The sequence below is a fragment of the Thermobia domestica genome, chromosome 3, assembly GCF_964235325.1.
Source record: "Thermobia domestica chromosome 3, izTheDome1.hap1.1, whole genome shotgun sequence".
In the NCBI taxonomy this organism is placed as follows: Eukaryota; Metazoa; Arthropoda; class Insecta; order Zygentoma; family Lepismatidae; genus Thermobia; species Thermobia domestica.
In genome coordinates this window covers 20,956,784-21,100,962 of record NC_137456.1, presented here as the reverse complement: position 1 = coordinate 21,100,962, position 144,179 = coordinate 20,956,784, and the positions used below count along the sequence as shown (strand labels likewise).

At 36.5% G+C, this 144,179-nt stretch overlaps 1 protein-coding gene across 1 annotated transcript; it reads right to left on the bottom strand.

The window, feature by feature from the left end:
• Nucleotides 1-79,221: 79,221 nt before the first annotated feature.
• Nucleotides 79,222-126,257, bottom strand: LOC145680225 (ras-related protein Rap-2c-like). Its single transcript, XM_081750543.1, has 2 exons — nucleotides 126,009-126,257; nucleotides 79,222-85,737 (listed from the first exon to the last, which is right to left on the bottom strand). Exon 2 carries the CDS (start codon nucleotides 85,608-85,610, stop codon nucleotides 84,933-84,935), a length of 678 nt encoding a protein of 225 aa, XP_081606669.1. The 5' UTR covers nucleotides 85,611-85,737; nucleotides 126,009-126,257; the 3' UTR covers nucleotides 79,222-84,932.
• Between the last annotated feature and the right edge of the window lie 17,922 nt (nucleotides 126,258-144,179).

The following is a 144,179-nucleotide window of genomic DNA, read 5'->3' as shown; positions in this document are numbered from 1 at the left end:
TCCAACCATATTATATTTCATCACCATATTATAGTTCATATCTAAGCCTATCGTAAAATTTTTAGAGGGGTCCAGCAAAAATTTAGGGGGGCCCGGCCCCGTAGGCCCCCCTGGATACGGGCTTGATTCTACCATTGTTAGGATCAAACTGCTTTGTTTCATGGAAATTGCTTAAGCATTTTTTTTTAAAAAAAGTTATAAACAATTCTCAATAGTGAGTTAATTCCCGCACACCCTGTAGATGATACCGAATTGATTCGTAAAGGGGGTTCTTCTTTTATTCTATAACGAACGTAAGGTATGTAAATATTTTAATTCTTATTTTCAATAAGATATTTTAACGAAACGTCAAGTTTCACTCATTAAGAAATCTTTGACTACTGCTGTAGCTCCGGTTGTAGTTTTTATATTTCGCTTTGTTTCTCCGTAGAACAAATAATGGAATATCTGTAACATAAATGTACGCGTTATATTTTTTTTTCTGCATTCTTCTGCTAAACATTCTAACTCATTGTCATTTCTTAAGAGTTTATTTAGTTTAATATAGGGATTTTTGCCGTATTTAAGCAAATCCAATTTAAACATGTTCGTTTTGCCTATAACCTACATTTATAATTTAAATATCTTCTTTATCCAATAATGTGTTCTGAGTTCTGATCATAAATCCTGTTTATATAAAATAAAATATTACACCATTCTACAAAGATATATTTTAATTGCATTTCATTCTGAACTTGGTTTCTAGAAACAGTATAGTTTATTTTGAGGCCGCGGTGGCTTAGTGGTAGAACGTTCACCTCTGGTGCATGGGATCCTTGGTTCGATCCCACCTCGCGCCAGGTGAGCTTTGGGTGGACAAACACCGTGTGCGTGATTTTCTTCGGGATTCTTCTGTTTCGTCCCACTTTTCTTCATTTCACCACTTCATTCACGCATCATCATCACCGTCTCCTTCAGTCTAACCGGCATAAGTGTGGGACGTAAAACTTCAAGATTTCATTGCATTACATTTTTAGGATTGGATTTTATTCTAAACTTATTTTCTAGAAGTCAGTGTCGGATCTAGAAGATAAAAACTGAGGGAGCCATCCCGAACCCAGACTATGCAATGAAATGAAATGAAATATTTAGTTTTACGTCCTACAGTTATGCCGATTAGGCTAAAGGGGACAGTGATGATGAGAAATGAATGAAATGGTAGAATGAAGGAAGTGGGAGAAAACGGGAGACCTCGAGAAAACCCACGAGCACGGTGTTTGTCCACTATAAAGTCCACACTCGCGAGATGGGGTCGAACCAGGGACCCCAAGCACCGGAGGTGAACGCTCTACCATTGAGCCACCGCGCCCCCGAACCCAGACTATGATAGGTATATCATAACTTTACTATAAACTTTCAAAAATATATAAATAATAACTTAATTTATTTTTGTCAGCCAAAAAAACTCGAGGTTAGGCCCGCCGGCCCCTGGCTAGATTTGCCTCTGATTATACTTTATTTTCGCTATCTTGAAGTCTAAAATTAAATTTTATTGTATAATTTCCAATAATAAATAATTATTAAAGCGTTACAGGAATGATTTTAATTAGTAGTAATATTAGCTGTATTTTATCTATACACAAAGAAATTATTCCCAATTAGTTGGTTCACTTCTTCAGAGTTATTTTATCTCAGTTTCTTTAATTAAACTTTACCTTTAATATTCTTCGTTAATTCTTAGAATTACAGCAAAATTGACTGGTTAACGATTACTTTATATGCCTTTTGACATAGTAGCAATATAAAGAGTTACATATTTTTTCATCTGTTTCCGCTTTGCCCCTCTCTTCGTCGCACAAGATTACTGATTATCTTCCCTGGCTACCTTGTTAGTGGGTTCGAGATTTTATTTTTTAATTTTCTTTCAAGCAATGACTTGTGTCTTCGAACGTCTCTTAGCTTATATAAGAACAGGAACTGTTTGATTTTTTTTAAGCTTCCTGAACAATTAGAAGCACAAATTTCTAACTAGGAAGCAGTTTTGAGCACAATTTCCTAGATATTATTTTTTTTAAAAATCTCATCAGTGAGGGAAGTCCCGAGTCGCCACTTCCGCAGCCCACGTTGAACATTTATACACTTGGTATATGGAAACTACATATATAGAACGTCTATATGTATGAAAGTTATATATACACCTTAGTGTTAAAAATAAGTCCATAGAAGTCGACAGCAGGATGTCAACTATGTTTTAAAAGCACTTTCATCAAAGTTACGGCTTATAGGAGGGCAACGATCTCCATTCTCCAGGGAACGCAAGTTCAAAGTCCAAAAGAGGATTTATTTGTATCAGACTTTCTCAATTGATGATCCGCGGATCTACTAAGGACGCGAAAGAAATTTAGAGGGTCCGTTACATACTTACAACACATGATTTATAAAAGATGTAAATAGTGCCGTGGATCCTTGCTATACTTTGCTCTATGCTGTGTGTTTATAACAAAAATAAATGTTTGTAATTTAGTTGCTAATAACTTATTGGTATCTAGCTCTCAACTACTATTATTATTATAACGCAGGAACCACCATTTAAATGTTTGAGGTCCGGGGTTCAACTCAGGTGGCGCAATGCGGCAGTTCTTGATTGTTTCACCGAGTTCGTGAAGATGATGCACTATACTGGACTGGCACAAGCCAAATTAGTATGGTAATCGCCTTGTACTGGTAGATAGATTTTTTTTTTCTCAATGGTGTGTCGTATGAACTCAGAATCTACTATACTCGAACTGTCGGACCTTGACTTATCTTCGACATTTTTACAAACCTCCACGAAATTTCTGGAACCAGTGAATTGCTGTACTTTGGTTCACTACACCTTCTACTTTCGCATGACAAGGGTTTTAGGTTATTGCCGCAGAGTTATGCCCGAGTTTGAAGTATGTCATTAAAAGTTCACGTATCATATGATGTTGAGCACAAATCGCCCAAACGTCAACAGCAGCAATAAAAACGTCAACTGAAAATACTGACTGAGTAGCGACCTCACAGTTAAGTGTCCGCCTGCCACGCTATCTCTTGAGCCCGTTTGACCTTGTATTTACGGTCGATCACGGCGTATACATGCACGCGTTGAGACTTACAATCAGCTCCAATGATTAAGTTTACTCATTTTTATCTTCTTCATACTCAATACCCAAGAGTTCGAACAAAGCTTTCAGTTCTGACAGCAGGGGCGTCATTTCGGACTTCGATTGGGGGGGGGGGTGCAAGAGCATCACCGACATAAGATTTTCGCGTTTTGTACTAGTATATTAGTAGACACTCAATTAAAGCATATGTATTCCTCAAACTCTTGGGGGGGAGCAAATGCCCCCTCCTGCCCCCTAAATGACGCCTCTGTCTGACAGTTGCTTTCCTCTGTTTCTTCCTTCCTGTACGTAGCCATAAGAATCATGAAAGAAGGACTGTTTCTATGGCAACAACACGTTCAGCCAATCATAGTCGCTCATTTCTCACGCTCTGCAATGATAAACGTTGCACCCTTTCCGCACGTTGCTGACTTCCACATAAACAAATGCATATTGGTTTAGTTGAGTGTCAACTTGAGTAGTGGACCTGCTGGTTATTGAAAACATTCTTTTTGGTTCTCTTTTGTGTCATTTAATTTTATAAAACTGAGATTTACTTGCAGCGAATAATTTAGTGTTTCGTGTATACTACTCGATGTAGTTTCAATACCCGATGCAAAAGCATTGAGCACCACGCAGCATTGAGCACCACGTGTGCGCAGCGAGCTGTCACAAAGGACAACTAGTATCAATTGCAGTACAGCTAGTTCGCAATATGAACGTCAGATTTTCACGAAATTAACGAATTTTACTTTCTTTACTAAACCAAATAAGGTATATTTTATAGGGATAGCCAGAACCGGTTCCTGGTGGAACCGGTTTTCGGGTCTGAACGGATCCAGTTCTAGAAGATCCGGTTCCGGAACCGGTTCTTCTTATCCATGTCTGGAACCGGTTCTTCAGATCCATGTCTGGAACCGGTTCTTCAAACCCAGGTCTAAAACCGGTTCCCAAGATCCGGTTCTGGAACCGGTTCTGAAAACCAGATCTCCAAGAACCGGTTTCTCGCGGAACCGGTTCCGCTGGAACCGAAACTTTGTGACCATCCCTACGCTAAACCCGAGCTGCTGGCAGGCTGTGAACAGTGTTATAGATGAAATGGTAGAAGCGACAGTCAGGCGACCAGGCGGCGGCCGCTTGTCTCATTTGACTAAATAAACTGGGTAATTGGCAAACTCATTGGCTAAACACCCACTGGTGGACCAATTTTTTTTTCTGGGGGCACAAGTGGGTTTGGGCGGAGAGTGCACAAGCGCATGGTCCTTTTTGCAGTATTTTGAAGGTGAACTTTGTGCCTCCTTTACGGGTCTTTGGGGGCTTTCGGATCCAGGTCTGGAACCGGTTTCTAAGATCCGGTTCTGGAACCGGGTTTTCGGATCCAGCTCTGGAACCGGTTCCTAATACCCGGTTCTGGAACCGGGTTTTCCGATCCAGGTCTGGAATCTGAAAACCGGATCGCCGAGAACCGTTTCTAGTGGAACCGGTTCCGCCGGAACCGGAACTTTGTGGCCATCCTTAATATTTTACTGAGTATGTTAATCGTTCTTTCCCTTACCCCATGGCACTCCAGTGCCCACCGTGACACACTTCAATGTATATACAGAATTTATTTTCGGATATACAGTGAGTCCAATAGTTAGATTTTATAAATTTTATTTCCTTAAACCTAATATTCAAAAATCCAAATTAACCGCCGTCTTTTATTGGCAATGGTGACGTCACAAGAATACATAACTCAATAACTACTTGCAATATTAGTCTGATTTTCACCAAATTAACCATTTTGCTTACTTTATTATATGAGATAAAAGTGGCTTATATGAGAGTAACAATTGTAAATTCCTCACTCCACCACACCCCAATACATTCGCATGAAACCCTTTGATTTTTACATAAATTTTGTTTTGGGACATGCAATGAGATTCAAAAATTAGATTTTAACCTCCTTATACCAAACGTCAAAGAATCTAAACGAAGTATTGTTTCTCGGTGATCGTGACGTCACAAGAATACTGTAACACTGGGGTTCCGGTATTGGAAGCCAAGTTTTGTAACGATTGAAAATTACTAACAATGAAAGGAAAGTTTCTGCTCGGGCTACCAAATAGAATTACCGCGTGATATTATGAATAAGCAGATTTTACGTATTCGGGCGACGAGGAATATGAAATGTGTTGTTTTCGGAATTCGATTCCTTATCTCTGATTTGCATATATAATCTGAACGAGAACGAATAATTAAGGCACTCACGGATGAGCCTAATATGCATCAGAAAAATGAATACCTGACCTTGTACTTGAAAAGTGAATGGTACTGATGAGCGACAACTCATCTGCCTATTACACAAATGAAAAAAAAAATGAATGAGAGTTTGGAGAATTGAAGTTGACTCCACGGGGCTCGAACTTCAGTTCTCCAAAGTAAAAATATCGTTTTGCTAAGATGGTTTGGAATAAAAAAAAATGGTATATATACAACGAAAGATGACCTAATGTCTAATCGATCCTGTTTTCCCCATAACGGTGTCTCCAAGGCGCTAGGAAAACAGGTGCGTAGTTAAGTGATTTAAACATGCGGAGCAAAAATCTCACAAGCTGCAAAGCTGAAAGAAAGATTTTTCGCTAATGGGTTGTTCAGTTGGCTACACTGACTATCACTCTGTCACCGAAGTGTGTGGAGATAGCAAAAATAGTTAAAAAGCAACAAACAAGGAAAGTTTAATTTAAAGTTTAAAAAAAATGAGTTAATTTAGATAAAAATTTCTGATGGTCAATGTAACCGTGCTTCAACTTTTTCTGTTCAGGGTAATTTGAAATAACATCTAGGTATGCTAATGTCAGTTAAAGAAATAGGCATATCTTTGAAATGATAACCACATAAATGCTTTGGTTCTAACGTCAAATAGACTTTTAATAAATTTAACGAGAAAGAAGGTTATATTTACAAAAATCAACAAGAAAGTTAATTTGGATTTACAAAAAAAAAAAAATGAATTAATTGACTTTACTGAAAATGAATCAGACTTTTGACTGTTTTGACCAAATAATATGATCTCTTTTAACACATTCTTCACTGTACAACGTAATATTCAAATTATTCAATCTTGACTGTAAAATTTAGCAACAATCTATTTCTACTCAACTAAACTGACAATATTCGATTCTTTATAATTACCATGACGTAGTTATACAAACAAAAATTTCTATTAAACTGAATATTAATTAGCAAAATGATTTATTGTTTTCCTCCCAGACATAACCGACTATTAAGTAATTCGCCCACAGTTACTACCTTTTTTTTATTTAATAAAAGAAATGGAAATAAGTTTAAGAATCGGATTGCGGAATGAAAGAATTAATGGTTTATGTTGCTTGCAAGACTTACTGGGGAAATAGTTTAGAAGCGATAGTATGCTTTTGAGAAAATTTAGTGCACTGTTTCTAATGAACTCTAATGAATTTTCAATATTAAAAGATTTGCATAAACAAAACATAGCTTTGTACACATACTATATCAGTTGGAAAATTATACCATTCACAGTAAAAATCGTTACACAACACTAACTACACAAATATTTCATATTCAAATGCACTACACAGAAATATATATATATATATATATATATATATATATATATATATATATATATATATATATATATATATATATGGTACTACTATTATTATAATTTGGCCAATTGATCAAAATAATTACATTGTCGACGCTTTCTGATTTTCTCACTGATTCCTTATTTTGCGAATACACGTTTCTCCATAGCTATGGACCCTATCTGCGTTCGTTGCTCAGATAGGTACCTCCGAAGGGATTTACTCGAGTATCTTAAGTTGTTTACCTTATTTATGAGACTCTAACGATATTACGAGATAAGAGTATTTACACTTATCTGTCTGAAACTTACTCAACATAGCACGTCTTTGGAAGCTTTATATTGATTGTTTCTTTTAATAATGAGTATAATAAAAATTGACAAGTTACAATAAAATCATATTAAGCCTGTTTACCGCTCTGACACATATTTCCCTAACACAACCTATACAAATGTTAAAATTTGAAAAACTAGACTTTGACGCTAAATCATAGTTTACTCAAAACAGAAATTACATTACATTCACACATCTTAAACGCGATTTATGTTTAAAAGAGAAATAATCCATACTTGATATAAATAAATACTGGATTGCATATAAATGATTATAATGACGGCTTCAAGGATCTAAATATTGACACATGACGATTACAAATAAATGCATGATTGAAGATCAAATCAAAGTATACAAATTTCACTAGTAAAATAATCAAAAATTTTATGGTACTTATTCAAGAATGAAATTAACAGTTGCTATATCCGTGAACTAATTTTGGAAATGCAATCAAGGCATTAGGCTATTTGTTTACTTCTTTTAAAAAGAATTTTTAAAAAAAATGCTCTAAATGTTTACGGACAGTTCCGTATGAATAAACAATGTCCCGAAGTTTCTAGAAAAAAGGTGAGTATGGAGATTACGAATCACGGAAATATTGGCCATAGTCCTTCTTCAATAACGAAAATAACAGAATACTTTGTCCTACCTTAATAAGTCCTTCCGCTTATATTTCCACACTTCAGAAGAAAACTGCACTGTACTTAACTGACCGTCACAATGCTTCCTAATGTCCCTTCTCAGACCCCGCTGTCCTCTGGATTCTACTCCCGGAGAAGAGGTCCACGTTTGTCTGAAGCGTCTGGGTCTTCGTGTGGCAAGGCATCTGTTCCAAGTATCGGGGATCGAACCCGTGTCTCCGTCCTTCATCTCCATGTTGTTGAAATGCAACGATGCGTCACTTATCACATCCATCTGCACTTAAATTTCACTCGCACAGTTTATATATATCCGCCATCCATCGCACTACTTTTTCTCTCTGAATACAGGAAGTCCACGTATATAGATCAATCACAGACTCAGTTCAAAATCACAAATTACGTAGCGTCACCATAAGATGATAAAAATTATGTCTAGGTGTCGATGTTTTAAATATTTGTATAAATAATCTTGTAACGACGAAGTTGCTGTGGATAACGCGTGGTTTAAGTGGCTGGCTGCTAACGGGTCTTTAGCTAGCCATTTTTCTGAAATTTAAACACTTAAATATATACATATATATATATGTGTATATATGAGTTGACGTATGCTTATGAATCGCGTGTTGGTGATGTTTTCACGATGAAGTGTCGACTTAGAGTAAATCTCTCTTCCGTGTAGGAGTTCTCCCAGCTTTCCTTATTTTTTTTTAAATAGACGCTTCATTCTTCTCTTTGTGAATTTTGAATTTCGGATTCTGATTCGCCGCTTTAAGTTCATGACACCATTTCCCAAAAATCGGTTGATAATTTGGCTTGGGTTTCTAGCGTCTCTTCTGGGCTAGTACGTGATGTTCAAGAGTTTCATAAGCACTTGCGAAGATTGTAGATAAAAAGTTTTGGTTCCTGTGTGTCTGTGACGCGATATTTGCGATATCGAGGTACTTAGGTAGTGCGACAGTATGGCTGGAGTAACAATAGCAAATTCCATTACCGTTTACTGGCGAGGTAGAAAAGTGGGTGGTCAATTAGTGCGGTTACCGTCTTATGTTTTTTTTCTGAAAAGCAGAGAAACTTCTTTACCTGGGACAAATGAAAGAGGTTCGCTTGGCTGCTAAATGAAACAAAATAAAATTTTCCTTGACTTTTTAAAATAAATTGAATTTACATATAAATATGTTTTAATCTGAATATAAGAACAATTTATTGAATGTGTGAGCGTAATTGTCACAATACCCCCTTCCCAAGATGTAGCAAGTGCTGCAACAGAGTGAGGCACGGCTGCATCTAAGGAGAAGTAACATTTGATAAATATAAAAGTTCAAATTCTGACAAAAAGTACAAATACATGAAAATCCTAACCCTAATCTATGTTGAAGAAGACAATTTATAAATTCACCAAAAATCCGAACCCTAATGTTAAAATTTCGTGCAAGCTGAGAGAGATAATCTCAATGTCATGTTTGAAGATTACTTCTGGCTACTGGATGCTCCGGGTGAGAATCTCTCATTCATGCGTTGGATCCATTCTTCCTTTCTCTCTTTTGAGCATTTCCACGTCTTGAGATTCTCCAGATGTTGTGGGACCAATTCTTTTCCTGTACTACAGTCAATAATGGCGAAGGTATTAGCTCCAACCTTCTTCTTCACATAGTACGGACCCTGGTAAAGATCGAAAAACTCCCGCACTGTCTGGTCTGCAGCAGCACTTAACCTGTGCGCTTTCAGGAACACTAAGTCCCCAGGTGTTACCACCGGACCTTTAGTGGTGAGTTTTTCATTTCTCCGCCTTTTCAAGGTGATATTCCTACGGGATGCATAGAACAGCTTGTCCTCCCAGGTCTCTCGTTCTTCCCTCGGAATACCAAAATGCTCCAAGATGGGGTTTCTTCGCACTGCTCCTAGAAATAATTCCGCTGGAGTATAAGAGAGGGATTCTGTCACCGCATGATTCACTAGGATGACAATGCTTGGTAGATGTTCTGCCCAAGAAGTGTGATTTTTGGCACAGAATACTCTGAACAGTCGGTGAAGTTCAGCGTGTGTTCTCTCCACCAGGTTTGACTTCGGATGGTATGGAGGTGCGTACAAGACCTTGATGTTGTGTCTCTCCATTTCCTCCTTCCATCTTGAACATGTAAATTGTGGTCCTTGGTCACTCAATATGGCATTTGGTACCCCAATGATGGGTAGAACGTAACGGCTGAGATACTTGAGGACTAGGTTAGCCGAACTGTTCCTCAAGGGAATGGCTACGAGATACCTCGTGCATCCGTCCATCACGGTGAGGATATACTTTTCTCCCGTGGGTGTTCGTGTCATTGGTCCTACAAGATCGACATAGTAAATATCTCTGGGTCGCTCTGCGTGGTAAGAGGTTACTGTTCGCTGAGGGGGATGTCTGTTCACTTTGGATCGAGCACACACTTCACAATCGGCTATCCATTTCTTCAAGTCTCGCCTCATTCCTTTCCAGAAGTAAGATTGGCTCAGGGCCTTCCACGACTTGTAAAAGCCAAAGTGTCCGCCGTTGTCATGGATGTCTTGGAGTGCCTTGTCTTGAAGTGTCTTCGGAAGACAGATTGTCAGCATCTCTGGAGCATGAAAGTTCTTGAGGCATAGAACTTGGTCAGCTAAGCAATAGCTTTGACTCCAATTCCGATTCCTGGTGCTCCCATCCGTAGTATCGCCTTTTATTAGGAAGTCAATTATATCCTTCCACTGAGGATCCTCTCTCTGCTGTCTCGCAAGCTCTTCTTTGGTGACTGCAAGTACCAAGGTCTGCTGCTTCACAGTATTGACGCTGAAAGTGTTTGCAGGGCCTTCCTCGTAATAGCGTGACAAGGAGTCTGCAACTGTGTTATCCTTGCCTTTGCAGTACTCTACATCAAAAGCGTAATCCTGCAGCTGTACACTCCAGCGGGTCAACCTACTGTTCCAGTTCTTGCTGCGGTGCAGTCATTGCAGGTTTTTGTGATCAGTGATCACAGTGAAGCGCCGACCAAGGAGGTAGATGCGAAATTTCTGTATGCACCAAAGAATGGCAAGACATTCCAGCTCATTGATGGCGTAATTCTTCTCTGCTCCTCTTAAACTTCGGCTGGCGTATTGGATCACTCGCCTTTCATCCCCTTGTTTCTGGTACAAACAGCCTCCCAGGCCTGACAAACATGCATCACACTGCACGTAAAAGGGTTCCTGGAAGTTGGGATGGTACAGAATCACATCCTCCGCGATAGCCCTCTTTAAGTCTTCGAAACTTTTCTGGTGTGCTTGAGTCCACTTCCATCTTCGACTCTTTTGCAGCAACTCAAAGAGAGGTTGAGCCACTTGCGAGAAGTTTGGTATGTATGAGCGGTGATATCCTAAGATGCCAAGAAATCTTCTCACTTGTTTTATTGTGCGAGGCGGCTCCAGGTTCAATATGACTTCTACTTTCGATTTATCTTTTACAATACCGGTTGGTGAAATCACGTGTCCCAAAAATTTAACTTCTTTTAATCCGAACTCCGACTTTTTCAATTTCACCGTCATTCCTGCTTTGCTGATAAGTGCCAAAACGGTGTCAATGTGCTGCAGGTGTTCCTCCATCGATCTAGAAAAGATTAGGAGGTCGTCCACATAACAAATGGTGAAGTCCTGAACCTCATCCCCTAATACCAAATTCATCGCATTCGTAAAACATTGAGTCCCATTGCAAAGTCCAAATGGCATGACTTGAAATTCATACAATTTGTTTTCAAATGGGAAGGCGGTATAGGGTTTCGAGCGTTCAGTCAGTTCTAGCTGCCAGAAAGAACAGTTCATATCTATTCTTGCAAAATGCTTCACACCGTGGAATCTCTGCAGTATCTCCTGAATTTCCAGAGGTCGTGTCTGTAACACCTTGGTATGCCTATTTAGGGATCTAAAGTCAACACATAGACGTAGAGTTTTATCACTTTTAGGTACAACGAGCAGTGGATTCAAATGACAGGATTTTGAAGGCCTAATAATGTCCCATTCAAGCATTTGCTTAAGTTGCGTACGCACTTCATCTCTGTGTGCTAATGCAATAGGATATATCTTGGAAACTATGGCCTCCTCTGTTTCAACAACAATATCATGTTGATACACCCTACAGCGTCCTGGACGATCAGAAAATACTGAGCAGTGATTACGAAGGATATCTTGAAGTTGTTGTGCCTCAATGTGCGAGGGTAGATTGGCTGCACGCACTTTTTCTTCAATCTCTTGCATTAATTCGTCTTTGGTTACATTTGAAATTTGAAGATCTTTCTCGACGCAAAGTTCCTCTTCCATTCTTGACATAGGTAGGAATTTGCGGATTATGTTGGCGGGTTCTGCATCCGCTCGCAGCTCACAGCGATTGAAATCTAGCTCGGCGCGTACACGGTACAGAAAGTCCACGCCCAGGAGAATGGGTGCGTTGAGTCGTTTAACTACCAATACTTCCAACGCAATCTCCATCTCCGAGAGCCCAATCGGTATAACTGCACGACCGATTGCTCTGGATTGACACCTCCCCGTGAAATCCACTAATCTGATCTCCTGTGCTTGTCGCAATGTCGGGTTGCGAACATCTGCCGATATCTTTTTCCAAGTAGACTCCGTAATCAACGTAGCTTCACTGCCCGTATCCAGAATTGCCTCGAAGGTATGTTGGTTTATAACGACTTCTATCCTGGGTGTTTGATATCGTTGTGTTTCATCTTCCTCTTGTTCATTCTCATTATCATCAGAGGTAAGCCAAGTGGCAGAGACGTGCACATTCATCTTCTGAGGCTCAGTATTCTTTTGTGTTTGCTCTACAACGTTTCTTTGATTAGTCTCTGTGCAACATCTGCCTTCTGCATTAATTCTTATCTTCACTGCTGTTTCATTTCCTTCCACATCGGTGTCAACTACTTTATTGGGTTCCTTTCTAGCAGACTGAGACTGACCGTCAACCCGAACCCTGGACCGTTGGCGGTCAAGTTCTAGTTTTCCTGCTGCTGCTCTGCCTGCAAGACCAGTGGGTTGGTAGCATTGACGCTGTCTGGTGTACTGCTACCTCTCCCTCGTGACCCACGATTGTTTCCTCTGGTGTGACCTCTTCGCTCCGAGCTGTTCCCTCGATGCGTGGTCACTTGTCGGACTTGTCTCTCTTCAGTTCTTGGCCTGTCTCCTCTGTTTCTTTGATTGCGGCGGAAACGGCGCTGCGCGTGACCTCTTGTCGGTGCTCCTGTACTTCTCTCGCTGCCGGAACTGTCTTCGTCAGTCCGCTGTGATGACTGGTGAGTATTGCGCAATCGATTGTCCTCTCTTCGATAAGGATGGTTCCGTTGTCTTCTATTTCCGGAGTCCCTATATACGGTTTCCTCCGTTGACTGCCTACGCACATGCTGTACTCTCCGTTGGCCTGTCGTACCCCTGTTATTCCTTTGGGCATTTCGGTCTCTCTGGAAACTCTCTATCCTGTCCAGCTCTTCGCTGTCCCAGAGGATCATTGACAGTTGCTCCGTATCCTCCAGCTGAACTCCGATAAGCTGCCTTTGGATACGTAACGGTAGCATGTTCTTCACGTTTGAGAGAACTTCTGCTTCCGACATAGAAGGACTTAGTTCTCGGAACGCCTTGACTTGCTCCCAAAAGAATTCACGCAGGGACTTACGTGAATCAGCCCTATAGCGTGTGTTTCTGAGGCGAGTGAGCTTCCGCTGAATAATGGCTTCGCTTTGGAAATTCCTCAGAAAGGCACGACGGAAGTCTTCAAAAGTTCTGAACTGTTGGATGTGATTGTCTATCCACATCTTTGCTGCTCCACGTAGGATACGTGGAATTATGTGGAGAAGTTCTTCCTGCGCTATTCCGTATAGCCTGCAGTCATCCAACAACCGCTCAAGGAAGGTTGATGGCAGTCCCACATCCGTGTCCGGGTCAAACGATGGCAATTCATCTATTTTAGGAGCTCGAAGAAAACTTCTGCAGCTAGCGTGAGAGTCCACAGATCTTCCACTCTCCTGATTCCCTTGACTGAGGTCTTCTAAAATTGGGTTTGAAACCGGAGGCGTCGGAGTCCTTCGAGGTGGTTCCATTCCTGAGAAGGCGGGTTGAGGTATGTTTCTTACTGCTTCCCCAACTCTCCTTTCTACCAACTCGGACATCTTCTCCGTTAGGGATGCTGTCAGTTGGTCCACCGTCTGCTGAATAGCTCCTGCTTTCTCCCGTTCGACATCTTGGATTTGCCGGAGTTCCTCAATCCTGGTGCTCTGATTAGTGAGGCTCTCTATTAGCTCCTCTTGTCGTACAGTCATGGAATGTTCAATATTCTCCATCCTTGTCTGCAGCTCTATCCTTTGTGCTTGGGTCTGCGTCTCCAAGTCCATCCGCATGCGCTGCATATCTTCTAGGACCTGTCCCTGCCTTTCCTCCATTTGCCTGACCATCCTCTCTTCCATTTGGCCAGCTTGTGCCGTGAGACGTTCTTCTGTCTCCTGCAACTGCCTGTGCTGCCGCTCTCTCTGTTCCTCCAGACTTTGGGAGATGGTGCGCTTGAAGTCCTCCAGCGCTTCCTTGTTTGACTTCTCGTGTTCGTCCAGCCTCCTAGCTTGCTCCTGTAGTTTCCTCGAGAGGTCTTCTGCCAAATGGTCTTGTTTTTCCATGAGCTTGTCAAGTTTTCTATCTTGTTCTTCTCTAAATTCTTCGTTTTTCTTGTTCTGTTCTTCTATATTCTTCCTCTGTTCTTCTCTAAATTCTTCGTTTTTCTTGTTTTGTTCTTCTATATTCTTCCTCTGTTCTTCTATATTCTTCCTCTGTTCTTCTCTAAATTCTTCGTTTTTCTTGTTTTGTTCTTCTATATTCTTCCTCTGTTCTTCTATATTCTTCCTCTGTTCTTCTCTAAATTCTTCGTTTTTCTTGTTTTCTTCTTTTTGTTGTCTCATGAACTCATGTAACGCTGATAGAAGAGATTCCTGAAAATCGCCATTAGTGCTGTTCGGCCTGTGATGCTGTTGAATGTTGTCTCTACTTCCTTGAGTGACATCATTTTCCATAACTGGGCTTGTATCCCTCTGGTCACCACATTCGGGACAATTTCGAGCCTCATCAGTGGGATCCAAATCCTGTTCCCATAGGTCACGTCCACACGTGCGACAACGTTGTGCTTCTTCCATTGCAGACATCCTGTTTCTTGGTCGTTGCCTCAAGGTAGATGGCCTCAACTGTGGCATCTGCAAGTAGACTTAAATAACTGGATTGTCAGAATAATTCTTATTAAAATTTGTCTAAAATGAATTCTAATTGTCTGACCTATGCTGTCAATCACTCTAAATTTCGTACTCTAAGTTCACCTTAATACGCAAAAATATTACTATTTCATCAATGTAGCATGCCAAGCTACTTTATCACCACACGTTTTCCACAACAACTTAGTTCATTCTTGTTTTTATTTTTTTTTTACTATATTCATATGGATATTTATGTGTATATACAAATAGTGTATTAATTAACAGATAACATGTCTAAAACACAATAATATGTAAGTAATAAAATGCATGTGTAAATAAAAGTATTAAATCTGACCTATTCTAAACCTATATCTATATATGAATATATAATTATGTTAATACTAATGTTATTCACTAGAAACACACTTAGCTAAATTTATGCATCAATATGCCAAGAATTTGCATGTTCTCTTATATTAGTCGCTTACCTGGTGCATTACCTTTTTGTTTTCTTCTTTCCTTCTTTTCTTCTCTTTTTTTTAAACAAACAAAATGGTGTATCTCCTTTCTCTTCCAATCAAACAAACCAACAAACAAACATGAGGTAAGAACAATTATTATTATTATTATTATTATTATTATTATTATTATTATTATTTACGCATGTGCTGAAATGAAATAAAATTGGTTGCGAGGGGGAGTAGAACGCTTAATCGTTCCCTACGGGTAATCTCGAAATAATGATTCTTTGAATACAAAGTTACCTAATTTCTTATCACGCTTCCCATTCTTAATTTTAGTATTACGGAATAGACTTGATTACTGTTTTCGTTCGCTGTTCGAAATTTACTATGTATGCTTCTCCAAACTAGATTTCCTACTTTTTTTTTAAGCTTACTACGCTTTTCGGTCCTGAAATAAAATTAACTACGCATTCGGGTTCCTCAAATAAGATTAACTACGCATTCGGGTTCCTCAAATAAGATTAACTACGCATTCGGGTCCCTGTTCGGGAAGCCATTTCTTGTAACACTGGGGTTCCGGTATTGGAAGCCAAGTTTTGTAACGATTGAAAATTACTAACAATGAAAGGAAAGTTTCTGCTCGGGCTACCAAATAGAATTACCGCGTGATATTATGAATAAGCAGATTTTACGTATTCGGGCGACGAGGAATATGAAATGTGTTGTTTTCGGAATTCGATTCCTTATCTCTGATTTGCATATATAATCTGAACGAGAACGAATAATTAAGGCACTCACGGATGAGCCTAATATGCATCAGAAAAATGAATACCTGACCTTGTACTTGAAAAGTGAATGGTACTGATGAGCGACAACTCATCTGCCTATTACACAAATAAAAAAAAATGAGTGAGAGTTTGGAGAATTGAAGTTGACTCCACGGGGCTCGAACTTCAGTTCTCCAAAGTAAAAATATCGTTTTGCTAAGATGGTTTGGAATAAAAAAAAATGGTATATATACAACGAAAGATGACCTAATGTCTAATCGATCCTGTTTTCCCCATAACGGTGTCTCCAAGGCGCTAGGAAAACAGGTGCGTAGTTAAGTGATTTAAACATGCGGAGCAAAAATCTCACAAGCTGCAAAGCTGAAAGAAAGATTTTTCGCTAATGGGTTGTTCAGTTGGCTACACTGACTATCACTCTGTCACCGAAGTGTGTGGAGATAGCAAAAATAGTTAAAAAGCAACAAACAAGGAAAGTTTAATTTAAAGTTTAAAAAAAATGAGTTAATTTAGATAAAAATTTCTGATGGTCAATGTAACCGTGCTTCAACTTTTTCTGTTCAGGGTAATTTGAAATAACATCTAGGTATGCTAATGTCAGTTAAAGAAATAGGCATATCTTTGAAATGATAACCACATAAATGCTTTGGTTCTAACGTCAAATAGACTTTTAATAAATTTAACGAGAAAGAAGGTTATATTTACAAAAATCAACAAGAAAGTTAATTTGGATTTACAAAAAAAAAATGAATTAATTGACTTTACTGAAAATGAATCAGACTTTTGACTGTTTTGACCAAATAATATGATCTCTTTTAACACATTCTTCACTGTACAATGTAATATTCAAATTATTCAATCTTGACTGTAAAATTTAGCAACAATCTATTTCTACTCAACTAAACTGACAATATTCGATTCTTTATAATTACCATGACGTAGTTATACAAACAAAAATTTCTATTAAACTGAATATTAATTAGCAAAATGATTTATTGTTTTCCTCCCAGACATAACCGACTATTAAGTAATTCGCCCACAGTTACTACCTTTTTTTTTATTTAATAAAAGAAATGGAAATAAGTTTAAGAATCGGATTGCGGAATGAAAGAATTAATGGTTTATGTTGCTTGCAAGACTTACTGGGGAAATAGTTTAGAAGCGATAGTATGCTTTTGAGAAAATTTAGTGCACTGTTTCTAATGAATCTAATGAATTTTCAATATTAAAAGATTTGCATAAACAAAACATAGCTTTGTACACATACTATATCAGTTGGAAAATTATACCATTCACAGTAAAAATCGTTACACAACACTAACTACACAAATATTTCATATTCAAATGCACTACACAGAAATATATATATATATATATATATATATATATATATATATATGGTACTACTATTATTATAATTTGGCCAATTGATCAAAATAATTACATTGTCGACGCTTTCTGATTTTCTTACTGATTCCTTATTTTGCGAATACACGTTTCTCCATAGCTATGGACCCTATCTGCGTTCGTTGCTCAGATAGGTACCTCCGAAGGGATTTACTCGAGTATCTTAAGTTGTTTACCTTATTTATGAGACTCTAACGATATTACGAGATAAGAGTATTTACACTTATCTGTCTGAAACTTACTCAACATAGCACGTCTTTGGAAGCTTTATATTGATTGTTTCTTTTAATAATGAGTATAATAAAAATTGACAAGTTACAATAAAATCATATTAAGCCTGTTTACCGCTCTGACACATATTTCCCTAACACAACCTATACAAATGTTAAAATTTGAAAAACTAGACTTTGACGCTAAATCATAGTTTACTCAAAACAGAAATTACATTACATTCACACATCTTAAACGCGATTTATGTTTAAAAGAGAAATAATCCATACTTGATATAAATAAATACTGGATTGCATATAAATGATTATAATGACGGCTTCAAGGATCTAAATATTGACACATGACGATTACAAATAAATGCATGATTGAAGATCAAATCAAAGTATACAAATTTCACTAGTAAAATAATCAAAAATTTTATGGTACTTATTCAAGAATGAAATGAACAGTTCCTATATCCGTGAACTAATTTTGGAAATGCAATCAAGGCATTAGGCTGTTTACTTCTTTTAAAAAGAATTTTAAAAAAAATGCTCTAAATGTTTACGGACAGTTCCGTATGAATAAACAATGTCCCGAAGTTTCTAGAAAAAAGGTGAGTATGGAGATTACGAATCACGGAAATATTGGCCATAGTCCTTCTTCAATAACGAAAATAACAGAATACTTTGTCCTACCTTAATAAGTCCTTCCGCTTATATTTCCACACTTCAGAAGAAAACTGCACTGTACTTAACTGACCGTCACAATGCTTCCTAATGTCCCTTCTCAGACCCCGCTGTCCTCTGGATTCTACTCCCGGAGAAGAGGTCCACGTTTGTCTGAAGCGTCTGGGTCTTCGTGTAGCAAGGCATCTGTTCCAAGTATCGGGGATCGAACCCGTGTCTCCGTCCTTCATCTCCATGTTGTTGAAATGCAACGATGCGTCACTTATCACATCCATCTGCACTTAAATTTCACTCGCACAGTTTATATATATCCGCCATCCATCGCACTACTTTTCCTCTCTGAATACAGGAAGTCCACGTATATAGATCAATCACAGACTCAGTTCAAAATCACAAATTACGTAGCGTCACCATAAGATGATAAAAATTATGTCTAGGTGTCGATGTTTTAAATATTTGTATAAATAATCTTGTAACGACGAAGTTGCTGTGGATAACGCGTGGTTTAAGTGGCTGGCTGCTAACGGGTCTTTAGCTAGCCATTTTTCTGAAATTTAAACACTTAAATATATATATATATGAGTTGACGTATGCTTATGAATCGCGTGTTGGTGATGTTTTCACGATGAAGTGTCGACTTAGAGTAAATCTCTCTTCCGTGTAGGAGTTCTCCCAGCTTTCCTTATTTTTTTTTTTTTTTTTTTTAATAGACGCTTCATTCTTCTCTTTGTGAATTTTGAATTTCGGATTCTGATTCGCCGCTTTAAGTTCATGACACCATTTCCCAAAAATCGGTTGATAATTTGGCTTGGGTTTCTAGCGTCTCTTCTGGGCTAGTACGTGATGTTCAAGAGTTTCATAAGCACTTGCGAAGATTGTAGATAAAAAGTTTTGGTTCCTGTGTGTCTGTGACGCGATATTTGCGATATCGAGGTACTTAGGTAGTGCGACAGTATGGCTGGAGTAACAATAGCAAATTCCATTACCGTTTACTGGCGAGGTAGAAAAGTGGGTGGTCAATTAGTGCGGTTACCGTCTTATGTTTTTTTTCTGAAAAGCAGAGAAACTTCTTTACCTGGGACAAATGAAAGAGGTTCGCTTGGCTGCTAAATGAAACAAAATAAAATTTTCCTTGACTTTTTAAAATAAATTGAATTTACATATAAATATGTTTTAATCTGAATATAAGAACAATTTATTGAATGTGTGAGCGTAATTGTCACAATACATATTTGTATAAAACGCTATACCTCATGTGTCAGTAACTATTTCTAATATTAGCGTCTGGTTATTACTAAATTCAAACTTAATTTAATTTATTACATAGGATAAAGTAGTTCTCTCTGAGTGTATTAAATGTAGATTACCCCATTTCACGACACTCCAGTACTCCACTATGATGGCCACTGCTTTTTATAAAACATTTATTTTGGAACATGCACCGAAAATCAGTTATAGATTTTCCAATTTTGTCCTCCTTATACCCAAGACCTAAGAGTCAAAGCGAAGAATCGTTTCGCGGCAATGATATCAAAATAATATTTAAAAAACGCTTTAACTCAGTAATTAACAGGTATTTTTTAATATTAGCTCCTGGTTTTCACTAAATTAAGTCGTAATTCCCTTCATTATAAAAGGTAAGAGGGGTTTATCTAAGTGAATTAACTGTAGTTTCCCCTACTCCATGGCACTTTGGTATCCACTATAATACCAATTGATATTTAAAATGAAATTTATTTTGGGACATTTAATAAGTTTCAATGATCAAAATTTCCAGTTTTCACCCTCTTATACCCAAGACCCAATAGTCCAAACAAAATATTGTTTCTCGGCAATGATGACATCAATAGAACATATAAAATGCTATAGTTAAGTAATCACATAGCTTATGGAACCAGGAGGTTCAGTACTGCGTTCACAAAAGCACTCCATTGATTTCTGCTCCTAGCCAACTAGATCTAGTTTCTACTTTGTATTCCTATTTCTGCGAGATTCAACTTAATATTGTCATCCTATCAAAACTTAGGTCTTCCTAATAGTCCCTTTCCGATTGGATGTCCAGTTAAAATTGTGAAATCGTTCCTACTTTCTTCTATTCTAGCTATATGACCTGCCACCTGAGCCGCCTAGACTTGATGACAGTAGTAATTGCGATACTGCCTAACTCTCGATTATCCAATTTTGGGTCCCCATGGACCATAGCGAATGAATCAGGGATGCTTTGGCTCGGCATTGCGTCACCAATTGAAATTTAGCTTATGCTTATTCAGGGGCCATGCACGATGGTACGAATGAGTAATTGGCCCGGCTCTGATGTCATTGAATTGGGAGTATTGGATCAGAGGTCATGATGATTCTTTAAAATTACTAAAAATATGGTCTTGATGATTCATTAAGTTATGAAATAGTACAGGTTTACGAATGCTTTCGTTCCCTTTTATGGCATAAAATTTGGAGATTGTTATATCTTTGATGAGATGGACTAACATGGGTGCAAATGAAATCTTTAGTTTTACGTCCCACGATTATGCCAGTTAGGCTAAAGGAGACGGTGACGATAAGAAATGAATGAAAGTGTGGGAGAAAATTGGAGTATCCCGAGCATAACGTTGCCCACCAAAAAACTATTTTTCGCGGTGTTTGAACCAGGGACCACATACAGCAAAGGTGAACAGTCTACCACTGAGCCACCGCACCTCTACTGGTATGAATGAATTAGAGGTAGTTGGTTCGAGCTAATATGTTCGTTTGACGTCACTGAACTGGGATTTTTAGCTTGGAGCTTATGATGGTTTTTCGTTCCCTTTTATGGGTATAAAATTACCAAAACAAGGTTTGATCTCTTTCTTGACGATCTATTACATTATGAATTAGTAGACCCCAGTAATAGTATAAATTAGTATTAGTATTAATATGAAACTCGAAAACTTTGGAGTTCCTTCGTGACTAACCGGTTAGCGTATGCGTCTTTAACGTGGGAGACCAGGGTTCGATTCCCGGAAGGAGCTCATGCGGTTTGGATTTCACGTTAATTAGTAGGTTCTATTTTTGCTGCTGAACGAGACGTTAAACTCAAAATCAACTTAACTCGAAAACTTTGGGAGGAATACTTGATTTTGATTAAGGTATAGTTTTCATTCACGAAATTTATAGGACTCGAACCACGATATTCAATTGTCAAAAAGTATGTCCAGGAAAGCATACATTTATTGAGACGCATAAAAGAGGGGGAGGGGCGATCCCGGACCTCATTAATTTATATCGTATTCGTTTGTGGGTTAAATAAAACTGTTGGAAAGATTTAAAAAGTTTCTTCGTGTATTGACTTATAATCATATGTTGAAAAAGGAAACGTCAGCTATATCGTGTTACCTATGCTTACGTATTCGTTGTCACAGTATCGTTGGCATTGTTTGTTCGAACAAATACGGTGTTTAATTGTCAAATAGTATGTAATGGTTTACTTTGGAAAAATATATTCATTCTTTGAGAAAGAGAAAAGGAATGAGATGATGTTATTTTGGATCTAGTTAGTACCTATCGTTTTCGTCTGTAACGTCACATTTACTTTTCCGCTTAAATCTGATTGGTTCATTGTAATAACGATTAATCTACTTATGTAACGAGATAACATTGAGGAGTTATTTCTTATGACAAAATAAGAACATATATATGTAATGGTTTACTTTGAAAGAATATATTCATTCCTAGAGAAGGTAAAAGAGGGAAGTGATGAGCTGACTTCGAACTAGTTACTACTTTTCGTTTCCGTTCGTGGATAAATAATAATGACGTTACATTTACTCTTTGCTTAAATCTGATTAGTTCATTGTAATAACTCTTACAAAACATTGTTATTGGTTTGAAAGATTTAAACGTTCAGCGTTTGTGTTTAGTTTAATTAGTAAGGGCTTAGCTGATGGAAAACTGTTCCGACAGTACTTGTTATATGCTTGTTATATGTTGTTTAGGTTCATGATTAAAATGTTCTCAATATTGTGTAATATTTCTAAGCTTGATTGGTTCTTTATTACAGTATATAGATGCGTATAGGTTTTTATAGAGCAAGGGTACATGGACGAACGTGATTGGTACCAACTTTTTGTGGGTTAATTTGGCAGAACCAAAGTCATGATTCCCAGAACTAATGTTAGTATTTCATCACCTAAAATTGCTAAAGATATAATTTGGGAAGGTGTCTAGCCTCATGTATTCTCTTTATTACGTTATAGCCATGCACGGTCTATATTTAGTCTCCGAAGGTCATGAGTTTGATTCTCGATGAAAGCTTATATGACTTTGATATTAACTTAAATTCTTGTGCTGTTTAGGATTTATGCTCTACATAGACGTTGTCTGAGCTCTTCAAAGTAGAGTTTGCTGTTACTTTATTTACATATAATGAGGATATGCTTACGCTTTTTGATAAGAGAGAACCACGATACTTTAAGGTTACCTTCTTAATCCTGCTGTTAGTTTGTGTAATTTATATCTTAAATAACATTGACGGTTTAGTTTAAATCATCTCAAAATATTTAGCCAAAATTTTTCAGTGAGTGCAAAGAGGGAATTGTTTCACGGTTAATCGCCAAACGTTATCCGGTTTTTTAATTATTCGATTAAAATTTATCGGTTTTAACTATTCGATTAACAAATAAACGGTTTTTAACTATTCGATTAAATTTTGAGTCCACTAACTTCCAGTTATTACAAAAGTTCAAGTGAAAATTTGAAACTAAATTTTTTCGAACTCAAATTTTTCAAATCAAAAATATTCAAACTGAAATTTTCGAATTAAAAACATCAAACTAAACTTTTCGAACAAAAAAGTTGAAATCAATATTTTCGAATTATAAACATCGAACCAAAACTTTCGAACAAAAATTTGAAATAAAAATTTTTCGAATTCAACTTTTCAAACCAATTTTTAGAACTAGAAAGTTGAAACTAATATTTTCGAACAAAAAAATTGAAATAAAACTTTTCGAATTCAAAATTTTTTAAACCACACAACTTCACACTGAAATTTTTGAACTGAAATTTTAAATTAAAATTTTCGAAAAATGATATCAAAATTTTCGAACCAAAACATTGCAGTCCAAATTTTAAACTAGAAAGTTGAAACTAAAATTTTCGAATTCAAATTTTTGAAACCATACAGTTTCACACTGAAAAATTTTTGAACCAGAAATTTTAAGCTAAAATTTTTCGAAAAATGGAATCAAAATTTTCGAACCAAAACATTTCAATCCAAATTTTAGAACTAGAAAGTGGAAACTAAAATTTTCGAATTAAAAAATTTTTATAACGAAATTTTCAAATCAAATTTTTTGGACCTAAAATTTCAAACCAAAATTGTCGAACTGAAAGTTAAAGTTTCGAACAAAAGAAATAATTCGAAATTTTCAAACAAACTTCTTGAAAATATTTAACCATAGCCGTTTACTGATTTTAAAAATTTAAATTATCGTGAAGAAATATTTGGGACTAAGTTTTTAAGACAATGAACCTTTTGGTAAGCCATAGCCAGAGCGAGACATTGATATTGCTTGAAATGAAGTTTAATCAACTTTATTTCATCAGACAGTCCTAACTTACGATCCGTTTAGTGAACTATAATCTTTATTTGTTTAAGATCATCGTCGACGTGATGGCCAGCCATAACCGGACTTTTTTTTTCGTATCATCATGAAAGCACGCAAAGTTTCTTCTGGTCATAGCCGCTACGCTACGACAAACCCGAATCCCTACCACAGAACAAACATAAACGCATATTTTCAAGGCCTTGAGTCGAACCTGGGACTATTTTAAGAGAAGGTTACTTACCACGACGATTCCTTGAAACAATATTATACTGTAAACTGATCGACTTTCAATTTAAAGAAATCTTGATTTTGCAATTGAAATCACTCAGTTTCGTCACAGGTAAAGAATGCAGCATTTGCAGTTTTGTTTTGCGTCATCATTCAAAGCTCAGTTTGCTTCGTGTTCTGCAATAGGATTTCTTGAAAACGTGTTTGTGATGTTAGTTTGATTTCTTCCCCCACCAGTGTTGTGCCGTTCGCGATAAGTGTCTGCTATTAAGGATCGCTGTTTCACAACAGTGCGTAAACTTCATTCGTCAGTCTTTCCATGAAATGTTATCGTACAGCTGATGCTGACACTTGCAGAAATCATCTTAACCGACCTTGCCACAGGAAGTCGCATTTGTTTTCATTACGAAATCCAACCATTCAACCTATCTTGAGTTGTACTTTGTTATTACAGGAGAGGGAGAGAGGGAGAGGGAGAGAGAGAGAGAGAGAGAGAGAGAGAGAGAGAGCGGTGGGGTACCAAGCGTGATTGATTTTAAGGTTTCTTGATCTCATCAGATGGGAATCGTCGTGGTAAGTAACCTTCTCTTAAAATAGTCCCAGGTTCGACTCAAGGCCTTGAAAATATGCGTTTATGTTTGTTCTGTGGTAGGGATTCGGGTTTGTCGTAGCGTAGCGGCTATGACCAGAAAAAACTTTGCGTGCTTTCATGATGATACGAAAAAAAACTGTCCGGTTATGGCTGGCCATCACGTCGACGATGATCTTAAACAAATAAAGATTAGTTCACTAAACGGATCGTAAGTTAGGACTGTCTGATGAAATAAAGTTGATTAAACTTCATTTCAAGCAATATCAATGTCTCGCTCTGGCTATGGCTTACCAAACGGTTCATCGTCTTAAAAACTTAGTCCCAAATATTTCTTCACGATAATTTAAATTTTTAAAATCAGTAAACGGCTATGGTTAAATATTTTCAAGAAGTTTGTTTGAAAATTTCGAATTATTTCTTTTGTTCGAAACTTTAACTTTCAGTTCGACAATTTTGGTTTGAAATTTTAGGTCCAAAAAATTTGATTTGAAAATTTCGTTATAAAAATTTTTTAATTCGAAAATTTTAGTTTCCACTTTCTAGTTCTAAAATTTGGATTGAAATGTTTTGGTTCGAAAATTTTGATTCCATTTTTCGAAAAATTTTAGCTTAAAATTTCTGGTTCAAAAATTTTTCAGTGTGAAACTGTATGGTTTCAAAAATTTGAATTCGAAAATTTTAGTTTCAACTTTCTAGTTTAAAATTTGGACTGCAATGTTTTGGTTCGAAAATTTTGATATCATTTTTCGAAAATTTTAATTTAAAATTTCAGTTCAAAAATTTCAGTGTGAAGTTGTGTGGTTTAAAAAATTTTGAATTCGAAAAGTTTTATTTCAATTTTTTTTGTTCGAAAATATTAGTTTCAACTTTCTAGTTCTAAAAATTGGTTTGAAAAGTTGAATTCGAAAAATTTTTATTTCAAATTTTTGTTCGAAAGTTTTGGTTCGATGTTTATAATTCGAAAATATTGATTTCAACCTTTTTGTTCGAAAAGTTTAGTTTGATGTTTTTAATTCGAAAATTTCAGTTTGAATATTTTTGATTTGAAAAATTTGAGTTCGAAAAAATTTAGTTTCAAATTTTCACTTGAACTTTTGTAATAACTGGAAGTTAGTGGACTCAAAATTTAATCGAATAGTTAAAAACCGTTTATTTGTTAATCGAATAGTTAAAACCGATAAATTTTAATCGAATAATTAAAAAACCGGATAACGTTTGGCGATTAACCGTGAAACAATTCCCTCTTTGCACTCACTGAAAAATTTTGGCTAAATATTTTGAGATGATTTAAACTAAACCGTCAATGTTATTTAAGATATAAATTACACAAACTAACAGCAGGACCAAGAAGGTAACCTTAAAGTATCGTGGTTCTCTCTTATCAAAAAGCGTAAGCATATCCTCATTATATGTAAATAAAGTAACAGCAAACTCTACTTTGAAGAGCTCAGACAACGTCTATGTAGAGCATAAATCCTAAACAGCACAAGAATTTAAGTTAATATCAAAGTCATATAAGCTTTCATCGAGAATCAAACTCATGACCTTCGGAGACTAAATATAGACCGTGCATGGCTATAACGTAATAAAGAGAATACATGAGGCTAGACACCTTCCCAAATTATATCTTTAGCAATTTTAGGTGATGAAATACTAACATTAGTTCTGGGAACCATGACTTTGGTTCTGCCAAATTAACCCACAAAAAGTTGGTACCAATCACGTTCGTCCATGTACCCTTGCTCTATAAAAACCTATACGCATCTATATACTGTAATAAAGAACCAATCAAGCTTAGAATATTACACAATATTGAGAACATTTTAATCATGAACCTAAACAACATATAACAAGCATATAACAAGTACTGTCGGAACAGTTTTCCATCAGCTAAGCCCTTACTAATTAAACTAATGTTCCGACACCCCTGAACTGTCGGGATAGAAACGAGAGGCACCTAAGAGGTGCGGGATAACAATACCAAATTTATAGCAATAAAGCACATACTAAATGGGGGCGATTCCACCACTAGTCGTTTGGCGACTAGAACCATGAGCAAAATTAGACAAGATAATGAATATGAATTCAGTGTTAAAATAATTTGAAAATAACTAATGCATTTTCATTGGAAATTGGTAGCAATAAGGGCGTTAAGGAATAGATGGTAGAGCAAGGGAATAGCAACTAATTTTGAACAGTCTCACCCTAATTCGAAGTCGTTCCATTCTCCTCCTTTTTACTGATAGGTGATGTTTAGGCGCTGTCCTCGAAGTTCCTGTAACTTGCAGGTTGGGTTGTCCTGATGAAGTCCATGATGAAAACTTGTCCGACAATCAACCATGGCATTGAATGCCGGACCCCAAAGGCAGGGAGACTCCGATGTGTCTCGCGTCGTGGTTGAGATCCAAAGACCAAAAGACCAAGATCGTGCTCTCTCAATTGCTTTTGACCTGACTGTCCCTCTGACGTCAGAATGAGATGATGGTGACACCACCGAGTTTCCTGAGCGTGGTCGATTACCTAAAATTGACATTGACCAAGTCCATGTTTCTACATGTCGTCGACTCAACACAAAGGTTTCAAACTTGCTTCTGAGACTGCTAACGTTGACAGGTAAATGAACCAAAAAGAGACTCACCCGAGTCAAAGTACTTACTTCTATATACATTACTTCCTTGTTGTAACATCGTGTCGTGGGTAAACGAACGAAACGGACAATGTCTTGTAGCAGACTGACTATGAGGGGCCAATGAGGTCGAACCAATTGAGAGATGCGATTGATCTAACAAAGCAAATTAAAAGCGTCGCGTGTGAGACTGTTTGGTAGGCAAAAGGGAATAGGAAGTTGCTACCAGTGTTTATTACAAATTCCAAGTACAAAGACTTCCTCAATAACAGCAAAGCAATAGTTGATTAATCTTTGAATGTAAAGTCAGCTAGCGACGTACAACAGAATATTGGTGTTAATAACATCAGGCAGTGAACTCTTGAAGGCTGCTTGGCTTCCATGGATGACTGGTTGAATTTCCACATTTAATAAAGATGTCCTAGTTTGTCCTTACTTCATATCCCGTTACACTAAACACAAACGCTGAACGTTTAAATCGTTCAAACCAATAACAATGTTTTGTAAGAGTTATTACAATGAACTAATCAGATTTAAGCAAAGAGTAAATGTAACGTCATTATTATTTATTCACGAACGGAAACGAAAGATAGTAACTAGATTCGAAGTCAGCTCATCACTTCCCTCTTTTACCTTCTCAAGGAATGAATATATTCTTTCAAAGTAAACCATTACACATATATGTTCTTATTTTGTCATAAGAAATAACTCCTCAATGTTATCTCGTTACATAAGTAGATTAATCGTTATTACAATGAACCAATCAGATTTAAGCGGAAAAGTAAATGTGACGTTACAGAAGAAAACGATAGGTACTAACTAGATCCAAAATAACATCATCTCATCCCTTTTCTCTTTCTCAAAGAATGAATATATTTTTTCAAAGTAAACCATTACATACTATTTGACAATTAAACACCGTATTTGTTCGAACAAACAATGCCAACGATACTGTGACAACGAATACGTAAGCATAGGTAACACGATATAGCTGACGTTTCCTTTTTCAACATATGATTATAAGTCAATACACGAAGAAACTTTTTAAATCTTTCCAACAGTTTTATTTAACCCACAAACGAATACGATATAAATTAATGAGGTCCGGGATCGCCCCTCCCCCTCTTTTATGCGTCTCAATAAATGTATGCTTTCCTGGACATACTTTTTGACAATTGAATATCGTGGTTCGAGTCCTATAAATTTCGTGAATGAAAACTATACCTTAATCAAAATCAAGTATTCCTCCCAAAGTTTTCGAGTTAAGTTGATTTTGAGTTTAACGTCCCGTTCAGCAGCAAAAATAGAACCTACTAATTAACGTGAAATCCAAACCGCATGAGCTCCTTCCGGGAATCGAACCCTGGTCTCCCACGTTAAAGACGCATACGCTAACCGGTTAGTCACGAAGGAACTCCAAAGTTTTCGAATTTCATATTAATACTAATACTAATTTATACTATTACTGGGGTCTACTAATTCATAATGTAATAGATCGTCAAGAAAGAGATCAAACCTTGTTTTGGTAATTTTATACCCATAAAAAGGAACGAAAAACCATCATAAGCTCCAAGCTAAAAATCCCAGTTCAGTGACGTCAAACGAACATATTAGCTCGAACCAACTACCTCTAATTCATTCATACCAGTAGAGGTGCGGTGGCTCAGTGGTAGACTGTTCACCTTTGCTGTATGTGGTCCCTGGTTCAAACACCGCGAAAAATAGTTTTTTGGTGGGCAACGTTATGCTCGGGATACTCCAATTTTCTCCCACACTTTCATTCATTTCTTATCGTCACCGTCTCCTTTAGCCTAACTGGCATAATCGTGAGACGTAAAACTAAAGATTTCATTTGCACCCATGTTAGTCCATCTCATCAAAGATATAACAATCTCCAAATTTTATGCCATAAAAGGGAACGAAAGCATTCGTAAACCTGTACTATTTCATAACTTAATGAATCATCAAGACCATATTTTTAGTAATTTTAAAGAATCATCATGACCTCTGATCCAATACTCCCAATTCAATGACGTCATAGCCAGGCCAAGGACTCATTCGTACCATAGTGCATGGCCCCTAAATAAGCATAAGCAAAATTTCAATTGGTGACGCAATGTCGGGCCAAAGCATCCTTGATTCATTCGCTATGGTCCATGGGGACCCAAAATTGGATAATCGAGAGTTAGGCAGAGTGTCGCAATTACTACTATGACCCTAACAATGTTTGATAAACGTTATAAATTATACAATTCCACTTTATGAAGTTTCCCTCATTCCCATCCCTTTGATGTTCGCACATTCAGCTTAGGATTTCGTAGTTAAGGGGCCTCATCACTGCGAAATTAAAATACCGCTAATTTTACAGTAATTATGTGATATCTTCAAATAGATAAAAGATAATCGAAGAGTGGAACAAGACCTCCCTAGACAATATTATTCTGCTTGAGATACCGTTATCATGACTCATTTATCTGCTTTCGATTTCCAGACATTTAGAAAATCGGCATTTATTTTCGCGTTTCTAAATAACTGCAAACGGAAAGATACTAGGTGACTCGTGATAACGGTACGTCATGCAAAATAACATCGTCTAGGGAGGTCTTGATCCACTTTTCGATTATCTTTTATATATTTGAAAATATCACATAATTACTGTAAAATTAGCGGTATTTTAATTTCGCAGTGATAGGGACTCTTAATAATCTGCGTTCTTTTCTCAAAGTAAGCGAGCATGTTCTGCAACCATACAACTCAACAGACATAAGTATTGTTTTATATATTTTAAGTTTCAAATTCTTCGACACAACTCGCGAAGACGAAAGATTTTGCGCTGAATAAGAACATGTATTTCATGCTGTCAGTCGACGTTCAATTTCTTGGTTGATATGACTGATCCTACAATTTGAGAGTATCAACTTTGTTGAAAATATTACTTGTTATTTTAACGTATCCGTAACTTGCAGCATTACAATCCCGGCAAATTTTCATGTATTTAGTTTTCTTTATATTTCCTTCTATTCCTATGTCCCTGTAAGCGTTTAATAACAAATAATAAGCATTTCTTTCTATTGTTCTTGTGTCATCCCCTATCAGATTTACAATCATCAGGATACGCCGTAACGTGGTAAATACCATACAGCTCTAGGCCCTGGTGGCTATCTTTGATTTTTTTCCCCCTAAAAGCGTACTCCAGAAGAAAATTGAATAATGGGGCTAATAGGCGATAAGTCGACAACGCATCTCATTGTTTTAGTCCATTCTAGACGCGAAAGGTCGTGGAAAATTTTCGTACATGAGGACAATTTTCGAAAAGTCGTATTTTCTTACTCGCACTTTGTTTTGAGATTAAATTAAACATATTATAATCAATCAGCTTCGGTACACCAAATTCAATAAAGAGAAAACGCTATAACACAGTTAATATTCGCAATATTATCGTGTAGTTTTCACTAAATGAACCATTTTAGTTGGTGTATTATATGAAATAAAAGGGATTTATCTGAGTGTATTAATTGTAATTTCCCTCCCCCACAACACCGCATTAGCTCACCATGACACCCTTTTACCTTCACATAAAATTTATTTTGGACAAGCAATGTGGTTCAATAATTACATTTTCCTATTTTCACCTTCTTACGCCGAATCTTCAAGAGACCAAAAGATGTATAAGATGATGACGTCACAAGAATATAGAATATAACCTATTTGGAATATAACCTAATCACTGCGAAATTAAAATACCACCAATTTTACAATAATAATGTGATATCTTCAAATAGATAAAAAATAATCGAAATGCGGAACACGAGCGCGCTAGACAATATTATTTTAAATGAGGTACCGTTATCACGAGTTACCTAGTACTTTTCGGTTTGCAGTTATTTATAAACGCGAAAATAAATGCCGATGTTCTAAATGGCTGAAAATTGAAAGCAGATAACTGAGTCGTGATAACGGTATCTCATGTAATATAATATTGTCTGGCGAGCTCTGGTTCCACTTTTCGATTATCTTTTATCTGAAAATATCACATAATTACTGTAATTACTGTAAAATTAGCGGTATTTGAATTTCACCGTGATGGGGACTCTTAACACCAAATCTTCATTATATGATCCAACTTCACAGACTTTTCATATAAAGTGATAATCTTTTCACTGGGTGTATTTATCATAGTTTCCCCTACCCTACTGCATCCAGAAACAGCACCGGGATACATTTAATTTATATATAAAGTATATTTTTGGACGCAAAACGAGTTCCAGTAGTTTTATTTCCAACCAAACCTTAATTGGTATTGGAATCAAATAAACGCGATTATTTTTGATATCACGCCATTCCTCTTTGACTCATCAAAGATGCTATTAATCTCTGTTGAATTACTCACGTCAAGAGAAAAAAATAGAACCTATGACTATTGTGCTGCCAAAATGTCTTGAGCCGTGGCAAAAATGCGAACTTAAGCTCACACCCTCACACACCCACGCGTTGAGCCAATAAGAGTTCAGCTGTTGCTAAGCGAGAGAAAGCGAGTGGAATTCCTTCGGCCGATAGCAGCGCTTGCAACGGAAGACTAGGTATCAAGTCAATGTGGCATTAGTATAGCAATCGTAATCAGTGTATGACAACTTAATCGGTTTTGAGTTCCGGGCTACAAGTCTGCCTGGTATAGGTAATAGAGTTTTGACTAGCAGCCATGGCAACAGAAAATAGTTTAATATATCTTCTATTTCTTCCTTAAGTAGCATTAAAACCTCCAGCGATTGTAATCAAAAACAATTTCAATGTCATTGTAAGCTATCGTTTATTTTATCCTGTTTTATTTGTTTTATATATTTATATTCTTTTATCTTTTTTCCTGCCTTCATTCAACAACCAGGACATAAGAAGAAGTAAGTAAATCCTGCCATCTATATGTGTTTAAGTTGTTTATTTACTATTTTCAGCGACAATAATTGAATAATCTTTGGTAGATCGTAGAGACCTGCACGGGCCGGGCCTGGCCCTAGGACCGAAGCTCGGCCCGGCCCGCGGGCCGGGCTTGGGCGGGCCGACTCTGCTATTTCTTTGGGCCGGGCCGGGCTTGGGCGGGCCGACACTGTTATTTCTTTGGGCCCGCCGACACTGATTTCTCTTTAGGTTCGGGCCGGACTGGGGCCGATCAATTGCAATTCTTTAATAATTATTGACTTTCGTTAAACGATAATTGGAATAAAGCCAAACGTTGAATTAGTGTTTCCGTGAAAAATGTTACAAAGAATGCACTAGCTATTTACAGTTTGTGTTGCTTAGCTGCTCCACTTTCACTATATTTAGAGGATTGCAGGCATTATGTGGTAAATTGAGCTCTGACCTTGACCTTCACTGAACTCAAAATATAACAAAAAGGGGTGGGAATGTTTTGCCTGTCGCTAAACAATATTGCCATCTTCACTTTATGCTAAAAATCAATTAAGTTAGATTTTTGTTACAGGGAATGGAGTTTTTGTTCTCTCGATGACAGGCAAAGTTCTAGGAGGCAATGGTACCATTCGGTAGGCAAGCGTCAGGTTGTGAACCAGAGTTTAGAAAATGTTTCTGAAGGTTAGGTCAAATTTAGTATTAAATTTTGAGAAAGATTGAGGCTCGAGCTAATTTTTAAAAAAAAATGACGGGCTGGGGTCGGGCCAAAATCTTTTAAAATTTATCGGGCCCGGGCCGGGCTTGGGCCAAGAATTTTAAAAACTTATCGGGCCGGGCCGGGCTCGGGCCGAAAATCTCCATAACTTTTCGGGCCCGGACTGGGCCGGGCCTAGCTACGTTCGGGCTGGATTGGGCTCGGGCTGAAAAATTCGGCCCGTGCAGGTCTCTAGTAGATCGTAAAAGGCATCATGCGCTAGAAGTTTTAATCTCGTCCGGTAGATGGCTACAGCTCGGAGTACATTTGCTGCCATCTAACGACGATATATGTAACTTCTACTTCAAACACTTCAATAGTAGAAAATGGGAATTTGGAGATCTGCCGTTAAAGACTGCGTTATACCAGCGAAAATCTTAACGAATTCATTTCGTTTTCGAAATCATGCTGCAAAAACTGGAATTTAAATATTCGATTTAATTAAAAAAATATGGCATTTAATAACTGACAGAAGTAAATCACCGTTGCCTGTTAATACATTGACTCAACAAACTCAATCGAAAAAGTTACTGTATTTATTGCAAAAAAATAATAATTCATTTCCCTTCCAGAGTTACCATGCAAAGTAAAGGACGTACTAACATTATAATATAAATGCTAGGAGAGAGTAAAAAATGATCACGCACTATAATCTTTAATTTATGAGACAGTGAAACATAATCATGCATTACAAGTTTCAATTTAGGAGACAATAAAAATGATCACGTACCAGAAGTTTCAATTTAGGAGACAATAAAAATGATCACGTACCAGAAGTTTCAATTTAGGAGACAGTGAAAAATGATTTCACACTAGAAGTTTCAATTCAGGAGACAGGAAAATGATCTCACACTAGAAGTTTCAATTTAGGAGACAGTAAAAATGATCACACTAGAAATTTCAGTTTAAAAGAGAGTAAAAAATGATCACGCTCCAGAAGTTTTAATTTAGTAGACAGTAAAAAATGATCTCACACTAGAAGTTTCAATTTAAGAGACAGTAAAAAATGATCTCACGCTACAAGTTCCAATTTAGTAGACAGTAAAAAAGGATCTCACACTAGAAGTTTTAATTTAAGAGATAGGAAAAAATGATCACACACTAGAAATTTCAGTTTCCTTTGGTTATTGCCAAACCGCGTCATTTCAATTTCCTACTATCTAACGGCGAAATATGTAACTTCTATTTTGTTAGGATAGTAGAAAATAGGACATGGATAATCACCGTTCAAAATCACAGCTACACATTAAGATAAAACGGTGTGTGAAGCCATGTTCTCATGTTCTCATGAAGATAGCCGCACCTATTTTTAATAAAGCAGTACAAATTTTGTAAACTATGCCAAAAAATAGTGCTAACGATACCGCACAGAAAGAAAATTAGTGCTATTTATTTCAATACATTAAAGAGGGTTGGATTATTTTGTTTAATGGTGTCGATATTAAAGATTTTATTATAGAGTGAGCCACAAGAAATGGAACACTTCAAAGTAGCAACACTGCCAAACTAAATCACATGGTAACGCTAGTTGCCATACCGCTTACGTCACAGAGGTCTGCCATGCAATTTCCCATGAGTCTTTGCCCAGTGCACGTGCGTGTTTAAGCGATAGAAGCCTTTGTTCGCGAGGAGAGCATAATTGCTGTTCAGCGGTAGCTGCGACGTGGACATGACTGGCAATTTTAGTGTGCCAAGAAGAAAAGCCATTCACCAGGTGAGTGAAACAATGCCATAACAACACTGATGATATACCAAACGACAATTTTAGGGCTGTACTGAGGAGTCTCAGGAAGAATTTGAGGAATTGTGTCCACAAGTAACGAAAATACTGTTTATTGATACATCTATTCAGTTGGAAATTCGCCTGACATCAGACATCATAACGTTATCCGGTAAGTCTTCATCGTGATTCAGTTTGTTTAAAAACAATTTACAAAACTCTTTTCTAAGCTTTTTGTCAACCAGCCGTAACTGTTGCACAGTTTGTATCTTGTATGGATGACAACGTAGGTCTTCTTTCAAAATGCAACACACTGATGTTTACGACATATGCAATGTTGTTGCATGGTGATGAGCTGATCTTTGCGGATTTTCCTGCAAATCTTGGTGTACATAATCGATGTGTTCTGGTGTACGGATTGTACTTGAAGGTTCTTCATGCTTCTTGTCGACAAAAGAACCAGTTTCTCTCCAATGTTTCATCTGATAATTGCTTTCCTGTTTGGCTCACTAAAATGCCACATCGCAGCTCCCGCTGAACAGCAACTATACTCTTCTCGTGAACAAAGTCTTCTATCGCTTGAACACGCACGTACACTGGCCAATGACTCATAGTAAACTAAATGGCCAACCACCATGCGCTTCAATTTGGCAGTATTGCCACTTTCAAGTGTCCCACTTCCTGTGGCTCGCCCTGTATATCTTTCGGCTCTGTGATAAGCGCACTAATTTTCTTTCTTATGTAGTATCGTCAGCACTAATTTAACACTAACTTTGTGTATGAGTTTCCTCTTAATTGATTGAGCGGGTGGGGCTAGCGTGAACCTACCCTCCCCCAGAATCTTTTTGTTTGTTTGTTTGTTTGTTTTTTCACGCGTGTGTAACAACACTTTTTTAACATTGTAGGTCGTTGTAAGTGTGCAAGCCTGTTATAAAAAAACTGTTTTTAAATCGCAAACCAGTAAGGAATGAGGACATCTTCTGGTAAACTGCAAGATATTCTGTTTCGTGTATAATCTCTGACTGAACTTGTGTGAATTTGTATTAGTGTGAGTAGATCTTCCGGTGCAAAATCACATCTTAATCTAGTAAAAACATGCAGCCAGGAACCGTGAGTAAACTTGCGGAGGACTAAAATGTTCTTGTGAAAAAGTAGTTCTTATAAATCTATAATCATCGTAATATAACTATAAAAATATTAAAACCAAATACTTATTCCTTCGATATTGATTCATGAAGTTTGAAGAAATACATATAATTAGTAAGTTAGTTATATCACGTGTAAGTAATGTATGATGTGGCAGTTCAGCACTAGCAGAAGAATACAATCGAACAAATCACACATACACTCACACTGAATAACACACGCAAACCGGAAAAACAAACTTTCAACATACTGCAAATATTATGTAAAATTAGTTAAAAAAAAAAAATCAAATAAAGTTAAATTAACACTAAACTTCTTTGTACTTTTATAGTGATCACTAAAGTTTATTAAATATGTGAACTGATAATAAACAGTGCGAATTCCACGTCCTTTATCGTAATCGTTCGTGTACGTGTTGCGTCGGTTTATTCCTCTAATATGGGCTAATAAAGGTTTGAAGTGAAAATATTAAAATGCTTACTCTATAATATTGTAAAATATAAAACATGTAAGTACAAGGGCAGTAAAACAAATGTCACTAAGACAGCCCAAAAATATACATATTAAACTAAATTGGATTTGTTTAATAAAATTGTTCCTATTTAATTACATAGTTATAAGCTATCTGCATGTTAAATTAGTAATATTTGTGCTTCAATGTGAATAACTGAGTGAAATAGTACCGGAATTTCATACAGTTATTCACATGGTAATTCTCAATATGTTCGCGCTCTATTGAAGGATCTTATCACTAAGTAGTTTACAGTTTTGGTTCGAATCCCAATGTGGTAATATAGTGCACTGAACAGGATCCGAACCACAACGGTTGTAAATAACGGCATCCCAAACAAAAAATATATAAGAATCGAAACCCTCACGGTCACATCGTAAGCACTAATTTTTGGAACATGTTTTAAAAATTAGTGCTGGTATGCGTTGAGCAGGATCACGGATATCATATAAGTGCGTATTTCTCATTAATTGTTGCTACCTTGAGAAGTTAATCTACAGCAATTGCAATCTTCAGCAATTCAGCATTGTGGAAGACTTTTTTTTTTTTTTTTTTAATGCTAGCACGAGGCTAGCTACCTCTGAGAGGGCTACACCCTCCTTCAGGAGAAGATGTGACGGAAAAGTAGGATTGGCTTAAGGGTGGCTGGTCTAAGTGAAGGTAAATTATTTATTTATTTACTTTATTAACTTTCTTAAAGCATTGTATAAGCCATTATGATCTTTGCGATCATAATCATTAGGATGTGAAGAGGAAAATTACACAAATATATAACTTAATAACACATAGAAATTACATAATACAAAATGATAAAACAAAAAATATATATAAAAAATGAATGATAGGAACACAGATACATATAGATAATAATAGAAAATGGAAAAATATGAAGATATCTGTATGGAAATGGAAGACTGTCATGTCTTTCTTTCATGTACATGCCATCTACACGTCATTGTTGTGAGATTTTTTCTTAATTTGAAAGCTTTGCAGGATAAATGAAGGGATGTTCGCCATGATGGAAAAATTCGCTGTAGTTGTGGATTCTGTAATAGGAGAAAGAAAATATGATTTGGAAGTACTCACTTATGCCTCTAAAAAATCAAATAACATGTGCCTTGTTTGCACTGACATCTGTAATATGGTGAACAAACTAGCAAGGAAGTAGTACAATTTCTAAAGCGTAATGTGGAAATGGACAAAGAAAGTTACAGAATTTATTACAGTAGTACGTTGGAAATTCTCAGTTTTTTTGCAAGATAACAATTATATTCAGTCCGGGTAATTATTGATATTATAACCATAAACTGTAATAATGTTGTGAAAAGATTTACTTTGGAAAGCGTACATGTACAAGCAAACAAACGTTGTTTTCTTTCGACTATGTATTTGCAGGTAAGTTCGCGAGACTAACGTGTAATGTGGCGAGTTTGGAATTTATGGCGATTGTGGAAGTCTAGAAATTCGTCTGCTGTTCTTTTAACTTGGAAGGAACATGTGTGTGGCGACAAAATCCAGTAACAAGCAAGGTGTAGGGAAACTGGACTCCGATTATATCAACAGTAGGCCTTCAACTTCAAGAAGTAAACAATATCAAGACAGAAACCAAAGTGCAGTGGTTTCTCAGCAACCAGGATGTAGTGGAATAAAGAAGAAAATGGAGAAAGCTAAACAGATCAAGTCAATATTTTGTGGCGACTGTCTAGATGACTACTTCAATCCCAACGATAAAATAAAGTAGATTGGTGCCAATGCTTAATTTGGCTAAGTTGGTTTCATGCGGACTGCGACAAAGGTTCAATAAAACGGTTTGGTTAGTGCACGATGTGCGATAATGGTGACGCACTTGCTTCCCATTTACTATCTGATTTACAAAGCGATTGTTAATGTCGTATATATTTGTAGATCTACGCTTACCTTTGTAGTATGTTTCAATTGTATTCTTTGAAGCATGGTAATTATACATGCTTGTATTATATTTTTCAGTAGTTTTATATCTTCTGTGGCAATTCTGCCTCTTTGACGCTTGGTTGTCTTTGGTATCTGCTTCTCTATATAGGTCTACATACACTCAAAGTAACGATAACATGATATATAGATTATTTGGCGATTTTTCCAGCATGTGATGGGAAGTTCGCCACTTTTATTTATTTTCGTATTTTTAATATTATGGCACAAATATGAGTAACATAATGTTTATTTTATTTTCCTCATAATAACAATGACATGTTTATGTATAATATAAATTTGGTCCTTCCTCCCTAATTCGTTTAGAAGACAAAAGTAAGTGACATTTTGGTGGCGAACTTTCCCTCAGTTACCTCAGTTCGTAATGTGGAACTTAATTTCCGATAATAATAATAATAATAATAATAATAATAATAATAATAATAATAATAATAATAATAATAATAATAATAATAATAATAGTTACCAACTTTACCAATAGATATGAAAGTCGGAACATTTTAAATTCCCAACAGAGCTACATCGGGATGCGTACATTTTCTCATTCGTGTTTTTCGAACCCTGAAACGATTACAAGAAACCGCTTCTCGCTACCTCTTAGCTTTTTCGTTTTATGAAATCAATATTGAAAACGGAAGTAAGGGTAAATTTCTTCTAATTCCCATTTGATTAGAGAGTGTAATATTCAAGATGGCATCCCTACTTGGGACGCGGAATCGATTCGAAGAAACTACTTCTCGATATCTTTTACCGCCAGGCGCACACCCAGAAATTTTTGTTAGAAGGAGTCATAGCTTTGGGGGAAGGGATCCATACCAGGCCCGTCCAGGGGGGTCTAGGGGGGAACGGGCCCCTCCTAAATTGTTGCTGGCCCCCTAAGAGTTTTACAGTAGGCTTGCAAAAGAAGTATAATATGGTGATGAACTATCATATGATTGGATCGGGCCCCCCTAACTTCAGCCGGCCCCCCCTAAGTTTTTGGGCTGGCTACGGGGCCTGTCCATACTACGAGTCACTACGTCTATATAATATTAAAGAGATATTATTCTGTATGCTAAAAGACGATAAGTAATTGTAAAATATCTACTTCCACCTACATTTTCAGGAAAAAATAATAGAAATAGATTGTTTCTGTAAGAGAAAGAGTTCAGATGAAGTAAAGCTTAAATTTTCATGCTACATCAATCATTTCCCAGTTAAACAAGTATAGTTTTATTAACAAAGTGTAGGAGAAAGTGGGAAAAATCCGGGACCCAAAATGTTTTTACTTGTTCCCCAGCATCTATATGGATAGTATAGCTTGAATTAATTTTCAAATGCTAAATAAATTTGTTATTGACACAAAAATGTTTATTTCAGTGAATAAAGCTGGTAAATTTGGAGAGCAAAAACACTTTTAAAGGGTATGCAAAAACCCGTTTTTGTCCGACCAGGTCGGACAAAACCGAGTACATGTAAAATAATTATTTAAAAAAACTTTACTTTTGCAAGAAAAATATGTAATTACTCCCAGAACTAGTACAATAAGAATCAATGTAACTGAAAAGATATGTGAGCTTAGAAAGTACGGAAAATATAGAGGGCTAGACAATATTAGACCAATAACATAGAAAAAAATAATTTTAGGTCACGATTTTGTTAAATCTAAGAATAAAAATCACAAACAAAAGTTTCATCATATTAATCCACATTGCTACAAGCTTCGTGTGCCCATCCTGTACAGTTAAGACACTGTATCTAACCTTCTCAGATTTACACTGTACTACCCGGTTCTGTCTGACTGTTGATGTCCCGGTTTTATCCTACTACCCATTATTCAGAACTACAGGCCTAGCACCCCTCAAAGAGCACTAATATCCTGATTCAACACATGAAATAACAGCAGGAAGAGTTATTATTATATGTTGTATACTTACATAAGTCAATCTTCCAATGGTTAGGAACAGCAGTATGTTATCGATGGTAGACAAATCAAAACTTTTCTGCACAAATTCTTCAACACATCGCCAACGACAAAGGAGCCAATTACTCAGCTTTCTCTTAAACTAAGAATGACATGACGGTTGTTTGCAACTAATTCCATGCGTTGGCCGACATATAGTGGCACTAATATAGCCAGAAAACCCAGGTCCCGGTTTTATCCGACTTTCCCCTACAAATGTGCGTTGAGTTAGGAACTTTTGAAGAGGTTCGGAACCAGTGGGCCCCTTCCCTTGGATGCGCCCCTACTTATCTCCTTTCTTAGATACCTGTCAACAAATAGACAAACATAGCAGTTCCAATACTTAGGCCTATATATAGCTATTTTGGAAACACGATATTTGATTTTCAAATGCTTAGACAGTCCCAGGATCAATAGAGTAAAAATGGATAGAAGAAAGTGCAATTTATCAGCGTAATCTGATCGATGGTTCAATTATGATCTTGATTGGAGACAAATTCTACCCAAGCCAGAATCGCCACTGTAATTTGTTAGTAACGAACGTACATAAGAACAACAATATTGTGCTTTCAGGATTAACCAACACTAACGGGTCCCTAGGTGTTCTCGGTGCTATACTAAACCGTGCTTGAATAGTGCGGCATTGCCAGATAGTGTTGAGTGTTTACTGATGCCAGATAATAAAGGGAGTAATCATAGAATTATGCTTGGATACTTAATGGAGAAATTAGTTTTCGACCCTTACCGCGATTCCTTTTCTTGAACTGCAACACTAGAATCCAGGAATTTTCTTATTGTGACTACTACAGTAAACGTACAAATTTGGCAACAACGCATTATGGCGTTCTGCGCAAGTTTCGTCTCAAAATCTATTTCCTTAAATATAAATTAATATTTAAATAAAATATGAAACATAACACGAGAAGCGGTCAAACAATATATCTATTTCGTAATAAGATCGTTACTTTAAAATACTTCACACGTACAAATAAACATTTCATAAAACGGAGCACTTCTAGTAAGATTTAACAGCAAGTGCTATCTTGTGTGCTCATTATAAAACGAATCAAATATTTTCTTTTGTTCGTTACATTTTTCGATATCAGAAGACAACCAAATGAATCAGTCTTGTGCTGTAGCTGAAACATTACTCTATCTTAAAGTAAAATACAATATTTATAATATGTAACGTTTTATTACGCAGTGGTTAAGGGAATAAGCTTAACTGACTTCCGGATGGTGATGCACCTTAAAACAAAAATAGGTTGTTTCTTCGGACATGGTGGTCTTGACTTGAGAAATATCCAATCATGAAGCTCAGAAGATGTCTATTGTTTTCACCTTTAAACGAAAAGGAGAGCCTTACCACGGATGCATCTCTAATATATTAAGAACGTCATGCATTAATTATAGTATATCTGCGTACATGGAAAGATTAAGCTCCAAATTATATTTTTGAAATATTAATTCACATTATTTTTAAAAAGTGTGTTGCTTGCTCCAGACGAAATAGAGAGTACCTTCGTTATTTATCAAATTACACCGCATTCGTCCTGAGTTGTTTTTATAATGGATAGGTTTAAAAGAATCAATAGCATATGATAGTTCTCAGCAGCTTTGTATGCTATAAATTATAACAAGGGACCATCAAGGTGACCACCGCTAGTACTTTCGTACTAGATCTCGTACCTTTTATAATATTTTAGTGTTCTAGCATGTTCTAGAGACCTGATTGGGCCGGGCCGGGCTCGGGCTGGATCGGGCCTACGTACATTCGGGCTGGATTGGGCTCGGGCCGAAAAATTCGGCCCGTGCAGGTCTCTAGCATGTTCACCAACAAATCTAGTACTTTTCTCTTCCTCTTCTTTTCTCATAAATACATTTGAGAAAGAAAAAGGAATCTCATGAAAATTTAGCAATGTAAGAAAATTTCGCTCTTCCTGTTAACATTTTCTGCCTGTTATTTTTGTCAACAGTGGTATTTACAAAAGCGGAAATGAGAGATAGGTGCGGTCCGGTCGCCTTCTTAAACTAATAAATGCCTACAGTAAACAATATTACATACTTGGTGATCCGTTTAAACAGTAGGCTATTTAAGGAATTAAAATCCGATTTTCTCAAAAAGCTCATTTTTTGATATTTCTTGTTTTCTCCCGAAATCCTCTATATTTGTCATACTTCTGTTACTTTAGTGGTTTTACAGTGGGTTCTAGCATTTTAAGTTTGGGGGTGTAAAGTCCAAATTGGGAGGGTGTAAATGGTTAGCACGGTTTGTATCGAATTTTGACTGTAAAAAATTTAAAGTTTGGGGTTCTTTCAAGAATGTGGGGGTTCACTACCCCACCCACAGGAGAGGGAGAGCTGCCGGAAACCTTCTAATAAGATATTAATATCGTAAAATGTCATAAAGAGGATGGAATGGGAGCAGATAAAATTTTTGTATTTTTTCCCAAGATCTAGTACTTTTTTTCTGCATAGGTTAGTACGAAATATTGTTGCTGGATAGTCACACTGGGGACCATTCCGATTTGGTGAATTCAATTGCTGAAAATGATTGCTAGCACTGGATTCAGTACAAAAAAAAAAAAAAAGCAGGGTGTTTATTGGCAGACCGTATACAGGGTGAGAGATAAGTGAGGGCAAAGTGCGAAGATAGAACAAAGAAAATGTCTAGAAGTGCCATATTCATTTGTTAATTTTGCTAAGTAGAGAGACTGAGGTCAAATGTTGGATATGAGGAATGCTTGTCAATTAAATAGGCGTAATGTGAATAGTGTTTTAACTACCAATTGTATGTAACTGGATTTGAGAAGAGTCGCCAGAGTTACAACCGGCACGTTTCATTCGAGGGGGTCATTAAATATATCAGAACCCTGAATAGGACAGGTGTCTTTATGTTAGGCACCACACCATCATTCATCCAGTGGAACAACTCATTCCGTTACACGTTGCAAACATTCTTCTTGATGTTCCAGGATTCGATTCTATCTCTTCGTAACCCTCGTGATTACAACGTGCTCGCTCCGCTCTCAACTCAGATGTTTCAATAACAGCCACAACAAGTTTTTAATTATTACCTTAAACACTTTTGTTAATGACGATGTGAATTACAAGATGCGGCAATGACTTACAGACTGCACAGGAGTGTTTTCAAAATCAGAAACAGTCAAAATCTGAAATACGTGTTCGGTGATTTGGTGGTGATGAATTTGTTAAGATAATTACGTTTTCTGCCCAATCGTATTAATCATGGCGGCAGAGGCCGCGGTGGCCCAGTGGTAGAGCGTTCATCTCTGGTGCTTGGGGTCCCTGGTTCGATGCCAGCTCGCACCAAGTGAACTTTGTGGTGGACAAGGACGTATGGGATTCTCCCGTTTCCTCCCACTTTCTTCATTGCACCATTTCAATCATTTCTAATCATCACCATCTCCTTTAGCCTAGCCGGCATAAGCGAGGGACGTAAAACTCAAAAATTTCATTTCATTTAAATCATGACGGTGAGAATGAAGGCTTTGAGAAATTCACAAAGAAGGCTCCTTCTGAATTTCCGTTACATTTCACAAAATATTTTTATCATAAAAGAACCGAAATTAAAATGCTGTTTGTGTGGTCACATACAGAATAAAATTTCATTAATTTACAATTATTACTGGAAATTAATACTGTCACCCTTTTTGAACATTTTAAAAAAAAAGAACATAGTTTCTTATGTATTAAAATTTCATTTCTTATCGATAGTGTGAAACACTGTAAATAGTTGTAAATTTCCATAACTGTTCTCCAAATGGATTTGTATAAAACCGGAAGTAGTTTTGTCGAATTTAACAGAAAGTCCAATACAAGCCACTTGAAAATAGCTGTTATTTGTAAAAGAATACATAATGATCGCTTTTGGTTGTTGGAATGGTCTGTGCAAGGGGCTAGATAAAAATTTAGCTTAGCATAACAACCCTGTTATATGTTAAAAAAAAAAAAAAACTAAATAAATAAATAAATAAATAAAAGCTTGGTAAGGTGAGTGCAAAGGAGCGCCAAAGTCTACTTGACCCCGGGCGCCAAAATCTACCTACGGGTCTGCAACCTGAATAATACTGCACTACTATGGTATGCAGAAGTCTTGCTGGGACAAATATAAACTCGTGAGAATAGATTATTATTATTATTATTATTATTATTATTATTATTATTATTATTATTATTATTATTATCATTATTATTGTTATTGAAGATTTAAAAACTCAAAGCTGTATCTGAAGTCGCATAAGCTGTCAGCGAAAAACCACGTATGACCAATGAGCATAAAGGACGGTTAGGAGGACGTGAAGTATGCAAGGTTTATGAAGGGGGCACCAGGTAAACAAGGTTGAAACCACTGCACTAGCATGTAAAGATAAATTTGGATAGATCGAATCAAAGCTAAAGTTCCAAAGACTAAATTGAGATTAATGGTACCATGGGCCTTGTAAATATGGCTAACGGAAATTTCCTTCAGATTACACAATTGGATATATATATATATATATGATACCGTATAGCCTAGTTGCTTTCAATAGAAGCACATTCTGAAGGAAGAGAAATATATATCCCGTATGTAGCACCACACTCGTCTCTGACTGTGGGTGTAAGTGCAAACATCATTAAGACTGGAAGATCCCCCACTGAGTTTTCGAGAGCATTCTTTTGTTCACGAGCTACGGAAGTCTGGGAGCCCTCTCTCCTTCTGTGTTCTGCACAAGGAAACAACGATTCCAATTTCCTTGCTCATTTCCTGCCTTCATTGTAACGAAAAGTAAAAGTTCGACGTTTCTCTTTTCTTTAACCTGCACCAAGTTACGATGTTGGTTCTGTTCCTGTACTTTACAATGGAGAACGTCCAATTTCCTAAAGCAGAGGTTCCCAAACTTGTTCCTTCTGTTGCCCAGCAGACAAAAATTTTAGCGGTGGCTCAGTGGTATTTTTTTTTTTTTTTTTTTCATTCGCTCAGCCGCGTGTATTCTCAGTCGGTTACCTTGAACATTCAAAAACCGACGAGTTATCATCATTGCGAATGGTTCATAGTTGTATATTTTTTCTTTATTTGAAAAAAAATAAAAAAATAAAGGAAAAATGGGGAAAGGAAAAGGAATTGGAAGGGAAAGTGCTGAAACCACAACGAGGGAATTTAGCAACAAAACTAAGCAGAAAATAAAGAAATAAAATTTTAAAAAATAACAACAGAAATCAACAAAAACTTAACTCTAAATTATGTCTTATATTTAGTGTATATTTCTGTGTGTGTTTTGTTTGTTTTGTTTCTATGTCAATGTATATGTGATTGTTTATTTGGCATTATCTTCTTTTCTTCTTTCTTCTTGTGTTTGGTTTTTCCTGTATGTTTATGGCTGTCCCCTGTATGTTTTTCTTTCTTTCTTTCTTTTTTTTTTTTTTTGTTTCTCTTCTGTGCGGTATTTTATGCACTCCTTGGTTTTTCACCTGAAAAAGTTTGTCACCAACACTATCATTTCACTAATACATTATTTTCACTAATATTTTCACTTACACTTACACTTTTCACTGTCACTAATACTTTGGAAATAATACTTTCTACTAGTACTATTACTTTTACTAATGCTTTCAACACTACCTAGGTAAATTCACTAATTTATTCCACTTTCATTTCTTGGTTTTCCCTGTATATTGTACTTAATTTCACTCATGATTTCTCTCCTGTATTTTAGTATTGTACTTACTGGTTTGTCACATGTTTTATTTAATAAATTAATATTTTCTTTGTTCATTACTGCCCTTATCATAATTTTTTCTACCACTGGTAAGGTGTTCTTGAGTGTTCTCATCGGTTTCTAATAGTCTGGGTCCGGAGTCCACTCGGAGCACTTAGTGTGAACCCCGGTCCGTTGTATCCCAAAACCATCTTCACCAATTTTACTCAACGCCGGAACGGTAGCCCCTATTTTCACTTCCCTTCCAGGGACCCGCCACCACAAGAACATTCACTCACCCACGTCTCACATTCCACATCGCACCGGAATTCCTGTCCAGTCCCTAGGCTGAAGGTGCTAATCACACATTCCTGTTCCTGGTGAAATACACGGTTTTCCAGTGTTTCCCATCCTGGAGTGTTTTCTCCGGTCCGAGAACACCTCACCCATTCCCTTTACTTTCACACTTTCCACTAATTCTCTTCTCCTTATGGAGGTTTGTTTCCTTAGTACAGAATACTCATTTGTAAGTTTCCTTAGTTTCTCACAATCTTCTTTGTTCATTAAAATTTCTTGTAGGGGTTGTCCTCGTAGATTTTCTCTTAATCTCAGAGTATCTTCTAGTATTGGGCACCATATTATGTGGTGCTCAAAAGTGCCAGTTTCTCCGCAATCACAATTTGGACTTTGTCTTGCATTTATTTTGTGAAGAAATTCATCAAAAGGTCCGTGTCTGTTCAGTTGGGTTTAAATGTCCTATCTGTAATCTATCATCTAGATTTGGAAAAATTTGATGCATCCTGTGTGCTCCGTTGTATTTTTGCCATTTATTATTCCATGTCTGTATAATGTGGCTATTTATTTCATTTTTGTCTTTTAATATTCTTTGTCAAATATTTCTCTAATTTTCTCATTATTTCCTTTTCTTAACCAATAATTTGCTGCCCGTTGTAAAGCTACATAATTCATGGGTTTCGTTCCTAATATTATACATAATGCACTATGGGATGTAGTTGAAAATGCTCCACTTAGCCTAATTAATAAGTTCCTTTGTGGTCTATTTATTCTATTTTTGTAGATTTTATTTTGTAAGGTTCTTTCGATCCATACACTTGAAGCATATGCCATTCCAGCCTGTAACACGCCAATCCTGGCTGTGTAAACCAACTTGAAACGTACTCGTTTACGTTACCTTAATAATTTTGAACTGGGGTGACAAACTTGCAGAGTACGAGTTCGATTCTATAGCTGAGAAGCTAAACTTATAACGACCTTATGACCTCATGGCTAGGAAGCCAATTCTGTAATGTACAAGTTTGCACCAATTATTTACACTCTCGTTCGCAGCTAACATTATGTTAGGACAAAGGACAAAAGTGAAAAGAAAGAAAAAAATATCAAGTGGGTCACCGATACTATTTCCTTTCTTAAGCTACGATTATGGACCAGTGAGCACAATGCTATTCACTTCCAGACTCTTGCACACTAATGGTATTATCGGTAGCATGAGAAACAAGAAGAAAAAAATCATTTCAAAACGACACCACATACCTTGCAAATCATGTTTATTTAACTCTCTTGCAAACAGCATATAATAATGAGAATTGCATCGATAGTAGCGATCATGAACAGCTAGACTCAATCATCAGAAAAAAAATCATACGTATTTCAGTCTTTGAAGATTCCAGAAAACTTCTCACGCCAACACAACTGAGTGATTAGTAAGAACAATGTTTAAACATTATCCTTAATAACAATAGAAAAGTTGTTTATATTCCTCGACCAAGTATTGAGACAGAATCTTTGGTAGGCCACATTATAATGAGTGAAGGGAGATTACAAAGTACATTACGGTTTACGAGTAAGTGCGCGGCTGCGTTGATTAACCTTCCTCCCAAAAACATAACGTTTCCACTACTTTTCCGCAACCAACTGTTAAGAGGGCGCTTTCCCTCGACATAGCTTACAACTAAACAGCGGCGGTAATAATAATATATAGTGTAGAAACATTTATAGGAAGTACAAGACCAGCCAGCAAATTAGACTCTACCCCTGACACCATCACATCTAGGCGTAAATACCATCGCAATGCCCACCGTCTTCGACGCGTCCAACTGAACTATTAAGTAGCTTTAAAATTAAAGATAAGACATGAAAACAACTCGAGGATTTACATAGATCTTTCCTTGCCTGACGACTTAATACTTAGACTATGAAATATATATTATAGTAACCAATACGGAGCGCCCACTACTGGACGAACATGAGCTAGCTGTCGCTAATCAAGCTTTAACTTCACCAAACACAACACTTATAAAGCAAACAATACGGAGCGCCCACAACTGGAACGAACATGAGCTAGATGGTAGCGAGTGATACATTATACATCTACGCAAATCAGAAGCATAATTTCACTTAAAGCAAGAGAGAAATGGTGTTGACATCAGACTATCCCGTCGGCGTATGAATTGACTTACTGGATAGATGCTCACTTCTGTCTACTCAGACATGTTACGGACAAAATTTACATGAGACAACATTATGGACATTATATAATCAAACGTACGTATATTAAGTAAATTCACTGAGTAGCAAATAATTAATAAGTGATATATTGTCCTTCACTTAATAGAGTGACTCGAAACAATAGAATAGACACACGACATTGATAATATTGCACCAGATATTATGAATGGAGACAAACACTTAAATGAATTATATGAGTTATGAACAAAGCTCCTTTACAGTTCTCTGAATGACGTTACTTCTTCCATAGATTGAGACAGGAATAATAAAGACAGAGTTACCTGGAAACGGTGACCAAAGTTCACCCAACCGCTACTTCCAACACCTACTGGTAAACAATACCGGCACCACGGGCCAATTCAAAGAGCACAGCTCGGGCAGCATCTTTGGGCCCGTCTCCTACGACCTCTCAGGCAGCTCATCACGTGGTAATCGCAAATTCTAGCCACAGGTACAAATTAACCAAGTGACGACCTTCTTCTTAGTTAGCAGCAACTAGAAACACATCATCAACGCTCACCAGATAGACATAAGTTCACCGTATAAGTCGTTGTAGCACCTCTGCTCACAACAACGACCATGGGCGACGATCAAACAAGGCGACAGGCCTGAGTCCCACTGAAGCAGGTAGAGGCAGTCGGCAAAATAACAAAGGACCAAGTCCCCAATCAGAGAAAGGAAGACGAGGAGTCGCTACGGAGAATAACCACGTTGACAATGTTGAAGACACTATATCCAGGAAAGAGGCAGCAGGTCAGGTTAAAACTTAATCGAAGAAGTGGTTCCTGATGTAACTGTCATATTTCCACCTATGACACCATAAACTGTTAGCGAGCAGTAAGCCAATCTCAATAGTAACCGGAGTAGGCACGAACTGATTTTTCAGGCGATTTGTTATAGTTTATCACACGTTACGCAGACTTTCTTATCATTGTTCCATTATGGCATCTCCTATCGAAAAGTGTGTGATAGAAAACAAGTCACTTCACTGCATAATATGCAGTAACTCCACGTTTAAAGGACAGGACGAAACACTATCCCTTTTTCCTCATCACCATGATGTTTTGTTCAGAGAGCTAAGGCAAAGGAGAACGCGCTCGTAGATCCCGCTCGACCTTTGATTGGCCGCTCCTTACTGCGCAACAGAGCGTAAAACTAAAACAAGGATGTTAATATTAACATATATATAGCTAAATGAAAATAAAAATTACGAAAACAAATATTCATATATATACGTCCATAACAAATTACTCAGTTTTAAACAAAAAAAAAAAATAAATTCCAGTTTATTTCAAACAGCCAGCGTCATCTACCGGGATTGAGAGATATCCACTCGATGCAGGCCATAGACGTACAAAGAAAGTAGCATGCTTTGGTTACACATACTAGTCCAATTGTCGACCATCTTAAATCCTTCAGGAGGGTCGAGAATTGAGAGAATATAAAGAAAGAAATAACACTAACTAAGAGCTGATTAAATATTTCTATAAAGTAATCTCTTTGAGAAAATGTAACGATAAAAAAGGAACGTTACAAGCCGCTATTTTTGTATCCTGATATAGTTTAATGGTAATCTATATTTATTTTTTGCAACCGTTATTAGCTTATTTGCAATATTATTTCCTCTATTTGCTACATATTTTATACGTATGTGCATCAAAATTTAATTTATCATCTAATAATAATCCAAGATACCTAATTTTCTGTTCTCTACCTATTGTTTTACCAATCAATTTAATTATTGGATTCCGCTGCAGCTGTGTCCCAAAGATTAAATATTTAGTTTTAATAGAAGAAATTTTTAGTTTACTTTCCTTAATTCATTTTTTCCAATATTTCTATTACGCTATTCGTGTTCTCTAGGGCTGTTACCAGTAGTCGTTATTGCAACATCATCAGCGAATGCCACTACTAGATCTCCTTCTTTCATTTTATCTAGCTTCTCTAAACAAGGCTGCAATTCAATATCCCAAAGTGTTGGTTTCAAAATCGAATGTTGTGGGCATCCCTTTTTTGCTGTGATTTCTAAGTCCCCTTCTTCATTTGGAATTACATTTTTTTCTGTTTAGCAAATAACTCCTTATTATATTTGTTAGATAGTCAGGTAGTGCCAATTTTCAAATATTCTTCAATAAGGGAGGAAACCAAAGGTTATCAAAAGCTCCTTCTATATCTATAAAAAGGACTCATCATCATAGGTATTCTGCCTTTATTGGCAGGTCACTTGCCGCAGCTGAGAAGCTTTCATGTTCCACGGTGGCCTTTTCGTCTTCGCGTATCCATTAATTGTAGTCTCCTTCGCCCCCTCCCTGTCTTTCCCGCCACCATACTCTCTAGCACGTCCCTCATGATACAATCTCTTCTTAGGCAATGTCCCAACCAGGCTCTCTTCTTCTTCCTAATAATATCTAAAAGTGTTCTTTTCTCATCCACCATTTCTAACACTCTCTCTCCGCTCGACCCAACTAATTCTTTCCATTCTTCTCCTCACCCACATTTCGAAGGCTTCCAGTCGATTTTCGTCACCTTTACGTAATGTCCACGTTTCCACATAAAAAGGACCAGTACATATTTATTTGCATATCTTTTTTCTTTTACATTGTCTACTAATCGATTAATTGCATCTTCCGCTGACTTCCCAGACCTAAAACTGTATTGTAGTAGATCTTCTTTAACATTTCTATACTTTTGTATTCTATTCAAAATGATCTTTTCAAAAAATTTTTGAAATGTTTTTTAAGAGGCAAATAGGTCTATATGAACCAACTTCCGATGCATCTCTGTCAAATCCTTTGGACAAAATACTTAATTTTCATATCTTCCAGGAGTCTGAAAAACATTGTTCTTTCAAAAGTAAATTAAAAATTCTTGTAAGGTATGGTGTCCATATATCTTTAGCCTTTTTATAAAATTCATTTTTAAGCCATCTATTCCTGGCGCTTTTTTATTTTTTAATTTTTTAATAATCTTCTTTATTTCCTCATTTGCTACCTAGTCTTCTTCTGGTATGTTACCCATGTGTCTTTCTAACATCTTATTTCTTAGCTCTGTGTTGCTTGCCGTATCCGTTATTTGTTAATCTTTAGGAAAGAATTTATTTGCTAGGATTTCCATAGTATCTTTTCTATTGGTAGTTAGTGTTCCGTCTGGTTTCTTGACTGTACTTAGTATTAAGGGATTTGTCCTTTGTGTTATCAATTTATATGATACCCTCCAAAGGCAATTTCTATGCTTTTCTTCAAGTAAAGATCCCAGCTTTTCTTTTTCGCTTCTATTAATTCTTCTTTATATTTATTTCTAGCTGTTCTATACTTTTCTAATCTTCTCTCCTTTAATATTGGGTCGATAGTTAATTGATAACTTTTTCGGGCTGAAGTTGGTATTCGTTTTAATCTCTGGAGTTTAGAGTTCCAAAATTTTCATAAACTATCTTTTCTTTATTTATAGGAGTAGTTTCTTTCATTACTTTAATTGTTACTTTTTCCTATTTCATCAACTATTTGTACTAAATTTCTATTTTTATCAATGTGTGGTAGGCTTAATTTGTTCTTGAGGGTAATCCAATTTGTTTTAGTGACATTGAATGTTTCTTGTTCTTTTTTTATTACATTAGTCTGAATTTCAAATGAAATAATTTCATGGTCACTTAATGTACAACTATCTCCTAATTGCCAATTTATTATTTTGTTCGCTAATTCTGGAGTTGCACAACTGACATCTATATGTGATTTGCCTCTATTTCCTATAAAGGTTGGTCTATTTCCTGTGTGCATGATTTGTAAACCATTTTGTACAATAAGATTTTCTACTGTATCGCCTCTGTCATCATTTTCTGGTACAGCTCAGTGGTACAGCGTTCATCTGTAGTGCGTAGGGTTCTTAGTTTGATCCCAGCAGACTGGGGATACTCGGTCGAGAAGGTGTAACTACTTTTTCAGGCTAGTCATCCTAAGTGAGTTTTTTTCCAGGGTTTTCCTCATTCACACCAAGAAATTGCTGGGATGGTACTTAACGTAATGGTCGCAGACCGCTTCCTTTCTTTCTCTCCAATTCACCTGGCAGTGTGATCACCAAGGGACGTCATCTCTCATAACGAAATAACATGGTCATAAATGCCGAAAGCCCAGAAACCTGATCCCAGATTGCGCTAAATAGTTTATGTGATGGACAAATACCGTGTGTCTGGGTTTTTCTTGTGATTTTTCCGTTTGTGCTCCATGCACCTATTCTACGGATTCTAGGTCTTACTCTATTTCTCAAATTTAAAACAACTTTGAGAGGACGTCGCGCTTCGTCTGTTGAAGAAATTCAAGACAATGCGATGACAATAGGCCTACTGCATGTCATCGAAAAAAGTTATTTCCAACAGACGTTCAAAAATTGGTCTAAACAATGACAACGGCGCACTAACAGTAGAGGGGAGTACTTTGAGGGACAAAGTGGTTAACAGTTTGCAGAATGAGCAATCAAGCAAGAACAGCAAAAGTTCAGTCTTTATTTTTGGATACGCATCGTATTTCTAACACTTCTGGTTTGAAACACTGGCGCAAATCCCAGGGGGATGAGGGGATATGCCCCCTCCAAACTTGGAACTGGGGGGCTGTCCCTCCAATAATCCGATTTGAAATGTCATCATTGTTGCTTTTTCATTAATCTGACGAGCAGCTTATATACGACGTCACTTCATCTGCAGTTACTCGACAACTAATGCATAAATCAAACCCCAGTAAGAGGCAATCTTTTATCAAGATATGCCGCCACTATCTGCGCACGATAGCTGAAGCAAACCAACTATAGGCGTTGGCCCGCTATATAACTTCTCGTTTTTCTTTCTTCTTTTAAACACGCCTCCAGGTTCCAGGTTTCAGGTTTCTCGCTTCCAGGTTCATCATCATAGAACAAGAACAGCAATAGAAGCGGAAAGGTTTCTTTCAATGAATCCAGCGTCTCAAAAAACCGGTTTCATCTACGCCTGTATCATTCTATTGTACTCAGAAGTTACAATTTACCACTTCCGGGTTCCAACTTAAAATTCCATTGTTTGGAAGTCTATCGCAATTTCAAAAATATGAAACGCAACTCTCTTTTGTTTTGCTGCCGGTAACAACAAAATTGATTTTCAATATCTACTGTAAGTTTCTTCAGTTTCCCACTCATATTTCAAACCTGTTTGACCACACCTGTCGATGTCCAAACAAGATCTCCGGACCATAATATGGTTTACGACTACTGCAAAGCCCACACTCCACAACTACAAGAATATTTGTATCAACGATCAAACCGGTTTCTCTGGCATGTGCTCCTTTTCCCTAGCACCATTTCACATAAATCTCCCGCCTTTGTGTCTTTTGCATTTCACAAAATTCACTGGACAAATCCATTGATCGAACAAATGCGTAGATGATAAAGTGACTGTATGCAAATTCTTGGAATTTCTCTCTCTCTCTCTCTCTCTCATACTCCTCAATATTCTGTGTCAACACATTCTATAACAGCTCACCCTTACCGCCAAAACCATGTTTCACATATCCTTATACACCACATGATCTAATAACTACGTTCAATTTCACATAGCAAGGTAAAATATCTATCGGTATGCGTATCTGTATATAACCTTCGGTTACAGTGAATCTGGCTTCCTTATTTGTCAATTGACGTCCTCTTTCCACAAATAGAAAGATTTGATTTTGAGTTTAACGTCCCGTTCAGCAGCGGGACTATATGAGACGTGGACCTACTGATAAACGAGGAATCCGAACCACATGAGCTCCCGCCAGAAGTCGATCCCGGGTCTCCTACGCCATAGACGAATACGTTTAACCGCTTAGCCACGAAGTAACTCACAAATGAAAAGAGTAATAAAGTATTATTCTACGGAAGAAACCTTTCTATTTTAATGAAAGCTTTTTCTTAAATAAAATATATACTGTCTACAATTTCCCTCGCTTTTTTCTTACGTCATGATAGCTTTTTACCAGGGCTTTTTTTTTTTTATCACAATAGTATATCGTATAAGTTCAATTGCATGATGTCAAGAATCATGATTGTGTGAAGTTGGCTCCCCCACTTCTAAATTTCGACTCAAACCCAAGATCAATCCTTTGTTTTTCGTTTCTTATTGATTGTTTTGAGGAAAAAATTGTTTGTTTCGAAAAACATAAAAAAATACTTACAAAATAAAATTAAGGGGTAACTTCACACTAGTACCCCAACTTTCAAATTTTGATTCGAAATCGAAGTCAATCGTTTGTTCTTCCTTTCTTATTGATCATTTTGAAGAAAAATATATTTGTTTCCAAAAAATAATAATAATAATAATAATAATAATAAACACAAAGATATATTTACAAAATAAAGTTGGGATGTCGCCAAATTTAACCTGCTCTCAACTTTCAAATTTCTATTGAAAGACCAAAATCAATCGTTTGATATGCGTTTTTTGTTGATTATTTTGAAGAAAGAATCATTTGTTTCGAAAAATGTGGAGAATGTTTACAAAAGAAATGAATTATGCAACTATAACTGGCCCTACTTTCAAATTTCAATTCAAAACCAAAACGAATCGTTTGTTTCGAAAAACAGAACGACAGATTTACAAAATAAATTTCAGATGCGGCTATGATCCCTTTACTTACAAATTATTAATATTAAAGAGATATCTACAGAATATATTTGGTGACCAACTTCACACTGCTTATTCTACTTTTAAATTTCGGTTCGAAATTGAAGCTAATCCCTTTTTTTTTTTTTTTTTGTATTTCTCCTTTTCGATTCCTTAACGAACGAAAAACAAATTTCAATTGAAAACTAAAATTTTGCATTTGTTATCCGTTTCTTGTTCATCACTTTGAAGAAAGACTTGTTTATTTTTTTAAAAAAAATTAAAGATGTTTACAAGAGGAATGAGTGATGCAATTTCACACTGACTCAAATTTCAAATTTCGATTTTAAAACTGATAATCGTTGTTTTTTTTTCTTTGTAATTGATTGGCTTGAAGAGAAAATAGTTTGTTTTGAAACGTATTCAGATTTATTTACAAAATAAAATTGGGCGGGCCAACTTCACACTGATATTTCAAATTCTTCAGTTCAAAACTAAACTCAGTCACTTGTTTCTCGTTCGTTATTGATTGTTTTGAAGAAAACCGGAAAAGAAGAAACGAGAAACAAAGGATTGGTTCGAGTTTTGAATCGAACTTTGAAAGTAGAATAAATACTGTGAAGTTGGCCACCAAATGTCTCTTTTTTATTTTTCGATTCAACTGTATTTTCTTCAAAACGATCAACAACAAACGAGAAACAAATCACCTTCATCAACTTAATTTCGTAGATATATCCTTTAACGATTTTTTTCGAAATGAAATACTTTTCTTCAAAACAATCAGCAACAAATCCATATCAAATTTTGGTCTTAAAACGAAATCTGTAAGTGAGGGAACCAGTGTGAATTTGTCTACGTCCGAAATTTATTTTGTAAATCTGTCTCTCTATTTTTCGAAACAAATTATTTTTTCTTCAAATCAATCAATAACAAAGGAAAAACAAACGACTCGCTTCGGTTTTGAATCGAAATTTGGAAGTAATGCCAATGTAAAATTGTATCACTCATTTTTTTTCTGTAAACATTCTATATATTTTTTTCAAAACAAACTATTATTGCTTCAAAATAATCAACAAACAACGATTGATTTTGATTTTCAATCCAAACTTGTAAGTTGTCACATTCCAACTTTATTTTGTAAACATCTATTTATAATTTTCGAAAACAAAGTTTTTTCTTCAAGATGGCCAATAACAAACGAGAAACAAACAATTGGTTTCAGTTTTGGATCAAAATTGAAAGTGGGGGACATTGAACATTTTTCCTTCAAACAAATAAATAACAAACGAAAAAAACAAACAATTTTCTTGGCTTTTGAATCGAAATTGAAATTTGAAAGACAAGGGTTCAGTTAGCCATTCGTCAACTTTAGTTTCCTCTCCTTTCCTTTTTCAAAACAAATGATTTTTTCTTCAAAACAATCAACAACAAACGAAAATGAAACGATTGATTTTGGTTTTGAATCTAAATTTGAAATTCGGGGGTCAATGTGAAGTTGACCTATGCGAACTATGAAGGATTCCATACCCAGGGGCGTGCATCTGTCTGGCCAAGATTTGAGCAGTGAATGTGTGCGTTGTTTCCCAGGAGGCGGACACCTTTTCTCAACATGCCACTCTCTATTTCTATTTTTTTATATGGTTTTGTTAGTGCTACAGTGCTAAATGTGTTATTGTGTTATGACTTTCAAAACTTTACATTTTTACCTTTGTAGAAAGCGTATAATATTAAGTTATCATTGTAGCAATTGGTACGACAATGATCGTAATTTTGAGTTATGAAAGCGATGTATTCGATTTCTATTTCTTGATTTACTTATTTATTTGTGAATTTATGCAAGGGAATGAATCAAGGAAGTGTTCGGACTTCCAACTCCGGAGTCACATCGGTCTTTTAGGTGGGTCTGAGACAGGCCCGTGCTGGCCCACCGGGACACCGGGACATGTCCCGGTGCGCCCTCCGAAACATCTCATTATAAGAAGTTTTTATATATATGATAAATTCTTACATTTGTTATTGCTAAAGAACTGGTGGTGAATACAGCGCGCTCTTTACATAAGACGCCCTCGCGAACCACATCAAAAATAAACAGTTTTATTTATTCCTCTGTATGGTACAGTTCTGTACAATGAATATATACTGTTACTGTTGATTAAAAAAAAAAAAAAAAAACATGAAGGGTACAGTGCGCCCTTTACGTAAGGCGCCCTTGCGAAACCACACCAAAGATAAATGGTTTTATTTATTCTTCTGTATGGCATAGTTCTGTACAATGCATGCATACTATTACTGTTGGTAAAGAATCCGTAAAAGATACAATGCGCCCTTTACGTAAGGCGCCCTTGTAAAACCAAAGCAAAGAGAAACTGTTTAATTTATTCTTCGGTATGACGCAGTTCTATACAATAAATACTGTTAGTGTGGGTAAAGAAACCGTCAAGAGTAAAGTCCACCCTTTACGTAAGGCATCCTTGCAAAACAACATCAAAGATAAAAGCTTAATTTATTCTTCTGTACATTGGCGGATCCATGACCGCTCCCCCAAAGGTCTTTTACTTCCAGTTTACTTCCGGAAGTAAAAATATTGTCTTTTCAATCTGGCCGATCCAATCTGTGTGACAAGCCTAGCAGAGTCTAATCAAAATGTATGGTACTTAATACAGACATATTTGAATTGTGAATACTTCTGTCCCGAGTTTCTTGAGACTGTCACCATAAGCCGCAAACGAGCGAGAATGATTTATTCGTTGAACGAACAGCTGTGGGAAGAAGGAAAGATGGATCACTCTTTGAACTAAAAATGTATATTTTAAAATTATGTCCTAGAAAAAAAATGATGTGCGGATGGAATTAAAAACCCGAAACTTCAATTACCTTTACCTTGAATAAAGAGAAATATAAAATATTCAGCGCTCCTTACCGAAAAGCTCTCTGAATCTGAGATGAGACTTTTCGATTGGTTGATTGATTGATATGTATTTACGTCGTTTGTCAAAACCGATGCTTTACGGAACGAGAACTAGAGTTTAAAGTTGGATATGAACCATTGCAGTGCGTTCGATGTTCACTTACCGGGTATCAAACCACAGAACCTCATGCTTCAAATATCAAAGGTACGTCCGCTAGCTACTACATCAACAAAGAGCTGTGACTTTTGGGGTTCAACACGGAAACATTCATTGTGACTTTTAATGGCATTTCTTCTTTTCTTGGGAAATAATATAAGCTGTTATTGTAGTCATATATAAAAGAAGTCGTCCTGATCTTCGCACAGGCCAAACCGCTTAAGCTAGAAACTTGAAATTCGGACAGTAGATAAGATTTGTGATCTAAGGTATCACTAAGGAAGGATTTTTGGGAAATTCAAAGAGAGGAAAGGGGAATGGGGTGGAAAATATTTTAATAAGATGATCATTTCTCCGAATCCCTTAAGGTTAGAAAGTTGAAATATGGATTTTGATTTCTCATTTAAAATAATTTGAAACGCGTTTCAACATTTTCTGATACTTCAGTAAAATGGGGAAAAGAGGTGTAAAGAAAAAGGGGCGAGGGTTGGAAATGTTATAATAAGATATCAATATCTAAGAATCTTTGAAGGTTAGAAACATGGAATTAGGTATATGGACTTCTCACTTAAAACAATTCAATATCTATTTCAGTGTTTTTGTATTATTATTATTATTATTATTATTATTATTATTATTATTATTATTATTATTATTATTATTATTATTATTATTATTATTATTATTATAAGATGCCTGTATCTCGGAATCTCTTATCATACGGCTAGGGACATGTAAGTTGCTAGTTTGATTATTCATTTAAAAATTGAAACATGTATTTGAGCATTTTTTGCCACTTAACGTACAGTAAAAGGTAAAAAAAAAAAAAAAAAAAAGAAATAAAAGAAAAAAAGAAAAAAACAGTGAGGGTTGACTAAAATGCCTTGCGAGGTGTTTGAATTTCGTGACAGCGTTTTAGCTCGATTCAGTTATATGTATATCAAAGACACAGAAGGGAGAATGCGAAATATTGTGCCACAGTACACGTAGAAGCATTTTCTACATTGTGCGAGGCCGTATTCCGAACAAATTGGGGGTCTGGGAGCGAAATTCCACCTAGGCGAAGGCTACTATAATATAATTTTATTGTTCTTCTAGGCATAACTATAATTACACATGTTTCTAAATGCTGCTTTTAAGAAATTACCTAATAGAGTCAATTTCCAACCCCCTCTTCCTCGTCTGGTCTATTTTTTTTTTTTTTTTTTTTTTTTACATAATTATATCACTGCAAAAGCAGAGTATTCGGACAAAATACCTTATACTATGCTCATAGTCCCCGGTTTGATTCCCGGTGAGGGTAGATTTCAACGAAAAAGGTGATTCGGATTCCATTACAATCAATAAGTGAACGTCTTCTTTAGCCGTCATGTCACTACCATCGAACGTTAAGCTCAAGCAACAAATCAAAATACCCTATGTATAGAGGTTTACTCTTTTGTAATAGTGTCCTGTATTTGTCTTCTTGCTCTCTCCTGCTTAAGTTAAAAATGTACCAGAAATTGAATTCCTTACACATTCACCTTTAAATGCATCAATTGAGTACAGTTGGGGGCTTTTCTTGAGAAATGAACTATTCCATGCACAAATAACGTCAAGGCTTATCAATAACTCCCCAACTCCCCGTGAATCCTGAGTTCTATACCAATCATAGAAATGTTTTCTTCAGAAGATTTTGGTACGACTTATGTAGCCGCAATCTTAACGCGCACTTACGAAAATGTCAGCAATGTTGATAAACAGAAATCATGGTGAAATATTGAGTTTCGCAAAACGAAACGTAACGGAAATCCAACATCTTGCCCTCAGGAAATGTTGTTTCCATAGCGCCATATATCAAAGATAATGTCCCTCTCAGAGAGACAGTGAGAAAATGTCATGGATAGGGGTCGACAAACGGAACATACCCTCAAAGCATTCTATTGGATAATGAAATTGATAGATTTATGTCAAACTTCATGTTTTCTTGCGATCACTTTAGTGAAACAAAGGAAAGCTATATTTATATACACAGAGGAGAAATGGGAGAGGCTTCGTGGCAGATTACAGATGACATATAAATGCCATCGTCAATATAGTACTTTCTTTTGTGTAAGTACTGTGCAAGAAAGTGCATTTGATATATCGCGGTGACTAAGTGTGAAATGAATTATGACACCGCCGCGACTCCGAAACGGAAGTTCGTATTTAATTTAAATCTAGAGAAAGAATATACTTTCATTAAAAAAAAAAAAAAAAAAAAAAAAAGGTCACAAAATATAATCTTTGAATCAGGTTTACTCCCTCCATCCAGCCCCGGTTTCATGTGTGTCCCATTTTTGCAAATTAAAATTCTGGTCACCTTTAGGCTACGCTCATCTTCCAGGAAGCGAACCGCCCCCTCCAAACGATACCTCTGGATCCGCTAGCGCTTCTGTAATGCACAGTTGTATACAATATACATACTGTTACCGTTGGAAAAGAACCCGTGAAGGGCACAGTGCGCCCTTTACGTAAGGCACCCTTGCGAAACAACATCAAAGATAAACGGTTTTATTTATTTTTCTGTATGGCACAGTTCTATAAAATGAATACATGCTGTTACTGTGGGTGAAGAACCCGTGAAGGGTACAGTGCGCCCTGCGCATAGAACACCCTGCGAAACACCACGTTAGAGGAAAGTGGTTTTAGTTGTCCTTCTGTATATGAGTTCTATATAGTAAATTCATATAGTCACTGGCGCAAATCCCGAGAGGATGAGGGGAACATTCCTTGGAACTACGGGGGACTGTCCCCCCAATAATCAATTTGAAATATGTTTTTGGGGGAGAAATGTGATGATTTGTGTCCGACTGTCACAAAGGAAAGTGAGATGAAATTGATGTCTCTTGTTTCATTAAAAAAAAAAAGAAAAGAAAAGAAAAAGAATCGTATTCTTTTATACTTCAAACTGAACTTCGTATCCTGGCATATTTAGGTCACACCAATCTGTATTAATTCAGCTCCTGTTACTTGGACACAAATTGCAATAAGTGGCAGAGAAGGATATGTGCCTCTCCTCATGCTGGAAAATTGTCTCAGCTGTAGATAGGGCACAAAACCCGGGGAGATAGGGGGCCTGCCCCCCCCCAATTTCATTACATTAAATTTGTCTTTAATTATTGTTAGTCTATTTATTTAATTCCTGTAACGATTCCTATAATGCTATTGAGATCATCATCATTTTGCGCAAATAATAGTATTCTTGCGTCATACATATTGATTTTCTTTCTTCATAGTTTTGGGAAAGTCATTATTTAAGTTATTATAATATAAGTGTCCTAAAATTTTAATGCGGCCTAAATAGAAGCATACCAATTATGGCATGTATTCAGATTTCAGAATAAGTTCATGGCACTGATTTGTAATACTGATATGAACCACTATTTCATCTACATGCCTGATACATAATATACAACAGATTCACCTCAGAAAGCAGATTCATCTGAGTCTCATCTGCCCTTCGCCACCAAAAAAGCCTTAAATCTGCCTGTCTCCCAATATTGAAGACAACTGTGCTCCCCCAGTTTCTTTGTGAGTCACCCTTGCACCGCCACTGCACTTTATCCGATTTACCCTAATGGAATCTACGACTAAAAATAATGGACATTCACTTTTGCCCAATTTCAATCCGACATTTTGTTCTGGAGTATGGCTGTTTTTGCATTTTTCCGAAAATTTTCGGGTGGTCATCGCTCGGAGGTATTTCTACACCCAGGTTAATCTATACTTTTCTTTTTATCTCGGGGACAGGAATCAACTCCCAACACACACACACACGCACATACATACATATACATATATATATATATATATATATATAACCTATTCACTTTTGTATGGGCGCCCTCTTGGTAGACTTGTCCACCGCCCTCATTAGTAAGCCAGCACGGGCCTGGTCTGAGATTTAGGAAGGAACTGGACCTTGCTTTCTAGAAGGTACTATCCCTACCTTCGCCTAGTGGGAGTGAAGAAAACCAGAGAAAACCTAGTTAAACCAGTGCCAGCGAACCGACGTTCCACCATAGGAAGTTCGTGTTCAACTCTGACCGACCAAAATGATGATCATTTTTGATTTCGGATAAGCATGAGGTATTACTACTTGCTTTCGAGGCAAAGGGTACCACAATTACCAGGATATACTATGCCTCATTGTTGCGTGCGTTGCGGGAGTCTGTGAAATCTCAGGGCGTGGCATGCTGACAAAAGGTGTCCTCCTCCTGGAAAACAACGCACCCGTTCACTTTTGGAATGTTGGCCAGACAGAAGCACGACCATGGGTATGAAATCCGTCATAGCTCGCGTTTTCTTTTGACCGCACACTATCTTCCCATTCCACCTCTTCCCAATCATGCAGTCATTTCCTAGGGGCAAGTACGTTTGCGATGTTGGCACGCTGCTTTCTGAGGTGCAGTAATAGATTTTGGAAAACTACACCTTACTTCACGTTCGGACTTATAACACAACAATTGTGCAGAATTACGAACTGTAAATTACAACAATACCTACATAGGTATGCAGGATTACACATGTAAAATTTCAATACTCTACGACATTTGGAAGTGGTATAGAGTAAAATTTTCTCGCGCACTTCTCGTTAGCCGGCAAATTTCCAAGAAATTGCACATGTGCAAATTACTCAGAAAGTATTGATTTGCGACTCCCGGTTCATATAGGCAAAAGTGTTCCAAAGTACTTGTAGAATATCCCTTTGCAAGGAATGCTTCGAATTACCAGTAACCCTGTATATTTCTTTATGTTTTTCGAAACAAACGATTTTTTTCTTGAAAACAATCAATAACAAATGATTGAATTAGGTTTTGAGTCGAAATTTCAAAGTGGGGCCCAACCTATATGCACGCTCAAGAACTCCCATCGATTGTAAACCCAGAAAGTCTGCTTTTTTTTTTTTTTTTTTTTTTTTACATGTTTTCATTATTTATGAACGTTTTCATCTTAGATAGATTGTATAAACATCGCATCTTAGATTACATCGAAAGTATCGCAGTCATTGTCAATATAAATTATTTTATTTTTAATGAATCTCTAGGGATATTAAGTTATATTATGCCTCTTTTTGAACAAAAATTTATGGCGTATTCAAAATTTACTGAAAGTAAATTGTGTGTTTATTTGCACAAATATTCTTGCATCTTATGTAAATTACTTATATGATTTTTGTGATTCTAGAATTTATTTATAAGACAATAATTTTGCTGACATCTAGACAGTTAATCTTTTATTGGGCAGTGTTGCTCTCAAGCAACATCGCATTCTATTGCGTTACCCACACGAATTATAACTTCAGTGATCATTTAATTGGCATTATTGCTTTCATACAATATTCATATACATAATTTGGGGATGGCTTGTTTAGATATTTCTAATCTTCGTCAACAGGTGACTGTCAAATTTAGTATTGTAGAAGCTTTATCTCTTACGTACCGCGAAAGTGCTTTTATTATTATTATTATTATTTGTGGTTTCTTGCTCTGTAGGAAGATATTTCAACGTAACTGCTGCTAATTACTGAAAATATTCTTATCATAATAGGGCAATGCTGCTCAGTAGCAACACATAAGACCTATTTCATGGTAATGTAGCTTTGAAATAAATAAACTGTATTTTGCAACCAAAGTACAAACATATTTTAAAAATTACTAAACTATGATCTGGCAGACATGGTTCAACCATAAAAGTAAACTAAATATTTTAATGGTAATGCTATCAATGCTTGCCAATTAAAAGGTTAATTATAATTAGTGTCGAAAGGCACATTTAGCAGTAGTTGCAGGCCCGTAGCCAGGGGGGTTTAGGGGGGCCGGGCCCCCCTAAATTTTCGCTGCCCCCCCCCTAAAATTTTCACGGTAGGCTTGCAAATGCACTATAATATGGTGATGAACTATAAATGGTTGGATCGGGCCTCCCTAACTTCAGCCGGGCCCCCCTACATTTTGGGTCTGGCTACCGGCCTGAGTAGTTAGTGTCAGTGTCTATCTTCCCCTTTCAATTTATCAATAACACTAATACGAATGTAAGTATATCATTTAATGGCATAATGGGAAAATATACGGAATAGTTGTATTATCTGGCTGCTAGGATTTGGAAATTTTCCTAGTAACAACTGTTACTTCACACAAAGAGAATTTTCTCTAATGAATTAATTTATGTAGGTGAATAAAAGGAAATGTTTCAATCTGTAAATTTAATATCTGTAAATCTGTAAATTGAGTATCGCACGATTCTGTCAAATTAGGAAGATGAAACTGTACATAACCTACTCATTAAAATAAGTGATATGTTGGATGGATTTTTCTAGGGAATTTTCTGAGCATACACCAAATATTTTACGAAACCCCAAAAGAAATAAAATTCAAAGCCGTCAAATCAGGACTGCGAGGAGGCCAAGCAATTAATCGATAAATAACGCATTTTATATTATCGGTTGGATTCACCATTGCACTTACGTGGCTGACACAGTGACGCCAAACATTTTGTAGAAGTCAAGTGAATGTGAAACCTGATGACGCAACATCAGCTTGGCAGGGAACAAATTTAATGTATTTCGTCACAGCCTGCCAAAACAAAAATGCCCTAGTTTAACACACAAGATAAATGATAACTCTTGAAGAATCGAGTAATTGTTTTATGAAAACCCTGTGGATTTAATCCTTTTGCACTCTTGACATTTTGTTTATTGTCACTTCTAGATGTGTGTCAAACTTAATTCGTCATCAAATTGAACTAGATGCCTGTTATAATGAGGTAAACACTGATAAAAAAAAAGATAGTTAAATCATAATTCTGAAAATAAATCAAACACATATGGAATAGCTTGTTCAAATTTAAACCCGTGCCATCTGTTGCAAGCAAACGAAAGAATGAAAAGACGTCAAATTCACGACCTCGAGTGCAAAAACATCACAATATTTCTCTTTAGACGTACCGTATTTAGTTCATTCTTATTATCATTGGTGCTGAAAAAAAAAACTTATCAATGGATATTCTTATCTCTTTATCTTGCTTTTCTCCATTCGACCTAGCAACGTCACAGTGTTGTCAATTAAAGCATTTTATGCCTAAATCAAGCAATTTTCAAAGTGGTATTTATGCTAGTAAAAATATAGTTTAGATAATAGCTGTTTTTTTGGCCAATTAAGCGTTTAAAATTCCCAATTTATAACTTGTTGTGTTTACTAGTATTCATGGGTGCCCGAAGAGAAGGGCAGAATGGGGCCCGGGCTCCCCCCTGGCTTACAAAAATGTAAAGGCTTCGTAATATAGCAAACCACGTATATTAAATATCAGAATACCAGATGTAATATACGTAGCAACCATGGAGATGATCCCCCTTGAAAATTTTCTTCGGGCTCCCCTGGTGGTATTTGAATACCATTCCTGCTGAAAACTTTATCTCAAATATTAATCTTAAAAGACAAACGTCTCAATTTGTCAGTCTGTGTGTGGCGCAAATAGATGTCACTGCGCTATTGCTTGACTGTCTGATGCTAACAGATGTCGCTGCGCTATTGTTTGACTTCCCGATGCTAATAGGTGTCGCTATGTGCGCCATCACTTGCTATTCAATGATTTAACCCTTTCACAGAGGAAGTCGACTTTTGTCGACAGAACCAAATTTCCTTAACATGCGAATGTCGACTATAGTCGCCGTGTTCAAATTTGTTTGTCCGTATCTTGGCTTTGTCGAGAGTAGTCGCCAAAGTTGTACCGTTCATTTTTGTTTGTGTTCTATTGTTTTCGATAAACAATAGAAATCACACAGAAAACCTTTGGCGACTACAATCGACAAACCCAAGATACAGACAAATTTTAACACGTCGACTATAATCGACATTCGCAGGTTAGGGAATTTTTTTTGATCGCCTTCCACAGTGAGAGGGTTAAATTAGTACAATACTGAATATAGTACAATTAGTACAATATTATAAAGGTACAGTTATACCGAGATTTAACTACCCTAAGTAGTCTTTGAATAATTGCATAAATGTAATATGGAGCTTGCGGTGATCTGTATCCAAACTAAATAATAAATAAATAAATAAATAAAGTTGCTAAATGTAAATAAGAGCTTTAAATTAAGCACAATTTTAACTTATTTTGTACACCGGACACTAGTTTCCCATATGTATGTATGGTGAGTTATTAATTCTTGCATTCTGAAAGAAGACTTTCTGTATGCATTTAGTATGTAAAAATTCCGTCCCTCTTCAATAAGTCATGTCCCATCTCCAAAGAAGAACTTGCTGACTACAATGCTAGTTTAATCACATTTTACCAAGATTCGGTACGTCATTTAGCTATTTTCTCAAGGCACCTATTGGCAACACTGCTAACATAATCTTCAAAAGATAAGAGTCATTTTAATATTTATCCAGGAAGTTTGCTGATAGTAATATACACTGAGTTTAGACTTGTTCAATCAAATTTCGATGTTATATACATATATGTAATTTTTTACAAGTCATCTAGTGAATCATCCGATGCTGGATTTATGCGTTTATTTCCTTATTATTTTCCTTATGGTTCAGAACTTACAGAACTTATGGTAAATATTTACACTACCATTCATGTTATTTTTCATTTTGGTCTTATCATGCCATTAAAAGTAAAGTATGAGGAGAGCCTTACACCGTGATTCACTTCTGTTTTCCATGATTATACGAGCAGCAAAGTACATATTCTTGTAAACATAAATATGATTTTGCATACATATCACATTACTAGCCTTTGGCTACGTGGGAACTTCGACCCTAGAACCTCCAATTTACTAAGGCTTTGAAACCCATGTTTCACTCTTATCTTCTACCCCCAGAACACCTTATTTACTAAGATCTCGCACCTCATGTTTCATCCATTGCTTCCGAACCCTGAACCCTTTATTTGCTTAGACCTCGCACCTACTGCTTTAACTTATTGCTTATATTCCCAGAACCCCTTATTTGCTTATTCCTCACACCTCATGTTTCAACGTTTGCTTCCACCCCCAGAAACCCTTATATTTTTGTAAGGCCTTGAACCTCATGTTTCCGTCTTCCAACTCCAGAATCCCTCATTTTCTAAGGCCTTACACCTCATGTTTCACCCATTGCTTCCGGAACCCCTTATCGGCTTAGACCTCACATCCCATGTTTCAGCCTTTGCTTCTGTACTTCACACACTGAGAATCAATAACGAGATTATATACCAACTTTCATATCCCAATCGTGTTTCTAATTTTAAGGATTTCGAGATACAACATTCTTATTATAACAATTGCGACCCCACACCTTTTTTTTTCTCCGCCTTTTCTTCCTTTTAAGAGAAATGAAGAGTCTAAGTAGCAAATTTCATGTGTCTAATCTTAAGGAATTAAGAGATAGCAAATGTTATTTTAATAATTGAAATCCCCAGTCTTTTCCGCATATATATGGACATTTTACTGTAAAAATACCCCCCCCCCCCCCGCTCGCATTTTCCTCCCTTCTCTGTTGAACTTCAAAAACTCCTTTCTAAATAGTATGTCAGAAACTCAATGCACCGGCAAAATTTCAAGTTTTTAATAGCTTTTCCTGAGTGTTGATCAATCAATTAAAAAGTCACAACTTCCTAAGATATTAACCCTCTGCTAGCTGGGGATTTGGAAACCAAAACACTGCATTTGCTCGACCTATGGCCTCATACCTCATATATACTTAACATATCTCTAATCTTAAGGGATTTCGAGATATGGCCATCTTATTATAACAATTGCAACTCCCATCGTTTTTTCTTCTTATCTTTTTCTTCCGTTTTAAAGAAAATTTCAAAAAAAAAAATCCCAAACGTGTCTTTAATTATCTTGAATGAAAAGTCAACAAATTTCAATATATGACCATGAAATTATAACCAATTGTAACCCCAACCTTTTTTTTCTTCTTGCCCTTTTTCTTCCCTTCTACGGAATATCAAAAAATGGTGAAACACGTCTCTAATTATTTTATATGAGAAGGGAAAATATCAAAATGTCATGCCTCTAACCTTAAGAAGGTCCAAGATATGAACATCCTGACGTCTTTTTCCTTGTAACTCCAGTTTCTGCCTTTCTATAAGACGCAGTCAAATGAAAAGGTCAATTTCCATAAACAGACTTTATTACTGGTTAGAGCTATATATATATATATATATATATATATATATATAATGACCATTGCCGTTGAGGCACTTATCCCATTTTGACACGAGATTATGAATGCCCTGGAAGAAGAACTCCTTTGGATTAAGTATGGTACCACTCTGACACAGTTTGCTGCATTTCTTCATCCGATCCGGAGGTATTTCTTGAGTAGCCCAAAAATGTGGAAATCACAGGGACTCAAGTCAAGACTATACACGAGGTGACCTAGCACTTCCTACTTCCACCATGCCAAAAGAACCTGTGTTTGTTTGGCAATATGAGACCGGGCATTGTCGTGCAATAAAATGATGCCCTTTGTGAGGTTACCCCGGCGTTTATTCTTCATTGCTAGCCAACCCACGGAGAATGTCGCAGTATTTGTTGGCGTTTATTATCTTCTTTATTTCGGGAGGAACTCCACTAGCAGAGGCTCCTGCTCGTCGAAGAACACAATCACCATGACCTTAGCAGCTCATGTTGTAGAACGGATTTTCTTTGGTATAGGCGACCCTGCATGCTTCCACTGCATACCTTAACGTTTGGATTCCGGTTGAAAAAGCGGGCATATGGATTCATCTCTGGCAATGATTTTTCCAAGGAAATCGTCGCCCTCGTTCTGATATCGCGTCTAATGGTCCAGTTATTCTGTTGTGTCGCTCTTCTCCGGACAAGCACATGGGAACTTATTGAGCACAAACCTTCCGGTAACAAAGTCTATTGTGCACAATGTCATGCACACTGCCATAGGACACCTGTACTTGAGCACTAATGGCATCCAAGGAGACCCGTCTATAAGTTTGAATGCAATTGTCAATAGCAACAACTGTCTCATCAGGAAAACGCCGATACCACTTTCGCACTGTTTTGTCTGAAACACACTTCGCACCATACATATCCTGCATTCTCCTGTGTATATCCACTGGATTGACACCTTCCATACAAAGAAAGTGTATCACATCCCGCTGTTCTTCCTTGGTAACGTTGGTCACTGGCATCTCCATTGGTATGTCACACGGTGCCACGTCTTACCTGGGGGAGAGAAAGGAACATTAATTAGTAACCAACCTTTGCTAACGTGCCACACTACGCCCGTACGCAACAAATGTAACATTTATTATGGCCTACACATATGTGAATATAAACAACAAACAAGACTAACATCTCCCTCAACACGTTGTCTGGATATTTGAAATTGGACCTTTTCATTTGTCTGAACCTCATACGTAGATCAAATGTCAAACAACACTGAAAAACGTTATTTTAAATGAGAAGTCCATATACCAAATTTCGTGTCTCCAACATTCAGATATTCCGATATATGGCTATTTTGAGGTAATAATTGCTACCGCTTTTCCTTACCCTTCCCGGTTGAAATGAAGAAAAATTTCCCTTACTGAAACTCCGCATCACAAATCCTATGTTCTGTCCAAATTCCAAGTTTCTACCTTAAGCAGTTTGTCCTGGGCGTTTATCAGTCAGTCAGTTATGACCTTTTCTTTTGTATATAGAGATTAGGATCAAGCTAGTATGCTTCATATGATTGTAATGTTAGTACGTACTCCATTCCCTTTCGTACGTCCATTCCGTTCCATACGTCTATTTCGCTTTGTTCGTATGTTTGTTTTTCCACAGTGGAAACAAAGCAAATTTTTAAATTCTGTTTCTTACAATAGGTAACTAAAGCAATCAGCTAAAGTCGAAAAATAAAATGAAATCTTTGAGTTTTATGTCACATGCTTATGCCGGTTAGGCTAAAGGAGACGGTGATGATGAGAAATGAATGAAATGGTGGAATGAAGAAAGTGGAAGGAAACGAGAGAACTAAGAGAAAACCCACGAGCACGATGTTTGTCCACCACAAAGTCCACACGGCGCGAGCTGGGATCGAACCAGGAACCCCAAGCACCGGAGGTGAACGCTCTACCACTGAGCCACCCGCGCCCCCCAGCTAAACTCGAGTTCGTTATTGGAGTCAATCTTTTAACACCTTCACAAGCAATGGTGACTATTGGCGATAATTCATGACCCATTTTCTATTATTAAAACAAAGCTGTATAATCTTAACTAGAATATATAAAAACTTATAGAATAACTAGAGCTTATATATATATCGGACTGTTAATGGCAGCATACATCCTCCAGCGCTGTTGACCTTATAACCGCCTTCCGGGACCTGTCCTCCGTTGTCCTGCCAATGAGTATTTTCAGGAGACCTAGACTTACCTGGGTAAGACGTTGAAGGACATCTCCAAAAAGAGATTACAGAATTGTTCCCAAATTACCCTCCGGTCTCAATAGCGAGATGAGCATTAGGCACCGAGAGGTTCGGATGTCTCGTCTCGAAAATCTCACGTACAATCAGACGGTTATTCAGACCACAACGCACACAAACATTATTCATACATACAACGAAAACACACTGGAAATAACGACACCATGTTTATTTATAAAATACTATTTAAAAATAACGTAGTAGAAAAACAATCACAACACTCAACATTGAATATATATAATTATTTTCACTAATAAACCCATACTTCACTTTTACACTACATTATAGCCCTTTATCACTTTTATATATCTGTGGAAACTTATGATTGGGATTCCACTATAGATACTTTTCTCACACCATTAATGTACATGGGGGATTAGCACTGTGGGAGTGTCACCGTTATAATCCCGCGAAGTAGCTTGTTGCTGCTGAACAAATTGATAGAAGTCGTTAGACTCCCTTAAGAGAATGTAGACAGTTGCCAAAATAGAATGAAAATGTTGGAGAGCGCGTTTACAACTGGTGCACACTGGGTTGGTGAACCCGGGACTTCACTAATTGGGGCTAGCCATTAACTACGTCCTTCACCGGCTAAGTAGCTTGTTCCCCCTGAATATAATGTTATGCTCGGTGCCACGGACGTGGTGTCTTCTTGGATGTACGGAGTAATACTCCTCGATCTGAAACACTCGAGATTCGAGCTGCATTGACCGATTGGTCAATGTTGTTAGTTCATTATAAAAAAACACTCAGGTTAAATCACCTGTATATACATGCAAATCGAATATAAAAAGAATTAACGTTAATTTTAGTCCACTGGCCACGACGCACAAGACATTGCGATTCCTTGGGTGTGGGAACGTTTAAGTAACGAAGTGGCAAAGCGATGTGGTTGTCGTCGTTTCGGCACTAAGACACCTGGTGTGCAATATCTCCATAAATGATTGGAGAATACACTTGATACAGTTCCTAATAACTATAGAACATAGTTTTTGCATATCAATTTGTAAGAAACACTGAGAATCTTTGACGCTCACTTAGATATTATCACAACAAAGAAACGTTTTAGATATATATATGAGTGAATGATAAAAGACTTCTTTGTTCAATTGCGTAGGAAAGAAGCAATTCCCACCGAAGAAAGAACTTATTTGCTTCGCAGAATAAAGTATAAATCGAAAAATAATTACTATATTTACGAAATATACAGAGCGTCTACAAAAAATACTTCTATAACCTGGTGACGGTTATAACCTGTACTGGATGAAACTGAAATTTCTAGACATGATATCCTTTACCATCTTTAGCAGAGTTTCTTTAATATTTTTTTCTTTAAATTTCTACATTAGGGCTATTCAGAGGTTGGTAGCTATCTACTATATTTAACGATCCATATTAATGTCTGTCCTTAAAGAGGGTTAACACTCTAACGAAAAGAAATCGAAAGATGATACATAAACCAATCGACAATTCTCATAAAAATTGAACAAAATGGTGTCAGTAAATGTAAATCCTGATGTTTAGTTTCCGAGAACAATCTAGAAAAGCAAACTTTAGTAAACTTTAAGAAATTGTCGGTGTCTGACAAGCACGTCACCTTCTATTTCTGTGCGGCGTAGTGATGCATTTTATGCAACACAACTTTATAGGATGATTCTGCATAGTGGTGCAAATTTTGCATCATTCTGGTGGATGGTGATGGAAAATCACAGTGATTCATTCTTTCACATTGATTCACTGGTTCTTTCACAGTGGTTACAGTGATTCATATTTTGAATCACTGAGTTGATGTAGTTTGAGTGGTTATTCTTAGATGTCACACCAAAATACTTTCAGTAATTCGTCTTATAAACACGTGTTTGACTTTTGTGTACAAATTCATTTACTTAATTTTAATAAAGAATAATATTTCCCGTGTAACATAAGGATACAAAATAAGTATTTCTCTGTGCCGCAAAGATGTATGATGAAACTGCTGCTGAAGTATGCACTAATTAAGTTTTTTCATTAAGATATTATTAAAGCGACAAGAATACTTATTAGTTGATTGCTAATCTCGTGAAGTTGGTATTTTTTTTATTCACGTAGAACATATTTATTTATTTGTGTTCTGTTTAAGAAAAGTGAAGGTGCCTGGTTTTGGGTGCACTCTACCAGGCTGTGGTGATACCATGGGATCACTAACTTGGAGATCATGTACTCCAAGGTGGAGTTGAGCTTGGCTTATAACGCTTGCTTATCACCATTGCTTATGGTGATAGGGTCTTACACGCTAGGAAAGCTTCCTCTACCAGTAGGAATAACTGGTAGGCATTAAGGCTTTCTATCTGGACACCCAAATAGGAGGTTGTCGAGTCTGATGTGCTTAACCCGCTCATCATCATCATCATAGGTTTTCTACCATTACTAGCAGGTCACTTGCCACAAGACAAACTTCCATGCTCCATGGTCTTCCGCTAACCTCTTCGTCTTCACATACGATTTTTCTGTTTTGATATCTTGAGTTAACTGTAATCTCCTTGGCCCCTCCCTCTCTTTTCTGCCACCATACCTCTAGCACGTCCCTCATTATAGAATTCCTTCTTACCCAATGTCTCAACCAGTTTTTCTTCCTCTTCTTAATAAAATCTAAAGTTGTTCTTTTCTCCCCCACCATTTCCAACACTTCTCATTCGTTTTCCATTCGACTCAGCCAACTCTCTGCATTCTTCTCCACATCCACATTTCGAAATATTCCAGTCGTTTTTAATCATTAATGTCCATGTTTCTGACCAATACAGTACAATACTCCACACGAAACATTTTATGAGTCTTTTTCTCAACTGTTCTCAAGGTTCCACAAAATAGTATTTTCATCCTCCTAAATGCTTCTTTCGCCATTGCTATCCTTCCTTTTATTTCAGCTTCATATCATCACTAACAATACTACCCAGGTATCGAAAACTAGTCACCTGTTCTATTTTCTCACCTTTTCCTTTTACTCTTGACACCGACCCCTGCGTTCCAATCATAATGGCTTTTGCCTTTCTAAGATGTATTTTCATCCAATATTCCTCACAGCCCTTTCTCACGTTTTCTAACATCTTATTAATTTTCTGTCCAGATTCGGCTACAAGCGCTGTATCATCTGCGAACCGTATACACCTAATCATTCTACCCTCTTCATTTTGTAGGTTCTTTTTCACTCTCTCCTCTAGATACGCCTCGGTATATTATATAATGTAGGCGAGAGAGGCATGGGTTTAGAAGTAAATGCAGAGAAAACTAAATACATGGAAGTGCGTCGGGACCGTAATACGGCAAAGTGTGGAGGCGTTAAAATATTAAATAATACCTTTGATAAAGTGGATACTTTCAAATATTTAGGATCTATATTAACAGAAGAAAATCATATTCAAGAAGAAATTAAATGTCGACTAAAAGCAGGGAATTCGTGTTACTATTCGGTTCAAAATCTCTTGTCGTCGCGAATTCTGTCGAGGAATTTGAAGCTTAAAATATATAAAACGATAATCATGCCTGTTGTTCTGTATGGTTGCGAAACATGGTCGCTTACTCTAAGGGAAGAACATAGACTGAAAGTATTTGAGAACAGGATCATGAGAAGAATATTCGGACCCAAGAGGAACGAGAATGGGGAATGGCGGAAGCTTCATAACGAGGAACTACATAGTTTATACGGTTTACCCAACATTGTTAGGGTCGTCAAGTCTAGGAGGCTTAGGTGGGCAGGTCATGTAGCTAGAATGGAAGAAAGTAGAAACGCTTTCAAAGTCTTGACTGGTAGACCCATAGGAAAACGACCATTAGGAAAACCTAGGCGCAGATGGGAGAAGTCAGTGGAGAGCTTTTGTGAACGCGGCACTGAACCTCCGGGTTCCATAGGCCATAGAGTTAGTTAGTTAGTTAGGCGAGAGACATCACCCCCTGTCGACTTCTCCTCCCAATTGCATTCTCCTCTGTCATTTCTTCCCCTATTCTAACACTTACTTGTTGGTTCATATATAAGCTTCTTTTAAGTCTTCGATGTTTAACCCATTACCCCTGTTAAAAAGAGAATTGGAAAATTGCTTGAGAAATAACATAAAACCACCGGATAACGACTGTAGATGTTCTGACAGAGATATAAGTAAGTTGGAATACTTATGAATGAAGTTGCAAATTCCTCGCGTGTCAACGAGCTAGGAAGTTCACTTTCAATGGGGACATAGTGTCAAGGGGAAAGGAAGTTCACTTCTAATGGGGATATAGTGTCAAGGGGCTAGGAAGTTCATCTCCAATGGGGACATAGTGTCAAGGGGCTAGGAAGTTCACCTTCAATGGGGATATAGTGTCAAGGGAATAGGAAGTACACCTCCAATGGGGATATAGTGTCAAGGGGATAGAAAGTACACCTCCAATGGGGATATAGTGTCAATGGGATAGGAGGTACACCTCCAATGGGGATATAGTGTCAATGGGATAGGAAGTACACCTCGAATGGGGATGTAGTGTCAATGGGATAGGAAGTACACCTTGAATGGGGACATAGTGTCAAGGGGCTAGGAAATTCACCTCGAATGGGGACATGGTGACATAGTGGCTCATTGATAGAGTGCTTATCTTAAGTGCGTGGGTTCCCTGGTTCGTCCTCAAACCAAGTAAATTTATATTGGACAACATTTTGCCCATAGATTTTCTCGGGATACTCCCGTTTCTTTCCACTTTTTCACTTCACCAATTCTTTCATCATCATTCACATGAATTAATCATAAGTCGCCTTTAGCCTAAAGAGAATGATCGTGGGACATTAAACTGACATATTTCATTTAGTTTCTTTTCTAATACACGTGAACTCCCCCATGGCAGGGCTAGAATTCCCATCTTTTGTGCGGGAGACCTGTGTTCGATTTTTAGTGGGAGCTCATTTGTTTCGGATCCTACGTTAAGCTGTAACTCTACGTGACATATACTTTTGATACTAAACGGGTCGCTAAACCCAAAATCAACGAATATACTGTGCGTTAGCCTGACTCTAATCCCGATCGTGGCACTTTCAGACAATATTATATGGTGCTTCGCACATTTATTTGTTGGATCTATTCATATTTAGTTAGGCTTGAAATAGTAATTTGGACTGAATTAATTTCGGTAGTCACGTTGTACACATTACCAGAAGACGGTCACTAATAGTATGTAGCGGCCAATCCCTAGCCGTGCTAGATGCTTTCTCTTGTTACAGATTCTTTCGTTTTTCGTTTTGTTTCTACTGATTTAGCTAGCACCGGTATAATATCTGTGCCATATCCTATTTATTTTTAATACTAACAACTTTGATGTTTAAATCAATTAGTGCTACGGATATAAAGTTTAGTTATATGGTTGTGCTTTCTCTTTTTTATATGTACAATCAAGGGCACCCATCAGGGAGGCAAGGTGGGGCGCTTGCCCCCCCTAGAGGAAATTGTACTTCAGAATATCGAAAATCCAATAGAATTTTTACATTAGTTACATCAAAATTTGAAACCATTTTTGACACGTCGCTTATACTTGCCCCCCTTCTTGGAAACCACAAAATGAGCGCCCTTGTGTACAATATATTATTGTGGTATAATGAATCTAAGTTTCAAATAGTTTTGAAGTTAACATGTAAATCACAAATTTAATTTTATTGTTATTCAATGTTAGTTTGTGTTTGTACCACTGATTGGAAAATTCCAATACTTATTTAACCTTCATTATACTTGCATCTATATTATTTGTTTAGGGTGAGTTGAAGTACGGATATGTGTTACTATTGCTAAATAAGTGACTCGAAATCCACGAAGATTCCACTGTTTCTTTGTTTCTTTGGAATACCATCCAGGCCCGCAACTAGAGGGGCTAGAGGGGCCTGGGCCCCCTAAACTTTTCGTGCCCCCTCTAGCCCTCAGTACAAAATGCTGTTATTAATACAAAAAACACAATTTAGATATTTCTAAGGGAATTTTTAATGATTTGAACCCCCCTCCCAAAAAACTGGTGGCTGGTTTCGGACCTGATAACATTTAACATCAGCATATCAGGAATTAAGTCATTTCGCTTTTAGCCGATTTACATGTGTAACAAGGATTGCTAATGCGTGATACTTAACTGTTGTTACTTCTGGTGCATGGCGTCTTTGGTTCGATACGAGCTTACGTCAAGTGAACTTTCTGGTGGACAAACACCGTGTTGCTTGGATTTTCTCGGAGTTCTGCCGTTTCTTACCATTTTCTTCATTCCACCATTTCATTCATTTCTCATCATCACCGTCTCCTTTATGCTAACCGGCATAACCGGCGCACGTAAAACTTCAAAGATTTCATTTCAGTTTTTAACTGTTGTTGTTATGGCTCTAAACAGACTACATGATCATTCTACTTGGTATGAAAAGCATATATTCATTGTTCAATCCTATTCTTTTATAACGTCGGTGATACAAAGCAAGGGCGCCGATTTCTCTGTAAATTTGGGGGGCTCATTCAGATGCAGAAGGTATATAAGTGAGGATTTTAAGACAAATTGCATTCAATTTATGCCAAATATTGTATATTCATAAATACAATAGGGGGGCTCACATGAGCTATGAGCCCCCCTCCCTCCACGATCGGTGCCCTTGATACAAAGTATCTATGAATTATGAATCGCCTAATCATTCTACCTCCTACCGTACTGCTATTTTTAATATGTAGGCTCTTTTTCGTTATCTTTTCTAGATACACATTATTTTTGACGAAATTTGTTAAAATTCTAATTTGAGGTTAAATGTAAGTGGGGTGAGTATTCATGATACACAGTGGCGTATATACGATTTTGTTTCGGGAGGGGCTTTGCTAACTTTCGGGGGGGCTTTGCCTGGAAATGTGAAAATTCTGCAAGATATTTCATTTACTTTATTATACTAAGTAAGATTTCGGGGAGGTTAAAGCCCGGAAGCCACCCCCCTAAATACGCCACTGATGGTACAGAATTGGCAAATTCAACGAAAGATGATCTTTTGTTTGTATGTTTCTTAGCTTTTGTTCTCGCAATCGGAAAACCCATTGCTAGTTTCTGTTTAGTTTGTTTTCGTAGAGCACAGAACACATTATACCCGGAAATAAATAGTTCGATTTCCTTACTGGCTGAATGAAACATTATGCATGTGAATCAGAATACAATAAATCAGACTATAGTCAGTTTGAATATATTAGGTTAGCCTTAATTTAACCAAATTGAAAAATCTCGCCTTTTTTTTTTTTTTTTTAAATAAGTGGTGACATGAACCAATAACAAAATGTAACTATTCCTTGCTAGTAGGGTTGTCAACCGTCCGGTGTTTTACCGGACAGTTTGATTTTTAATCTCCTTGTCCAAGTGTTCGATACGACCTCTAAACCGGACATTAAATGTCCGGTAACTTTTCCTCTTATTTGTCCTATTCTCTCTTCTATTCAGATCAGTGGCGTATTTAGGGGCGGGGGCTTCCGGGCTTAAGCCCCCTCCCGAAATCTTACTCACTATATACTAGTAAAGTATATGAAATATCTTGCAGAATTTTCACATTTTCAGGCAAATTCTCCCCCACCCCGAAAGTTAGCAAAGCGCCCACCCCGAAACAAAACCGTAAATACGCCACTGATTCAGATTATTTTGAAGTGACTAAAAGAATCGTCTGTCGATGAACATGGTTAAAGCAGAGCTTATAATTCGCTTTAATACTGACCTGTCGTACGCTGAATTTGCTGAAGAGTTGAAGGCAGGAATATTTACTGAACTTATCAAAAGTGCTAAAGGTCAACAAAAGTATATTTTCAAAGAGACCCAGCTAGCACTGCTTCGTCCTCAACTACATTTTTCCAACTAAATAATGCATCCAGATCCAGCAAAAGTATGTAAGCATTATGAAACATTAAGGTTGTAGTACTTATTTTTCAAGTATAATTTTTGCATCTCATAATTATATTGCCAATTTTCTGTTGTAAATACAATATTTTATTGATGGTAGACTATAAAAATTACGTGTGCAGGATCAATCAAAACTGGAATAAGTAAGTTTAATAAATTCTTCAAAAATAACCACTTTCAAGTTGTCCACATTTGTTGACGAGCGATGACGTCACAATCTTAAGAATATACGTATTTCAGGAGGGAGTCCGGTATTTCCATTTCCAAAAATTGGCAACCTTACTTGCTAGACCAAGGATGTTATAAAATACAGGATCTGCCTTTAGAACAAAATCTTGAAGCCATACGTAAGAGTTTCGCCACCCTTACTCTGCCCATTCCGTCCAACAAGATCGCAATGTTTTGAGCCAACAATCATGACGGACACGAAAGTAGCCAATCAGGATTTAATAGGATGAAGATACAAATGGGCAGATCCTCTATTTTATAAGATCCTTGTCCTAGACACTGGAATATATGTAATTATACCAATTTAATGTTTTCTTATTGTGTAAACTATAAAATGAGAACGAAATTCGTGTCATATTATGCTTTATATGAACATTTAAATATTACTTTTCCAACATACAAAGTTCTGCAAATAACATAATCAAATACATTTTCGAAAAACAAAAATTTACGTAAACATTTTCTTCACAATTTACCATCACAAGATGTACAGTATGTATATTTTTTTAAGTAAAACAAGCTAAAACAATATTTATACTGTTATAAATGATACTTAGAAAATACATGTTTTGATTTTAAGCTTAGAATGCAGCATTGTTTTTTTATAGATTATTGTCACAATAGCATTTATTTATTCAATAGTGTTTACTTTTTTTTTTTTTTTTACATTCTCCGAAAACAAAGAAATAAGGCGGGTTTGTTATATTTAATATCTGGACACACAAAATACGTGATAATAATACTTTTTCTTTATTACGTTAAAGTTAACGAAAACATTTCAAAGGCTTTATAGTATTGATTTTAACAAGTTATCACTTCGATCTTTGATCTTTCTTAAGAGTCTTCATCCCGGAGAAATTAAAATATCGCTAATTTTACAGTAATTATGTGATATCTTCAAATAGATAAAAGATAATTGAAATATGGAACAAGAGCGCCCTAGACAATATAATTTTGCGTGAGATACCGTTATCATAAGTCATTTTAGTGGCTTTCCGTTTTCAGCTGTTTAGAAACGCGAAAATAAATGCCGATTTTTCAAAATGGCTCGAAATCGAAAGCAGATAAGTGAGTCGTGATAACGGTTCCTCATATAAAATAATATTGTCTAGGGCGCTCTTGTTCCACATTTCGATTATCTTTTATCTATTTGAAGATATCACATAACTACTGTAAAATTAGCGGTATTTTAATTTTGCCGGGATAAAGACTCTTAAAGACCTTTAAAAATTTGATCTGCATTTAAGTTTCTACTAATTTTCCTTTGAAATAAATGTATATTACGGGGGTAAGTCAAAAATTATCCGCAATGTAGCGATAACTTTTTTTACATTGTTCATGCTGCCCTTTGTCCTTGTTTATTTTATTGTTATGCTGTTGTAGTCATGTTCTGAAAGTTTGGTCTTAATTCCTCCATTTCTCTTCCTTTTGTTGTAGGTAGATCATGGCCGCTTCATTAGAAGTTTGCACCAAAGAGGAACAACGAACAGTGATCCGGTTTTCTGTGGTCGGAAGGTATATCAGGGGCCGCAAGCCATCAGAAAACTTTCGGCACAACAAGGAACAGTGTCTTGCCGCAACGGAGTGTCTACAAGTGAAGTGAAAAATTCAAAAATTGTCGTACGAGGAAGGAGCCGTAGATACTCATGAGGCTCCTTCCTAGTGCGTAACATTTGTGCGACCATTTTTGAATTTTTTTCATGGATTTCATGAATGGATCCTAAAGTCCAATGAATTAATTCATAGCGAATAATTTATGACCAACCCTCGTATTAGTGTGCGTTTAGCAAAGCTGGAATCTTAACATAACAAAATGCTACTAGATTCCAATGTTGCCAAACGAACACGAATAGCATTTATCTACAGTATTTCAAAGAAAATTTAATAGTACCAAAAAGGCAGGACAAATTCGAACATTCTTTATATATATAAACAAAGATTTCCATTCTGATTTTTGGTGTTACATTAGAATTATAGCTGCTTTTAGTTCATGTATTCGTATATACAGCTCTCTTGTTTTTTTTTTTTTTTACCAACAAAAATAGCAATTATATAATTTATTAACATTATTATACACTTGCTCAAAACAGAACATTTCTGCACCGTTAACATAGAAAAAATGTTCACAATGTATTATACATTAAGCTATCAGTTAAAATTACAATACAAACAGGACAATATTTTTATGAATATAAAATTAATACATTATTCTTTACTGTACAATTTCAGATTTATAAAATTACATTTGTAATCTTTAAAATTTGAATTAATTTTAAAGTATATTTATTTTACGAGAACTTAAGTTAAATTTTGCATCGATGTATTATATGGAATGCGTTAGCGTCTCATGCAAATAATAATATGGTACAGGATTACATTAGCTACAGTGTTAACAATGTTGGTTTTATTGGATAATATTACTGGCAGAGTTATTGTGTTAATTGACACGGAGTGTTTACCTTTTTGATTTATCAATTAAACTCAAGATTGAAAACCCAACATTACTGACTGGACTGTGAGTTTATAGTATTATAACTTTATAAAGAGAACAATGTTGTTTTGCTCTGATTTTATAAGGAAATCTTCAGCTTAAATTTATCGTTTTAAAAATATACAATATCATTATAACAATACGTTATTCTACATTTAGACCTCTGTATATTTATAGTTCTGAAACTTCTAAACTTACTTTGATTAATTTTTTTGACATCATCACTTTAGCTAAACACTTATGTAACTTCCCTGTTTCATAGATTAAGTGGATGAAAAGAATTGAATTATTTGATTTTGTCTTCAATTGGTGTCAAAATTCGATTCCAAATTCTAATCATTTGGCTGAGAATTTCTAGTAATATGAGCAAACGCTAGGTTAAACATTGACCGAAATGTTCATTATTAAGTTGTAATGAGCATATTAATGAAATTTTGTTGGTATAGTAATCCCGCTCAAGAGATCCGCGGTTTCTTTCAAAAAGAATGAAGCCAGTGTCTCAAATTCTACCTACAATGTTGTTTTGGATTCTTGAAAAATTAACTTATTTCTTTTTGACTTTTACAAGAAAATAAACTTCAGCTTACAACGATATAAAGGGTGTTACATGAATGTGTCACTATATTTTGAGAACAGATACCTTACATCAAAATAAGAAAGAAAGTTTATATGGACCAATGCTCAAAAGTGGATACTTTCGGAGTTATCAGGTGTCGAAAACGTGAAACAAGTGAGCTTTTAAAGTTCATAGCTCCACTACAATCGGACCTATCGTAGTTGAGTCAAGATATCACTGAGGACCATTTTTGGTACAAGTATCCAGTACATCCTGTGGTATTTTTCAAGTGATTTTGGGAGGTCTGCGGTTACCCAGGGCCACTCCAGAGGGGCTCAAATTTCGCAAAAGGGATTTTTTTCAGAAAATTTCTCATTTTCCTCCAAATTTTCCCTCTCCTGGTATATGGCATGGGCATGCAAGTGGTACTATTTGAAAGCCTGCTCTATTCTGAAGAGAATGAGATATGATACATGATCCTAGGATAAATAGTGACGATGCAATAGCTGCTTGACTGGAAGTCTAAAAAATACCCCAAAAATCCTGGATCCCGAAAGGGTTAAGAATGTTCCAGTTCTTCCATACCAGTTTTAGAGAGTGATAAAGTATTCCCAAACAGCCTCTCTAAAAATTATTGTGCAAATACCGGAGGTTCTGAAAGATGGATATTTAGATAGTTCACATACTAGTTCCTCAGTGATGTCTTGACCTGACTATGATCGGTCCTATAGTAGTGGAACCATGGATCTTCACAGTTCATTTCTTCACGTTTTCGGCACCCTATAACTACAAAACTATCCACTTCCGACCACAAGTCCATATTAACTTTTTTTCTTATTTCGATTTGAGGAATCTGTTGCCAAAACATTGTGACGAATTTTTGTAACACCCTGTATACATATATATAATTCATGTAATTCAATGCATTATCTTCACATTCGTACGGGACTATTACCTTAATTTACAATAGTTAGATAGATGCTTGTAAACTTTCTTTTGAACGGAGTATCACTGTCACATTTATATTTATACAGGCCTATAGGTTGTTGTGAAGTCCAACGTGTCACAATGATTAATAATTATTTATTAACAAAAACACTGCTATAATAATGTTACAAAAAATAATTTCTTGTTATTATTGTTTAGTGCAAAATTTATAGTACTTTCTGTCAGTTACAGTATACATATGTTATCGTTATAAACTGTTACTGGCAAGTGGAGTAAGTAGCAATAGGCCCCACCACGATTTATCAAAACTTTTCAACCGGAGACTTTAAGAGCGCGACTATTATAACAAGATAGATCAAAATAGTTATAAAACCAAGTATAGATAATGCTTATGTACCGTCACTCGACTGCAATTGGTAAAATTTTGCCAAATAATTTGGTTCTATGCATTTACAGTCATTTATTTTTCTTAACGTTATATATTTGATTAGTCCTACAGAAAAAATATCCAATAACTCAACAACACTCTGCTTTTAGTATAATTTCCTAAAATCTGGGTTTTAACATATTGTTATAAAAAAGAAAGCATTACAACGAATTCATTTATGTTTATCATTGAAAATAAGTACTGACTTGTCACATCATAAAGAAACGAAAACAAATAATACTCTTGAATTTGTCACATCATAAGAAAAGCAAAATATAATGCTCTTGTATTTGTCACCTTACAAAAAATCCAAAAGTAATACTTTTGAATTTGTGACATCATAACGAAAGCCAAAAGCAATACTCTTATATTTGTCACATCATAAAAACAGCAATATGTTTGTATATGTCACAGCATAAGAAAAGCCAAAAATAATACTCTTTGTTTGTCACGTCATAAAAAGAGCAAAATGTAACACTCTTGTATTTGTCACGTCATAAGAAAAGCCAAAAATAATACTCTTGTATTTGTTATACCACTAAAGAAAAACCAATAGTTTTAATTTCACAAGCCTATGGCATTGCATTCAGTAACATAATATTTTGTAACACTAGATAGCCTATAGATCTACATGCAGATGGTTTAAATGTTGTAATCTAGCACATATATTTATTAGCATATATGCACAACAACGAGATCCACTTGTCAGGTCTATTGAATAACAATTCAAGACACATCACAGAACATACTATAATAGTTATAATAACACTTAAAAACAACAATATTTATAAATTGTTCGTTGTTTGTCCTGTTTGACAGGAACAAGAAAAATCATAGCACCTTCTTTTTTTAAAAAAAAACTAACAATGGTCCTCAAACTTGCATATTCACAGTCTCCGCTTATTCTGTTTGGAAAACTATACACAAGAGTATATCCATGTGTGAGAGTATAAGTGTTGAAACGGTAAACACAAATGAAAAGTTCTGTCCATTCACCTTGAGCGTTTAAGCCACATACTTTAATGTTTATTTATAGGTATTAAGTTGTAATCAATAACATACTGTAGATTCGGGGGAATATAATAACATTGAGACAAAAGTCATATAATTATTAAGATATTGTATATGCTTTATACATAAGTAAAAGTTTTTTTTATGTGTCGCCATTAGAAGAATTCTGAAAACATACAATAACCGGGAAGAAGGAGGGATGATGAATATATGTATATATATATATATATATATATAGTATTTCAGCATTGCTTTTCTTTTCAGTAATATCAACCATTCGCGCGTCTCGATGAATTTGTCCAAATTTTGCCCAATATTCATCTTTCTTAAATACTTTTGTTACTTCCGAACTACGCTATTATAACGCCTCTTGCATTACTATCTCTTACACTTTTATGATTCTACAACGTCGTGCTTCATGCTGACTATTGATGCTCGCTCCTTTGCAACTTTCCACCTCCCTGCTGGCTTGCTGCATTTCTATCATTTAGAGATTCATTTCCTGTTTTTTTTTTTTTTTCGTTCTTTATGAATTGAATATTTCTTCTTTAGCTGCGGATGGGGCTTCCCCAAAATGTTAATCCTCCTTCAACATTCTTTGAGTGTAAATTTGTCGAAAAGTCTTCAAGCCACTGTGCAAGAGTTTCTTTTAAGCATGTGCTTACTTCTGGCGCCACCTGCTGTAGAATAATTAGGTAGAGACTGTCTCCTTCGCTTAACAGCCGGACTCAAATTGTAACTCACTTTAGCCTGGGACAACAATTCTTTGAATACACCAATAATATTAATATTTTCTTTAGCTGAACATTCCACATATCCATTTTCCCAGTCGAATAGGGCCACGGTTTCTGCAAGTTCTCGAGGGACTGCACGTTTTTCCGGTGGTAAATCAGATTTATTGCCGACAATTACGATAGGGATTTGTGGGTACCGGGAGTCGATGATGAGATCCCTTAGCCTTCTCACTTCTTCCCAAGATTCCGCGTTATCCACAGAGTACACAAGAATGAAAGCGTCTGCAGAGGATATATTCAGAGCTCGCATTGCTGGAAACTGATACGCACCGGACGTATCCAGAATATCGAGAATAAGTGTGGCTCCATCTACGTCGTACTCGCCTCTGTGCATTTCTTCAATGGTTTCTTTGTAGATCGGAAGGAATTTGTCGTACAGAAACTGAGAAATAATGGCGGATTTTCCAACTCTTGCAGCACCCATTACGACCACTCGATACTTTTCTTTGTGTGTGTCGCTCTCGGAGCTTAAGGAAGGAAGACGCATTCGTTCTCCTGAACCTGGCATCGCTGCAAGTACAGTTGACAGACGATGGAGCAACAGACAGGAGTCCAAGTGGATGTATTGGAAAGAGAGCAGTTGAAGCCCCCCTTTTTATGGTAAAATCTAGAAGCTTCCTGCTGGATATGTTGTTCTGAAACGATATAAAGAAAAATTGTGTTTTAATATATTAAAAGAAGAAACTGGATGTTGCTTAAATATAATGTATAGTATAGTTTGACTCTTTTGAAGCATATCTCAAATAATCATGGATAACTCGTGAAATAATGCAAATATCAGAACTAAATAGAGTGGTTAATTATTCAGACACAACATATTGATAACTGTGGTTACTCTATTTACCAGGGAAAGAGAGAAGATGGCTCAGTAGTAGGTCCTTGGTGCAAGGGTCCCTTGTTCGATCACAAGTCATATAAGTTTATGGTGAACTTGATATCCGTGAGTTTTCTCGGGTTCTGTGTTTCCTTCCACATTTTCATTCCATACATTCTTTCACAATCATTCATTTTAATTCTAGTCTCTCCCTCCTCTAGGCTATAGAACATAAGAAAACTTAAAGGTTTCATTTCATTTCTAAGTTAGTATATAAGTGAGTAAAATAAAAGATTCAAGGCTTGTCTTTAACAAACAAACAGAAAACTAATAATCTAATAAAATAATTATACTAATAAATAGGTTATTGTTTTCCTTTGTCGATGACTGTACAGTTAAATTAATTGGTTATTTCCCCCCTCTAATCCTTCCGTTTAAATCTTGTTTTCAAAAATCTTCCCGCGAAATATTGACATAACAAAACCTTTCTAATAACCTGTAAAACGTATATAAGTATGTTTTCTCTTCCATCTTAAAATTTGCTGCCATGACATTTTCAGAAGGAGATGAACAAATTGTATAAGTCCAGTTTCAAAATAAAGAAGAAGAAGAAGAAGAAGAAGAGAAGAGACCTAACAAATAAAAAAAAGTATATTATTGATTTAACACAACGGACAGAGAATGGAAGTGAAGCGGCTATTGTCACAGACCATTAAGCAATCATGGATGAAGTATTGTGTATCAGAGACGCCAATCATTACACGACAGTGAGTTTGTTGTGTGTCGTTCATTCAGTTCTAGGAAACTGCTTGGCTAAAGTTAATCATTCCAGGAAAGTAACGAAGGAAAAGAAAATTCGTTTCAATCTCTCAAAAAGACTCCCAAGAATTTTCTTCTATATATTCTGAATCTCATTCGTTACTATCTCGTGTCCCCTTTTCTCCTACACACATCAATTTCGTTTTCTATCGTTATAGAGATATGACGTTAACGTATGACCTTCTACCTTTTCCTGCTTTTTTTTAAGTTCATCTATTCTCCTTACAGTATACATTTCACGTGGATTTTGTTACAAGCGCACGTGGCAACATGTCAGATTTTTTTTTTTTTCACGTTCCTTTTCTTTTCCAGGAATGCAAGTTAACCAATAGTCCTTTTCCTCCCCTGAGATATTTTCAATCTATGTACGAGTACGGAATCAAAAAAAAAAAAAAAGTTTACGTACTCTTTTTGTTTGTTTGTTTGTTTGTTTCTTCTATGGTTCTACGATTCCATGCGTTTTCAATCGTCAATAGTAGATAATAGGCATTCTTAGAAATTAAAACAAAACTTAAGATGAAACATAGTTCGATCAGTTTTAAAGGAATTTCGTTTACAAACCAAAATTTCTTTATATATTCACCCTGTCTGTCCATCCAACCGTCCGGGAAACAAAAAAATGTCTGTCTCTGTGTTTGTCTGTCAGGGAGACAAAAAAGTCTTTCCGTGTATCCGGCCGTCCAGGAGACAAAAAATGTTTCTTTTTTGTATTCGGTCGTCTGGGAAAAAAATATCTCTTCATATATCTGCTGTTCGGGCGATAAAAATATATCTCCGTGTATCCAGACGCCCAGGATACAAAAAAAAAAGTTTCTCCATGTATTAGGTCGTCCGGGAGACAAAAAATGTCTCTCCGTGCATTTGGCCGTCCGGTAGACAAAAATTGTCTCTTCGTATATCCGGTCGTCCGGGAGATAGAAAATGTCTCTTCGTGTATCGGGTTGTTCGGGAGACAAAAAATATTTCTCTGTGTATCCGTCCGTACGGGAGGAAAAAAAATTTCAAGAACTACTTGACGAATCACCCATTAATCGTTTATGGTGGTGATTCATACAGTTGATCTGAAAATATGCCCCCATCCCATATATTATGTTGGTTGATTACATTCGCTGGAAATACCCCATCCCGGAAATTGTATTATTCAAAATGTGAGTGAGGAAGAAGTCTATAGCTTTTAAAAATGAAAATGAATGAAATCTTTGAGTTTTACGTCCCTCGGTTATGCCGGTTAGGCTAAAGGAGACGGTGATTATGAGAAATAAATGAAATGGTGGAATGAAGAAAGTGGGAGAAACAGGAGAACGCCGAGAAAACCCACGAGCACGGTGTTTGTCCACCACAAAGTTCACACGGCGCGAGTGGGATCGAACCAGGAACCCCAAGCACCGGAGGTGAACGTTCTAACACTGAGCCACTGCGCCCCCTCTATAGCTTTTAAATTAACCAGATTTTTATTTTTTATTTTCAGTTTTTCAGTTTTAATTTTCACATTGCCTCTGAATATTTAACAAAACCCAGGTTTGAAACCATCTGTACGAAAAATATCAAATTATTTTTTTTTTTTACAATATTTCGAAATCTCTCCAAACGAAAACTTGACTATGGGTTTAAGAATAGATAAAAGTTATACTGCGTAACTAGGGATCAAAAACGTGATGGTTTGAAAAAAAATGGAATTGTTGCGTCCCGTCTGAATTTTTATTGGAACACCGGACGGGTTTTTAAAAATAGGAGGACAATCCCGTTCCTTAATACTGTCAAAATTAATGTTTTCTTGACATCCTTACACTCTTCTTAGTATATAATGAGGTAGCGTAAATTATATTAGCATAAGTGTACATAATGTTGGAATATTATGATAATAAAGTAATATTATCGCAAAAACTCGTCTCTTAATACCTTTCATCTTGTATTCAATCAGCGAATTTACATTTTTACTAGAGTATATTGTATCTGTAAAAGAACTTATTTTTGTGAACCACCGAAGAGTTTTGGGGGCAAAGCAAGTGAAGAGAAAAAAGAAATGAAATCTTTAAGAGGGAGAAGGAGTGCGCCACAGCGGCCGGAATATTGGTGTTCAATTTAACATGGGATCTCAACCATTTTTTAGGCAAATCACGGTTTCATTTCGTTCTTTCGCGAAAATGTCTCAGTAGCGCACTAAATATGATGCATCTCATTTTAAAGGTGCAATTTGAACGCTGTGCGTGATAGTTTCTTCTTATAAATACAGATAATTATAATCCAAATTCCCATAAGAAAATGATCAAAATCAGGCGGAAAAGTCTTCTGTTTTTTTACAGTAAGGAAAAGAGCTAAAAACTCCGGACTTTTTTGAGAATGGAGTACAATCTTTGTATTTGTGCGCTACTGTACTATTTTTTCGCTGTTTCCAAAGACATCCATTTCACAATCGATGAGAAATTATATCCTTCATAATTGAATCTACAGAAATCAGAAATCAGATTTTTTCGTGTTCACGTACTTGGCCGTATAACTGCTAGATGGCACTATAGTCATTCCTCATCCCACTTTCCTTCTCAGCGGGAGCCAGTCCTTTTGAAAATCTACTTTGAACTTCTTAACAGGGGCGGGAGGAAGGAAATCATTGTGAAGAACGGGGAACTTCAAACACGAGGAATGGCAAAATTTATGACCTCTTTTGTTGATGGTTTCTGTTTCAGCAGTACAGTGTATTTGTAGATGGTTTCTATGAGAAGAAGTAATTTGTGTTGGTAGCGATAAAGTCAACCTTTCGACAGAGATTTGTGAAGGAGAAGCCGAACCAAAGTCTTCGTTTATCTATTCCAAGAAAGAAATGAAAACTTCCTACAGGACTGAGAATATACATACAAGAGAAAAAATAAAATACGGTACATTATTATAATCTTATTATAATAATCGAGTAGATTAATCCCCGAAATATTCTTTGTTTACCTGTCAAAAAATCAAGAATAATATAAAGCTCTTTCATCAGCTTCCATCGTACAACATACTAAACACAAACATTATATATATTATATATATCTAGTGGCGGATCCAGGATATGATCAAGGGAGGAGCTAAACCATAGTTTGTCTCTTTATCCCGAGTAAACAGGATTGAAGCCCATTTTATCCAGTGTATACCTGAACGTCAAGGAAGGGGGGGGGGCTATAGCCTCTATAGCCACCTTTGGATCCGCGCCTGTATGTGTATACTGTTTACAGTGCCGGATTTACGTATAAGCTAAACAAGCTATAGCTTAGGGCCCTGCTCTCTTGGGGCCCAAAAATCTAAAGAAAAACTGGATATACATTTCTAAAATATAAGAAAATTAAAAAATAAAATAAAATGTATATATACGTAGCAACAATGCTTCCTGCTGTGTAGCCTACGTTCATGTAATTAATGGGGCTCCTTCTGCTAGTCTGCTTCCTAAATTATCTCTAGTTTGTTCATTTCTGTATGTAGGGTGCCTATGTTCATCTGGACACATAAAGGACCCCATTACCTTAAACAGCTTGGGGCCCCACGAAACCTAAATCCGACTCTGACTATCTATTTATGCATGTTTGCTCCCTCTCTTTTCGAAGCACTGTTTCTTTGATATTGCTTCAGATTCCGGCAGGTTTTACCAAGGAGGGAAGAGTCCTTACTCATTCCAGGCATTCAAACTAGGGACTGGACTACTTGCTTCCAACATTCTGTCCCCCATGTATCCCGGTCTGAATCAATTGCCTAAAGCCCATAAAACATTCAAATTCAAATGTAAATGTTGTTCATCAGTGTCGACACCGAAATATTTCTCAATCAATGGTAGGGGTGTTTGGTATCCTCAATCTGTCTCCCTCTTATTAGCGGAGAAATCCTCTATATTTGGTAGTATTTTTTTTTTAAGTGCTGTTTAATGTATCGCATAGGAAACTAAATTTTTATATATCCTAGTAGTATAGAAACGCACCATACGGTACCTTACAAAATAAACATCCTATGCCAAGGATGCAAACATTAACAATAATAATAGAAAAACATACTAATAAACATTTTAAAGACATTCTTTCATTAATCAAGTCGCACTTAAAAGTAGAAAACAATTTTGGTTATGCATGACTTAAAAAAAAAAATGGGATGCGCTCTAATATAGGCTTACATACAGTTACTTTATAAATTCTTAAAATGACGCGCCCCATTCTTTTTATTTAGGCTTGCATAAATAAGATTATTTTTAACTTTTTAGTGCGAATTGATTAACAAAAGAATGTCTTTAAAAGGTGTTTTATCATTTTTTTTATTCGTTGGACACATTTTCCAAATCCTAAAGTGATATGCAACCAGGGAAATAAGGGCTGGTTAAAGGCTAGTATTTATTTTAGGATAAAATAGTTGAAAATAAAAACATATTAAAATTTGCTTTTAAAATAAATAGATATATTGCAAAGTATGAAAGTAAAAATGAAATATTGTATTGTCGCCGGACTTACGTTGCTCTGTGACAGTCCTTAATTCTATGACGTCAGGAAATAAGTTCAATGTATACGAACACTTATTCAATGTGTGAAACAAACACCTGTTACGTCCTTGTACACTCATCTCCAAAATGATTGTCGCATATCTATAACTGTCTTCTTGTAAAAATATCATGTAATAATGATTTTGCAGGAGACTTTTAATACTGATACTATGTGTACAATCGGGAAATATATGTGGTAAATTTCATAGGAAAATACAGTAATTATAAATACGAAGATTAGAATGAGTAAAATAAAATGTTGCTAAATGGACACGAAAGTTTTGTTTTCGTTTTATTGTTCTTATTTACTCCTCTTTTGACATGAAACTTGCATACATGTCTCTGCCGATTGTACACGTACTAACATTATAAGAAATACCGGGTGAATTCGTTATCAAATTATATTCCTACAACAACATATTTATAGACATGCGACAATAATTTTGGACATGAGTGTACCTTCCTGAAGAAGGTGACACATCTTTTAATTCTATTGTTAATGAAGTGGTCTATTTCCCCAAATAAAAACCAATACCAAGCAGAGCATATGCTCCCTCCTGTCCCTCTAAGCCGGTACCCAAGGCTAAATGTAACATTGCGCCCCTTTCCTGTTGTAATAGGAAAAATTCAGGATGGTCAGCTACTGGTATCGATCCCAGGACCATTCGAATGTGAAGGCGATACAGAGGGTAAATCTGGTGATCATATTTTGAAAAGAAAATAAAGAAATGGATTCCACTAAAAAAGAGTCACATTGCCAATACATTTCAGATCTTTGTCTGGGTTTTCTGCCTTTCAATTCCAAGTTTTTTTTTTTTTTAACCACGAAGGCCCAAAATAAATTAGAATATCGACTCTCCCGTTTTTTTTTTTGTTTTTTTTTTTTTATTTTAATATTTGCATGGTTCTTCATTTTATATCAGACTCTTCCTGCACTATTCCCGCGTTATTTACCATAGGTAGAATCCTTTGATAAAGAGACAGGCGACAAGTGCTTTAGTTCTCTATGGTATGTTTGTGACCGTTGTAGATATTTGAGTGGCTGACGGCTGATATCATGTTGGTCCCTCTTACAATATCTCTGTATTTATTTTTTCTTCAGTTCTGTTTCTCTTTAAGCCAAAAGAAAGGAATTTCACTCCTCTGTCCCATTTACATCCGTAACCACCCCCCTCCTACGCTGTCCAACTTTGACCACATGCAGGGGAAAACGAAGGAAAAGGAGGGGTGCCATTTGCTTTGACGGCATTTCAGCAACAACCCCATCTGTTGCCAAAATAAGGAAACACTTTGCACTGCGATATCTTCGATTTGTCAAGGTCACTTGACTCCTTCCGACTCTTAAGTTTTACTTCCCACGGGGATGCCAGTTGGGCTAAAGGAGACGGTGATGATAGGAAATGAATGAAATAGTGGAATGAAGAAAGTGGGACGAAACGGGAGAACCCCAAGGAATACCAACGCACACGATGTTTGTCCACCACAAAGTTCACTTGGCAGGTGCAGTGTTCGAACCCGGGACCCCATGCAGCAGAGGTGAACGCTCTACCACTGAACCACCACGTCCCCAGCAAGTGAAGAGAGGGGGCAGCTCAGAGGATTGGGGAGTCAACGGTGCAGGGGTGGGCGCTATTTCCATTTACTAGTATTTCCAGTACACAATAAAACCCATCTCAAAGTTTGGAGCTCTTAAAAGTAGCTCTAAGTAGCAGTATTATAACCTGCTGCCCCCCCCCCCCGAAGAGTCTGTCCTGGATCCGCCCCTGAGTACACTTACTTATGGTATGCTTCTATGTGCTATATCTATATGTGTCTTACTGTAAGATAGTACAAATTTACTTGTTGGCTTAGACCCTTATCTTTCTTGTAAACAGTTTTAATTTAACCTATTAAATTTTGTTAATCGGCCTGAATATTCTCAATCTGTACCTTTAGTGATATCCTTTAAAGCGCTCTTCAAGCACTAAAGATATTAAAAAAGTTGAATGAATGTAGCATATTTTCTTTTTCGCTTCGTCCCACACGAAGAAAGAGTTTAAAAGCTGTAATCCAAACAAGCAGGGTCTTATACAAGCTTTTTATCAGCATTGTTCATAATCTGCCAACAGGTGGTTCTGTGACACTATTACCAAACAGCTGTGGCAAAGCAATATATTATTGAGCACGTCACTTGAGGAACAAAGCAATTTTATTGACATTTAAAAGAAGAAAAGTGTTGGCTTTAGGGGGAAAAAAAGAAAGAAAAACCCTTATTATTATGATGTATGAAATGCCTTAACGTAAGTGCTTCGTAGACGAGTTAACACAGCTGACAATATTGTTTGAATATTCAGGTCAAACTCAAGGTCATTCCTTTTGTGAATCTTAAAAAGGCACACCCTTCTAGTAGAACGCAATGAAATATACAGGGTGTTTCAAAACAACACCAACCACGTTTGGGAGGTTATTCCTGACACCAAGATAAGACAAAAGAATATAGACCAACCTGGGTGCACAAATGCGTCATTTCGGTATTATAGGCTGCCAAAAACATGAAAAAAATTAACTTTAAAGGTCCTAACCTAACCTTGACCACTTTATTACAAAAAAAAAAAAGCACAGGAATGAAAATAAATGGAGAAAACTTAAGCAGCCCGAGAAATTTATATTTATGAAGTTCTTCATTGTAAATTTACAAGGCCTGGGTCTACGTTTCATTTCATGCAGATAGTAGCGTACGTAGGAATTTGTTCCGGGGGGTCCTAACTCAATATGAGGGTACTTTATATTAAAATTCCTAAACTTGCCCTTAAAATTATGCTAAATTTACACAAAAAATGAAATTTCGGGCGGTCTGGACCCCCAGGGCCCACCCCCTGCGTACGTCCCTTCATACAGAGGTAGGCATTCTTTCACTGAGTCACCATCCTTTCTGCTGTTCACATACCCATGGACGCTCATTTTTCCCAAAGGCTTGGACATAACCCTCTTTAAAATGTACCATTCTTCTCCAAAATTAACAATTCTCCCACCAAATTAATTTTTCTCACCTCAAATTTAATATTATCCATACATTTACTTTATTTCCTCAGCTTTACCTTTCTTCCCCTCAAGTTTACGATTCTCCTCTCCAAATTTATCATTCTTCCCCCTAAATTTACTTTATCCCCTCAAATTTATGGTCCTTCTCCAAAATACGTCATTCTTCCTCCTAAATTTAATTTATCCCCTCATATTTACGATTCTTCCCTCGAAATTTATCATTCTTCCCCCTAAATTTACGTTATCCCCTCAAATTTATGATTCTCCCCAAAATACGTCATTCTTCCTCTTTAATTTATCCCCTCATATTTACAATTCTTCCCTCGAAATTTATCATTCTTCCTCCTAAATTTAATTTGTCCCCTCAAATTTATGATTCTTCCCCAAAATACGTCATTATTCCCCTTAAATGTAATTTATCCCCTCATATTTACAATTCTTCCCTCGAAATTTATCATTCTTCCTCCTAAATTTAATTTGTCCCCTCAAATTTATGATTCTCCCCAAAATACGTCATTCTTCCTCTTTAATTTATCCCCTCATATTTACAATTCTTCCCTCGAAATTTATCATTCTTCCTCCTAAATTTAATTTGTCCCCTCAAATTTATGATTCTTCCCCAAAATACGTCATTATTCCCCTTAAATGTAATTTATCCCCTCATATTTACAATTCTTCCCTCGAAATTTATCATTCTTCCTCCTAAATTTACTTTATCCCCTCAAATTTATGGTCCTTCTCCAAAATACGTCATTCTTCCTCCTAAATTTAATTTATCCCCTCATATTTACGATTCTTCCCTCGAAATTTATCATTATTCCTCCTAAATTTACTTTATCCCCTCAAATTTATGGTCCTTCTCCAAAATACGTCATTCTTCCTCCTAAATTTAATTTATCCCCTCATATTTACGATTCTTCCCTCGAAATTTATCATTCTTCCCCCTAAATTTACTTTATCCCCTCAAATTTATGATTCTCCCCAAAATACGTCATTCTTCCTCTTTAATTTATCCCCTCATATTTACAATTCTTCCCTCGAAATTTATCATTCTTCCTCCTAAATTTAATTTGTCCCCTCAAATTTATGATTCTTCCCCAAAATACGTCATTCTTCCCCTTAAATTTAATTTATCCCCTCATATTTACGATTCTTCCCTCGAAATTTATCATTATTCCTCCTAAATTTAATTTATCCCCTCAAATTTTGCAAATTTCCGGTTTGATTGTATTTTTTTAATGAAACATTATGTCCATCTAGAAGTTTTCATTGACGCAACTTCTGATTAAAACCTGGCTCTAGGCACTCCTGCATAAACCCTGTTGAATTTAATTCTTAAAACTGGAAATGTGATCCCCACCAACGCTCTACATACTAAACTCGTTGTGGGAAGCACAAAGAGAGAAGAGCAGGAATTGCCAATCAACAACACTTTAAAATTCTCTTTGTGGATACCAAGATACCCTTTGAAGCCGCCACCGTGTGAAGGCGACACTTGAGAGAGAGAGAGAGAGAGACTTCCCACAGAGCAAAAATTGATGAAAATTGAGTTACCTGTTAACAGGAAACTTAATGCGTGAGGGCGGGAAATAACCAACAGGGAATCTTTCCCAGCTGGAAGAAATGATTTGGTAACGTAATTAAGTAGACACGTAAGAGACACATTTGAGTGATAGAAGATATTTTGGTTCTTAGAGTTCACGGGGGAAAGTGACAAAAGCATTGAAAGCCCAAATGATTGACTGCTTACCTATCACCACGCGTTCTCAACCTGGTGTTCGTAAGCACTTGGTTTTAAAACATGGTGTGAGCGTGATGTCGAGATGACTTGAACGTGAGGTTGAGTGAGTATGATGTCGAGATGATGTTATGAGCGTGATGTCGAAAAGAGGTTGTGAGCATCAAGTCGAGTGAGCGTGATGTCAAGATGATTATATGAGTTCGAGTGAAAGTGATGTCGAAAAGATGTTGTAAGCGTGAGGTCGAGATGATGTGCTGATAGTGAGGTTGAGTGAGTATGATGTCGAAGGGATGTTGTAAGTGTGAGGTCGAGTGAGTGTGATGTCGAAAGGATGTTATGAGCATGAGTTCGAGCGAGCGTGATATCGAAATGATGTTTGCGTGAGTTCGAGTGAGCGTGATGTCGAAAGAATGTTCTGAGTGAGAGGTCGAGTAAGCGTGAGGTCAAAAAGATGTCGTGAGCGTGAGTTTGAGTGAGGTTAGTCCAAAGTAAGGGAACAGCTGAACTAACTTTGAGGGGGAGATAAGACAAACAAAACAGAAGTATATCTTCTCAGTCTCGGTACAGTCTTGTCCAATAAAACTAGATTATCTGCCTCTCTTCAAATGACATATTCTCACGACTGTATTAGGGGTACTTTGGTTTTTAATTAAGATTTTAAACAGTGGCGGTTCTAGAAGGTAAAACCTGGGGGCAGCCAGACCCTAAGAAACTGTGATATGTATATTATGAGTTTACCATACACTTTCAGAAATATATAAATAATAGCTTAAATTATTTTTGTCACTCAAAAACTGGGGGGCTTAGGAACCCTGGCCCTGGGTTAGATCCGCCACTGCGAAATATGATTCATATTTTTTTTTTCATTTATTTTCTATTATGAATAAGAGTACAGGACTTTTAAAGATAGAGGAGTGGCCAATTTTGATTTACAAGTACTTGTACCCGGAATAGCTCTGTGGAACAATCTTTTCCTTTATCTCCGCATATATATATCTCGTACGCTCGCTTCCCGAGATTCTATGAAGTTGCGTGCCGCAGAACTGAGCAGAATTCCCGAAGTCTTTCCTTCGTGGCTGTGTAGGGGATCTTCGCTGGTAACGTTGTTATGGTAACGGAGAGAAACGGGCCAGCAAGGAATGCATTGCGTATTTACTTATCCGATTTATTTCCTTTTTTCTTCTCTCTCTCTCTCTCTGTCTCTCTCTCTCTCTCTCTCTTTCCTTTGAACACACCCCTTTCCGCCACTGCATGATGGGACGGACTCACTGACAGCTCAATCTTCCAAATCCCAGGGCGAGTTTCGTCTCGTCTGGATCCTCAATAGTACCAACCTTATTACAAATGCTCTACAAAAAGCATAGATTATATTTGCGTTTTAATTTATGAAATCGCTGATAGGATGATCACTACATAACTACACTATAAAGAATCCAGTCATCCAGATTTTTGTTTTCAGTAGTTAACAAGCTGTAATAAGAGCTAGTAATAGGAAGCCAATATTTGCTCAGAAATAAAAATGTTCTGTACTTTCATAGATAACCGGCAGTGGCGGCGAATGGACGTTAAAAGTGGGGGGTGGGCAAGACATGATCCGCATATTTGTATATCAATGTCAATTTTCCTGGTTGTTTCTAACACTTTGTTTAACCAAGGGTTGTATAACTAATAGGATACTATATTTTTCAGTCGTATTTCATATTTTATTAAGTAACTTGACAAGAGCAATGCACGTAGGTACTAGCCCTATGTACTCTTAAACAACGAAAGTGTAAGAAGAGATTTGATTACTTGCTCATGAACATCTTAAACTTCTGTGTTGAAAATTGTGTGATCAGATTATTTAATAACAAATTTGCAAAACAAATAAATAGAAAGGATAATATTACAGAAATCATAGTAATGAATAATGAGGCTTGTTGTGTAGAAGTTACATTGAAACTGGGGATTAATGAATAACTTATAATTTTAATTCCACACATGCCATTAAATGTATGTTATTAATCTTAGAAAATGAAAGACATTGAAACTGGGGATTAATGAATAACTTATAATTTTAATTCCACACATGCCATTAAATGTATGTTATTAATCTTAGAAAATGAAAGACAGTAAATACATATGTTACGACATTTAAAGAAATACGCAACTGCAATATTAATTGCTTTGAGCTATTACAACTGAAACGCAATCTCTGTAGCTTTCTTAACTCCACGAGGAGACAAATAACCAATACGTACTCACGCAACGGCAAATATTATATGGTATTATTTTTTTTTCTATGAACCAGTAATACATACAAAAACTTTACATTTCCAAATGAAACTATATACATTAAGGGGTCACTTCAAAAAGTGGGAGCAACTACCCCCTCTTTCCCCCATAATCACCGCCCCTGATCCCGGTACCTCAAGCAAATTATCTCACTATTTATGATATACTCAATTTATAGGAACTTTCTCAATTTATAATAGACAAATACATAGATTTGATATGATTGTTATATTCAGTATCGACACTGCTGGGAATGTTTTTAACGGAATAATTAACAATGAACAGCAGCAACAACAACAACAACAATGGAAAGTTGTTCAGAAACTATACAGAGTGCCCGAGAAGTCCCGAACAATTTCTGAGAAGGAACACTTGAATTCAAATGAAGTGTTTATAATATCAAAGAAGACACCGTAAATTGACGAAATCTCTTCAGTTCAAATTGACCACTCTCCATATTCAAGCAGAGTTGCCATCTCTTTGCGATACATACGTGCACATATGCTGCAACATTGCTAGAGTAATTATACTCTTTAATGCCAAAATGAGTTCACGCAAGTGCACTAAATCCCTAGTGTTTACCTTCTATGCCTGACGATTAGAGATTTGGCGCACTTTCGTGGACGCAATTCGTCATCGGTGCCTACAATTATCTCAGCAATGTTGCAGTGTACGTTCAGGTGTACCACGGAGAGATGGCAACCCTGCTTGGATATGGAGGGTGGTCATGTCGTCGGACTGCATTGATTTCGTTGACTCAAACATTTCATTTGAACTCAAGTGCTCCTTCCCAGAAATAGTTAGGAACTTTTCGGGCATCTGCATATAAAATGTAACGTATATAGGTGAGATAACACCATCTAAAGTGTAACGTATATTGGAACCACCATTTAAAATGTAATGATTAATTTATATTATACATATATTTTACGTTACATTCCAGCCGTTCACAGTCCGTGTAATTTTTAAAATATGTCAATACGATCAAATCACATAAAATCGGGCATGACAACTTATATCACTATTACCTTTATTCTCCCAAACTCCATTAATTATATTTTTCTTTTTCGGTTGTCATAGCAACGTTTTAAACAAGCACGTTTTAAACGCAGTGGTAGAGCGTTCACCTCTGGTGCATGGGGTCCCGGGTTCAAACCCTGTTCCCGCCAAGTGAACTTTGTGGTGGACAAACACCATGTGCGCGGGTTTTCTCGGGGTTCTCCCGTTTCCTCCCACTTTCTTCATTCCATCATTTCACTCATTTCTCATTTTCATCGCCTCCTTTAGCCTAGCCGGCATAACCGTGGGACGTAAAACTCAAAAGTTTCATTTATTTTTTTCACCTTTCTTTATTTGAATGCCTTTGTTAGTTTGTGAGTTGGCCACATTGTCGCACGCACCTGAAAAATTGTTGTCGTCTCTAGTACTCTTAAGGGAATTTCGTTTAATCAATCACAGAAAGAGCGTTAACCTATAGGAAAACAATTGACCTTAAGAGAACCCTTTAACTCTTTTTTTTTTTTTTAATATTTGTTTGTTTCTCTTGTCGAACAATCAATTTGTGTTCAGCAATGCATTTTTGTTTTGGGTCAAAAGCACCCGGGAAGAAACAATTCAAGAACATAAGTTTATGTGATTATATTTTTCAACGTTTACTTCGACTTTCTAGTTTTGTTCATTTGGAGTTTCACGTCTATTTCAGACTGACGTTACATGAGACGTGGACCTGTTAAAAATGTGGAATCCGAACCACATGAGCAGCTCTTACAGGAACTCGAACCCATAACGTTCTCCCACACAGAAAACGCTTATCCTAATCATATAACAACAAAGAAACTCCTGTTTGCAATTTCAGTTCATTTATTTAGTTTTTCTGTTGTAACACTATTGTTTCAATGCTCTAAATCAGTGATGGCGAAACCGTCGATCGCGAGCTACTAGTAGCACGAGGGGATATTTTCGGTAGATCCTTAACGATCCGGTTGGCTAACCTTGATTCCTCCATAAACAATTGCAAGATTTTTTTAAGAAGAAAAAAAATGGTAGATCCTTTGGTTGGTAGTTGACGGGAAGGGCGCCGATTACTCTGTAAATTTCGGGGGGCCCATTCAGATGCAGAAGGTATATATATATATGAAGATTTTAAGACAAATTGCACTCAAATTATGCCACATATTGTATATTCAAATATACAATAGGGGGGCCCACATGAGCTTTGGGGTGTCCGGGCCCCTTTGGCCCCCCCAGGATCGGCGCCCTTGGCTCACAGTAAGATTTAAAATCGGTACGGTAGCTCAGAATTTTCATAATTTTGGCGACCACTGCTCTAAAATAAAAATTTTAAAAAATTAAATGACTTCGTAATAGTTAAATATTTTGATTAATATAACGATTTTTAACTTTTGATATGTGAACATTTTTAACACTGAAAAATTTGATGACAGATTCGTTTATATTTTTAATATTATGAAAAAATGGTGACTTTTTTTTTACATTTTTAATACTATAAAAGATGTAATGACTTTTTGATTCATTCGAAATTCTGAATATTGTAAAAATATTCTAATTTGATTCGCATAATAATAATAATAATAATAATAATAATAATAATAATAATAATAATAATAATTATTATTATTATTATTATTATTATTATTATTATTATTATTATTATTATTATTATTATTATTATTATTATTATTATTATTATTATTATTATTATATCTTCTACACTCGGAATATTTTGAAATATATGACTTTTTTGATTCGTTCGACTTTCTGACTTCTATGAAAGGTGAAGATGACTGCTTGGCCCGTTCAATATTCTGAATGTTGTAAAATATAATAAATTTTACGTTCATTCAGCATTCTGAATTTCGGAATAGTGTGCATTTTGGTACGTCCAACTTTCTGAATATTATACAAAGAACACGATAACTTCTAGTTTCGTTCAATATTCTGAACATTGTTCAGAATATTCTCGAAGTGTAATATATCATTTATTAACATATTTCGGACTTGATAAGGGAAAGTTTTAGTGTCGATTTTAGATGAAAACGTTGTTCCTACCGAACGGAAGGTTTTCTTTTTGTAAAAGAAATCCAAGAAATGTAGAAAGCTCAATCTTCTTGCTATTAAAATTTGTTGGGTAATTCTTCCGTACAGAGAAGAAAGATTTTTTAAAAAAATATATGTAGCTCGTGCGAACTCAGGATTGGTACCTTTAATGAGGTTCCCATTTACGAATTTCAATCAGATCTCACGATGGTTCAGGTACGGATTTGCTTGAGCTCGTTAAGGTTCGTGCTCGCTAGATCTCGCCGTGACTAACATCAATGGGCTCGCGCCCACTAAAGATGTGGGCTCGCTACTCTCAAATAGGGGTTGCAATCACTCGTGTTTCCGCTCGTTAACTTTTTGGGCTTGACCTCACTCGTACTAACATTGTAAGATCTTTATTAACGTTTGAAGATGAAGTTTGCACTGACTCTCCTTCAATTAGTCGCTCCGGGCCCTATTAGTTAGTGATGTTGCCCAAAGGATTACATTTTGATGTTGTCTCGTTTCGAAAAAATGCCAAGGAAATGGTATCTTGTCTCAAAACGTATCTGTTTCTATTGACAGAAAATAAAGTGAAATGAAATCTATCCGTTTACTGTCCCACGATTATGCCTTTAGGCTAAGGGAGACGGATGATTAAAGGAAGTGAATGATAATGGAAGATGCGGTGCAATGAAAAAATGGGAGGAAACGGGAGTACCCCGAGAAAAACCACAGTCATGACGTTGTCCACAAACTTAGTCGGGAATCGAACCAGGGACCCCATGTACCAAAGATACCAAAGAGCACTACTACTGTAACTTATTCCATACCTCATCACGAAAATTCTGTGTTGTCTCGTCTCATTGTTGGTTGTTTGGAGCTTAGCGTTTCCTTCCAGCACTCAGGCTAAATGAAACGTGGACCGACAATTTAAAGTGGAATCCAAAGTACTGTAATATCTCTTTCGCAATGAATCGAACCTGGGTCCACATGGCACCAAGCGGTGTGTGTGCACGATATCAACTAGATCGGCAAGGAGAACTAAAACTGATTCCGAGAATTTGGGCATCTATGACATTTACAGTGCTTAGTCCGTGCTTATTAAAGCGCTTTTTTTCTGCACTTGACTTATAATTATTACATCTCAAACTAGTAGTACCAGTGGCGTATTTAAGGGGGGACTTATCGGGCTAAATCCTCCCCGAAATGAATTTGTTAGTATTTCGCATTCCACATACAACAATAATACTTCTTGCCATTTCTAAGAATTTCATTGACTTTCCATTTTCTTATGCTCTTTGTTCAGAAATAATACCTTATTTGTCAAATTTCATTAGATGAAAGAACTGCGTTCCTTTTCCTTTCTTTCGTTCATTCTGCTCGTGCGTTTCTTTTTCTTATTTGTAACTTTCTTTAGTTTCTCCTATCATACTTTCGACAGTTGTTAGTTGTGATTCAAGTTGGCCGTCGTCAGTAACACCAAACCTAAGAGGGGCTGATAAGCGAAACTGGCGTTCCTCAAATAATTGCACGGATATCAACATAAAGGGACTAGTTATTATAGCAACGGAATATTTACATCGTTTATTTATAAAGAAAGATAAATGTTTGAATTTTTTAAAAAAATCAAGAGGAGGGAATCAGTAGCCTGGGAAATTAGGTAGGACAAGAGGATGCATCATTTTTCTTCTATGAATAGAATAAAAGGTTAGATTCACTGCTAAATTCTTGTATCATATCACAAAAAGATTCGCCAGTCTGCAATTCTTGCCATTAAAACTCCAATTTATGCATAAATTAAAATATATATTTAATTCTCAAACTCAGGTGGGAAATTGTCCCCCCTGCTTTCCCGTGTTGTACATAGTCCACCCCCCGAAACAAAATCCTAAATACGCCACTGAGTACTGGTATATTTTTACGCCCTCTCCCTCAAGCACGAGACTCTTGACATTTTCAACACTTGTCATTCCCATCTGTGCTGGCTCGTTCTTATCAGTATGCGTCGATAATACTGTGTGTCCTTGTGTATCTCTATTTCCATTATTTTGCCTCACCCCTGTCCTTTACTACGACAATTCCATGCCGACAATACTTAATACCCTCTCAGTAGCTCTTCTGTTATATGGTTATAAAACAAAAAAAAAAAAAGAAAGAAAAAAAACAAGAAAAAGGAAAAAGACAAAAGTAAACATATCTTATCTTCCCCTTCCGGATCTTCTTTTTTTTTATCATTTGCTTGTCTTTTGTCCCGTGTGTGTGTACATAGGTCGGCGAGTGTATATTACATATATCTATGTGTAACATATACGTTCATTAACCTAACCTTCTCTGACCTTAATTAATATGTAAAACCCAGACGAAAGCTGATCTGAGCTCATTAATTGTGTGGCTGGTGTACCACGAAAGGTACTTTACCAACTAATTCCCCAGGATCAAGTTTCGGAAAGGTCTCTTAACAGCATCCATTTTCTTTTTTTCGTTTCTTTCTTCCTTGTTTCAAGCTCCATAATGATAATAGTAATAATAAAAATCTTTCTCTAAAATACCCATCCTCTCTAACATGGCGTAGCATAACTAGCTTACCGTTAAAAAGTAGAACACAAAACATATTTCTTCCTCATTAACGCTGCTGAGTACACGAGCCATCTTTGTTTCTTAGTTCAGTGATTTATTAAGTTTCTCTTTTTCTCTCTCTTTTCTTTGAAAGGAACTGGAATTTTAATTATATCATTTTACTGATTTTGTTCTTCAAATCTTTTAAAATATGCCTTTCTTGCTGAAAATTAAAAATTTGTTATTTATAATTTTTAATATTAAATATTCAAATTTAATTTAATAAGATATATTTTTGTTGATTTCTTTTTCAGTACTAAAATTGATAATTTTGTTTCCTCTAATAATAACTGGAAACAGCCTATTATTGTTTAAAGAACTAACAATTAAACCCATTATTTCTCTTTAAGAAGAGAATATTACAGTTTAACAAAGAATTGATTTTTTTTTCTGGCTAAGTGATTTGGAGCTATCAACCAGGTGAAGATACCAGGGGCGGATCCAGGACCGACTTCTGGGGGGGGCGGTGGGTTGTCAAACTGCTACTTTTAAAGGCTCCAAACTTTCGGATGGGTTTTATTTATATATATATAAAATAAGAAAATTTCCTCTTCTGGGGGTACGATCGCCCCGACGCCCTCCCCCTGGATCCGCCCCTGGAAGATACGAGGTGAGATCAAAAAATGCTGTGAATAATTTTATTAGAAATGAAGTAATAAGCTTACTTGGAATTTATTTAATCTCCTTCAAGCTATAGTCCTTGGCTAGCAATGCACTTATCTCAACGTTGAATCTATGACAGCAAGCATTTCTCGAAGACTTCTTTCGGATGGGCGTTCAGCTGTTCTGTTGTGGCGCTCTCAATGTCAGAAACGGTATCAAAACCTTTTCCTTTAAGCATGTTTTAATTTTTGATAAAAGGCAGAAGTCACATGGTGCTAAATCTGGTGAATAAGGCAAATGTGGACAGACAAGAATATTTTTTTCGTCCAAAAACTCGTGGATCAAAAGCAATGTGTGGCACAGTGCGTTGTCGTGGTGAAGTAGGAAGACATTTACTTACTTAATGGGAGGTTCAAATGGTTTTCACGGACCCGTACGAAATGATTAGTTCTGCGGAAAGCTCTTGTGTAGTCATTCGTCTTTTTTCAACGAATCACTTGTACCACTTTTTTGCACGTTTTCATCTGTTTTTGACGTCGGAGGACCTCCCGATCGTTGCTCGTTTTCAACCGACTCTTTGCCATTTCTGAATCACTCATACCACTTGTAAACAGTCTACAATGTCACCACTTCATCGCCGTACACTAATTTTAACATTTTGCGAGTTTCTTTGGCACTTTTTTTTTTTTCAGCTCAGAACAAAACTAAATGTTGACATGCGACAGACACTCTTAACACGTCCTCACTGTTCTGCTTCTAGAAGCCAACTGACACGTCACAATTCGTTTAAACTCGAAACTGGCTATCCCAAAGCTTTAGGCTATTGGATTTGCTTGTTGAAATGGATAAAACGTCGATAGGTGGCGCTGTGCAACTCCATTCCCCGTATTTTTTGATCAAACCTTGTATTGACATCCGCGTTTCGATTATAGACATTGCATTCATCTTCATCTCCAGTCTCTTCATCACAGCCCCTGAAGATGAATGCAATGTCTCCATTCGAAATGTCGGATGTCAATATGTACACCTGACTGACAGCCCGAAAACACTTATTAAGATAATACAATTATTTGAAATAATAATAATAATGATCTGACATAAATTAATAGCAGTCATCTTCAATGGGGGGAGTGGCTACATTTGTCTTTTCCATTTTATCCCGCTTCAACACAATAATAATAATAATAATAATAATAATAATAATAATAATAATAATAATAATAATAATAATAATAATAATAATAATAATAATAATAATAATATTTACTTGACTGTACCTGACACTTTAACAAATTAATGTCGAGATTGGACAACCTTTTCCTAGTTAGATATGTTTAAATGAATGCCAAAGTAAACTCCGAGTAGGACAATTCTTGTCCACGTCGAGAATAGCCTGAAACAAGGAGATGCGTTTTCGCCATTATTATTTACCATTATTATTCAACTTTGTCCTGGAGTACGCTATAAGGAAGATCAAAGATAGCAAACAGGGCCTAGAGCTGAGTAGTATTCACCAGGTTATGAAGTATACTGATAATGTAAATTTAATAGGGGTGATAGGAGAACAATCGAAAGAAATGCAGAGGTCTTATTAAACGTTTGCAGGAACATGGGTTTAGAAGTATTTGCTGAGAAAACTAAATAAATGGAAGGTCGTCGGGATCGTACACTGCAAATTATGGATACGTCAAACTATCAAATAATACTTTCGACAAAGTAGATACTTTCAAATATCTAGGATCAATATTAACCGCGCAAAACCATATCCACGAAGAAATTAAATGTCGACTGACAGCGGAAATATTTGTTATTATTCAGTTCAATCTCTTTTGTCGTCGCAAATTCTGTAGAGAAATTTTAAGCTTAAAATAAATAAAACGATGTCTGTTGTGCAGTACGGTTGGGAAACATGGTCGCTTACTCTGAGGGAGGGAAGAAAGTATTTGAGAACAAGATCCTGAGACGAATATTCGGACCCAAAAGGAACGGGAATGGGGAACGGCGGAAACTTCATAACGAGGAACTACATAATTTATACGGTTTACCAAACATTGTTACGATAATCAAGTCTAGGAGGCTTAGGTGGGCAGGTTATGTAGCTAAGATGGAAGAAAGTAAAAACACTTCAAAGTCTTAACTGGAAGACCAATCGGAAAACTGCCATTACGAGGACTTAGCCGCAAATGAGTGGATAATATTAAGATGGATCTCGCAGAAATAATAATACAAAGTAGAAACTGGATCCAGTTGGCTAAGGATAGAAGTCAATGGAGAGCTTTTGTGAACGCGGCATTGCACCTCCGGTTCCATAGGCCATAGAGTTAGTTAAGATTATCTAGAATAACCTGTTAGTGTTAATATAAGTTTTAAAATATTATTTCTTCATAGGTTTCAATTTTAAGAAGGAGATATTACAGTTGTTTCACATAGTAACGACATTATTAATAGCAATCATCTTCACGGGAAAAAATAGGTGGTTATACATCTCTTGTCTATTTTTATCTGCTTCAACACAATAAGAATACTGATCACTTGACTGCACTTGATACTTTAACAAATTAATGACTGTAGTAGGCAGCCTTTTCATTACAAAAATATGATAACAAATGCATCCCGAAACGCTAATAATAACTATTGTTATTATGTAAAAGGATGCGGAATGCTTGTAAGTGTGGGTGGCGAGGACGTGCGGAGAAAACAAGTTATTTAAGCACCATAAAGTAAACGTTTACATGGAAATTAATCATCTACGCTGTTATCCAACAAGCGCTCGTGCTACTGCGATTGGAAATTTCCGCTCTAGACTTACATCCGCTCCACTTCATAGTTATATTCACATCAGTTGACCCTCTTATGTTTTTTTTTTTTTTTTTTTTTTCGTTTTATATCTCTGCTTTTGTATGATGAATTCTCTTATTTCATGCACTGCAGCGGAAATATACCACAACGTCATAGCTTAAACATCCATACAATTCAGTGGCGGTGAAATGGCTTCCAACTAATGACATTCAGTTTTAAGCAAGGCCGAACGGATAAATTGGTGGGTCCAAATCACTTATATGTACACTCATGTCTAAAATTATTGTTTCATATCTATAACTGTCTTCTTGTAAGAATATAATTTGATAATGATTCTGCACGGTACTTTTAATACTGATACTATGTTTATAATCGAGAAATGTATATTTGTGGTAAATTTCATAGGAAAAGAATTATAAATACGAAAATTAGAATGAGTAGAAGAAAATGTTGCTAAATGGACAAGAAAATTTTATTTTCGTTTTATTGTTCTTATTTACTGCTCTTTTGACGTGAAATTTGCCACAAACATGTTTTGACCGGTTCTACACATACTAATATTATAAGAAATACCGGGCGCATTAGTTATCAAATTATATTCCTAGAACAACATATTTATAGACATGCGACAATAATTTTGGACATGAGTGTCCATAGTCTGTGTTTAATATAAACTGTTGGACGTTAAAATTGACATTAAAATTAAACACTAATAAAGGAGGCATTAGACTGACCACACATTTGCAGTCTGTGAAAAGAAATTGCGCGAAATCAATAGCAGTAGAACTGTGCCACGAATCTCTCCAGACACTGACGTGACTAGGTGGACAAATGGGGCTCATGCTCCGGGCGCCAGATTGGGAGGGCGCAAAATTAGGCAAATATTTGGGGGAGCGTTTTGGTTTGGTTGGTCAGGGGGGCGCTAAGGCAATTTCTTGCCCCAGGTGACAATTAGCATAGTTGCATCGCTGTCTCCAGACAGCCACGGTACTTTCAATCAGCAACCAAAGTAGGGCAAAGTACCGGCATCAGATGGGGTTTTAGGAGGTAATTGACTTCTTAAATTTTATTAATCAACACTATCGAAATTCAGTTATGAAAAACGTTAAACTCTTCTCATATAAGATTATAGTGTATTGCGCCCCCCGCTTTCAAGAGAAACGTTAAATGACGTTGCTCAGTCAGTGAGTCACAGCACAGTAGTGACCGAGTGTTGGTGTAATGTAAGTGTCTAGACTAGTGATGGGCAAACTACGGCCCAACAAACTTCATATCTGGGAAACAGTGCATCGCAGCTCGAACTAAATTAATGAGAATCTCCAATCACTGATTGGGCTTAATTCTACAAAAATTTTGTCAGATGTACCGTTGTTGTTTTTAAATAATTATATTGCCATGTCTAAAGTTTATTTTTCTTTCTTGGCTATCTACTAAAATGCTTTCCCGTCATTGGTCTAGACCAGCGTTTCCCAACCTTTTTCAACTTGCGGCACACTACGGGTGTTACTTGGATTCTCGCGGCACACTTATAGATATTATTACTTGTAAATATAAAACTGGTATTTTTTCTGTGATTATTGGTCTCCTACTCACAGAGAAGAAAGCTCGATCATTGTTTTTTTTTTTTTGTGTGTGTGTGTGTGGTAAATCATTATGCTTATTTTTCATTCTAATTTAAAAATAGAAAACAATTGCAATGAAGTATTAGACTCAAGTTTTTAAAAATAAGCTTTCTTTTTAAAAACTGTACCCAACCTTTTACTAAGAAGGAAGATCACTAAATAACGAACGAACAAACAAATCTCACTTACTTTTAAAACACAAATGTAGGTACTTTGTCGAAAGGATTGAATGATATTTTTAATTTTTAAGTTAGGAAATAGTCTGCTACAATAAAGAAGCAATAATGGTCATAACAATGATAACCATTTTTTTTCAACATTAGTAATGTACAGAACAGTAACCCGGTATGAAACTTAAAATTGTAGATTCACAGTAGAGTTTCATAGTAATGTGAAATACAAATATACATTTTTCCCTACCTTTTGCAATTTGATTGCTATAAAAATAATAATTGTTTCGATTCCTCGCGGCACACCAGCGGCCCATTCACGGCACACCAGTGTGCCGCGGCACACCGGTTGGGAAACGCTGGTCTAGACCGATGCATTGTTGTCAAATGCACCAGGAATATAGCAAGTTTCCGCTTTTGATCGCGGAACAATAATTGTGCAATATCACCTCACTGCTGATTTCGGCACTATACCACCAATAAATCAAGAGAAAGTTAGACCATTTGGCTATCCTGGTGAGACAAATGACCTTGCTACTGGCATCCTTATTACATCTCCATTGAAATGAAAGAATCCGGTTTTAATCTAATATATAAAAATGAAAGTTGTCTTCTGGGTGATCAAATCACTTGGGAAAATGGCTGAACAGTTTGAATTGAATTTTAAAGTATACGATTAATCACCTACTTCAAACTGATTCTTTATTATGTCCATTTGATTTAAGGGCGTACCCAAAGAGGAATAGTCGGAGATCAAAATTAATGTGGAAAATCAAGTATCTCATGAGCCCTCAACCTAGAATCATGACACTCAGCATATGAAAGCCATATTAAAAATAAACGGAACAAGCATTTTTGAAATTTCCCTTTCCATAGGGAAGAAAAGGGGTAAATTTTCTACATTTTTTTTAGACACATGAAATCGAAGTTATGTGATGTTTATGGACGCAACACGAAAAAATCAGAAGGAACACGGTGGTTCAGTAGTAGAACGAGGAAAATTATACTTTAGATCTCTGGTGCGTGGGGTCTTCGGTTCGACCCTTGACCAAGTAAGTTTGTAATGAACAACATCGTGTTCCTGGGTTTTTCCTCAGAGTACTCCCTTTCCACCTACATTCTCATTTCACCAAATTCTCCCACATCATCATTCCACTTGCTTTTATCATCCGTCTCTCTCAGCCTGAAGTGCATGATCGCGGGACTTTAAACTGAAAGATTTCATTTCATTTTTCGTTTCAGGGAAAAATCAGCTGAAAATTTTGGAATGGATTTTGAAAAATTTTCAATGCCTACCTTAAGCTGGAGTTCTATCATGGTGCTTTGATTAAAAGGATTTCACCTAATTAAGTGGTTGGGTTCAAAATTTATTCCCAAAATAATTAATTTACAGTTTATTTTATTATTACGATGTCATTGAAATGCGTAACCTAAGGGACTCTGAAAATTTGGCTTTTTCGCAATTTTGGACAGCCCTAGCTCTGAAACTATGCATTTTTCGCCATAGGTCCATATGAATTTTTTCTCTTACATTGATGTAAGGAATCACCTCCTATAGTTTGTCGCTGTAGTTCATTAATACCCTGTATATATATAAAATCGGTTGTTAAAGAATTAGAATAACATCTCTCGTACGTATAACATAAGGTATATCTCATTACCTCTTAAACTTATTGCTCTAAAAATAACAGAGGCCATCACATTTCTTACGAAAAGAAAAATAATTTCTACCATTAGAATGGGTCATTATATATATAAAAAAAAAAAAAAAAAAAAAAAAAAAACTGGCATCAAGTCCAACTTCACTAATCAATAAATCTTCTCATTGTGATTCTGTAGTTTTGAAAACAAATTCAATCATCCTTAAGCGCTTCACTAGATTAAAAAAAGAATTCTCGGAATTTCATCTTTAGAACGGAGCAAGGAAGAACATAGATGGTAGTCAATTCCAGAAGTTGAATCCATTTAAAACCTACTTGAATTAATTACCTCCTTTTGGTTGCCAGGATCTTTTTTCTACTTTCTTCATTTCAATTATATTTTCTTCTTTGATAAAGTATTCTCAATTACTACACAGAAATAAATTAGGAGTTAGCAAAAGTTCTTAATTCTTTTTTATTTATTTATTATTTATTTTTTATTTAAGTTTATTTTTTAACAAGACTCTAAGCAATATTAATAAAGTATAATTTTCCTCGTTCGAGTATTTTGCAATTTATTTCAAAATTTTCGTTACTAATCTATTAAACAGAAGAAAACTAATATACAGTGCGTTTCAAAACTAATGGGCCGATTTTTAAACCTTATACATTGAGAAAAAAGCATATGTAGCGTACGTAAAACCGTAGGTTACATGTGTAAATCATGTAATTTTTGGACTGAACGTACAGTAAACTTATGACTGAAAAAATACATCTTATAGTATTTTCGGTATAAGTGCTCCGAATAAACGTGCTTTCCGTACGAACAAAAGAACTATATATAGACGATCAGCATCTCACATACAGATGGACGTATGTAATATATAGCTGACGTATATAACATACACATATGTATGTAATATCCGGAAGACTGTTAGATGTCAGATATCCTGCAACCGTATGACATAACATCTAAGTAGGAAAAGGGCAGTACCTATGTAGCATATGAATAAAGTATACTCCGTACAGATTTCCGTAGTAAACATAAGGATTCCGTATATTTGTACAATATACCACTGTCTGGATAACGAATTTCTCTCTGTGTACATCTATATAGTAGAGCTTTCTCATTGCTATATGTTTAGGCTTAGTGCGGGAGACCCGGGTTCGATTCTTAGTGGAAGCCCATGTACTAGGTTATCATAAAATAGGTATCGCTGTTCAGAGAATTCTGCAGGTGTAACCACTTGACAGAAGGCAACCAAACTTGGTAGGAGTATATTTGGGAACATGCAGAAATGATTGGTGTAGAAAATAAAATTAGTTCCAATTTTCGCCACCAGAGGTAATTGTGGCACAGTACAACACCAAGTAAGTGCAGCGTGAAAGGAAAACGACACTAGTGATGCTAAATAATAAGAAATTCTGTAATTACCTTTCCTGTGAGTATCGTGGCATTGATTACCAATGCTATTAATACCCCAAGGTCAGTGGCGGATTTGCGGGGGGAGGAGGCTTTTGAGCTAAATTGTCCCTTTAAAATTCTTGAATATCTTACAAAAACGACGTTAAATGTTAGTCTTTCCTGTGCTCATAAAGTGCAAGCTTTCCCCAAAATTCCAGGAAAAGATTAGTGTCAAATCTCGCCTCCAGAGTTTATTGCGTTTCTGTTCAGTGTTAAGTGTGGTATGGAAGACAAATGATATTATTGATATTCAATGAAAGAAAGGCTGTAATTACAAACCCGTGCGACGCGTGAAATTTGATTTGTACTCCTAATTATAACCCTGTGGTGTAGTGGTGTGTTATGGGCGATTATGGTGATATGAGGTTATGCCCAAAATCAGGTCTTTGACGTGAAGGTCCCTGGGCAAGGAAAACCCATGGTGACTATCACAGTATGAGATGAAGATGACGTTCTAAGGACGGGGCCTACAGGTTAGCACGGAATCCGACTCATGTGTATTTTCACCGGAAATCGAACCCGGGACCCCTTGATCACAAGGCAAAGAGTATGGGAAGAAAAAAGAAGCAAACACCATATTACCATCAATTCACTTCTGGCATATATGGCGCTCAAACCCCTATCATTGAAACACATGCAGGCGTGAGTAAGCACCTGGAGAGTAATTGCAGCTTTTCTTGCCAGCGCTTTACATTCTTTGTGGGTGATGCTATTGTTCACGTGAAGACATACCCAGTTTTGATCGTGAAACACTGCTTTTGGAAAGTATGTCAAAAATTAATCCTATATTAGTGCACACATTATCCGGAGCATAAGTTATCCAGAGCATACGTTATCCGGACAACGGTATAATGTACAAATATACGGAATCCTTATGTTTACTACGGAGCATACGTTATCCATATGCTACATACTTTTTCCTCTTAGATGTTACATCATACCGTTGCAGGATGTCTGACTTCTATCAGTCTTTCATATATTACATACGTATACGTATGTTACATGTGTCAACTATATGTTGCATACGTCCATCTGTATGTGGGATCCAGACCGCCTATATACAGTTCTTTCGTTCGTACGGGAAGTACGTTTATTCGGAACTTATAAAATATACTTTTTCAGTTATCCGTTTGCTGTATATTAAGTCCAAAAACTACAGAATTTACGCATGTAACTTACGTTTCTACGTACACCACATACATTTTTCTCAGTGTTGTGAAGAGAGCATCACCCATTTTTAACACTGGAGCACTAATTTTGGAAACTATATTTTAAAAAATAGTGCTACATTAGTGCTTACCTTATCACATGGAAAGAAAGTTAGTGCAGTTAACAAAAAACCAAAAGTTATATGAAAAATCTCTAATGGGATCATCAATCACAGGAAATAATTTAAATGATTTGATCTGGTGACTTTAATGTCTCTTTAAACACCGAGGCTATATGAAACGTGGGCCTACAGCTTAAAGTAGAATCCGAATTACTAGAGCGCTCCTCAGGGTTTCAATCCGGATCTCCCATGCCAAAAACGCGTATGCTAACCGCTTAGCCACGATGGAGCTGAAAAGAAACAATTAATCCCTCATGTCCATTATTAGATAAACAGGATTAATTTTCTTTCTATGGGGTATCGTCAGCACTAATTTATTGTATCTTTTCAAAATAAGTGCTCCATTATTGAAAGAAGGTGGAGCTATCCTCATTTAGAAATAGTCCCACTTAAAAAGAATGTGCAATGCTGACTTCTTGATAGGAGCACTATTTGTTTTCTACGTAGTATCATCAGCAATAGTTTAGCACTAATTTTGTCACATATGTCTTAATTAGTGCTCTTACGGTTGGAGCTATCTTCACGAAAGTTAAATGTTCGATTTTTAAAAAAGTTCTCTAGAAGTTCCATGACGCACATTGAGTCAATAATCCCCTCTTTGTAGGCATTTCTGTAAGATATTTAATTTGCACGAGAAAGTGGCCATCCACCTGGGGAAACTACGAAGACCAACAATAACAAAAAAAAAAAAAAAATGAATCCCTTGCGAAACGCTGGAAATTTTCTCCATCTAAAGATCATGTACTGCTTCCAGCAATGTTCTCCAGACAAAGCACAGCGAGAAAGTCAAAAGGATGAGGAATACAAAGCAAATACAGGAACTCATTACTCCGAGTTCTATTGCGCATCTATCTATTGAACTCCCTAGCTGCTTTGTGATGTTGCTTCCTCTCCTTCCCCCCCCCTACAACAATCCTATCGGTTGCGAGCTTAGTTGGCTGGCTCCCTGTCACTGTACACAGGGAAATTTTGCCCGGGATAGCGGTTTCATGAGGAGGGGCTGCCTTTTTTTTATACCCGTCACATTCTGCACCCACAGATAAATTATGCACGCACTTGCACACACATACTACATAAGACGAAGAATATATTTCAACAGGCGAAAGTATTGAATATGTCTGTCAATGCAATTCTAAACACAACAACGTATTTCAGTAGATGATTGTGAGTAAAATTTTGAATACAACACTATATTTGAACAGATGAAAATTGCGAGTGACTTTGGGTACAATGATTAGAAGAGCTATACTTCTTACAAAATGGCGAGTAAATACGTTAAACATACGTATTTGAAGAAAATTAATAGGCCCCATCACGGCGAAATTAAAATACCGCTAATTTTACAGTAATTATGTGATATATTCAAATATATAAAAGACAATCAAAATGTGGAACAAGAGTGCGCTAGACAATATAATTTTGCATGACGTACCGTTATCACGAGTCACCTAGCAGCTTTCCGTTTGCAGCTATTTAGAAACACGAACATAAATGCCTATTTTCAAAATGGCTGGAAATCGAAAGCAGATAAGTGAGTCGTGATAACGTTATCACATGTAAAATAATATTGTCTAGGAAGCTCTTGTTCCACATTTCGATTATCATTTATCTATTTGAAGATATCACATAATTACTGTAAAATTAGCGGTATTTTAATTTCGCCAGAATGAAGACACTTAACAACAAAAAAAGAAACATTCTGAACGCAATAACAAAAAAAAAGTATATTAAATGGTAAAATGGTTCAAAAACCAGAAGAAAAGAGCTTATATGTTGCTGGTGACAAATCGACTCGGAACCATGGTTACTAACTATGGTTATTAACATGTTGTTTGTTACTTACAAGACAAAAAGATTTACTTTTCTCTGAAGATTTTTCTTTATTTGTTTTCGTTCTTTCTATCTTTTTAAGAGTAGTTATTGCATTCTGTCCAAGTTCGCTATTGCCATTTAAATCCATGGTAATCTATTTTCGCTCTAATTCTCTTATCATGTGAGATATCGTTGTGCTCTTTTTTTTGTTAGATAGATTAAATTGTATGTAACAGTTGTCTGTAGTTCTTTCCTCCAATAAGCATGGTAAAATAACTTTAATTAATAAAAGTATTAATAAAATATCGAATTGACAGCTTGTCTATCAATTACTCTTCAACAGAGAAACAAATTGTTGCGTAAAAGAAAAAGTAAAAACAGGGATTTGTAGATTGTACCTTTTGCTAAACGTTCCTGAAATCAAAATCTATTTTGAATGCATATTAGTTAAACTATTACGTAAAAAAGAAAATGGTACGTTAAAAAAAATCTAGCCAGCATAGGCGGCGTTTGCTGCAAGCATAGACCCACCCACTTTCTGACGTCAGCGCGGAGTGATACTATTCCTTGCAGTCTGCCTCACTCAACTTCTTGGAGGCGCGAAATACGAGTTCACTTCGTTCGAAATCGGCTGCTTATGTCACGTTCGGGAATCCTTTCCTCTGTTGGTAGGTTTGTAATCTCCGAATTCCAGGGCGAACGCATAGTGTGTTTTTGTTTTGCTTCCGCACTGTTTGTGCAGCTTTGAAGAAAGTAATCGTTAGGAAGATGCCATTTCAGAAAAGGAAGAAGAGCGGCCTTTATCTTTCTGCAAGAAGGAAGAAAAATCGAGGCGAAAATTTAGCTGCCTGGTGGGAACGGACAAAGTTAAATGTCATTTGTAAATTTTGAAACTATTGACAAAATTTTCTTCTTAATTTTTCATTCATTACTTGGGTAGATTTTTAATTAAATTTTTAGATAAGTTGTTAGTTTAAGATTTTGATTTGTAATTTAGTGCACCGAATACCCTAAATGTTGATGGCTTTTCTATCAACTGGACGTCTTCAGCATAAAAATTCTGTCTTTCTTTTATCAAGTATATAACTGTTATGTTTATCACTCATCAGTAAAGACTATAAGTATTTTGATACTTTGCCTATGCGAAAGAAGAAGTAAAGAGCTTGAAAGCAATGTAAAGTAGGCGGGGGTGGTCGCATAATTCACAATCAGTAGCGTACCGTACGTAGGAATTTATTTCGGGGAGGGGGGTCCAAACTCAAAATGAGGGTATTTTATATCAAAATTCCTAAAATTACCCCTAAACTTAGGCTAAATTTATACAAAAGTCGAAATTTCGGGGGGATCCGGACCCCCAGGACCCACCCCTGCGTACGTCCCTGTTCACAATCCTTATCAGAAGGGCATTCTTGTTTTATAAATATTCTCGGTTCTGTGGTAAAGTAGCGACCGAAATCACTGAGCGAAAATCAAAGGAAAAACACTTTACTGATTAGAAAATCAGGTGGTCTAAAGAAGGTTACGAGAAATTCAGAAAGTTGAAGTCATTATCCTTTCTAGGACCTCACAAATAGGCTATAATTTTGAGTACATTTTGTTGGTGTGCTGCAGATACATTCTTGGTATTGTCTCACCTATTACTGCTATTTGACTTCGGTTTCTCTTCCCGAACATCATTTCACAAACCGGGCTAGTATTTAGTCAACGGACATTGCTAATATTAAATGATAAGTTACAGTACCATGCCAGTGATAATAGAGTTACCCTGGCAACAAATACTAAAAACTTTTTTTTTTTTTTTTGCGAATACCACGCATCTAACATTACACGTGCCTGCAGCTATTTATTTCTTTTCTTTTCTTTTCTTTTCTTTTCTTTTCTTTTCTTTTCTTTCTTTCTTTTTTTTGTTTGTTTGTTTTTGGTGAATGTCTCACTTTACTTGTACGTATTGTACGTAAGATGAGGTTACTAGCGTAAAAAAAAAAAAAAGTTGCACTTGAAGTGATGTAGAAAGAAAACGGAACTTAAAAAATGAAGACTTCTAACGATGTACACTCATGTCCAAAATTATTGTCGCATGTCTATAACTGTCTTCTTGTAAGAATATAATTTGATAATGATTTTGCAAATTTTAGATGGATAACTTTTAAGAAATTTTATGTTATTTATTATTGCCCATTTTTATCTTATTGTATTACTATTTCAGGCAGGTCAGAAGTGAATATATCTTATGATTGCTGAGAAAGAAGTTTTTCATGAAGTATTTTTAAGAAAAATAACTATCAAGGAAAGAAAGGAATAAAAAAAGAAAAAAATTGCGTGATTGTAATCGATGAAATACAAGAATGTGCATTTCCGCAATGATAAAAGTGAAAAAAATAAACATGACTATGATAACAAAAATATGAAAGCGTAGAGCAGCAACAATATTCTCTCCCCCCTTCCCTCTCCCAAAAGCGAATTTCATTGTGTCCTTGATTGAAGATGATTCTAAAATACTAAACGGAGTTTTTGGGTTGTTGGGGAGTATGCCCCCCAAAAGATTTTCAGCCCCCAAACAAAATATTTTAGTGACGCCACTGTATTAGAATTTTTTGCGTGTGAAGTATTGTGATGTACGTTTCTGAAATTGCATAGGGCATATGCTTTCTTACAATGGGTGACTAAAAAACAAATCTTCAGGGAACGCAACACAGCAGTTCTCATTACGAAGTCCCTTCATCTTTTTGACAAACTGAAAGGTCTCCTCCACAGCTGGAAACCGTGTCAATGGACAGTGGAGTGCGGGAATAATTTTACTATCTGTCCGGCAGGTATCAAAAGTCTGCGCGCGCGTTTCTAAGAACCTGTGTTTACGCGTTGTGAGTGTGTGTGTGTATTTGTGTGTGTGTGGTATGTCGCTTATTCATATCTCTAGCGCTGTTGCAGAGCACAGGGCAGTTTCGCAGTCGACTACAATGCAACTTCATTGCCATTCAAGCATCGCGGAAGTATTGCAGTAAACTGTCCCAGAAGTATAGGATTCATCGTTTATGCTGAGATTAGTGTATGTAGGAATGTCAGGAAGGTTCACTATGATGTTTTCAAGCAGTGAAAAGTTTTAAAGAAAACTTATAACCGTAAAGAAAACTTATAACCGAAATTTACACGTTTTATTGATGAGAACTATTTTGGGCGGAATTTCAAGGTTACCATATCTGATATGAAAGAATTGTCTAAAGGAAAAAAATAATTCGACAAGAATGTTAACGTTCTGTACGAAATCTGCAAGAAGAACAGTAAGAAATTGGTAGTATCTTTTGTGTGAATACGTCACCTATGAGAATGTGGTAGAATTTTCCTAACAAATGACAAAACAAGAGGAAAATGTGTAAGTACCGATAACGATATTTAATGCAAAGTGGAAACACTACAGGACGAGTTCGACTGACAGACGAATGGCCACACCTACACTACCCTTCTCCCCGCTCCCAGAACACTGAAATCTGACATGCTCGAGAAGTAGTGAGGGCTCTTAACTTCGAACCACAAGACAAGAGCGTATCCTGCCACTGCGACTGCACCCTGTATTTTTCTCAGAACTCGAACATAGAAAATGAAGGTTGTTGGGATGGGACATGTATGCAATAGCCAGTCAATCTCATTCTTTCCTCTCTCTCTCTCTCTCTCTCTCTCTCTCACTCTCTCTCTCTCTCTCTCTCTCACTCTCTCTCTTGCGAAGCGATTTCCTTCCACTTGTTGAGCACTCTCCAGTTGCCATAGCAACGGGAGTACGATGCCACGCCACGCTGAAAAGGTCACGTGATTACTCGAGCTTTCAACGAGACAGAGCGAGATAGTGTCTGTGTGTGCACCTAACAACGGAAACAAAACGCTAGTTGTGCAAGTAAAGAGAGGGATAGAGGTGTGTCGGTGCTTTGCACACAAACAAGGAAGGGGGGGAAGGAATTGTCGCCAAGTAGCATTGAATATTTACCCAAACCCTTTCTTAACAAAATTAAATTACATATTTCCTTAGAATTACACTGTAGCAATTTCTTATATGCATATATCTTGATAATGCGTTGTTACATTCTTAGAAAATTGTTGTTTATTGGGTCTATTGAGGTTACATTTTAACATAAATACGTAGCAAATACGTACAGTATGTACATTTCTATAAAAATATTCTTTATGTAAATCAGTAAATATTTTAGCATATAGCAACATTCTTAATCCTAACTCCCTCAAAAAAAAAAAAAAAAAGTAAGCCTATTACGAGGTAGATTTCTACAAACCAAAGTCGATTTGTAAAATTTCCTCGTACTGTCTCCCTTTGTAAACATTTTGTAAACAAAGACCTGTTTTTCTGATTCTCAGTAATACATTGCGTCTCAAGCTAGGTTGCCACTTTACACAAGGTGACCAGACGTCCCGTTTTAGCCGGGACAGTCCCTTATTTTCAACCCTTGTCCCGTTTTTTTTCTGATTCTCAAACGGGACGCCTAAATGTCCCGTTTTTAAGCAAACATGACCCAGGTGTCCCGTAATTATTCAAAATATAAATGGTCAATGCTAATTCTACACTCTTCCGTACCAACACTCATTGAGAAGGTTCAGCCGTGCCTAGAACTTCTGAATATTCAAGTGAGAATTGAGTGTTCTGTCGTTCAAGTGGGAATTGAATGGGAATTCTGAGTGTTGAAGTAGTTAAATGTATTGTTGGGTAGTACTTAAGTTAGAAACGCTGTGTTATCATTCTTACTTGTGTATTTTGTAAATTGAAAACACTGCTGAGTCCCAAAATGCAATGTGAAAGTCACCCCCCCTTTTCCGATTCGTATGCGTCCCGTTTTTGTAAGTAAAAGTTCTGGTCACCTTGGCTTTACAAGAATCTTGTAGTTGACATTTAAAAAACCTTGCAACCCTACAATATTTCTCCATGTAAACATAGTCTTGAAAGGGACATGCAACAATTTTTTTCACCTTGCAAGGAGTCAAAAAAATGTGCAACTTTCTTGATCGTCTTGCTTGCTACTTGCTGTCGCTCTCCCGTTGACATAAAGAAAAAATAGTTTCGCCGCTTCCGAAACGACGGACTCTTTTGGACAGGGAGGGGAAGTGCGCCAAAATACACGTTTTTAATGAGGAGGTTCACTATTTTTCCACTAGAGTGCAGTGCTGCATGAGTGCAGATATCTTTCTTGCTTTGAGAAAGATGTAATATCTTAACAGTAAATAGAAAGATGGGTCTCTGGTTCGATCCCAACTTGCGGTAAGTAAACTTTGTGGTAGACAAACACCGTGTGAGTGGGTTTACTCGGAGTTTTCCCGTTTGCTCCATTCTTTCTTCATTCCACCATTTCATTCATTTTAAATAACCACCGTGTCCTTTAGCCTAGCCGACATAACGGTGGAGCGTAAAACTCTAAGATATCATTTTTGAATAGAAAGGTGGTGTTGCAAGATTTTTTAATGAGAGCTGCAAGATTCTTGAGCATGGCAACCTAGCTTAAGACGGCAAAAAAAAAAAAAAAGAAAAAAAAGAAAGACAGAAAGAAAAAAGAACTATTAGTTACGAACATAAAATATTGTATGGTGTTTGTTAGACAGAAGCCGCTTGAAACGTTTCCAGATAACATCAATTTATAGTGGAGGTATCTGTCATGCAGGGAGACATTAGAAATTGTGAAATTGAGACATTAGACATTAGAATGTGTATCCTTACCATGAATAATCAGAATAATGCATTATTATTATTATTATTATTAAGTATTTTGCCTGTCGGTAGATCCTGGAACTAATAACTTTTTTTCCTTAGGTTCAAATTGGAAATATTTTTCCTCCACGTTTCAAGATCGTCAGTTTTTTTCTTTTCACTCCCAATATTTTCTTCTGTTTTTCAAATCATCTATCTTTTATGTTCTTCTTCTTCCTACTCCTCGTTTTCCTTCCGCCTTTCCCTCTATAGCAGTATGAAGAAAACAATTTCTTCGTAAGATATGTCCAATCCAACTCGCCTTCCTATGGATAATGCTGGCCAAAACGTCCTCTTCTCTCCTACCCATTTTAAAAAACCATTAGGTTATTATTGTCTCCATCCATCTTATCTTCTCCATTTTCTTCCAACACCATATTCTAAAGTTCTCTAGATATTTCTTCTCTAACTTTCGTAAGGTTTGACTCTCAAGCATACAATCCAATACTCCATATGTAGCTCTTGGTCAACTTCCACTTTAGTTCAATTAACAATAGTGCATTAAAATTTTAAAAAATGCAATAATGGTTAAGGAATAATGAAGAATGTTAAAAAAAAACATCCGAATACAACCCATCACCGCTGTCTGCAATCATCAACCTTTTTTTCTACGTTTCAAAAATTTTATTCCAATGCTGACATTTCATTGGTTACACATGATTTGACGTCATTCTTACTTTATATTGACTTCTTATGGTGACGTTTTTCGGTCATTATTCCTCCGTGATGCATACCATTTCGTACCTAACCATTCTATGTTGTTGGCATCAGTGATGACTATCACTACAAAATTTGGCTAGGATTTATTAAGAGTCTTCATCCCGGCGAAATTAAAATACCGCTAATTTTACAGTAATTATGTGATATCTTCAAATAGATAAAAGATAATCGAATGTGGAACAAGAGCGCCCTAGACAATATTATTTTACATAGGAAACCGTTATCACGACTCACTTATCTGCTTTCGATTTCGAGCCATTTTGAAAATCGGCATTTATTTTCGCGTTTCTAAACAGCTGAAAACGGAAAGCCACTAGATGACTTGTAATAACGGTACCTCATGCAAAATAATATTGTCTAGGGCGCTCTTGTTCCATATTTCAATTATCTTTTATCTATTTGAAGATATCACATAATTAATGTAACATTAGCGGTATTTTAATTTCACCGGGATGAAGACTCTTAAGTGGCGTAAATGTGATGCTTCGGCAACCAATGTGCACAAGTTGGTGAAGAAATTTCACCTGTGCTTGCTTCGTTCCAATAAATATGAAGTTAGTCCAATGAACCGTTTCAAACTCATGATTATAAATAGTTTTCAAACTGAGAGTATCGGTGTTGGCATCCACCTTATCACAGGCATTTTCCACGTAGTTTATCTCAAAATTGAGAACCACTCTTTAATATTGCTCATTAAATACTAAACTACTCTTCCTCTTCGTCTTTTTCCTTACACCATTGTTTTTTATGCATATTCTCAGAATACGATTTATTCTCACACATGAAAGATGCTTAGCAGTTTCTTTTACTCTGCTGGGGAGGGGGGGCACGGTGGCTCAGTTGTAGAGGACTTAACTCTGTTGCGTTGTCTCCTTAGTTCGATCCCCGGCTAAGTATATTTGTGGTGGACAACATAGTGCTCGTGGGTTTTCTCGCGGTGCTTCCGTTTCCTCCCATTTTATCATTCCACCAACTCTCCCATGTTCATTCACTTGCTTTAATCATCGTCTCCTTTCCGAGGCTAAAGGACACGGTAATATGATCATGAATAAAATAGTGGAATGAAGAAAGTGGGAGAGAATCGGAAAGACTTACTAGAAAACTCAGACACACGCTGTTTTGTCCACCATAAAACATACTTGACGGGAGTTTGGATCGAAACCAAGGAGCCTACACCCCAGAAGTAAGCCTTGCACCATTGAGCCACCGCGGTGTAAATAACTATAATTGTTCTTCACTGTACAAACAACGGGTAAATTAAAAAAAAAAAATGAAAAGTGTGTGATCAATCATAGTAGCTAAACAATATGATTACCGCAAACATTAAATCGTAAAGATATTGCAAACCATTTTAATTAAGTTTAGCAGTACGAACAGCATTTAACCTAGTTCACACATATACGCTCATGCATAACAGAACTTATTCAGTGAATTAAGCTTAAAATTAGGTAATGGGCCACCTACGGGATTGAAATATTTGAGACATTAACCCTGGGAATAGTATTTAAGTCACACAAAGAATATTAATCTATTGAGATTTATGTCAACCAAAAATGAAATATTACTTGAAGAGAAGTATGTAAACTAAATGTATTGTAGTTTTGAATGTCTCTTTAAAAAATAAATAAAAGCTGTGTTCGAAACTTAAAATGAAAATACATTTAATACTTCATAGCTACATGATGAAATTTTAGATATGGTGTCATCTGTGAAGCTTAATAATTGTAATAAACACAATTACTAACATTGAGGGTAAAATAGAATAAGCTATGTACGTAAACAAAAATTCTATTCAATACATACTGCACTGGCGAATCTAGATGGTAAAAGCTGGGGGTGCAGCAAGTGTTTCTTCCAGACCTGTTTTTGGGGGTCACTGCCCCCCTCCCCGGAGCTCTGAGAGTGCCTCCCCGAAGGAGACCAAAACAATACGTCTACAATATAATAATAAACAGAAAAGTACCAGCAGTGCCCCCCCGGGATACTAAGTGTGCCCCCCGGAACATTTTTTTTCTGAAAGAACGGCTGGGTGCAGCCAGAACCCAGATTATGACAGGTATAGTAAGTTTACTATAAACTTTCAAAAATATAGAACTAAAAGCTTCAATTATTTTAGACACTCAAAAAACTGGGTAACCTAGGCCCAGTGTTTCTTGAGACATGTTTTTTGGGTGGTACTACCCCCGGAGCTCTGTGAGTGTCCCCCCGGAGGAGATCAAAATAATCCGTCTATAATATAATAATAAATAGAATAGTACCAGAAGTGCCCCCCAGAATAGTAAGAGTGCCCCCGGAACATTTTTGTTTGAAAGAACGACTGCATAGGCCCCCCAGCCATGGACTAGATCTGCCACTGACATACTGAAATACTACAACAATAGTCAAGAACAAACAAAACACTTTTTGAAAAAAAAACGTAGTGATAGGATATACTTTTTAAAGTCAAAAAAATTATGCAATAAAATACGTATTTGATTAATGCATAAAAAATATCTGTCACCAGGAGCGCGCCCACACGGGGGTCTACCGTGTCCGGACAGTCCCCCCCCCATACTTCTTAACTCCACACACATTCGTACAGTTTGTTAAAAAAAATTATACTTGTTTAGCAGTGAAATAGTTGATATAGACGTACGCATCATCTCTACTAGCTCCTTCGTATCTAAACGGTTAGCGTACGCGCCTTTGGCGTGGGAGAACCCAGGTTCGATTCCTCCAGTGGTTTAAATTCTACGTTAATCAGTGCGTCCATGTCTTTTATAGCCTGGCTGTTGAAAGTCAACTCATCATCTCTATTACTTCTTTTATAACAAAAGCAAAATCTAGTTTCACCATTTTTTGTGGGAATATAGGTGTCAATATTTAAAAATTATTTATCCTTTTTCTTTTCACTTGTAGAATAACATCCGTTCGATACTATCCTATATAATCGTAGTGTGGTGTGTTATTTGACCCCTCCCAATAAGTTCAAAGTAGTATATTTATGAGTTTTTTTTATCCTAGCATTTTTTTTCTGTAACTCTTATACAGTAAGAGTGTACCAATAACTTTCCCGATTGCGGAAACAATTTGTACCTCATTGATTTTGATAAATATTTATTACAAGTAAATGTTATTATGTTACTAAAATTTATTAGTTTATTATAAATTATCTAAATAGCAATTTGTGAAATTTGTTGACGAAAATTTGTTTCAGTCCAAAATATTAAAATTTCGGTGGCTAATAACTCGAAAAAAAAAACTGCACAGGAAAATGTTCCACACGTGTACTAAGCAACTCAAAAGTGTACCTCCATGTCAAGTTTGGTCATGGTCGAATGAGTTCTGGTAGATAATCTTGGATGCAATAAAATCAAAAGAAATGGCTGACACGATCTTATCGGCCAGTAGAAAATCACATCGATAAGATTGCAGAGATAAAACCGGTTGAGAATGGTTCAAGAGCATTGTCAGAACATACTTAAAAAGAATTGATTTTCCTTATTAACTCCTACAGGCTTCATACCAATCGTTCTATGTACTTTATTATTATACTCATTAAAGAATTGTAATATAGCTATCCATGTATAATTTCCTTGACTACTAAATTTTTACCACATGTTTTGTTTAAGAGTTTGGTTAAAAACGTCCTACGATTACTACGAAGACAGATGCTCAAAATGAAAAACAAACGCAAAATATCATCTCTCTGTGACTTACAAGAGAGATGGCTCCTTAAATTGCTCAAAATCCGAACTTTTTTCTGGCCAATATCTGGGTAACGATCACCAGTTGGCCAGTAGCCACCGGTTACTATTTGGTACCAAAGTGTTCACCATACTCTTAGGTATTGATCAACACTAATATGATCTCTCTATGAATTACGGTTCCCAAGATATGGCTCCTTAAATCTCCCGAAATCGGAACTTTTTTGACCAATATCTCGGGAACGGTAAGAGTGACGCGAACAATTCCATCACTTCTTTCAGATACTTTTTGATGCTCTATCGGATGCAGGGCTCAAAATTGAAAAATTTGCAAGTAACAGACACACAAATACTCATCTTTACCTATGTGACTTTTCTCAAAACGCCCCGCTCCATATAACCATAGCTAAAACTAAAAAGTGCGACATGTATAAAAGCAAGTCTACAATAAGTTTCGAAGATCTAAAATAATTTGAAAGCAAAAAGAAAATAGATAAACTTACCTGATTTAAATGTTATAGTATGCGAAAATAATCTTCACTTCTTCTACCGTACAGGATTCTTCAAAGAATAGAATAGTCTATAAAAAAACAAAACAAACTACAAGTTCTCTCCTGTTGTAATTGCTAGCTGCTGCAAGCGAAGATAAGATTCGAAGCACTGATGAACAAGGAATCGCGGCACGAAAATTGTGTTCGCGCTTTTTATATGCTCGGTCTTTTTCCGACGGGAAAACTGTCGTGTACGCTGGGCGGTCTTCTGCGTTGATGCGACGCGACGCGGGGGGAGAGGGGAACGACAACAAAACTTCCCAGATACACACCGCGCATGATCATCCCATGTTGACAAAAGAACTTACTTCAGTGTTTCCAACCAAATTGTTCTAGAACTGTATTTTTTTTTTCTGTAATTTCTTTAAACGAAGTTGCTTTGAGTCACTTTAAAAAATGAAATGAAATCTTTAATGTCTCACGGTTATGCCGGTTAGGCTAAGAAGACGGTGATAAATGAGTGAAATGGTGTAATCAAGAAAATGGGAGGAAACGGGAGAAGCCCGAGAAAACCCACGAGCATGGTGTTTATCCACCACAAAGTCCACACGGCGCGAGCTGGGATCGAACCAGGGACCCCAAGCACCGGAGTTGAACGCCCTACCACTTGTACGTAATCTTAGCATTTCCTTTACCTGGTAATTAACTATTGCATTTTAACTAGTGTAATGCGATGGTTTTAGACTGTGAGGAAGTGGCCATAATTAGTACCGTTTTTTTTTTTTTTTGGCCGCAGTGAGATACAGGTTCTTTCTTTTGCCAAAATGTTTATCATATCCTTTGTCACAACATCAAAATTTTATTTTAGTACATAAAACACATATTTTCCAGTTTTCCGTATGTAAACATATTTTAAGAATTTTCGTTTTAAAAACATAAAATCGCTCATTGAGGCCTACTACATCGAAATCTTCGAAAGAAAAAATGCTTATTCTCAGATATCTCTCGCATATCGAGTGTGTCAGGTTTGTTTTGCCTTTGAGCGCGTTGACTGGCAAACTTCTGGGGCCTTACTTGAATCTACACGTAAGGTCTTGTTGGAAATTCTACCCAGCCACAAGCCAGTTACAACATTTCAGGGCTTCGAATCCACGTCTTTTTGTTTATTGTGTTGTGAGTGGTGCTTCTGCACAGTGTGTGTCTTTTCTCGTAGGCTGGATCAGTGGTAGAGCGTTCACCTCTGGTGCATGAGTTTTCTGGTTCGATTCCAGCTCGTGCTAAGTGAGATTTATGGTGGACAAACACCGTGTTCGTGGGTTTCCTCGGGGTTCTCTGGCTATTTTTATTCCACTATTGCACTCAGTTTTCATCATCACCGTCTCCTTTAGCCTAGCCGGCATAACCGTTGGACGCAAAACTTAAATATTTCATTTCATTTTACAAACTTACTGGGCCGATGAACGAACCAGGGATCTCATACACGAAAGGAAAGCACTCTACCATTCAGCCATCGTGCCCCCCATTAAAATTTCAGAAAAATAACTTTCTGAAACCACCTACAGATTATCAGGATACTGTACTACAGCACTCAAAATCAAAACCTATTATATCATCAAATTACTTTCAAATATCTAGGATCGATATTAACAAACGAAAATCATATTCACGAAGAAATTAAATGTCGACTTAAAGCAGGGAATTCGTGTTACAATTCGATTCAAAATCTCTTGTCGTCGCGAATTCTGTCGAGGAATTTGAAACTTAAAATATACAAAACGATAATCATGCCTGTTGTTCTGTATGGCTGCGAAACATGGTCACTTACTCTGAGGGAAGAACATAGACGGAAAGTATTTGAGAACAAGATCCTGAGACGAATATTCGGACCCAAGAGGAACGAGAATGGGGAATGGCGGAAACTTCATAACGAGGAACTACATAATTTATATGGTTTACCCAACATTGTTAGGGTCGTCAAGTCTAGGAGGCTTAGATGGGCGGGTCATGTAGCTAGAATGGAAGAAAGTAGAAACGTTTTCAAAGTCTTGACTGGAAGACCAATCGGAAAACGACCATTAGGAAGACCTAGGCGCAGATGGGAGGACAATATTAAAATGGATCTCGCAGAGATTGGAATACAAAGTAGAAACTGGATGCAGTTAGCTAAGGATAGATGTCAGTGGAGAGCTTTTGTGAACGCGGCATTGAACCTTCGGGTTCCATAGGCCATAGAGTTAGTTAATTATATCATCCAATATTTATTTTCTTTCTTCCTTCCTTCATTTCTTCCTGTTCTACCTTCTTCCCTTACTTATTTTTCTTCTTGCTCTCTTTCTTTGTTGTTAAATTCATAATGGCGAAAGGTTGAATTATATCAGAATTCATCTACATGTCATACGCGCTTGCAGAAATTGTTTTCCCATAAAACCCAGAAATTTTCGCGTGTTAGGTGATCCTTACTTTAATCTCAATTCTAACTAAGGAACATTTTCGGACATTTTTATTTTATTTCATCATTTCTTCCATATTTCTAAATTTCTCCTTTAGTAAAGTGGCAAATATGAGTGATAATACCTACAGCATGGGAGCCTGAAGGTGGGGTCAAGGAGCCGCCCCCCCCCCCTAGAAATTCCAGACGTAATATAGCAACCATGGAGATGCTCTCCTAGAAAATTTTCTCCAGGCGCAACTGACCTGCAGTACATAAGTTAACAAGTCTGGCTATCCGTACTTCATTTTTTCTCTTCTTCACAAGCAGGTAACTTTGACCTTCGAAGTGTCTATCTGCTCTGAAAACACCAGTTTGGCACCCATGAACAAAATAGCAAATTACTCGCCTCTATTGTGAAGGGTCCATAATCTCTGGACTGTACACTATTAGTCCAAAGCTTATAACAAACAAAATAGTTCACAGCGAATCGAAAATACAAAATTGTGTAGTCGATTTTGAAAGGAAAAAAAATAAATATAAAAATTATAGTTATATTTTGCTATTATGGATTTGCAACCTTGCATATCATCCAAAGGAGAATATGGGGGAAGTTTCGGCACGAGTTTCGAACGCGCAGTAATGTAGCTTAGCTGAAAGCCGATAGATCGACATCGCTCAGCGTTCACGCTCCACGAGTGCTTCCAGTGGCCTGAGATCACTTCCCTGTTTCTAATCTGCCACAAATTATCTCATGCCACAAGGATGACTTCAATTTAATTTAAATTTCGCCTGGCAACAAGTGTTAGCCAAGGCTAAAGGGGATACGTTATGTGTTAGATCTCGCATGCAACTTTTTTTCACTTAAATAGGTTCGAGTTCTTCTCATGGTTAGTGAATATTCATTATTTATAATTTTAATTAAGTAAAAATAAATAAATAAGTAAATAAATAAAGCGAAGCTGTGGAATTTGAAGACTAGTGCATCAATCTGATTAGTCAGTTAATTTAGAGTTTAACGTCCCTCTTACGAGGTCCCTCGTGGCTAAGTGGTTAGCATACGCTACTTTGGCGTGGGTGATCCGGGGTTCGATTCCCAGAGGGAGCACATGTGCTTCGGATTCCACGTTAATCAGTAGGTCCACATCTCATATAGCCTCGCTGCTGAAAAGGGACGCTAAACTAAAATCAACTGAACTCATTTAACGTCCCTCTTAGCATCGGTGGTATACAATACCCAGACCCATAGTTTAACGTGGACCCGTGAGTTCCCACTGAGAATCGATCCGAAGTTTCTCGCGCCAAAAGGACGTCACTGACTGTATAGCATGAGAGAGCTGTGAAACGTGTTCTCATCGAAAACCTTGCACAAATTGAAAAATGACTTCCTTACTCCAGGTTTCCATACATCATTCCATGTAATAAAAGCTTCATTACTTGGATGTTGTCCGAAGCAAAAAAAATATATATATATATATATTACTTGTTTTTAAGAGTAATCAATCATTTTTTAGCATTGTTTCGCCTATTTTTAATGATTGGAGGTATTCTTAAATTGTACGGTATTGTAGTAATGAGTTACTGGTTGATTGATTTGTTTCTATTTCCGGGGACGTGGCAGCTTAGTGGTAGAGTGTCCGTCTCTGGTGCATGAGGTTCTTCGTTCGATTCCAGCATGCGCCAAGTGGGTTTTGTGATGGACAAACACTGTGTGCGCGGGTTTTCTCAGGATTATTCCTCCCACTTTCTTTATTCCATTGTTTCATTCATTATTCAGAGATGGCGTGGCTCAATGAAAAATTGACCCACGATCCACTGACCCATGACCCACTCTGAACTACCATGACCCACTCCGACCCACCACCCACCATGAACCACTCCGACCCACGTGATACACCCCCTACCCACCAAAGCCATCGTCATCAACTCTGACCCATAATCCACGCCACACTGACTAAAGAGTTTACACTTGTAATAAAGCAAGGCCGTGAAATTATAGCTAATCGGAGTTTGAATTTCTACGATCAATCGCTCGAACACCGCTCTTACGATGAATTTCCATTTTATCATTTATAATTATTTCCTTGTTGAATTAGAGAAATTTTACAGTGGAAAATACGACGAAATTTGAGTCTTTAATATAGGTAAAGTAGACCAACGTAAAGGAGAAAAGGTGTAAAATTTTCCATATAATTAAGCATACCGTACAAACAACATTTACATGAAATTAAGCTTACAGTACAAATTTTGTCTACTTTCCTGACAACTTTATGGCTTAATTGCCTTGTGCTCTGAAGGATCCATATAATAAACGTAAGCTTCAGCAATAATTATAATAAAAGGTAGTGAATATAAAATGCGAAGTACTGCAGATTTTGTCTGAATTAATAATTGTTTCTCAACTAGTATCGATCGTTTTCAGTTATTTTTACATATCAATCCACTAACAATTTCCCTAATATAGAAGGTGCCCTTCATAAAAGAAAATTAAAAAAAAAAAAACGCTAGGATACCTTCTGTCGTATACTGAATTTTAGTTCCCAAAGTTGAACGACTCTTGGTATACTCAATTTTTAACAAACATTCGGACCCCCACTTTCCCCTTAAGATATGCATTATAATGGAAACGATATGATAACCTACCAGTTGGGATTGGAGCCTAACTATATACCAAAAGTCATTTCATTTGACTTTGCCATTTGACCGTGATGATCACGCACACATTCAATTACAGGTGATTCAAAAATATTTTTTTCTAGGAGTTAGCTCTCACAGGCTCCCTCGAAAGCCAAGTAGTAAGTCCTAATGCTATTATCACAATTAAGCACAATGGCGTATTTACGATTTTATTTCAGGGGGGGCTTTGCTAACTTTCGGGTGGGGCTTTGCCTGAAAATTGAAAATTCTGCAAGATATTTCATATACTTTACTATAGTAAGTAAGATTTCGGAGGAGCTTAAGCCCGGAAGCCCCCCCCTAAATACGCCACTGATTACACATATCAATATCCAAAAGCGCCTGAAGTTCTTTTTCACTTTACTCAACTCAGGTAAGTAAATACAAACAAATGAAAAAGGAAGAAAATGGAAAAAACGCACTGAAATTCACCAGTGTTCAGAAGATGCTGTCTACAATGCACTGAGCAAAGTAGCTCGATGGGTCGTAGTGGGTCTGAATGAATCACGGTGGGTGGTAGGTCGCAGTGGGTCAAGTCCTGTTTGACCCACGGCCCACTGACCCACTCCATCTCTGATATTGACCTCAGAAGTCCTCATGCATTTTGTTCAGGCACAAAGTTACCATTTAATAATACTAAGGAGTAAGTATGTCGTTATGAGCTCTAGTACAAGCAAATTCTTTACTAGTGCATCTCGAGATCAAAGTACCTTTGCATTCGTTGAAGAATTGTATTCTCAAGGTCAAACGTTAAAATTGTAGCTTTGCATTTGTTGGAGAATCATATTCTCAAGGTTAAACGTGAGGGTTGTAGGTTGCATTCGTTGAAGAATTGGATTCTCAAGGTCAAATGTGACGATTGTAACTTTACTTTCGTTAAAGAATTGTATTCTCAAGGTCAAACGTTAAAGTTGTAGCTTTGCATTTGCTGGAGAATTATATTCTCAAGGTCAAACGTGAAGGTTGTAGGTTTGCATTCGTTGAAGAATTGGATTCTCAAGGTCAAATGTGACGATAGTAACTTTGCTTTCGTTAAAAAATTGTATTCTCAAGATCAAACGTTAAAGTTGTAGCTTTGCATTTGCTGGAGAATTATATTCTCAAGGTCAAACATGAGGGTTGTAGGTTTGCATTCGTTGAAGAATTGGATTCTCAAGGTCAAATGTGAGGATTGTAACTTTGCTTTCGTTAAAGAATTGTATTCTCAAGGTCAAACGTTAAAGTTGTAGCTTTGCATTTGTTGGATAATTATATTCTCAACGTCAAACGTGAAGGTTGCAGGTTTGCATTCGTTGAAGAATTGGATTCTCAAGGTCAAATGTGACGATTGTAACTTTGCTTTTGTTAAAGAATTGTATACTCAAGGTCAAACGTTAAAGTTGTAGCTTTGCATTTGCTGGAGAATTATATTCTCAAGGTCAAACTTTAGGGTTGTAGGTTTGCATTCGTTGAAGAATTGGATTTTCAAGGTCAAATGTGAGGATTGTAACTTTGCTTTCGTTAAAGAATTATATTCTCAAGGTCAAACGTTAAAGTTGTAGCTTTGCATTTGTTGGAGAATTATATTCTCAAGGTCAAACGTGAAGGTTGTAGGTTTGCATTCGTTGAAGAATTGGATTCTCAAGGTCAAATGTGACGATTGTAACTTTACTTTCGTTAAAGAATTGTATTCCCAAGGTCAAACGTTAAAGTTGTAGCTTTGCATTTGCTGGAGAATTATATTCTCAAGGTCAAACTTGAAGGTTGTAGGTTTGCATTCGTTTAAGAATTGGATTCTCAAGGTCAAATGTGACGATTGTAACTTTGCTTTCGTTAAAAAATTGTATTCTCAAGGTCAAACGTTAAAGTTGTAGCTTTGCATTTGCTGGAGAATTATATTCTCAAGGTCAAACATGAGGGTTGTAGGTTTGCATTCGTTGAAGAATTGGATTCTCAATGTCAAATGTGACGATTGTAACTTTACTTTCGTTAAAAAATTGTATTCTCAAGGTCAAATGTTAAAGTTGTAGCTTTGCATTTGCTGGAGAATTATATTCTCAAGGTGAAACGTGAGGGTTGTAGGTTTGTATTCGTTGAAGAATTGGATTCTCAAGGTCAAATGTGACGATTGTAACTTTACTTTCGTTAAAAAATTGTATTCTCAAGGTCAAACGTTAAAGTTGTAGCTTTGCATTTGTTGGAGAATTATATTCTCAAGGTCAAACGTTAGGGTTGTAGGTTTGCATTCGTTGAAGAATTGGATTCTCAAGGTCAAATGTGACAATTGTAGCTTTGTATTTGTTGAAGTATTGGATTCTCAAGGTCAACGTTACAGTTGTAACTTTGCATTTGTTGAAGAATTGGATTCCCAAGGTCAAATGTTAAGGTTGTAGGTTTGCATTCGTTGAGGAATTGTCTTCTCAAGGTCAAACGTTAAGGTTGTAGCTTCGCATTCGTTGAAGAATTGTATTCTCAAAGTAAGGTCAAACGTTAAGGTAGTAGCTTTGCATTAATTTCAGAATTGTATTCTGAAGGTCAAACGTTAAGGTTGTAGTTTCGCATTCGTTGAAGAATTGTATTCTCAAAGTAAGGTCAAACGTTAAGGTAGTAGCTTTGCATTAATTGAAGAATTGTATTCTGAAGGTCAAACGTTATTGTTGTAGCTTTGCATTCGTTAAAGAATAGTATTTTCAAGGTCAAACATTAAAGCTGTAGCTTTGCATTTGTTGAAGAATTGGCTTCTCAAGGTCAATCGCTAAGATTATAGATTTGCATTCATTGAAGAATTGCATTCTCAAGGTCAAAAGTTACAGTTGTAGACATTATCATCATCATAGTTTGTCTTTAGCTTCGGTAGAGCTCTTTTGTGACTAAATGGTTAGCATACACGCTTTTGGCGTGGGAGACCAGGGTTCGATTTCTAGGCGAGAGGTTATGTGGTTTGGATCCCACGTTAAGCTGTAGGTCCACTTCTCACACTGCTGAAAGGACGTTAAAATCAACGTCACATCACAACTCATATCCTTTTGCGTCGGTGTATAACGTGGAAGAAATTAAATCTTTTAGTTTAACGTTCATGTTTATGCCATTTGGACAAAGGGAGACAATGATTAAGGTAAGTGGAGGATGATCAAAGTATTGGTGGAATGAGAATGTGGTAGAAAATGAAAGTACCTCGATAAAAGCCACGGACAGGATGTTACCTATCACAAAATTACTTGGAAAGCTAACTAACCAGGGACCCCACGCACAAGAGGTTAGCACTCTATCACTAAGCCATGTTCCCCCCCAGGTATATTAGGTGAGTCGTTAAACTTAAAACTGGTTTATATGTCCGTACGAAGCACGGTGGCTCAGTAGTAGAGCTTTCGCCTTTGGTGCGAGGCGCCTGTGGTTCGATCCTGGCCATGTGGATTTGCGAGACAACAAAATATAGGGTTGTGCGGTAATCTTGGCAGAGGTCGAAGATAGTCAGGGTCACCAAACTTTGCTTGGGCCTATTATATTCATGCAAAAATCTTCAGTGATGTTTTGTTAGATGATAACGACTTTTAACAAGGTCTAACGACTTTTTTCCTCAAACGGTGTTCAAAAATACATATTTTTTATTGTTTATTTCAAAATTACGTTACATGGCATAGCTTACAATTAATCCATTTTGGTTCCAGAACTTTACATAACCAAGATATTTCAGTTTTTTTAAGTGTCTTTTATTAGCCCGAATTTACTAGGAGCAATATTATAGGCATCAAAATTGTGTTACTTTCGTACGATTATAAAGCATTATTAGATCAGCCAACAATTCTATTATATGTGACGTAATTTTGGGTAAAAGAGGCAAAAAGAACCAAATGTTTGTGGGACAGATCGAATATTTAGTTATAAGACCGAGTTAACTCGGAGGAAACACTATTATCCACCATGTGGATCTATCACACATATTTCTACATTTCAAGTATTAGGTGGTGTATGATACTTGTGCAAACATAGTGCAACTCATAAAGCTACATTGCGGTCAGGACAATAGTTACGGGATTTCCTTCTTATTTTCTTGCCACGGGCGTCAAGAATTCTGGAACACATATCGCACTGCCTTGTAAGATTTGAACATTTTCTCTGTGGGTGGCAAAATCACTAGGAAATGACGACGTGAAAGTTGTGGTGCAGTTGGATGAGTCCTTGGGCTTGGATATGTAGTGCACTTGGTCGTCCAAATTTCGGTGACATTGATGGGATATGATACAAGCTTTATTATGTCATTCGCAATTTCAATCTGGTATTCTAGATATGTTTTGGTGCCACCGCATTTTTTGTACAGTGCATATGAGTTCCACACTACTAGATCAAGCAGATGAAAGAAGATTGTCTTTGTAGTATTTCTTGCCGCGCTTCCTGGCCGTTGCATATTGTGCAAGATGGTCAACGCGATCGACCCCATCCATTGTATCGTTATAGTCCACAACAACCATAGTGTCATTGAAGGTGTGAACCTTCGTATGTCCAATTTTTGCGATTTAGAGTTTTTAGCATAAACCTGATGGGAAAGCAATAATCCATGTTCTAGCAAATCCTCGTTCGTCACAAGACATCGATTGCTGAGAAACAATCGATTATAGAGTTTGCTTGTATTTCCATTCTTGGCAACTTCAGGTCATAAATCGTATGCCACTGAGTACAATGTATTATAGCCATATGTGCTGTGATGACAGCAGCTGTATCAGCGTGTTTTTAAAGGATACAACACCTTTTAGAAGGTCTGAAATGTTAATATTGTGAATAGATATAGTGACTTTTTTTGTCTGCTGAAAAACTAAGAAATTGGACACACGAAATATCACATCTTCAACGACGCGGTAATTCTTTGTTTCATTTGTTGCTCTCTATACATAAATTCAGAGTTGTACTATAGAGACATCTATCGGCGAAAACAGTGTAACTTAACATGCGAAAGTCTGTGTACGAACTCCAGCTATCAAATACAATGTGAAACTAGTCAGTCCGAGACTATACGGGCGAGTACAAAAATGACGTATTATTTCCAAAACTTTCCGAGTTAACTCGGGAGAACAATATTGTGAATGTTTTGAAAAACCGAGTTTACTCGGGCTAGTAAGGCAATAGGTGAATGATGTCCACGAGATGAGAAGTAAGGTCTCTCGTCTCATTTCGTAAAATTTGTAAAAGCCTCGTCTCCAGTGGCGTATTTACAATTTTGTTTCGGGAGGGGCTTTGCTAACTTTCGAGGGGGGCTTTGCTAACTTTCGAAAGGGGCTTTGCCTGGAAATGTGAAAATTCTGCAAGATATTTCATATACTTTACTATACTAAGTAAAATTTCGGAGGAGCTTAAGCCCGGAAGCCCCCCTAAATACGCCACTGATTACACATATCAATATCCAAAAGCGCCTGAAGTTCTTTTTCACTTTACTCAACTCAGGTAAGTAAATACAAACAAATGAAAAAGGAAGAAAATGGAAAAAACGCACTAAAATTCACCAGTGTTCAGAAGATGCTGTCTACAATGCACTGAGCAAAGTAGCTCGATGGGTCGTAGTGGGTCTGAATGAATCACGGTGGGTGGAAGGTCGCAGTGGGTCAAGTCCTGTTTGACCCACGGCCCACTGACCCACACCATCTCTGATATTGACCTCAGTAGTCCTCATGCATTTTGTTCAGGCACAAAGTTACCATTTAATAATACTAAGGAGTATGTCGTTATGAGCTCTAGTACAAGCAAATTCTTTACTAGTGCATCTCGGGATCAAAGTACCTTTGCATTCGTTGAAGAATTGTATTTTCAAGGTCAAACGTTAAAATTGTAGCTTTGCATTTGCTGGAGAATCATATTCTCAAGGTCAAACGTGAGGATTGTAGGTTGCATTCGTTGAAGAATTGGATTCTCAAGGTCAAATGTGACGATTGTAACTTTACTTTCGTTAAAGAATTGTATTCCCAAGGTCAAACGTTAAAGTTGTAGCTTTGCATTTGCTGGAGAATTATATTCTCAAGGTCAAACATGAGGGTTGTAGGTTTGCATTCGTTGAAGAATTGGTTTCTCAATGTCAAATGTGACGATTGTAACTTTGCTTTTGTTAAAGAATTGTATACTCAAGGTCAAACGTTAAAGTTGTAGCTTTGCGTTTGCTGGAGAATTATATTCTCAAGGTCAAACGTGAGAGTTGTAGGTTTGCATTCGTTGAAGAATTGGATTCTCAAGGTCAAATGTGACGATTGTAACTTTACTTTCGTTAAAGAATTGTAGTCTCAAGGTCAAACGTTAAAGTTGTAGCTTTGCATTTGCTGGAGAATTATATTCTCAAGGTCAAACATGAGGGTTGTAGGTTGCATTCGTTGAAGAATTGGATTCTCAAGGTCAAATGTGACGATTGTAACTTTACTTTCGTTAAAGAATTGTATTCTCAAGGTCAAACGTTAAAGTTGTAGCTTTGCATTTGTTGGAGAATTATATTCTCAAGGTCAAACGTTAGGGTTGTAGGTTTGCATTCGTTGAAGAATTGGATTCTCAAGGTCAAATGTGAGGATTGTAACTTTGCTTTCGTTAAAGAATTATATTCTCAAGGTCAAACCTTAAAGTTGGAGCTTTGTATTTGTTGGAGAATTGTATTCTCAAGATCGAACGTGAAGGTTGTAGGTTTGCATTTGTTGAAGAATTGTATTCTCAAGGTAAGGTCAAACGTTGAGGTAGTACCTTTGTATTAGTTGAGGAATTTTATTCTGAAGGTCAAACGTTAAGGTTGTAGCTTTGCATTCGTCACAGAATAGTATTCTCAAGGTCAACGTTGAAGTTGTAGCTTTGCATTTGTTGAAGAATTGGCTTCCCAAGGTCAAACCTTAAGGCCGTAGCTTTGCATTCGTTGAAGAATTGGATTCTCAAGGTCAAAAGTTACAGTTGTTGACATTATCATCATCATAGTTTGTCTTTAGCTTCGGTAGAGCTCTTTTGTGGCTAAGTGGTTAGCATACACGCTTTTGGCGTGGGGAGACCAGGGTTCGATTTCTAGGCGAGAGGTTATGTGGTTTGGATCCCACGTTAAGCTGTAGGTCTACTTCTCACACTGCAGAAAGGGACGTTAAAATCAACGTCACATCACAACTCATATCCTTTTGCGTCAGTGTATAGCGTGGAAAAATATAAATCTTTCAGTTTAACGTCCCACGTTTATGCCCATTGGACAAAAGGAGACAATTATTAAGGTAAGTGGATGATGTTGAAAGTATTGGTGAAATGAGAATATCGTAGAAAATGAAAGTACCTCGATAAAAGCCACGGACAGGATGTTACCCATCACAAAATTACTTGGAAAGCTAACTAACCAGGGACCCCACGCACCAGAGGTTAGCACTCTATCATTAAGCCATGTGCCCCCCAGGTATATTAGGTGAGTCGTTAAACTTAAAAATGGTTTATATCTCCGTAAAAAGCACAATGGCTTAGTAGTAGAGCTCTCGCCTTTGGTGCGAGGCGCCTGTGGTTCGATCCTGGCCATGTGGATTTGCGAGACAACAAAATATAGGGTTGTGCAGTAATCTTGGCAGTGGTCGAAGATAGTCAGGGTCACCAAACTTTGCTTGCGCCTATTATATTCGTACTAAAATCTTCAGTGATGTTTTGTTAGATGATAACTGGCAACGGGGTACATGCCTGAATGGGCCGCCCAAAGTCACAAAAATCAACGACACTGCTTACGAGACAGGACGAGACAAAAATTTTCAAATTAACCACTTGCCTGACGACTTTTTCCCCCCTCAAATGGTGTTCTAAAATACACATTTTTTTATTGTTTATTTCAAAACTACGTTACATGGCATAGCTTACAATGAATCCATTTTGGTTCCAGAACTTTACATAACCAAGATATTTCAGTTTTTTTTTTTTTTTTTTTTTTTTTTAAGGTGTCTTGTATTAGCCCGAGTTTACTAGGAGCAATATTATAGGCATCAAAATTGTGTTACTTTCTTACGACCATAGATCAGCCAACAATTCTATTATATGTGACGTAATTTTTGGTAAAAGAGGCAAAAAGAACCAAATGTTTGTGGGACAGATCGAATATTTAGTTATAAGACTCAGTTAACTCGGAGGAAACACTATCATTCACCATGTGGATCTGCTACACATATTTCTACATTTCAAGTATTAGGTGGTGTATGATACTCGTGCAAACATGGTGAAATACATGAAGCCACATTGCGGTCAGGACAATAGTTACGGGATTTCCTTCTTATTTTCTTGCCACGGGTGTCAAAAATTCTGGAATACATATGGCACTGCATTGTAAGATTTGACATCTCTGCGGGTGGCAAAATCACTAGGAAATAACGACGTGAAAGTTGTAGTGAAGTTGGATGTGTCCTTGGACTTGGATGTGTACTGGACTTGGTCGTCCAAAGTTCGGTGACATTGATGGGATATGATACAACTTTATTACGTCATTCGCAATTTCAATCCGGTATTCCAGATGTGTTTTGGTGCCACCGCATTTTTTTTTTTTTTTTTGTACAGTACATATCAGTGGTCGAAGTAAGACGGTATGCGGTGGTATGCCATACCGCCTCTGGTTTTTCAGTGGTGAAGGCATACCGCCTCTGGTTTTTTAGTGACCAAGATATACCGTCACGGGAAAGTAGATACTAATACCTTTAATAAATCGATTTTTACACACAGTATCTGACGAATAGCTTTGCACGTAAAAAGATTTTATTCCTTATATAGAAATAATTTCTAAGTTGACAACACCGACATCTTTGTTATCTTTTTCCTACCTTTTGTTTTTAAAATGAAGTGTCTTCAAAGAAGTTCATCTAGTTTATATTTTGAAGTGCCATGTTGAATTGTTTCTTTCGTATGTATGCGTGTGTCTTCTTAATTCATAAAAATGTCATGTTTTGAGTATAAGCGGATTTAAGGGTTGTCTGCTGTGGGCGATTCTGCCGGGGGTTTGGAATACCCCTCAGTCGAGTGGGGGTTCGAGCTTTTCCACAGGAAATTGTTAAAAATATATATCTGCTTTTGAACATTTTCGTTTATAATTCTCTATAATAAAACATAAGAGGATTTTTTTTTCAGAAAGTTGGCAGGGGATCAAAGTCTTACCAGCCCCCCTGTAACTAAAGATAAGTTCTCCAATGGTTTTCGATTATGTAAGTAAAAATGCAATCTTTTGGGCAACATACCCTCACTGTATTTCAACACTTAGATAGCTGGTATGTCGAGTTAAAATCGTAACAAAACATACCGCCTCTGCTTTTTTTCCACTTCGAACACTGGTAGATATGAGTTTCACACGGCTAGATCAAGCAGATGAAAGAAGATTGTCTTGTACTTTTACTTGCCGCGCTTCCTGGTCGTTGCATATTGTGCAAGATGGTCAACGCAATCGCCCCCATCCATAGTGTCGTTGAAGATATGAACCCTCTATGTCCAATTTTGGCGATTTAGAGTTTTTAGCATAAACCTGATGAGAAAGCAATAATCCATGTTCTAGCAAACCCTCGTGCGTCACAAGACACCGATTGCTGAGAAACAATCGATTATAGCGTTTGCTTGTATTTCCATTCTTGGCAACTTCAGGTGATAAATCGTATGCCAGTGAGTACAATGTATTATAGCCATATGTGCTGTAATGAGAGCAGCTGTATCAGTGTAGGCTATTTTTAAAGGATACAACATCTTTTAGAAGGTCTGAAATGTTAATATTGTGAATAGATATAGTGACGTTTTTTTTTTTTTTTCGTGTCCTGAAAAACTAACAAATTGGACACACGAGGTATCACATCTTCAACGAAGCGATAGTTCTTTGTATCATTTATTGCTCTCTATACATAAACTAAAAGTTGTATTATAGAGACATCTATCGGCAAAAAAGTGTAACTTAACTTGCGAATCTGTGTGTACGAACTCCATCTACCAAATACAATGTGAAACTAATCAGTCCGAGACTATACGGGCGAGTACAAAAATGACGTATTATTTCTAAAATTTTCCGAGTTAACTCGGGAGAACAATATTGTGAATGTTTTAAAACCCGAGTTTACTCGGGCTAGTCAGTCTGGATTCTCTGAAAGCTTTTCTCCTTTTGTAAATTTATGTACAGTCAGCGATAAAAGTTCTTTCCGTGACCCCGCGTGACGTAGTCGCTAACGCTCTCGCCTTTGGTGCGAGAAGTTCCAGGTTCGATTCTCGGTGGAGCACTCGGTCGAAAAAGTATAAAAGCATATTAAGGCCAACCATTCTGAGCGAGAATTTCCTGCGTTTTCCTCATTTACACCAGGCAAATGAAGGGATGGTACCTAACACAGGTCCCAGGCAGCTTTCTTCCATCCCCAATCCTTCCTTCTTTCTCTTTCCTTGCATAGTGTGCTCGCCGACGGACGTCATCCTTCCTACGTGACGGGCTACCATGGCCTTAGGTACTGAAAGCCCAGAAATCTAATTTCTAATTCCTAAGAGTTGCGTTCTTTCCGTTTGATAAAATTAGTTTCGTAAATAAGGTCAGAATGGAAGGACAATTTGAGAGTAGTTTTCAGTAAATTAAAAAAAAAGGAGTTTCCAGCCATACTATCCCTGTACGTTTCAGCCTTATCACCGTTATATCCGAAATAAATTTTACCAAACGGAAAGATTTCTTGTCGCTGACTGTACAATTTTTGCACTCTTTTTTTTTTTTTTTTTTTTAAATTTAATCAAGAAGTTATCGGAATTCTTAGCGCGTCACGAGAGGTTCACGATGGGTGTAACATAACAACATTGAATCATATTTATTATTGGAATATATTGTATAATATGACACTTGCATGTCTTCAAGACGTTATCGGAATTCTTAGCGCGTCACGAGAGGTTCACGATGGGGTGATATAACAACATTGAATCATATTTATTATTGGAATATATTGTATAATATGACTTGCATGTCTTCAAGACGTTATCAGAATTCTTAGCGCGTCACGAGAGATTCACGATGGGTGTTATATAACAACATTGAATCATATTTATTATTGAAATATATTGTATAATATGACTTGCATGTCTTCAAGACGTTATCAGAATTCTTAGCGCGTCACGAGAGATTCACGATGGGTGTTATATAACAACATTGAATCATATTTATTATTGGAATATATTGTATAATATGACTTGCATGTCTTCAAGACGTTATCAGAATTCTTAGCGCGTCACGAGAGATTCACGATGGGTGTTATATAACAACATTGAATCATATTTATTATTGAAATATATTGTATAATATGACTTGCATGTCTTCAAGACGTTATCAGAATTCTTAGCGCGTCACGAGAGATTCACGATGGGTGTTATATAACAACATTGAATCATATTTATTATTGGAATATATTGTATAATATGACTTGCATGTCTTCAAGACGTTATCGGAATTCTTAGCGCGTCACGAGAGGTTCACGATGGATGTAATTTAATCAACATTGAATCATATTTATTATTGGAATATATTGTATAATCTGACTTGCATGTCTTCAAGACGTTATCAGAATTCTTAGCGCGTCACGAGAGATTCACGATGGGTGTTATATAACAACATTGAATCATATTTATTATTGGAATATATTGTATAATATGACTTACATGTCTTCAAACGTTGATAATTACTTTTCGTCATGTTCGTACAATCACTTTCTCAATTTATAGTTTTTTATACTAGGAATAATGTAACACTGTAACAGGATTTGAGATCAAAGACTTTTGTGAAGTCCACAAAACTCGAAGAATTTCTTGTCTCGTGCGGAATTTGAAATTTTACATCTCGTCGCGACTTGTGTTTTCGTTTTCGAAACCAGAATCGAGACGAAACAAAAAAAAAATAATAATCTTGTGGACAACACTACTTCCAATAGAAACAAATACACTCACAAGATTAGATATTATTGACTTTCACGACACATTTCCGAGACAAGATAGTCTCAGTAGATATAGTCGTGTACATGGGTTTTCCCAGTGTTCTCCAGTTTCCTCCCAGATTCTCATTCACTAATTCTTTTGTAGTTAATACAATTTCGTTAATCCACCGTCTCCTTTAGGTAAAAATGACATAATCGTGAGACGTAAAAGTGAAAATTTTCATTTTATTTTTTATGTATTTGCATCTATTCTGAGCAGCAAGGCTATATAGGGGAAGATGGGGTAATAATAGACACTCGGGGTAATAAGAGACAAAAGTAATTTAAAATGTTATCAGTTTTCAAGTCACATTTCTTATTCTTTGTGTATATATACTTTGTTACTGGGTAACATAATACAAACTTATTTTATTTTTTCCCAATGTAGAGGAAGACTGCGAAATATATATACTATTCGCTCAGATTTCTTTCATGATGTGCCTTGTTATTACATTGCGGTTACAAGGGATATGCCTAATATGCATTCTATTGCTGTACCATTTTACATATTTTTATTCTGGCTTTTTTTTTTTTTTTTTTTTTTTTTGTCAATTGCCATTCTGAAAATTAAGGTTAGTGAAAGTCGTACTTGAAAATTGAATGCTTTTAATTACAAACTATACACATTACAACCTTTCATAATTTATGAAGTTTTTCACTCATTCTGAATATTTTGGAATGACAAAATTACACATTGTAGTCATATAAACCATTTTTTTTTAATTAAAAAGGTAAGGCTTACATAGTAAAACAACTCTTTATGCTACAATAACTTCTTACACAGTAGGCTATACAAAATTAAATAGGCTATACCAAAATGAAAAATAACCTATGTGAATACTTTTAACAATAACGGAATGAAACTTTAAGCTCTAAAACAGAAAATGGCCTTGACCAAAACTTTTTAAACCAAATATGCTCTCTTTTTAACAGAAATAAGACATCTTAATAGTTACAAGTTCTGCTGTTTTAAAAATGAACGAATCATTTCCAAATAAAATTACAGGACCATAAAAGATAAACACTTTATTCACTTCCTAAATATCATCATGAGGAGGCCAGTGGAATTTCAATCCTCAGTTAGTGAACCTGGAAAGACCAAACGATAATCTCTTATTACTCCGAAAAAAACAACAAAAAAATGGGGTAATAAGAGACACTTCCACTTTG

Bases quoted from the DNA above. Each gene is read 5' to 3' on its own strand.
- LOC145680225 (XM_081750543.1), bottom strand. From the start codon at position 85,610: ATGCCAGGTTCAGGAGAACGAATGCGTCTTCCTTCCTTAAGCTCCGAG.